Source organism: Jatropha curcas, chromosome 2 (assembly GCF_041381405.1).
Source record: "Jatropha curcas cultivar XTBG-Jc1 chromosome 2, XTBG_Jcur_1.0, whole genome shotgun sequence".
In the NCBI taxonomy this organism is placed as follows: Eukaryota; Viridiplantae; Streptophyta; class Magnoliopsida; order Malpighiales; family Euphorbiaceae; genus Jatropha; species Jatropha curcas.
The window spans coordinates 3,203,855-3,338,306 of record NC_143152.1 but is presented as its reverse complement, the minus strand read 5'-3'; the positions used below and the strand labels follow the sequence as shown (position 1 = coordinate 3,338,306).

General features: G+C 33.2%; 15 protein-coding genes across 38 annotated transcripts; 7 read left to right on the top strand and 8 right to left on the bottom strand.

Moving 5' to 3' along the window:
• Positions 1 to 3,031: 3,031 nt before the first annotated feature.
• Positions 3,032 to 8,938, bottom strand: LPAT2 (lysophosphatidyl acyltransferase 2; the record flags this gene model as incomplete). Its single annotated transcript, NM_001308767.1, is given in 11 exon segments — positions 3,032 to 3,491; positions 3,617 to 3,703; positions 3,938 to 4,030; positions 4,823 to 4,948; positions 5,827 to 5,985; positions 6,151 to 6,228; positions 6,750 to 6,809; positions 7,137 to 7,210; positions 7,340 to 7,379; positions 8,436 to 8,558; positions 8,737 to 8,938. Coding segments are annotated over 11 exon segments (1,158 nt in total). The 5' UTR covers positions 8,818 to 8,938.
• A 15,022-nt stretch (positions 8,939 to 23,960) lies between these two features.
• Positions 23,961 to 35,473, top strand: LOC105645177 (exostosin family protein). 4 transcript variants are annotated; one of them, XM_020683738.3, is made up of 15 exons: positions 23,965 to 24,128; positions 24,798 to 25,223; positions 25,501 to 25,594; positions 26,101 to 26,287; positions 26,372 to 26,630; positions 28,147 to 28,359; positions 28,439 to 28,525; positions 28,615 to 28,749; positions 30,751 to 30,864; positions 30,989 to 31,236; positions 31,399 to 31,521; positions 31,866 to 32,097; positions 33,192 to 33,290; positions 33,380 to 33,565; positions 34,770 to 35,473. In XM_020683738.3, exons 2-15 carry the CDS (start codon positions 24,879 to 24,881, stop codon positions 34,866 to 34,868), a joined length of 2,421 nt encoding a protein of 806 aa, XP_020539397.1. In that variant the 5' UTR covers positions 23,965 to 24,128; positions 24,798 to 24,878; the 3' UTR covers positions 34,869 to 35,473. The 4 variants fall into 4 exon arrangements, with proteins under 4 accessions (XP_037491357.1, XP_020539397.1, XP_089574248.1 ...); XM_089718122.1 differs by having other exon boundaries at positions 23,965 to 24,139; XM_012230704.4 differs by having other exon boundaries at positions 23,966 to 24,128; positions 31,441 to 31,521.
• Positions 35,474 to 39,731: 4,258 nt separating this feature from the next.
• ADSS (adenylosuccinate synthase) lies at positions 39,732 to 42,641 on the top strand. Its single transcript, XM_012230707.3, has 4 exons — positions 39,732 to 40,134; positions 40,402 to 41,094; positions 41,505 to 41,816; positions 42,145 to 42,641. Exons 1-4 carry the CDS (start codon positions 39,844 to 39,846, stop codon positions 42,313 to 42,315), a joined length of 1,467 nt encoding a protein of 488 aa, XP_012086097.1. The 5' UTR covers positions 39,732 to 39,843; the 3' UTR covers positions 42,316 to 42,641.
• Positions 42,642 to 42,920: 279 nt separating this feature from the next.
• Positions 42,921 to 45,568, bottom strand: LOC105645179 (uncharacterized). 10 transcript variants are annotated; one of them, XR_002285656.2, is made up of 4 exons: positions 44,085 to 45,568; positions 43,753 to 43,785; positions 43,544 to 43,606; positions 43,242 to 43,459 (listed from the first exon to the last, which is right to left on the bottom strand). XR_002285656.2 is itself a non-coding variant. In XM_037635454.2 (2 exons), exon 1 carries the CDS (start codon positions 45,271 to 45,273, stop codon positions 44,107 to 44,109), a length of 1,167 nt encoding a protein of 388 aa, XP_037491382.1. In that variant the 5' UTR covers positions 45,274 to 45,568; the 3' UTR covers positions 43,242 to 43,932; positions 44,085 to 44,106. The 10 variants fall into 10 exon arrangements, 2 of the variants coding, with proteins under 2 accessions (XP_037491382.1, XP_012086098.1); XR_002285657.2 differs by lacking the exons at positions 43,242 to 43,459; positions 43,544 to 43,606 and adding an exon at positions 42,921 to 43,235; XR_005176940.2 differs by having other exon boundaries at positions 43,753 to 45,568.
• Positions 45,569 to 46,421: 853 nt separating this feature from the next.
• Positions 46,422 to 52,841, top strand: LOC105645180 (eukaryotic translation initiation factor 3 subunit C). The gene is made up of 4 exons (XM_012230710.4): positions 46,422 to 46,694; positions 48,598 to 48,664; positions 48,768 to 50,558; positions 51,630 to 52,841. Exons 2-4 carry the CDS (start codon positions 48,641 to 48,643, stop codon positions 52,593 to 52,595), a joined length of 2,781 nt encoding a protein of 926 aa, XP_012086100.1. The 5' UTR covers positions 46,422 to 46,694; positions 48,598 to 48,640; the 3' UTR covers positions 52,596 to 52,841.
• A 399-nt stretch (positions 52,842 to 53,240) lies between these two features.
• Positions 53,241 to 54,868, bottom strand: LOC119369247 (transcription termination factor MTERF15, mitochondrial-like). Its single transcript, XM_037635372.2, has one exon. It carries the CDS (start codon positions 54,597 to 54,599, stop codon positions 53,457 to 53,459), a length of 1,143 nt encoding a protein of 380 aa, XP_037491300.1. The 5' UTR covers positions 54,600 to 54,868; the 3' UTR covers positions 53,241 to 53,456.
• Positions 54,869 to 60,655: 5,787 nt separating this feature from the next.
• On the top strand, positions 60,656 to 68,232 carry LOC105645182 (DNA-binding protein). The gene is made up of 15 exons (XM_012230712.4): positions 60,656 to 60,830; positions 60,952 to 61,056; positions 61,697 to 61,765; positions 62,398 to 62,487; positions 62,611 to 62,694; positions 63,015 to 63,179; positions 63,863 to 64,050; positions 64,400 to 64,472; positions 65,006 to 65,059; positions 65,764 to 66,021; positions 66,483 to 66,689; positions 66,845 to 66,948; positions 67,071 to 67,215; positions 67,383 to 67,517; positions 67,635 to 68,232. Exons 1-15 carry the CDS (start codon positions 60,732 to 60,734, stop codon positions 67,809 to 67,811), a joined length of 1,953 nt encoding a protein of 650 aa, XP_012086102.1. The 5' UTR covers positions 60,656 to 60,731; the 3' UTR covers positions 67,812 to 68,232.
• A 1,054-nt stretch (positions 68,233 to 69,286) lies between these two features.
• Positions 69,287 to 70,502, bottom strand: LOC105645184 (Integrase-type DNA-binding superfamily protein). The gene has a single exon (XM_012230713.4). The coding sequence runs from the start codon at positions 70,383 to 70,385 to the stop codon at positions 69,519 to 69,521; it is 867 nt and encodes a 288-aa protein (XP_012086103.3). The 5' UTR covers positions 70,386 to 70,502; the 3' UTR covers positions 69,287 to 69,518.
• Positions 70,503 to 72,317: 1,815 nt separating this feature from the next.
• Positions 72,318 to 77,576, bottom strand: LOC105645185 (uncharacterized). 2 transcript variants are annotated; one of them, XM_012230714.4, is made up of 7 exons: positions 76,953 to 77,576; positions 76,555 to 76,751; positions 76,315 to 76,422; positions 74,053 to 76,229; positions 73,832 to 73,907; positions 72,798 to 72,975; positions 72,318 to 72,644 (listed from the first exon to the last, which is right to left on the bottom strand). In XM_012230714.4, exons 1-6 carry the CDS (start codon positions 77,035 to 77,037, stop codon positions 72,823 to 72,825), a joined length of 2,796 nt encoding a protein of 931 aa, XP_012086104.1. In that variant the 5' UTR covers positions 77,038 to 77,576; the 3' UTR covers positions 72,318 to 72,644; positions 72,798 to 72,822. The 2 variants fall into 2 exon arrangements, with proteins under 2 accessions (XP_012086104.1, XP_012086105.1); XM_012230715.4 differs by lacking the exon at positions 76,953 to 77,576 and having other exon boundaries at positions 74,053 to 76,207; positions 76,555 to 76,695.
• An 856-nt stretch (positions 77,577 to 78,432) lies between these two features.
• On the top strand, positions 78,433 to 84,770 carry ATSRL1 (PRP38 family protein). 6 transcript variants are annotated; one of them, XM_012230716.4, is made up of 5 exons: positions 78,433 to 78,590; positions 79,401 to 79,795; positions 83,236 to 83,316; positions 83,541 to 83,612; positions 83,703 to 84,770. In XM_012230716.4, exons 2-5 carry the CDS (start codon positions 79,508 to 79,510, stop codon positions 84,510 to 84,512), a joined length of 1,251 nt encoding a protein of 416 aa, XP_012086106.1. In that variant the 5' UTR covers positions 78,433 to 78,590; positions 79,401 to 79,507; the 3' UTR covers positions 84,513 to 84,770. The 6 variants fall into 6 exon arrangements, with proteins under 6 accessions (XP_012086106.1, XP_089574028.1, XP_089574027.1 ...); XM_089717902.1 differs by lacking the exon at positions 78,433 to 78,590 and adding an exon at positions 82,768 to 82,877 and having other exon boundaries at positions 79,654 to 79,795; XM_089717901.1 differs by lacking the exons at positions 78,433 to 78,590; positions 79,401 to 79,795 and adding exons at positions 79,819 to 82,665; positions 82,768 to 82,877.
• An 885-nt stretch (positions 84,771 to 85,655) lies between these two features.
• LOC149498068 (uncharacterized) lies at positions 85,656 to 86,120 on the bottom strand. The gene has a single exon (XM_089717573.1). The coding sequence runs from the start codon at positions 86,000 to 86,002 to the stop codon at positions 85,802 to 85,804; it is 201 nt and encodes a 66-aa protein (XP_089573699.1). The 5' UTR covers positions 86,003 to 86,120; the 3' UTR covers positions 85,656 to 85,801.
• Positions 86,121 to 87,624: 1,504 nt separating this feature from the next.
• On the bottom strand, positions 87,625 to 101,793 carry LOC105645187 (ARM repeat superfamily protein). 2 transcript variants are annotated; one of them, XM_089717376.1, is made up of 24 exons: positions 101,487 to 101,793; positions 101,300 to 101,400; positions 100,982 to 101,192; positions 100,792 to 100,873; positions 99,853 to 100,141; positions 99,099 to 99,201; positions 98,857 to 98,993; positions 97,757 to 97,930; positions 96,933 to 97,135; positions 96,676 to 96,819; positions 96,502 to 96,590; positions 96,015 to 96,159; positions 95,834 to 95,886; positions 94,413 to 94,468; positions 93,262 to 93,425; positions 92,216 to 92,406; positions 90,735 to 90,789; positions 90,579 to 90,651; positions 89,071 to 89,172; positions 88,838 to 88,934; positions 88,637 to 88,759; positions 88,323 to 88,546; positions 88,094 to 88,234; positions 87,625 to 87,972 (listed from the first exon to the last, which is right to left on the bottom strand). In XM_089717376.1, the coding sequence occupies exons 1-24, from the start codon at positions 101,656 to 101,658 to the stop codon at positions 87,790 to 87,792; spliced, it is 3,312 nt and encodes a 1,103-aa protein (XP_089573502.1). In that variant the 5' UTR covers positions 101,659 to 101,793; the 3' UTR covers positions 87,625 to 87,789. The 2 variants fall into 2 exon arrangements, with proteins under 2 accessions (XP_089573502.1, XP_012086109.1); XM_012230719.4 differs by having other exon boundaries at positions 88,323 to 88,561; positions 101,487 to 101,792.
• A 102-nt stretch (positions 101,794 to 101,895) lies between these two features.
• On the top strand, positions 101,896 to 105,015 carry MEF1 (mitochondrial RNAediting factor 1). 2 transcript variants are annotated; one of them, XR_016319400.1, is made up of 3 exons: positions 101,896 to 103,844; positions 104,415 to 104,535; positions 104,697 to 105,015. XR_016319400.1 is itself a non-coding variant. In XM_089717377.1 (1 exon), exon 1 carries the CDS (start codon positions 101,927 to 101,929, stop codon positions 103,835 to 103,837), a length of 1,911 nt encoding a protein of 636 aa, XP_089573503.1. In that variant the 5' UTR covers positions 101,896 to 101,926; the 3' UTR covers positions 103,838 to 104,111. The 2 variants fall into 2 exon arrangements, 1 of the variants encoding a protein (XP_089573503.1); XM_089717377.1 differs by lacking the exons at positions 104,415 to 104,535; positions 104,697 to 105,015 and having other exon boundaries at positions 101,896 to 104,111.
• Positions 105,016 to 105,694: 679 nt separating this feature from the next.
• Positions 105,695 to 111,003, top strand: LOC105645188 (protein DETOXIFICATION 42). 2 transcript variants are annotated; one of them, XM_012230720.4, is made up of 13 exons: positions 105,697 to 106,147; positions 106,499 to 106,620; positions 107,238 to 107,447; positions 107,618 to 107,793; positions 108,275 to 108,410; positions 108,919 to 109,015; positions 109,153 to 109,253; positions 109,398 to 109,561; positions 109,893 to 109,964; positions 110,040 to 110,156; positions 110,272 to 110,367; positions 110,462 to 110,583; positions 110,702 to 111,003. In XM_012230720.4, exons 1-13 carry the CDS (start codon positions 106,116 to 106,118, stop codon positions 110,742 to 110,744), a joined length of 1,488 nt encoding a protein of 495 aa, XP_012086110.1. In that variant the 5' UTR covers positions 105,697 to 106,115; the 3' UTR covers positions 110,745 to 111,003. The 2 variants fall into 2 exon arrangements, with proteins under 2 accessions (XP_020539415.1, XP_012086110.1); XM_020683756.3 differs by lacking the exon at positions 110,040 to 110,156 and having other exon boundaries at positions 105,695 to 106,147.
• A 3,240-nt stretch (positions 111,004 to 114,243) lies between these two features.
• Positions 114,244 to 118,210, bottom strand: OXS2 (CCCH-type zinc finger protein with ARM repeat domain-containing protein). Of its 3 annotated transcripts, none has more exons than XM_012230722.4 (2): positions 118,024 to 118,210; positions 114,244 to 116,668 (listed from the first exon to the last, which is right to left on the bottom strand). In XM_012230722.4, the coding sequence occupies exon 2, from the start codon at positions 116,643 to 116,645 to the stop codon at positions 114,444 to 114,446; it is 2,202 nt and encodes a 733-aa protein (XP_012086112.1). In that variant the 5' UTR covers positions 116,646 to 116,668; positions 118,024 to 118,210; the 3' UTR covers positions 114,244 to 114,443. The 3 variants fall into 3 exon arrangements, with proteins under 3 accessions (XP_012086112.1, XP_012086113.1, XP_020539387.1); XM_012230723.4 differs by lacking the exon at positions 118,024 to 118,210 and adding an exon at positions 117,802 to 117,941; XM_020683728.3 differs by lacking the exon at positions 118,024 to 118,210 and adding an exon at positions 117,917 to 117,939.
• Positions 118,211 to 134,452: the final 16,242 nt, after the last annotated feature.

Here is a 134,452-nt window from a genome sequence, read left to right as displayed (position 1 = left end):
AATATAGTAAGAACGTACATTGTCCCTTCACTTAGTGGCCCCAGTGCTGGATCATATAGTCCACCAAGCACAGGCCTATCCACAAGATCAAGCAATCTAGGGTCTGTAATCTTCACAAAACTATGTTTTCGAACCTCTTCATCAGTTAAGAAACTGAAAGTTATTGAGTCAATAGACTCAGTTGCACCCTGCAACAAAATCCAAATTCACAAACTCAATCAAATATTCAATATAACAGTCGATTAAAATCTAACAAAAGAACTAAAATTTAAAAGAAAAAAAAAATAAAAAACAAGGGTTCACGCATTACATTCACTTCAAGTAAAGGAATCAAAAATCACTTAAGAAGTTATTGTTTTTAGGTAGCAAAAAATTCTCAGCTCAATCAACCAAATCCTATGGCTCAAAACTAAATTTTTAACCAAATACAGAAGCATCATTCCAAGCTTTTGAACTCCCAAGCAATAATCCCAAATCAAAACGTTCAAAAGCTATATAGCATGATTATAGCCACATTATTTCACCCCATTAAAATTGAAACTAAAAATCCTCACTGGAAATTTGATTAATTTTTCAAAACCACAAACTCCAGCAGATTGAACCAATCACCAAAACTGAAAAACAAAATACTTCCAGTTCAACTGTCGTGCAACGACAAAAATATGAAAATACAAAATACTTTGTTTTTTCGCTTCCTTTCCTAATTTTTCTCCTGTGCTCTAACCATTAACATTAAATGATATGTATTATATCACAACGAAAGAGAGAAGAGAGAGAGAGGGAGGAGCTGGGAGTACCTCTGTTGTGGCTGTCATTTATGTGTTGCTGCGTTGGCGCCAACGTCAAGGAGAGGTTGCCTTGGAGTACGATGTGGAAGATGAAATGGAACGAGAGGTGGAGGAGGAGATGCGTCGTCTGCAGCAGAGAGAAGAGAAAGCCGACGCCCACTTTAGTTTAGGGTCTATGAGAGGTTTTACAAGACGCAGTTTAATTATTTATTTGTCTGAAACGAAACAGTGTGTAACAATTAACAAACAAGGCAAAAAAAAAAAAAAAGTCCAGTTTAAACCTACTAAATAAGTTGCCTGGTTACTATTCGATCTGTAAAATGTTAATGTAAAATATAAAATAACTATTAAAAATATAATTATTTTTAAATATTTTGATATTTAATATATAGATATTTCTTAATTTAAGGTGAATATATTATTTTTATTTTAATGTATTATGTTAATAAAATAATAATTAAAAATTTAAAATAACATTTTTAAAAAATTATTTTTAAATAAAAATAAAATGATCACAAAAAATATCAATTTGAAAAAAAAAATATTAGTAATTATTTTATGAGGTTAATAAAGTCTAAAATAATATAAATACGAATCAGCTAGTGGCTGATCAGCTACTACTTCCCTTCCATAATATTTGTCACATCTGAAAAAATAATTTGTTCTAAAATACTTGTCACATTTATAATTTCAAAGAGTAATAAATATTTTTTTTCATGTTTATCCTTTGTATATGACCAATAATTATTATTGCAATTACTAATGATTTTCTTAGATAATTAGTACTAAATTAAAGATAATGTTTGTCAATTTATTCAATAATTTATTATAATTTAAATAAATTTAATGATTTTCTTAAGAAATTTGAAATTTTAGATGTAACAAAATATTGTGAAATAAAAATAATATCAGTTGTTAATTAAAAAACTACAAAACAATAGGTGGCATGTAAAAGAGCTATCACTTGTATGAAACGGCTGAACCAAATGTGGTCTTATTCCGTGAACTTATTTAGTAGGTTTAAAAACAGAGAGTAAATGGAAATTGTTACCCAAGACAAAAACACCGTTTGTGGTCTTGTCCATATTAATTACTTTCTAATAAGTTTTGTAACTTGATCTTTTTACGGAAAGTTTTACTGATTATACACCCCATTCATTAAAGTTTGATTTTTAAATTTTTTATTTTTTGCAAATCTCCAATCTAATATGAAAAAATTGATGCATGGAATTGGAAAGTTAGAAGAAGAATATAACTTGGAACGCATGGAATTGGAAATTTAGAAGAAGAATGTAACTTGGAACGACAAAACAATATAACTTGGAATATATCTTTAAACTATCGACAATAAAACAAGAAGAAAAAGCATATAACTTGGAGTACATGATTGAAAAAATTAAAAACAAATTTCTAAAAATAATCAAATTGTGGTATATCGTCGAAGAAGTTGATAGCAGAATTTTCATCCCAATCAATTGCACTAAAATCAGGAATAGGTTCTGGAATCGCAATCTCAGAAAGACATGGCAAATAGTTGCCTGAAAAGGTTGAAGAAGAAGAAGCAGCAGCAGCAGCAGCTGATTCCTCCTTTTTGTGTATATCAATCATACGATTAGGGCTCCTTTTTTTCTTATTGCTCCATTGTGGCTTAATTTTTCTAACTTGAGAATCCAGAGACAAGTAATTAATTATCTTAGATTTCCTTTTGCTCCCACTCTCACGTTTCCGCATGGCTAAATATAAAGATGGTTAGTCTGAAGGTATACTTAAAGAGCTCGAAGTTGAGGAATTTATAGATTTAGTTTCCGAATATCCTAAATTCCCAATTCCTGTAGGTTTTGACTTTTTTTCCCAATCCTAATTTTATAAGGAAAAGCTTTCACACGTGGCTTTCATATTCTGATCCAAAAAACAAATATATATATATATATATATATTATTTGTAGCATTCAAAGTAAATGAATTTTTTGATTAGACATATTAATTCAAATATAAAATATCAATTACATTCGAGATATTCAAAAAAAGAAAATCAAAAAGAAAAAACTCCATATTATGTGGCACCTTAAATGTTCAAATATATCATTTTTATTTATACATGAAAAGAAAAGGTGCCAGCACTATGCAAGTGTTTTGAGTTCTGGTTATCCATTATCTAAAAAACAGATTAAAAGGAGCCAAAAACAGATTAAAATAGGGCAAAGGAATTCCTAATCTGTGCATCAATACATACATGCTACAGCCATCTGTTGATACAATCTACAGAATTAACCTAATAATGAATTGATATGCATACAAACTGTGCAGCACATGAAACCAAAGACATTACTGCTCAAACTAGTCTAAAATAAAAATGACACACAAGTTGTAAAGCTCGGGAGGAGATGCTGCTCGTATCATCACAAAAATGACTTCTGATGAAGTTATGGATGTATGTGAGGTTTTGTGAACAGAAACAACTAACAGTCACTTGTCTTTTACTGTTTCCAAAGGCCCCACCACATTCTTCTGCTTTGCGGGGGCAACCTTAGCAGGGGTCGAATGCTCTGACTGAGAAAATCGAATCAAGACTTGCATGAGGACAGTAACAATTGCAAGTGCGGATGCCGACAATGCAATCCCCTTCCACGATGAAAAAAGTGAAGACCATTGGAGGAACTTCCAGGCCCCAAAGATAAGCATACATGCCCAAGAAGTAACAACCTGATTCCAACATACGCATATAATCAATACAACTGCAAACTATGAACATCAGAAAATCCCGCAAACCACCCACATTAAAAGATTTTACATAGCAGTTTGGTTGTTTACTAAAACCAGTATCTCACCACAAGGGATTTTATTGGTCGGCTAATATCCTGCAATGGTTGGTCGCTGAATGAGTCCTCAGCTATGTGCTTGTCCAGTAATGCATCCTAGCAAGCCAAAAAGCAAACCGGAAGAAAATCATTCGGGGGAAGTAGCACCATTAATTACAGCAGATAAAGATAAATGGGTTGAACATGCAAACATTTGCACACGTGGGCCCAAACATACACCACTTTACATTTCACTATCACCTTTTCTCATGCTTCAAAATTTACTTCAGACATAGCACCAAACTAGATAAAGCCAGACCCTGCAACACAAGTTATATGGTAGACACATACCTTGGCTACAAATATATCTCTACACCATTGTGCTACAGCTTCATCCAATTCGGGCAAATCCTTCATCAAATGACGTTTTAGGTGTACGTGCACCTGCAAGAGAGTAACTGGGAGTCATTATCAATTACCATGAAAAGAAACCGGCATTCTTTCTTGAGAAGAATACAAGGAATTCAGAAGTCACAAATTACATGGTATATTCATTATTATTTGGATTTTGGAGTATTTGCCATACTTTAAAACCCTCTCTTTGTGAACGTGCACACAAAATAAAAATTTAAAAAAAAAAAAAAAAAAAAAAAAAAAAAACTACACTAAAAGCATAATTATAGGGTAGCTTCCTGTTGTTTTCAAAATAAGCAAAATTAAACTTCATACAAATAAGGTGACCAAGACAATTTGTTTAGAATCAGCTCCCAACATATTCGTCATATTCACAGTGCAGACTAGTTGAGAAAATACATACAACAAAATCAGGCCACATCCACTTCAAAACTGTTTACTTCCCCAGTCTCACAGCAATATAATCTGAGATTAGCACTGCATGCCCAATGAATCATATACTTGTTTTTTTACTACCAAGTCAAAATTGATAATGATAACCCAAAGGTCAAATTAACAGGATAATACTGAATGAAGCTCAAAACGATTGAATAGAACACTAATGACAAACATTGAATTCACAATCCACTTGGATTTGAATGGCTGAAGGATAAACGTCATTCAAATGATCAAAGATGATGAAGTCCAATATCCTATATAATTTGCAGTATATGAAGCACAGAGGAACCCAACAGGAGACAATATTGAAGTTGTTTCAAAATTCAATCATACGTGTAAACCACTTCATGCAACTGAATAAACCAAAAGATTCTGTTTGCTTACCACTGAGGATTGGCCCTTGAACATTCTGAGCATTGTAGGTTGAGGTGAATTTTTGGGGATAGCTACTGTTACATCATAAATGGCTGGGACAAAAGAGCGCATATTGCTTACTGCTGAAACAAATCCCTAAAAGCAACAGAGAAAAAAGCGATCAAGGCAAGTGATGAAGTACATATATATTTGAGCGGAATCTAGACACATATTACTTTTTTCAGGAAGGACAAAAAGGGGTGGGTGAAACAGCTGAAACTTAACACCAAAGGAGTTCCGAATCAACACTCCTATCATTCATCAAGTTATTCAGAGTGCATCATGAAGAGCAAGGAATAAACAGCAAACAAAAACAAAGAGGCTAGTTGAACTTGGATAAAAACTCAGTTCCATTTTTATTTATTTTCTTTTTCTTTTTCATGGGAGAAGGTTTCAATAAGACAAACTATGTAAATTATATTATTAAGTTACTGAATAAGAATGATGCTAAGTTCACATGCAATCATATAATATAGATGGACCAATGAATCAACCAAGAAGATAAATGAACTATGTACACTATGAGAAATGTTTCATTGATACTATGTTACATAATCTAGCTAAATAAACCATAATGGAAAGGCCGCAATATTCCTTCTCTGTGTTGTTTTGCCCTTTTTTGGGTCGGGAAACACAAAACTAGATGAAAATATTAGGAACTATCCCAATATCTCACTGCATTATCCTCAAATCAAGCACTTCCTCTCAGTACAAGGACATTATTAGGTGCAATTCATATAAATCCTTAACCATATGACCAACACGCTTCTGCTTCCACATAGCTAGTGCACGCCATAAATGAAGTTCAAACAGCACTAGGCAGTAAATAAGGAAAGATTGTTCACTGCCTCTTTCCTTTTCTTGCTCCTTATTATTATTACTATTATTATTATTATTATTATTAGTATTATTTTTGCTTTTTGTGCCTAGAAAAAGTGAACATGAGGAGGACAAGGGTGCAATAAAAATTTAACCTTAGTACGAGGAATCAAAACATTTCTAGGAATAGGCAACCCTGCTGAAGCTGCATATTCCTGAGCTGCTAAAAGCTTTGCCTGTGTAAAGCGAGTTCCTTCTACGAAAAGAGCAAGCCAGAAGGGCCGAGGGAAGTCTTTTAGCCGCTGAAGACCTGACTGCAGATAGAATTCCATAAATTCAAAACAGTATCAAGAATAATAAACCCATAGATACATATGCATTTATGCAATGTGAATAGCTATCGATGGAACATCTGCACTTATTTGCACATGGACGCAAAAACTATAAGTATATACAGAAACATATATACGTACTGATACCTTTAAAGTGCTTTCATCCTTCGCCCAACTTCTTTCGAGGAAGAGGTATTCAGAAAACCACATGGACCAGCCTATTACCTGAATCAAGTTGCAAATAGAAATTATACTACACGCATATGGAAAGTGCGCATCACAGAACTAACAAGTCAAACACAAATATCCATAGCATTGCATATAAAAATAGACGAGAAAACAGAGAGAGAGAAATAAGTAAGGCGAAATCTTAAACTTGCTAATATTTCACATATCCATAATTAATATTTTCCTTGACTCTTCAGTAACTAATACTGCTTAATCACAATTGTTTCTTCATTTCTAAAGCATTTGAGGCAGAAATTAAAGCCTTTTGTGTGTGTGTGTGTGTGTGTGGGGGGGGGGGGGGGGGGGGGTGAGGGTGGAGGTGATATACAAGGGTGTCTGCATTTGAGTTAAATCAGTTCCAAGTTCTATACCGCCTCATTTGACTACATTTGCAAATCCATAACCTTCTCAGCAGGTAAAATTCAACTCAAAATTCTAAAACTGAAAATATAAGTGAACATAACTGATCAGGCATCAAACTTAATTGTGTTGTCAAGACCTGTAAGGTTAAAACATACCGGCAGGAGTTTAGATGATTTCTTCATGACAGCTAATGCGCTGCCAAGGCAACCGGATCGCTGTCATAAGCATGCTAAAAATTAGATAAGGTATAAAAAATAAAAAATAAAAAATAAAAAACAAAAATGAACAAAGACGACATTAGAAAATTGAATTTTCAAATCAAACAGTAAGAGAAATGCATTGGGCATTTTAAGTCAAAGGACTTCTGCATTTATAATATGAGAACGGTATTTGCAAGTACTGATGGTAGATAATTACGGCCTCGCAGTATGCTGGTGAATACAAATGAATGTATACACACGCATCAATCCTCGTAAGCATATCATATTTTAACTTGTGCCTTTACATGTGTGTAAATAAGTTGCTGCGTGTCAACAATGTACCTGAGCCAAAACCCATCCAACAAGCCAATCAATGTCACTTCTGTGGTTGCATATGACAAGTGCATGTTCTTTGCCTGAAACAGCATAATAAGCATACAAATAAGCAACTATTTAGACTTCTGAACTGGACTCATATTTATACTCCAGCAACATGAGAGAAAAAGAAGCAGAAAACATCCTAATTAGCTAGAGTATGGCCTTACCCATTAAGCGGAAGGTCTCCTGATCCGTATAAAGTTGGATCTGCAGACACAAATGATCAAAATTTAATTTTCCAGAAGATAGAACTGAAAAAAGCAAGCCAAATGTCAAGGTCAGAGGCTACTTGTTGCATTCTGTCCATTTCCTTACCTATTGTACCATCTAAAAGGCATCTTTCTACAATTAAAGTGAAAAAACAGAGTAAGACAAAGCCAGAAACTGTTTTGATTTTCCCTTTTTTGGAGAATACAGTGTAGAGGAAGTGGGAGAGATTGAAAGGTAAACCCCTATCGTCATTTGGAAAAGAAATCAATCCAAATGGAAATAAACCGGGTTTTATCTGTTGTAAAAGAACCACCAGTCCCCCTCCTCCTCTTCTTTTTTAGAATTGTCATTACATATTTACCATATAAGCAGGATCTCAACTGATGAATAAAAACATTAATATACAGATTCTTTATGATTTGCGTTTTTTTTTTACCAAACAGAATAGCTAGAGAATGAACACCAACAAATGCATGTGGACACACATGTGCACACAAAGAAATGCAAGTGTGCACATGAAATGTGTTAATAATCGGCTGTGAAGAGCAATTTTAGGTAACTGCCCACTGACTTTCCATTCCAAGTGGCAGAATTTTTTTTTATATTCTCTCTTTGATCTAACTCAACTGAACGCCCCACCTCCCTGCCCCCCTTCTTCTTCTCATGACAGCAAAGCAGTGAGGAAGGCTCTACACGCCTAAAATGCAAAGACGAATGCAAGCACCTACGTATACTGACTGAGCAAGGTCTTGTCTGATACAAATTGAACCAAAAGACAAATAACAGAGAAGAGTAAATCATAAAAGGACTAAGGATGTGATTGTGACATTTAATTAACCAAGAAAGGACTTTCCAGAAACACACCATTAGAGGCTCAGAGCAATACAGCTATCATCCAAACGGATGCGATGCAGAGAGAAGTAACTACGCCTTCGTCACAAACTAGTTGGGGTCAGCTCAATAAATGATAACCAAATTAAAATTTACAAACTCCGAAAAAATTTGAAAAGATAAATATGACATGGTATGAGATTAATGTGTTTTGGTTAAAACCTGAATTCCTGCCCACCAATCAACAAGCCAAACAAGCTCCAGCCACAACAACTCTGCTACAGCTCTATTGATCTTTCTGTATGTATTCTTTGACAGTGGCCTTATTACGACAAAGCAGATTGCCTGAAAAATGTAGCTTAGGTTAAATCGACTAGCTTCAATTGCAGAACCAAGTAGATTCGAAAACGCAGACTCAAAAGTAAACAAAACCCAGAAATCATATCCACCCACAAACAAAAACACAGATTAAACCAACCCCAATACTTAAAACAAAAGAAAAGTATCAAATCAAACAAGTTACCTGAATGAGATTAACAACGAAACCAGACAAGAAGAACAGAACTCCCAATGGCAGAATAACAGCTGCCGCTGGAATCGCCATGACCCAAACTAACACCGAGCTTTGATCCTCTAGCGAAAGAAAAAGTTAGAGAGTCAGATAGAGCAAACAAAAGCTCGGATCGGAGACGGTACCAAAAGGCAAAATGATGGTTTAAAACAATGAAGTTTTTCGACTTTTTTTAATATTATATATATATAAATATATATATATATACTTTTTTTTTTTTTTTTTTGGAAGTATCGGCGAGGATTTTATGGGTAATTATAGATTTGACAGGAATTTGGATAGAGAGATGAGACTGTCAGCTCATTCATTCACTGACCAGTGCAAGAGATAGAAAGAGGAGGAGTTTTATGGAGGAAGAGAAGCAAGAGCTTGTAACTGGTTAGAGGATTTCACAGTTGGTTTAAACCGTCAAACCAAATCAGACCAAATTAAGCGGCGTAGATCAATTTAACTATTGGAAGTTGGAACCAAAAAAAAAAAACAAATTTGAGTTTTATTATTTTATATATAATTTCTAATCTGATTTTAATTATTTTAAATAAATCAAACTAAATTATAATTTTTTATTTATTTATTTTTATAAATACACAAATTTAATTATTTTATTGATTAATATGGTATAATAAAAAGATTTAATATTCAGACTATGTTAATTAATTTTTTAAATTTATAAATTTGATCTAAATATATTGTTGTTAAATATATTGAATATTATTCATTTAAATCAAGATTTAGAAACTAAATTTATTAATTTACTTTGAATATTAACAAGTTATTCTTTTCAAAAAAAATAAATTTATCAAAAATTTGCAGATAAATATAATAAAGCCAAGTGATTGTAGTTTGGTTAATCTCCATGCTTTTTAAGATTTTTCATTAAAAAAATTTCACCACTTTAATAAATGTTATTCTAACACATTTAAATTTGAATAAATTATACTTAAATAAATAAATTTAGTATTTCAAATTGTTGTAAAATAGACTTAATTTTATTATTTAGTTAAAGTTACATCTAAAATAATTTAATTCAGTTTTAATTTTTTTTGAAATTACTCTAAACCGAACCATTTACACCCTTATGCGTGGTTTTGCTTGTCGTGTCTGGCTGTCTGCAATTGCATTGCAACAATAACAAATTTCGTTTTTCGTTTTCTTATTTCATGCGCCAGAAATAATTTATCTCATGTTCTCGGTCGACATTGGCTTCGGGTCAAATCCAGATCCATAGGTACATGGATGTGCCCATCTCCTAATAATAATATGAATACAAAAATTATAAAATTTTCTTTGATTTATAATTTTGAAGTACGAAAAAAATGTCATAAAAATATAAGTATTTATTTCGGATTTTTCACAAACAATATAAATGATTTTACAAATTTTCATATTTATAAATAAAAATAAAACAATATTTTCTTAATCATCTAAAATTATTAAATATAAAATGTGTTACATATTTTTATTCTTTTTTTTTCCTTAATTTTTTCTCTTAGATTTAGTTTATTGAAATTTTATTTCGCAGCTTAATAATGAATCAAAATCTAAATTTTTAAACAATGTTGAAAAAACAAATTATTTTTCATATCAACAGCTCAAATAATGAATTTTTATAGATAATTATGAAAATGAAAAATGAGATCTTCTTTTTCTTTTTTTGTTTCTTCCTTGTTTTATTTGATTTTTTTTTTATTTTTGACACTGTGATTTTCAACGGATAATTAATATTTGGCCCACTTTGGTCGTCGGCAAATTAGTGTGAAATAGCCATATCACATGGGAAGGCAAGTCATAGGCATAGAGAAGAGAGAACTGATGACACCAGCGCAGGCCAAAAACGAAAAACAAAACAAATGGAGAAAAAAACATGTTCGTCGAAAATATTTGCATATAAAATTTCATCGCGCTTAGAATGCTCATTTCGAGCCCATATGAATTTATCGGATAAAATACCATTCATTTATAAATGAAGCCGGTATAAATATATATCAATTCGACAATAATTAATTCAATTTTCCTTTTTGTATAAATAAAAAATATTTTTTTAGTAATTTTATGTATATTTTGATATGATCCATTAGAACTGATCCAAATTCAAATTTAAACCAAAATCATTCTAAACGAATTTCTACTGGCATTTTTGTTGCTGAATTAAGTATAAATATTACAAAATTCAATCCGAATCCGATCCATAATCATCCCTAATTACGCCCTTCAATAAATTTAATAAGTCAAATTGGAGTTTGCTTATTATATAGATTTAGTAGACAAGCTAAATTTCAACTTAATTTTTAAATTTGAATTGAGTAATTTTTTTTATAGCTAAAAGTTTTAATCACGAGATCATAATGTGTGCAAATTTTTAGTTCTGTTAATAAATTATACTTGGTATCATTTTATTTATATTTTCACATTCATCAAAATTGAAATTATTTATCACTCCGTTTAAAACGTTGTTCAGCAATTTTTTTTGTTTATTCTGGCTGGGCATGCTTTTGTCTCCGGTGACAAATATTATATGCTAAAAATGACAAGGCAATGGCACGTAACAAGGATGCAAATGCTGTTTAGGCACCGCAGCAATTACTTGTCCATCACTCCATGTAACCGATGATGACAAATTAATAAATTAACTAAGCAGTTAGTTCAGTTTTTTTTTTTTTTTTTTTTTTGAAAAGGCAGTTAGTTCAGTTAAAGTGTTTTAAAATTAATTAACTTCATCCAGAAAATTACTGTTTTTAAAATGTTACACTTTAATGTCCAAGAGTTTTATAATTTTTCAAAAAAATATTCATATATTTATAATTATGCCTATATTTTTTATATTGTGTCTATTTAATATACTTATGAAGATTTTTTTTCCAATATATAAACAATATTTTCACGTTCAAAATAGAGATAGCGCATTTAAGTAAAATTCTTCCCAACAACTTAAAAATTAAGATACAATTAGATTATAAAATTTAGAAAATAAAGTGTAATCTAATTTAAAACGTCAAAGATTAAATATATTGTGAAAAAGAATCAAATAAGGTTTTGACTGATTATTAAGTTTTAATCTTGAAATAATAATCAAATAGTATATTATGACAAATGTCATGTTTTTACAAGTATATATATTATGCAAACTTTCTAATCAGTTAAAACTTTAAATTGCCGACATGGGCAGCCAGGTGGCTAGCAAGGATGACGATTTATTACGCGGATGATGAATGCAATTAATAATGACAAATGACAATCCATATATACGTACGGATAATAAATTATTTCGTCTTAAACTTTACATTCTGACACGCTCTCGCTTTAATTTGATCTTTATCGTAATTTTATTATGAATTTTGACATTTTGTTATGATAACACCTTAATCAGAATTTAAATTATAAATAAAAAATATATTATTATAAGATTTACTTCTAATAAATAATAAATAAAAATGCATTATTTGATATAAATACGTCTTTTTTTGAGTACTTCTTAAATGATAAACGAATCATTAGTATTGTTTTGATTTTTAATGTAAATTTTGAAATAATTATAAAATTTAAAAAACAAATTCATAAACTATTATAAACTATAAATGGTTGTTTTATCAAAATAAAATATAAGATATAATTATAATTATTATTGAATGAAAGGAAATATATATTTGTGCAAGACAACAATTAAACTTAATAAATTTATATGAATAATGAAGTTTGGATTAAAGTTAATCTAAATTGAGTAGTGGATTGCAGATTACTATACTTTTTATTTCCAATTTAAATTCTAATTATGATTTAGTGTGTCATTATAATAAAAGATTAAATTTCATGGTGAAATTGACATAAATATCAAAATAGAACGAAATTGCAACACAATACAAAGTTCAGAGTGAAACGATGAATTAAAACCAATAGGTCCACCACATATACCTGATCTAAAATTTCAATGGTAAGTGAATATATATATATATATATAAAGAATAGACATCATAGATGAAAAGTATTAAGGGAAGAATTATTCTTTATCATATAGCAACATTAAAACTAACAAGTATACATAAATTTCATGGTTGGTGAACTATTTTAGCCCAATTTAATTGCATGTTTGAAAATTAAAAGATTTATACTATAGTAAAGCAATTGTCCAATTAATCTCAACCACCCCACCAGCCTTCAATTAAAAATTTGTTTCTAGCTACTAAATTAGGTTTCAATTAGATATGATTTACTATCAACTTATCAATCTTTTCAATGCAAGTCAAAGTATTAAGGGAGGTTAAGGTTGTGTTTGACAACAGTTTTTTAAGTAGTTTTTAATATTTAATTGGTCAAAATGCTAAAAGTTATTTAGTAACATAATATTTGAATTAGTTTTTAGAGGTTAGAATATCGTTTTGTGAAAAGTTAACTCATATAACATTTAGCTTTAGCGTTTTATAAAAAAACTACTGAAATAGCTAAGAGCTACCAAAACAATTAACATATATAAAAACATATAATTTTGCCGAATAGACCCTAAATAAAATGTGACATAATCATTTAATAGAGCATCCATCAATTTTACTTTTTGGTTATTAAACTTTTAGCGCCAAAACAATTAGATTAATAATTCAATAGTTAAATATTAATTATTTCAAATAAGTAAACTTTGGCGTTTTTGTTCTATATAATTTTTTTGATATATACATATATATATAATTTGTAAAAAGTATTAATTAAAGTTTTACTCTTAGCGATTATAAGTAATCCAAACATTCATAATTTTTAACTTAAGGTTTCAGAGATGGGTTTAAAAATACTATACATAGTTGAAACGCCCTGAATTTTTATTTTCGAAACTTTTGAATTTTTATTAAATCAAAAATCGCAAATTTTGGCCGCGTGGGCTGCAATTGTAACACTGTCCCAATTCGAGCCCAAATTTTCGAATTAGGCCTAAGCCCAAAATAGTTCATTTGGAAATTTTCGGTTTGAGAACAGTTAAAAATTTTCGAGAAATAACATGAAACACCAGCGATTAATTTATTATAAATATATATAAATTAACTATTCTAAATTTAAAATCATTACTATTAATACTTTTATTATTATTAAGTAAATGGAGGAAAGGTTACAGAACCTAATAAAAATAATTAAAATAAATCGGACCGGACCTGGGAATTTAATCGATTTATCGAAAACCACACGAATAATAGTAAAACCGAGTGAAAAACTCAAAAACCAAACAAAAAGAGACCAAATCACTAATCAAACCGAACCGGTTCGAATCGAACCGGAATGGCCCAGCCCACTTTCCTTCCTTCCTTTTCTTTTTCTTTCTTTTCTCTCCTTCCTTTCTCTCCTTCTTCCTCGCGCACGCGACAGCCTCTCCTCTCCCTCTCCTTCGCGTTTCCGGCCACCGTTCAACAAGATGAAGGAGGCGATCGGTTCTTCTGGCGATGTTGGACACGTTTCCAACCTCCCCTCACTCCGATTGGACCTCCAGCGGCGCGAATCGAGACCATCTCCTCCGACAGTCACACTCTTTGATCTCCGGCGACTTCTCGCCATTTCCGACGGGCTCAAGGTGAACTGAAGGTCTTGATCGACTCCTCTCCTCCAGACGAACATTTCCCCTCCACCGATTTGCTTTTTCATTTGAGTTTTGAGGAAACTCCATGGGAGGCGGTGAAGAGGGAACTGTCGAGCTCGATCCGGCCAAACGAGCCACTGCCTCATCAAACTGATGGTAGATTTGAACTCCTCGCAAAAATTAGAGTCGGGTGGTGGTGACCTTGGAATTTTCTGGGCGGTATCGTTTTTCCGGCCACCGTGCACGGCGGCCGGCGGCGGCGGTCCGGTGACCGGCCGGCTACACTCCGGCGAGGTCCCAAGAGGCAGAATGATCTCCTCTTCGCGTTGATCATGGAATTGCGGCCCGATTCTCAAACGGTACACCCTAATACCTATTTCCTAATTTTTGTTTTGAACATCTTTAAATAAATTACAAGGTTATTATTAAAATTAGGTGATTTGAGGGGGGGGGGGAATAAATTAGAATTAGTTAACTAGTTAATTAGATAATCATTAGTTTAAAATTAGTCGATCGTGTATAAGAAAAGTAAGGTGAATTTTAGTTGGTTAACAGTTAGATCCGAGATTTTAATAAATTAAGATTTGGGAGGTCTATCCATTTTTTTTATATTGATATAAAAACCGAATTTTAATAGGTAGTAGTTATAATTAGTTATTGTTAAAATTATGTTTTAGCTGCTTAACAATTAGTTAATGTAAAGCCATTAATTTAGTTAACTAATGACTTAATAAATGATTTTATATGGATATTATTAGAATTCGTTTGTAAATTTTCAGTTGAGTGTCGATATAGTTGTTTTGGAAGGAGGATGGGATTTTAAATTGATTGATTGCCCGACGGATGGGCTGTGTGCATAGATTTGATAAATATATAATAATATTGGGATATTTGAGCAGGTAGATAGTCCAATTTTTAGGGGAGGTGCTGCCGAAATTTTGATAGAAATTAGACTAAATTTTAATTAACAACATAATTAATAAGTTTATTTAGATTAGTTCTATAAATTGATACATAATAAATATAGTGCTCTGATTGTTTATAATCTTTATTATTCATTTAACTATTTACATATTCACTTATTTATTTTATTATTGTTGTTAATTGCTAATACTATTTATTTATTTATTTATTTGCATTGATTTTGGATGTTTAATTGTGCATTGCATTACGATGTCTAATTGAATAATATGTCTGAATTTGAATGCAATGTTTGATTTATTGTGTTGTGATATTGCTGTGCTTTGTTTGTGTGGAATTGGGATGAAGTGGGTCACCATGGGTTTGTGAGACTGTTTCTGTTATACGGATCCTGATTCTGATTTCTGTTATATGGATCCTGATTCTGTTTCTGTTAGCCGGGTAAATGGGAGATCGGCGCCCCCGTGTGCACCTACTGTTACCGTTACTGTTAACCACAGGTTGGCTTCTTTATTGGGCGCACCGGATAATCTAGATTTGATCGCAGCCCGCAGGGTGGCCTCCTGTTGTGAGCGCCTGATGATCTAGATTTGATGGAGACGACCGGGTTGCCTCCTGTTGGTATGGAAAAGAAAAGAGAGAATGGAAAGAAAAATGAGAGGGCTGGTCAAGTGAGGATTAGACCGGTCGGCCAGTATGGGGGATCGGCTCCCTGGTGCACATGTGAGAGGATGAGCCATGCGGGAGGACGGCTCATCGGGGGTTCGGTGACTCCACTGACTAATTTCCACGTGATGTGATTATATGAAGATGTTAATAATTGTGAGTGCTGGTGATATGCCATTTGTGTGACTGGCTGTGTGAGCATATACCTAGTCGGATGACTAGGTTGATATATTTATACAATGATGTGAATGCTTGTGTTGTGCAATAATTATTATTCATTAATAAACTCACATCTCTTTTGTTTAAATCTTTCAGGAAGTAGCATTTTCTAAATCCCAGCTATAACTCTGCTCTTCACTATAAAAAAAAAGAAATTCGCTAATTTTCGTATTGATCAATTAAATAGATAAATGTCCGAAGACTTATATGTATACATCCGTCAATGAACTCCGCAGTTATAGAATTTGTATACTTTTAAGTTCTGTATTATTATAGATGGAATAATTCTGTGAGCCTGTTTTATTAAATATAGTGAAATTTGTAAATGTTTAAAATTATATTGAGATAGCAAATTTGTAGTGTTTCAGGCTTACTACGGGCCTCGGGAGCCTTAAGCTTACCTGGGCCCTAGTGCCGGTCCGGCCCATGGAAATGGGTCGTGACAAAGTTGGTATCAGAGCTTAGGTTAGAAATTCTAGGACACAACTGCGGAGTATAGGAATTTCTTTATGTTGGGATCGGCCGTAACCAACATAAGGAAGGAAATTTGTGATTTTCCCTCCCCTAGGGATGGTGGGCGCACTAGACCCTATGTGATGGGAAAATCCACACCTATTGTGTAGATCAATAGACTATAGAAGAAGTAATTCAAGGTTTGAAGTGAAAGCAGTAGACAATAAGATAAATCCATCGCAGTACCTATAGGGGCTAGAATGGTATCAACCCTTAAGCTAGGGAATAGAGTAATACCTGATGGTAGTGGATTGGCCTGATCACCCAATACACTACTTTTCATGTGAACTCTATTCCTGTCAGTGAGTAGGATAGTGTAGAGAATAAATAGGATTTTCATTGGTATGGTAGATTCATGAACACAAATAATAACTTTGAGGTAATTAGAAATTTGTGTCTAGTTTTCAACACAGCTACTGAATATCTTTAGAGTTTATTTAAAAATATAAACCTTTTATTTTTGTTTTCATTTTATTTACCTGACATTTTAAATTTAAAACCCCATTTTAATTTTGAATTCAAATTGTGTTATGATAAATAATTTGAAATTGATTATTTATATAGAAAATTATTTTTTTGAAAGCCGTCTATTTATATCACGGGGCGAATTGGATTAGAGCATGAAATGAAATGATTACAAGGATAGTAAAATTTTGAAAGAAGATTGGGAAGAGAAGAATGAGACTGGTGGTGATAATAATAAGTAAGTAGATAGTTAGTAGTCAAGTTTAGAACATGAACGCTGGAAATGTCGGGTAGCCGATTTTGGGTATAGAGGTTAAGTAGGCGATTAGATTTGAAGTATGTGATTGTTTAATATATAAGTGAGAAAGATAACAATAGAAATGAACTTGGATAGTTTAAGAGTAAGACATAATAGGTAACAAATTGTAATATATATATTAGGAGTAAGTGGTAGATAAAATTTGAGGAACTTATAAATACCTTACGAGACATGAATAAGGGAAAGATTGATTGACTAAAGAGAGATAAAATAGGTAAGTTGAATATGAAATTGACGTAAGGTAGTGATAAGTAGATGCGAATCTTGAGTTGATAATTCCACACAGAGAATTGAACTTTTGTTTAATTAAGGTTCTAAATAAAATGTTAGAACCGTGGGTTGTAAATTCTAATCTAGGCCATGAAAGGGAAGTGAGAGGTTAATAGTAAATATAAACTGGACAATGAAGAGTTATTGAGATAAACTTAATGTAATATTCGGATGGTAAGGTAGTATTAGGTTGGGAATTAGCGAAATTTAATTGAAAAATCTGTGTTGATAGATATTAGATAAAGGTGAATATTTAAGATAAGTAATAAATACTAAGTTGAATTATTAGTGATTAGATAGATCGCGATTAATGATGTTTAGTGGACAAAATAATTAATAAGAATACTCTTTTATCCTTAACAAATTAATAGGCAACATTAGTAGAATGGAAGGTTATCAAATGAGATTTAGGTTGTGAACGGAAGTACGAATTACTAAGAGATAGTATTGTGAAAGTTAAATTTTCGTGATGAGTATTAAGGCGACATAAGGAATAAGCGTTGGAAAGAGAAATTGATGGTTAAGTGGAAGGAGTGAAAATTTTTATAGGATTGAGATAGCTAACGGATGCAGTGATTTAGGAGCTGTATAACAGATGAACTAATCTATAGTAAAGATACTATAGGGACAATCGAATTTGCATAGATGAGAAACAAAAAATAAGTTATTTCGAAGCGGCCTGTGATATAATAGATAGCAGAAGTTGCAGACGATTTTGCTTAAAGTTTTGATTAATAAGAGTTTTATTAAATAACATATGTAAATTAAACGATTTACTTCTTATTATTATAAATGAAATTAAATTTCAATTGTTTTGTGTTTGAAAACTATGTGTTAAGCTTTCATGAAGAAATGTCTCGTGAAAGGTTAAATATTTGTTTTCTTATTAAACCCAGTTTTATTGTAAGATTTTATTCAATAAAGATTTCTAAAGATTTCAGTAGCTGTTTGAAGATAGTAATTAGAGATTTAGGTAATAAACTCGAGTTTCTTGTAAGTTTCAGCTAGGTGGTACTAAGTAGGATGATTGATGGTGGAAGTACAAGCAAAACGCCCTAACTATTCCCGTTATTCGGTCTATCTTATTCACTCTTGAGCCGACTTTTTAGTATTTGGAGTATCTCTTATGACTTTAGAATCACCTATTCCTCTGTTCTTATTACCCCCCGTTAAATTTCAATTCGAGGACGAATTGTCTTAAGGGGGGGAGATTGAAACGCCCTGAATTTTTATTTTCGAAACTTTTGAATTTTTATTAAATCAAAAATCGCAAATTTTGGCCGCGTGGGCTGCAATTGTAACACTGTCCCAATTCGAGCCCAAATTTTCGAATTAGGCCTAAGCCCAAAATAGTTCATTTGGAAATTTTCGGTTTGAGAACAGTTAAAAATTTTCGAGAAATAACATGAAACACCAGCGATTAATTTATTATAAATATATATAAATTAACTATTCTAAATTTAAAATCATTACTATTAATACTTTTATTATTATTAAGTAAATGGAGGAAAGGTTACAGAACCTAATAAAAATAATTAAAATAAATCGGACCGGACCTGGGAATTTAATCGATTTATCGAAAACCACACGAATAATAGTAAAACCGAGTGAAAAACTCAAAAACCAAACAAAAAGAGACCAAATCACTAATCAAACCGAACCGGTTCGAATCGAACCGGAATGGCCCAGCCCACTTTCCTTCCTTCCTTTTCTTTTTCTTTCTTTTCTCTCCTTCCTTTCTCTCCTTCTTCCTCGCGCACGCGACAGCCTCTCCTCTCCCTCTCCTTCGCGTTTCCGGCCACCGTTCAACAAGATGAAGGAGGCGATCGGTTCTTCTGGCGATGTTGGACACGTTTCCAACCTCCCCTCACTCCGATTGGACCTCCAGCGGCGCGAATCGAGACCATCTCCTCCGACAGTCACACTCTTTGATCTCCGGCGACTTCTCGCCATTTCCGACGGGCTCAAGGTGAACTGAAGGTCTTGATCGACTCCTCTCCTCCAGACGAACATTTCCCCTCCACCGATTTGCTTTTTCATTTGAGTTTTGAGGAAACTCCATGGGAGGCGGTGAAGAGGGAACTGTCGAGCTCGATCCGGCCAAACGAGCCACTGCCTCATCAAACTGATGGTAGATTTGAACTCCTCGCAAAAATTAGAGTCGGGTGGTGGTGACCTTGGAATTTTCTGGGCGGTATCGTTTTTCCGGCCACCGTGCACGGCGGCCGGCGGCGGCGGTCCGGTGACCGGCCGGCTACACTCCGGCGAGGTCCCAAGAGGCAGAATGATCTCCTCTTCGCGTTGATCATGGAATTGCGGCCCGATTCTCAAACGGTACACCCTAATACCTATTTCCTAATTTTTGTTTTGAACATCTTTAAATAAATTACAAGGTTATTATTAAAATTAGGTGATTTGAGGGGGGGGGGGGAATAAATTAGAATTAGTTAACTAGTTAATTAGATAATCATTAGTTTAAAATTAGTCGATCGTGTATAAGAAAAGTAAGGTGAATTTTAGTTGGTTAACAGTTAGATCCGAGATTTTAATAAATTAAGATTTGGGAGGTCTATCCATTTTTTTTATATTGATATAAAAACCGAATTTTAATAGGTAGTAGTTATAATTAGTTATTGTTAAAATTATGTTTTAGCTGCTTAACAATTAGTTAATGTAAAGCCATTAATTTAGTTAACTAATGACTTAATAAATGATTTTATATGGATATTATTAGAATTCGTTTGTAAATTTTCAGTTGAGTGTCGATATAGTTGTTTTGGAAGGAGGATGGGATTTTAAATTGATTGATTGCCCGACGGATGGGCTGTGTGCATAGATTTGATAAATATATAATAATATTGGGATATTTGAGCAGGTAGATAGTCCAATTTTTAGGGGAGGTGCTGCCGAAATTTTGATAGAAATTAGACTAAATTTTAATTAACAACATAATTAATAAGTTTATTTAGATTAGTTCTATAAATTGATACATAATAAATATAGTGCTCTGATTGTTTATAATCTTTATTATTCATTTAACTATTTACATATTCACTTATTTATTTTATTATTGTTGTTAATTGCTAATACTATTTATTTATTTATTTATTTGCATTGATTTTGGATGTTTAATTGTGCATTGCATTACGATGTCTAATTGAATAATATGTCTGAATTTGAATGCAATGTTTGATTTATTGTGTTGTGATATTGCTGTGCTTTGTTTGTGTGGAATTGGGATGAAGTGGGTCACCATGGGTTTGTGAGACTGTTTCTGTTATACGGATCCTGATTCTGATTTCTGTTATATGGATCCTGATTCTGTTTCTGTTAGCCGGGTAAATGGGAGATCGGCGCCCCCGTGTGCACCTACTGTTACCGTTACTGTTAACCACAGGTTGGCTTCTTTATTGGGCGCACCGGATAATCTAGATTTGATCGCAGCCCGCAGGGTGGCCTCCTGTTGTGAGCGCCTGATGATCTAGATTTGATGGAGACGACCGGGTTGCCTCCTGTTGGTATGGAAAAGAAAAGAGAGAATGGAAAGAAAAATGAGAGGGCTGGTCAAGTGAGGATTAGACCGGTCGGCCAGTATGGGGGATCGGCTCCCTGGTGCACATGTGAGAGGATGAGCCATGCGGGAGGACGGCTCATCGGGGGTTCGGTGACTCCACTGACTAATTTCCACGTGATGTGATTATATGAAGATGTTAATAATTGTGAGTGCTGGTGATATGCCATTTGTGTGACTGGCTGTGTGAGCATATACCTAGTCGGATGACTAGGTTGATATATTTATACAATGATGTGAATGCTTGTGTTGTGCAATAATTATTATTCATTAATAAACTCACATCTCTTTTGTTTAAATCTTTCAGGAAGTAGCATTTTCTAAATCCCAGCTATAACTCTGCTCTTCACTATAAAAAAAAAGAAATTCGCTAATTTTCGTATTGATCAATTAAATAGATAAATGTCCGAAGACTTATATGTATACATCCGTCAATGAACTCCGCAGTTATAGAATTTGTATACTTTTAAGTTCTGTATTATTATAGATGGAATAATTCTGTGAGCCTGTTTTATTAAATATAGTGAAATTTGTAAATGTTTAAAATTATATTGAGATAGCAAATTTGTAGTGTTTCAGGCTTACTACGGGCCTCGGGGGCCTTAAGCTTACCTGGGCCCTAGTGCCGGTCCGGCCCATGGAAATGGGTCGTGACAATAGTAGAGTAATTCATTAGTTCTCTATGATTATTAATATTAATAATACAAATTTATTTGAAAAATCAAATTAGATATTCCGCGTATCATTATTAAATATATTATTATTTTACAATAATTAAAAAAATAATAGTAATCTCCTGATCCTAACGGGCCGGGGATAAGATGCAATTACAATGGGCTTAAGAATGGAGTAACCGAATGGAATGGTGAAATAGCTTTGGGCTCCATTCGGTGCAATAGCTTTGGGCTCCATTGGGTGCAATACCGAACTCGTGTTTTACCATTAGAATTTGAACTTTTGAAAATGGTCCGATTACCTGTTACCCGCTAAATAGGTTTCCTGATCTTGGCCATCATCTTTTTATCAAAGAAAAAGAAAATCAGAGTAAATTAAATCGGACTTTAAGTTATCCAATGGCTAATTTTTGTATTTGCCTTTGCCTTTGGTTTTCTAATTCCTGTATTTATATATTGCAAGAATAATGTGGGGATTCATGATCTATTTTCTCTTTTTTAATTTTATAATTTTTATCTTACTTATTAATAGCTTTTGTCTTTACTTAAATTCTTAATTTTCTATTTTCTTTCATTAGGGGTGTAAATGAATTGAGCTAACTCGTGAACTATGAACTGTTCGAGGTCGAGTTTGTTTATTTAGCATATGAGTTGAGCTCGAGTCTAATAATGTTCAGCTTAAAAATCCATCAAGCCTTATTGAGCTTTTATATATATATATATATAATATTATTTTAAATTACTCGAGCATTGAACCTTGAATCGAGCTCGAGTTTAAAATTTTTCGAATTAAACTCGAATCTCGAATCAAACTTTCATCAAGCTCAAGTCAAGTTTGAATCTAGCTCAAGTCTAAATTTTTAGGCTTATTGATTTTGAGCTGAGCTCGAACCTGATATACACCCTTATGTTACGATACACAAAGTGACTAAAATTTTCATTTAATTTTATTAAAGTCATATAACTTTAATTTATCATTTTGTAGTCATAAAATATTATCGATAAATAATTATAATTTGATCTTCCACTCGTACATTAGTCAGTTGCTTTGATTATTGGATAAATAATTATAATTTGGTCAATTTCAATAATAATTTAATACAAATCATTCAATTCTAATGAAAGAAAACAAAAGAAGAATTATACTTTAATTATGCTAACTAAATTTATATTATATTTGAGAAATTTTGAATAATGTGACTGTTAAGTGGAAAGGAAGCCAAAAGCAGTGGAAAACGAAAACCCGAGAAAAGATATTATATTATGTCTTTTTACTTGATAAAGAAAAATAATAAAAAAAAGGAAATAAAATGCTGAAACTCATAATAGCTAAGATACTTATGTTAATTTGTGGTTTTCATGTGAAATTAGAAATGTTCAATAGCATTTTTACATATATAAAAAAAAATTAAAAATATATTAATGATATATTTGATATATATTTACTTTTTTTTAAAATTCCTTTTCCCATCATATAAATATTAACAAGGTAATTTTGTCTCACTAAATAAGTCAACAAAATCTTGGTCAGAAATGGCATTTTTGAGTTGTCAGTATACACATGTCACGTCCACATCATATTGCCAGGTTATATTTCAAATAAAAAACTATCTACGTCATTTTTTCCTTAAAAAAATGGAAATTCCTTTTTTGAATAATTCCATTAATGTAGCTGCTATTTCAGTATAGATTGAAAAAGAAATATACAAATCTCAATAACACATTCTAATTTATTTTTAAATATAATTATTTCTAATTTTTCATTAGATTAATAATATGATTATTACTATAACTTACGTATTTTATTTAATTAAACATTTATTTTTTTAAATTCAAGCATTCTAGTTCCTTTTTTTTTCTCAGAAAAAAGGTATTAAAGTGTTGTTATTAGAGTTATTAATTATATATTTACCAATGACCTTAAAAAACTAATCAGTAAAAACAGCGACGCAAAATGATAAAAATAGGAAAAGGATATTATAGTTAGTTTAACTTAACGGCAAAATAGCCAGTAGTAGTATATTTTCGTTCAGCTCTTTCTAGCGAGACTTGGCGGCTTCGCCATTGTCCTCTTTCTATATATGTTTATTTTTTTAATTACTGATTCGGCTATCATGATTCAATTATTTAATCTCAGTTCAATTGGAATCTTCTGTGCAATCTCTTTTGCATTTGGTAAACGCTTGGTCTCTGTCTCTGTCTCTCTGCTCGTTTCGTTTCTTTTCAAATCCCTGAATTTCTTTGCTATTCTCCTTTTTCTTCGAATTTTTTTGGATATTTTGGATGCTTTATCCTTTTGTTTTGTTTCCTTTGTTGTTATTTTCTAGCAAATGGTGCAATTTGTGATCCAATTATACGTTTTTAACCAATTGGATTAATTTCTTTTAACGGTTCTTTCGGTGTTTCTTATAATTTACGGTTCTTGTGCTGAGTTTTGAAGAATAATTTACTCAATTTTCAACCTTTTGTCCTCAGAGATAATGTGTTTTCTGGGTTTTGCTTTTGGGTGGGGGGGTTTAAGGTTTCAGCTTTGTAAACTGAAGATTTGTTTGTGATTTTATGGTTAATTTGATATTCAAATATCATAGCTGCGATGAACTTGGAATGTCATAAATTGGTAGCTATAAAATCTTAGTACATTTTTTGAAGTGTAATTTATGTTTGAGTTTATTCTGCCTTCTGCCTTCTGCCTTCTTAAGGTTGTCTTAAACTATGAATTGCTACTTTCTCAGATAATTATAGTCCATTGGAGACAGAACCTTAGCATTTCTTACATTGACTTATTATTTTTAGATTATAATGCTTTTCTTGAAATTTGACTCTATTTTTTGCTTGCATGTCCAGAGCTGGAGGGGTCAAAGAGGAAGAAATTGAGTCGAATAAGATCAGTGGTTTAATTTCTCTGTTTATCATTGGAAAGTGATAATGATCTCTATTCAGAAATTGAAGTGCTCATGGCATCTGACAGCTACAATTATTTCTGTAGTAGCATTGGTTTCTATTGTGCATCTATTTTTGTTTCCTTTGGCGCCTTCCTTTGATTACTTTGGCGTCCGACAAGTTCAGAATTCTTGTGCTTCTAATAATGGATCAGATGAAGGAAGGAATAACCATGTTTGGGAAAATTTACAACCCAGTGTTGCTTTAGATCAAAGGTTTCCAATCGACTCACATAGGGCAGTGGTTTATCGTAATACACCATGGAAGGCTGAGATTGGGCAGTGGCTTTCTGGTTGTGATGCAATTACTAAAGAAGTCAGTGTTGCGGAGGTAATGATGATACCAACTTTACAAAAGTTTACGTGTTGATTACTGTTCTCTCTAGTCATTATTTGTGTTCATGGGATATCTTTAGTCAAGGTACACACAAAGAAATGATGGTTCTATTGGCTTAGGAGTCTAGTTTGAGGATTTCATTATCATGCTATTTTCTTTAATTTACCGACTTTGGTTATTTGGGGTTTCATTCTAGGTTAGTTTATTTTGACACCAACTTGGAAATTTTATCTTGGAATTTTGTCCTTTTAATCAACTGTTATGTCGACAGATAATTGGTGGCAGGAGCTGCAAAAACAATTGCAGTGGTCAGGGTGTTTGTAACCATGAATTGGGGCAGTGCCGCTGCTTCCATGGATTTACTGGCAAGTCTTTTTTTTTTTTCTGGTTATTTTGTTTTCCCTCTTCTCTTGCTGGTTTTGTTCTCTAATAGATATTGAATATGAAATGGAAATTAGAATTGTGTGCCACCATGCTAATTTAATTATTCATATAATTAGAACCATGGTTTGTTACCATTACTATTTCAATTAAAAATGTCCAAGCAGTTGAATCACGAAACATTGCAATATGTTCATTGTGGTTTCAAATTTTAATGGGGTAAATACATAACTCTCCCATTTCATCAGTCCTTATTTCTAACTTCCAATTTAAAAAATGCGAGAACTTTTCTACATCCAAAATTATGAGCAATCTCTGCTTGTATTTCTTTGTGATAAACCAATGAAACAATATTATATAGTATTAACAAATTTTGGGTAAACTGAACAAAGTTTAGAGCATATACGTAGGCAACAGAAACAAAGAGGATATAACCAATGCATTCTAAATTATACTCATTTGATCATCGTTGCTGTTATTAATGGAATAGGAGAAGGATGCTCTGAGAGACGGAACTTTGAATGTAATCACCCGAAAACACCAGAAATGCCATATGGACGGTGGGTTGTCTCCATTTGCTCTGGCTTTTGTGACACAACCAGGGCAATGTGCTTCTGTGGAGAAGGCACAAAATATCCTAATCGTCCTCTTGCGGAGGCATGTGGATTTCAAGTGAAGTGAGTGAATTTAGATCGTAAGATAAATTTTATTGTTCTTTCCCCACAGCCTTACAATTATTAACTTCTTAATGTCTTTCTCAGTGAACCTTCTGAACCTGGTGCTCCCAGATTGACTGACTGGGCAAAAGCTGATCTGGACAATGTTTTTACGACAAATGGAAGCAAGACAGGATGGTGCAATGTGGTTCCTGAGGAAGCCTATGCTTCTAAGATGAAATTCAAAGAAGACTGTGACTGCAAATATGATGGTCTTATTGGGCAGTTCTGTGAAATGCCTGTGCAATCTGTTTGTATTAATCAATGTTCTGGGCATGGGCATTGCCGTGGTGGATTTTGTCAGGTAATATGTTTTCTTAGTTTTCTTTTAGCATTCTGGTATTTGATCTACTTATAGAAGGAAACTCAGCAGTCAACCATCTTTTCTCCATTTAACATGAGAGAATGGTATTTTATTTATATATTTTTTTTTCTCATGGGAAGCTGTATATTCTGACATGTTACTTTTTCCTTTTTGAAATTTTGTCACAAAAGAATTTCAGAAAATATTGATATGGTTTAGAAGTCTCAGGAATGAGTTTTTAGTTATACGGGAAACTTAATGATGGCTGGTTCGGGGAGATAGGAATCCAATACAAATTAATACTTGGGAATGATTAATTTGTAATCTCTGCTAACACTTTTTTTCAGTTGTTTGCTAAGTGTTCCTTGAAATAAAAAGTTGAAAATTTCTGCTAATTGTTATCGTCTTTGTAACAGAATTTTCATTCGTATTCAGAATCCAGTTTTCATAGGACTGCAAGGATGTATATATTATGTCCTTTCCATGTCTTACCTCTTAAAAAGTGGCAATTGTTTCAGCTTAGTCTGTCTTTGTCATCAACTGATCTTTCCACCAGATCTGTAATTTATTTTAGACAAAATTGGGACGCTTATGTTTCATCTGATCAAGCCACCTGTGTAGTCACTAAACACGTGCAATTGTTTCAGCTTAGTCTATCTCTGGATCTTTCCTCCAGATCTGTAATTTATTTTAGACAAAATTGGGACACTTATGTTTCATCTGAACAAGCCACCTGTGTAACAACAAAATAATTGAGTAAGGCCTTTGCATGTAGGTATCTTTCTGGTGCATAAGATGCTATATTGGCATGAAAACCAGTTTATGGCCTATTTATGGTACAATTGAGTGATTTGAATAATGCTTGACTGAAGTTTTGAACTAGTTGGACCAGCATGATCTGATAACTCTGGACCAAAATTCTTCAATTGGTTGCTTTTATCTTATATGATTGTTTACCTTATAGTATGGTTGCAGCAACCTTATATATTCATGCCAGAGATTTTGTGTTTTATGCATTCTCTTTTGCACGTCACAAGTCATAACAATTCTGAAGGAAAAAAAGAAGCTTACTATTTACGTTGCAATTGGTAGAAGTCCTGTTAATGAAAGGTCATGGAGTTCCCAATTTCAACGGTTCCTAAGTTGGTGTTCATTAAAAGAATAGTATCATTCACAAATAGCATCCAATTGCTGGTTGGAGTAGACAGTTTTATTTTCATGTTGCATTTATGAATAGTGTCTTCCTTTTCATGTACATATTAGGAGAAAGATACAAAAGCATCATGTGATTGCCAAGTGACAGAATAAGCCACTGAATCATTAGATTGCAATGCTATTGGAATCTTCAATACAATAAATTTATACAGTTCATGAAGAGTTTTGTTGTTTTAAAAGGAATTTAATATTTGTCTTTACAGAACTATCATCACAGCAGAAGTTATAATCAATTATGAATTTATATTGTTCTGATATTTTTTACTGTCTATTACCTAATCATTATTAAGTTATTTTTCAGTGTGACAATGGGTGGTATGGAACAGACTGCAGTATCCCGTCTGTTGTATCATCAGTACCAGACTGGCCTCGATGGCTTAGACCTGCTCAGTTTGATGTTCCTGATAATGCACACCTCACTCAGAAAGTCAGTCTCAATGCTGTGGTCAAGAAGAAAAGGCCCCTTATATATGTTTATGATTTACCACCTGAGTTCAACAGCCTACTGCTTGAGGTAAAAATAGAGTTCCTTTTGTTTCTTGATAATTCTGTGGAGCATGACTGTCAGGTTTGCTATTTATTGCCTATTGTAGGGGCGACACTTTAGGTTTGAATGTGTAAACAGAATTTATGTCGAAGGGAATGCAACACTCTGGACTGATCAGTTATATGGTGCACAGGTATTGTTTAAACTGAGATAGACTCCAAGTCAGTATAGAAGTATAATGTAGCTCAGGAAATTCTTTCTTTGTTCTCCAAACACTTGCAGATGGCACTTTATGAAAGTATTTTAGCTAGCCCATATCGGACATTAAATGGTGAGGAAGCCGACTTTTTCTTTGTTCCTGTTCTCGATTCATGCATCATAACACGTGCAGATGATGCGCCCCACCTGAGTTTGCAGGTACTATTTATAGAGCTGTTATATGTGCATGCACTGATGATATGGTATTCTATTTTAAAGTGCGTCTTTATTTGAGTAAAAGAAAGAAACTGGAAGTGTTCCTTGCACATTTCTGATGGTTTGGTATACCTGTAGTAAATTAGTAAGACCTTTTGAGGTGTTTGATGTTGTTTCCTAATGGTTGCAATCCCAACATGAATTTTGGTTTGTCAGTTGAAATCAACGGTCATGGCATCTCATATATCTTTTCCTAGCTATGTCCACCTATAATTTCACTGTTATGATCTTTCATCTGTACTCTCCCATAAAATTTCAAGTTCTTTTCCCCCCTCTGGATCCATGTATGACATAATTCACCTTCTCATTCCTCCACTCAGTTCAGCTAATTCTTAATCCCAAACGAGCTCAGTCAGCTATTATGAATCCATTTCCTCCATCTTGGTTTATAACTAGCTCTTCAGAAAGATCTAGAGCATCCAAATCCTTTCTCACTACTTTCCTCCACTCATCCTTGGCCTGCCCCTTGCTTATTTAACCTTCTATTTCTTTCTATTTATTTTTTTTCTTATACTACATGTACTTCTCGTTGCACTTTTGGCATCATCCTGTGAATGTTCTTGTTTAGAAATCCTTGTGAACTTGATATCATTCCTGCTTTCTAATTTTGCTTCTATCTGCTCATTGTCTAACTTCTGAAAATTGGATGCTATTGCTCAAGATTTTCTCGTAAAGTAGTCATCTTGTAGCTGTTTTTGCCAAGTACCCCCTGCCGTATGACTGGACTATTCCGGACTCTTCGTTCCATTACTTCTTCTTTATGTAATGGATGTTTAAATATATCTCAAAGATGTGTGGAGATGATTCTTGCCAAGGAAGTTTGGCTGAAATTCAAATCATTAGAAAAAAGAACAATTACAATGAAAAGGGAACTCAACGACTTTGCCTGCATCAGGTTATTTCTTCGTTTTGTCCAGTCATTAATAACTTGATTATTTTTAGATAATAGTAGATATAAACAACGCTCGTAATCAGTCCTACGATCCCCTTTAAGATAAAAAAATTCCATAAAATTGAATATGATTGTATTGGTAATAGTATCTATTATACTGGGAATTATCAAGGAACCGGATTATTGAAATTGCTCAAGATACCCTCTTTTAATTTCTAGAATCTGTTTCTTAGTTCAAGATCCCTCTTACTAACTGGAAGCACACTTTGGTTTATAGCTAGTGCTATCAGAGACCTAGAAAAGAGGGATGGAGGGTGCAAAGTTGTCTTCTATTTGTTGCAAGAATGAAAAGGTTTAAATACCTAGGAGGTGGTTTTTCAGCAGATCAAGACAGGAGGTGGTGTTTACTCAGGGATTTGGAGTACATGTAAAATAGAAGTTTGAAGATGCCATGAATAAGTTCCTTTTGCAATTGAGGGTTTTGCTTTATTCTTACCTATTTTGGCTGGTAATATCTGATTATTAAAAGAAATAGGAAGACTGACGAAAAGGATGGTGTAAACAATTTAGTACACATTCATATCTGCGAATCTACCAATTAGGTTTTATGAACTAGAAGATGCTAGTTTGAAATCGCATTCTTCAGTTGGTTCCACAGTTACTAAAAGCTGACCTGAATCCACATATGTAATTTTTTTTCTTGCAGTCAGTTACTGAATTAATTAAATTAAAGTTATCTATTGATTTATCCATTGTAAGGCAGATAGATTATATTTTGTTTGGGCTTTATTTTCTGTGAAAATCTAAATATTAGGCTATCAAAAGTGCAATTGTTATCAAGCAATTTTTGAAAATCTATCTCCACCTCGAAGCTCTTGTTTTCCAAAGCTTTTGGGTTTCGTACAACTTAAGCTTCTTTTGCAATCAAAAAATGAATATTTTCGTTTATAAGATATTTCAGAGGTATGTGTGAGAATGTGTGCTTGTTTCTTTCCTATTCTACTATGCTAAATTCTTGATTATCATGCACTTTTATTACTTGCTAATTTCAGGAACATATGGGCTTGAGGAGTTCGCTAACTCTGGAATATTATAGGAAGGCATACTATCACATCGCTGAGCATTATCCATATTGGAATCGCTCATCGGGAAGGGACCATATTTGGGTATGATATAATTAAGGGTTTGATTGCATCTGTGGGGAGATTGAATGATGATAATCTTTTGTGCTTATACTATAGAATATTTTCATCTGTAGTCTAATCATGTCACCTTTACATCTGAAGGCAGTTTTTTTCATGGGATGAAGGTGCTTGCTATGCCCCTAAAGAGATATGGAATAGCATGATGTTGGTTCACTGGGGTAACACAAATTCAAAGCATAACCATTCTACGACAGCCTATTGGGCTGATAACTGGGATAAGATTCCTTCTGATAAAAGGGGCGTGCATCCATGCTTTGATCCTGAAAAAGATCTTGTGCTTCCTGCTTGGAAGCACCCTGACGTTGGTGCTTTGAGCACCAAACTGTGGGCTAGGTACTTTTCTTATTTGATCAAGCCATCTTATCTATCTGATAAAAAAAAAAAGTTGTCTTCTAATTTTTTATCGCTATATTTTTTTTCTCATTTCTCTGTTAAAAAATAACAAAAAATCTCCTCTTCCTTGCTTGGTTAAACAGTATAGTGCTAACATTTCAGATTCATGCAAGTAAAGTTAACTACTGAACCATTTGTTTTAAGGCCCCTGGACAAGCGGAAGACATTGTTTTACTTCAACGGAAACCTTGGACCAGCTTACCCAAATGGAAGACCAGAAGCTTCGTAAGTAACTACTAGCTGTTTAAAAATTAATTAAAATAAGCCAATATGTGTGCATCAGAGATGTTGGTATATCTACCCAGAGAAACATGGTTCAATCAATTTTATGTGTATGATTCCCTCTCTCCCTCTTCCTCTTCACTATAAACCAGCCATTAAGATGTTGCTTTGTTGTGTCCTTCGGACCATTAAATAAATTTTCCATTCATAACAAAATTGTATACTGATTTGGTGTTGTGCTTTTTTGGCTGATTCCTTTTATTGATTAACCAGCAGCCACTTCCTATGCATCTCTATTTTGCAAATGTTACAGCTGGTCTGATGGTATTTTGATGATATTCATGAAGGTATAGCATGGGAATCAGACAGAAACTAGCAGAAGAGTTTGGATCAAGCCCTGACAAGGATGGAAAGCTTGGGAAACAACATGCAGAAGATGTAATTGTGACCCCATTGCGCTCTGGAAACTACGAGGAGGATTTGGCGAGTTCTGTTTTCTGTGGAGTACTGCCAGGAGATGGTTGGAGTGGACGTATGGAAGATAGTATTTTGCAAGGGTGCATTCCCGTGGTCATTCAGGTATTATAGTTCTTTGCAACCTGTCAATGTTAAAACCTGTATGCTTTAGCGTATCAATAATCTGTATTCTTTTTTCGAACTCCTGGTTTTAGAGAAGCACATTGATACTTGAGATATTTGGCTTAAGAGTGACTTCCGGAAAGTTCATTTCTGAAATTTCTGAAGGCAATCTCTGCCATGATTCTCAATTATTGGAAGAGTAATCTAGTTTTTCCAAGTTTTCCCCTTCTGTAGAGCCATAAGCATCATCCACTGCCTTGTGATATTGTAGCATATCTTTTGAATGTTAATCACTTTCCAAAGATAGCAAGCCTCAGCTCAGTTAGTCATGCTCTCTTGAAACTTGGAACTTTAAAGTACAATCAAGCTTATTAATAGCATCAGCTGTCTCCCTTGCCAAATTCAAGCTCATTTGATCATCCTGAGTGTATAGTATGATAAGCTTATTCACCAATTGATTTGGTAGTAATAAATACAGGCGTCCAATATTGTCCGGTTGGTTTTATATCTCGCCCAGCATCTCCTGATCTGGACCCATTGCTGTTTTCTGCTAACTGAGGCACAAAATGGTGCAGTTATTTAATAGAACATCTTGTAGTGCTTGAGTTGCTTCATGGTGGCCCTTGTGAGTTGATGATCCATGTGCATACACAAATACGGATTCAGACACACAGAGATTAGTAAAATAACTTCAGGAGTCATGAAAGTTCAATCGAGGTTTTTGTGGGTCCATTGTAGTTCTCCGTGGGTTAGCATTTTGTCCGGGACATGGTATGCTTGGTTTGGCATTTTGATGCTCGGAAATCTTTTGTCTTGCAAGGGTTGGGAAGCGTTAAGCAAGAGAGTAAAAATGTTCTTTCTATAGACTCTTTAGCACTATCAATGGACACCTGCTCTAGGTTTATGCCTATGTAATAACGGCTTGTTGGTGATTTATCTTTTACCATTCAATTACCTTGGGTTTCCTTGGTAGAACAAAAGGTTGCTGATTCTATCCTTAGGTGATTAAATTCATTGCAATTCTTTTTTTCCTTCAACCATTGTGGATCCATGGCGCTTGAATTAGTTATTCCGTTTTGCTTCCTTGTATTCAGGATGGGATTTTCCTGCCATATGAGAATGTACTCAATTATGAGAGCTTCGCCATTAGAATTCGTGAAGATGAAATTCCAAATTTGATAAAGATTCTTCGGGTAATTATGTTTGGTTTTAGGCATCTCTACAAAAATTTGATAATGTGTAATTCAAATGTTGATTATTTGCCGGTGCTTGCGGCATCTAGGGATTCAATGAGACAGAAAAGGAATTCAAGTTGGAAAATGTAAAGAAAATATGGCAGAGATTCTTGTATCGTGATGCTGTGTTGCTTGAAGCTGAGAGACAAAGAACTGCTTATGGTCGTGTGGAGGATTGGGCAGCTCAATTCTTTCAGTTGATTGAAGATGATGTTTTCACCACATTTGTACAGGTATACTTCTCTCTGCTCTGATTTTTGTATACAATGGGAACTGTGAGTTGGTGTTTCATTAGTCATATTTCTTTTTGGTTGAGAACGAGCGGAAGAATGGGAATCAAAACCCTTCCTTTAAACTCTTCCCAATCCCTCCCTCAAGCTCAGATCTGTGCTGTTAGTCCTCAAGGCCGTTGTCACTCCTCAATGAAAAAAACTTTAACAGATTAAGAACATGTGTTTAGTATTAAAATGGTATGAAAAGCAATGTCACTTTTTCCTTTCTACGGGCACTTCGTTAGTTTAGCTTTTGAATTCATTAATTAATTTGCGGATAACCCTTATTTCTTGGTAGAGCCCAAATATTAGTACTTCATGGATTGAGTGATACTGCATGACAGCAATGCTTTTAAAAATTATTTATCTAGTACGTACAAGTGAGAACCTTTAAGAATGTTTTTCTTTGATAGGGCTGGTCAATAAGCATACAGTTAGTCAAGGTAAGCTAATTTGGAAGCTGAAATTTTGTATCAGCTATGAACAGGAATATGCTATAGATTTAGGCAGTTTATTGCATACAGTATGTCCTGTATCAAAATTATGTTATTCTATATAAATCCTACTCTGAAATCAGAAGTCAGAGCTTGATAATTGTGGCTTCTCCAAAATGTCTGGAGGGATTATTTGGGTGTTCACAATATCCAGGCAGTTGAGAGCTCAATGGCCTAGTTTTCAAATTGTACCCTTTTTCTTTTGCATGTTCAGGTGCTCAATAAGTAAAATGGCGTCTGTTGAGTTTTTGATATTTGATTCAGGAATGCGTATGTATATTTGTGTGTGTATTTTATTTATTTGAGGGAGAGATTTTATGACTTGGAGCATCTGATGGAACACAACTATTTGAGTGATGCAGTGGATTATTGCGGACTCAAAGCATAATCTTATATCAATATATGTTTATTACAAATGAAAGTGAAGAAATTACCTGCATATGCATGTTTGCCTTTGTTTGCGGTGTCACTCTGAAGTTGCCCTTAGGGTACATGGTACTAGGTTTATTTTGTTATTTTATTTTTTGGTTCAAGGGAGTATTATGAAGTTGGGTTTCCGCAATCATTTGCTGTCTGGGGCATGCAGCTAACTACGAGGCTATTTATCTTTAGTCTCCTGTGTTTATTTTCACAATGTAAATTGCACTGATTGTTGTTTCTGCCTTAACAAGGTTCTCCACTACAAGATGCACAACGACCCATGGAGGAGGCAACTCGGTCATCCAAAGAAGGATTTCGGGTTGCCACAAGAATGTTTAAGAACTAACTAAAGAGCTACCTAGTAAGCGAAGCTGAACAGATAGCTGGAACTGTGAGGTGAAAAGATGCAAAAGTGCATGAGCTTCTGAACTTTTTGGAGAACCATACTAAACAGTGGGACATTAGCCGCAGAGCCAAAATTTTACAATCGGCAGGCAAAGATCTTATATCTTCACCTCCATGGAAAAAAAAAAAAAAATTCTAATACATGCCTCACGTACATTTGATTCATATTTTCATATAAGTTTTGTGTCCACAAAAGTATGCAATTGAAAAAACAAGGGAGAACGCAAATTTCTTGTACTGTAGGTTTTTTGTTGCACGTTGCTTAATTTTTTTGAAAATGGGAGGATGAATTTCTGCAAGCATTCAGTGCTGATTGTATATCCTAGTAGGTTCTGTGATCTTTCCTTCTCTTCGGTTATTGCTGGATTCGAATTTCTGCAGACTGTGAAACAACCTACAGGAATGTAGATTAGGGAGTAGAATGCTCTGAAAGAACCAAACGTTAATGAGGAGGATTATTGATTTTATTTTTCAGGTTAATCTGGCTTCAATTACGGTTTGAACTCAAAACAGTTTTAGAGATGCCATTTAAACATTTGCTCTTGGAAAATACTACCTTTTGATAACTATGGTTAGAGTTTTGGATGCCAAAAGGTCATTCCTCTTTTGTTACCGTTTAAAGATAGCTGCATTTTGAAGATTGAAAAAGATTACTATATCATTCAACCAAGTTATAATTCTTTAATAATTAATGTTTAAAATTCAGAATTTTTTTTTGTTTCCATCTGTATTGGTTTACATGTCAATTATCATATTTTCTAGGTCTATTTCCTAATTATATCCTCTTGCTGTATATAGGCTATGTTTGGTTGGACGTAATGTAATGCAATCAAATGTGTAATGCAATAAAAAATGTATTGTAATCAAATCTATTAACATTCCATTACTATATTTGGCCATATAATTGAAAATTTTTCTGGAATGTAATCATCGTTCATTTATATATTTATTTGTAAAGATAATTTTCATTTATATAAAAAAAATTTATAGTTAATAACAAATAATATAAAATTTAATAAATCATAAACTGTACAATTGAATCTAGCTTGAAAGTTGGTATTTTTTTTAACACGATTATTTGTTCATAAAGCAATTAACTTGCCAAAATAGTGATTGCAAATCAGCAAATCAAAATCGTTATGAATGATTTTGCATCTTTTATCTATTTATTTTGTTAAAAGATCAGCGAATCAATGCGGTGATGTATTGGTTAGAGTAATTACTTCTATGATTAATTTGGTGAAATGGGTCATATTCCTTCATCCATTATCGAGGATGTTCTCATTTTTTTTATGCTAATAATAATTAAGTCAGGTTATCATTTAAAAAAAAAAAAAAAATTGGTATATTGTTCAATGACGAGTTGTGTTTCCAAAGTTGGTTATCTAACCGAGATTTGCTTCCTTTTCAATTCACATTTCCTTTTATTTTCCTTCACATTTATGGTAATTTAATTACCAGTAAATGGATCCGAAATGTTACGATCTTAGGGTCTATGACAAATTAGTTAGTAGTTGTTTTAGTAGAATTCATTATAATATTTTACATTTGAAAAAATAGTTTGTTTTAAAATATTTGTCACATTTGTAGTTTTTTTCATATTTACCCTTTGTATGTCACCAATAATTATTACTTCAATTTAATGATTTTTTTTGAGAATTAGTATTAAATTAAGAGCAATATAGTCATTTTGCTTAATAATTTGTTGTAATTTGGACAAATTTAATGGTTTCTTAAGAGACATAAAATTTCAAATGTAATAAATATTATGAAACTGAAATAGTAACTGTTAGCTGTTTGAATAGCTTTCCATAAAACGTTAAAAACTAAACAGTACGGCTGTGTTCGGCAACGACTTTTTAAATAGCTTTTAGCGCTTTGAAGTACTAAAGGCTACTTAAAAAATTACTCAAAAGCACAGTGTTTGAACTAGTTTTATAGGTTATGATAGTTTTATGAAAAGTTAATTCATATAATGTTTAACTTTTAATGTCTCATGAAAAATTACTAAAACAGCTACAGTTAAACGTTACTAAAACAACTAAACAACTAACAATTATCAAAACAGTTAATATTGCAAAAAAGAAGAGGTGTGCATGGGTCGGGTCGGGACAAAAATTACATAATTTCCAATCCCATCCCAAATTAGCGTGACAAAAAAAAAAAAGATTCTCAATCTCCTCCAAATAGATATGTAGTCTTGTTCCATCTTGTCCCATTTTTTGGAATGGGACGGGACAGACGGAAATTTGGATCTACAGGGATAGGACGTTATGGATCAGATCAGAAATCAATCGAGATTTTTCATAATTTTACTAAATTATTTTACATAAAAAATAAATATTATTATATTCATTAATTACAATCAAACAAAATTCATTTATATAGGTTTGAGTTTAAAAAAATTAAATCAAATAATTAATTCAACCATTGATGATCTACTACTAAAGTTATAATAAAAGATTTTTAAGTAGATATTTTATAGTTAATAAAAGCATTAAATATAATAAAATAAAATAATGTAAAAACTATATATAATTCTTTATATGTATTTTATGAATTTTAACTCGTCATTGGTTTTGTCAATGTTGTCTTTAAATTGATTTAAATTTGATACTTACGTAATTTAATCTTAAATATCATCTGAAAAATAAATAATGATAACATTAAGTATCACCAATAATCTAGTAATCAGATTAATTGAAGTTAATATTTTTTTTCTTGTATTGATTAATCTTTCCATTTTTTAATAAAACAAAATTTATTAAAAAAATTTACTTAACACATACTGTGTAATAATATAGGAAAAAACCTATATTAAAAAATGTTTTATTACTTGATTTATTTTATATTTAAAAATATATATTATTTTTTCGTATTATTTTTACTTTAGCAGTCATTGATATCATAAAAAACACTAAAATAAAAGGATGAAACGATTTTTAAGGACATAATTTGAAATTCATAAAAAAAAGATAACTAGAATTTTAAAGGAAAAATGAGACGGAAATTCCTGAGTTTCAGGACGGGACAAGATGAGATAAAACTTGGGTCAATACAACTTGATTTTAATCAAAAAAATTAGTCTCGTCCTATAAATACTTTTGGGACGAGACTATTTGTTAATTATCAGAATTGAGATTTGAGAGTATTTGAAAATTAGTCCCCGCTTGGAGTAAATTTAGTCTATATCTATTGGAGTTAAAGATAAATTATGTTAGGATAAAGATTGTGAGAATCCTCTATTATCTGTTAATTAGAGTTTAGTTAGAAATGCAATATCCTTTAATATATTTATACATTGATCTTTTATGTATTTTATTATTGTAATTATTAGTAGTCCCCCAAAAATTATTGGTTATTTATGTCTAACAAATGTTTATATTTGAATTGATAGACCGTTTAAATATGAGTTGTTTAAGCTTGAGTGGGTGGAATGTTTAAGTCCGAATTGATGGACGATTTATGTCCAAATTGGAGGACTGCTTAAATTCGAAATGATAAACGATTTATGTCCGAATTGGTGGGCGTTTTATGTTCGAACTGGGCATTTTATGTCCGAACTGAAGGACTGCTCAAGTTCGAAAATGACGGACGATTTGTGTCCGAATTCGAGGACTACTCTCAAGTCCGAAATGATGGACGATTTATGTCTGAATTGATGCACGATTTATGTTCGAACTCGAGGACTGCTTAAGTCCGAAATGATGGACGATTTATATCCAAATTTATGGACAATTTATGCTCGAAATGATGGATGATTTATATTCGAATTGGAGGACTTTAAGTTCGAAATAATGGACAATTATGTCTGAATGCTTAAGTCCGATTTTGTTGAGGATTGTTTAAACCCGAAATGATGGATAATTTATGTCGGAAATGATGGATGTTCAAATTGGAGGATTGATTAAGTCTGAATTTATTGATCTCCATTTGGTTGTGCTACCTGCGGTTTTATTATGGTATAAAGAATAAAAGTTCAAGGCAACAAACTAATTAACAAAATTGCTTTATTTCATCAAATGTGGAGAAAATGAATAAATATAGTCAACTTATTATTAATCTAATTTAAATTTTTACTGGTCCTCTCACCCACAAAAAGAAGATAAAAACTGTAGCTCGATACTAAAAACAATGATATACTCAGCTAAATAGTAATGAGATTGTAATGTAATGTTACAAAGCAGTATTGCATGTTGTAGAAACTATATTTTTTGAGATATCAACATTAATTCTATAATCTTTTGTAATTATCAATTCATTAAAACATCAATAATAGTCTACTCTCCCATCCTCACCCTTTCTAACTCGTGTTTATAATTATAAGATTGTAGAGTCGTTTCTAGCACTCAAACATCAAAGTAATAATCAAATTTTGTATAGTTAAATACTTGCAAAATTACCATATAAAAAAAACAATTACCTAATTATCATTAGAACTTATCAACAACAAACAGTTACATATTCACACAAGTAACAATTTATAATATCTCAATAATTACCTAATTATCTTTATAAAATGTATTTTATATTTAGGGACTTAATGCAATAAACTTAATATTGATTATTGCAAAAAAAAACCGGAAGGGTAAAGATTAATTAACATAGATATTCATTACCATTATACTCCAAAATTTTAATTAATTAACATAAAATAGTTTTATATTAATAAAAAAATCTGATTAATCGCCTATGTCTAAGCTCTATTGAGTTTAAACAGCGATTTGATTTATTTACCGTCCTAAACTCAGGTCAGGTATGTAGCAAGTTTGGTTCTATCACCTACATGTCACCTTATCATCCCATATTCTCAACACTCTCCCCTCAGAAACCCTCCCTCCCTTTTCACTTCTTATTCTCTCTCTTTTTCTTTCGCACTGCTCCGTTTCTCTTTCTATCAAAGCAAACACTCTCTTAACCATGAACGTCACTTCTATTCGTCTCGAGTCTAATCCTATCACTTCTTCTAAGTGGGCCCACCGTCCAGCCCACCGCAGGTCTCTTCTTCCTCCTCGAAACGTCGTTATATGCTCCCTGAAACCTCCCTCTTCGTCGTTGAGCGTTGCCGAGTCAGCCTCCACCGACTCATTGAGTCGTATCGGGTCACTGAGTCAAGTTTCTGGTGTGTTGGGTTGCCAATGGGGCGATGAAGGTAAAGGCAAACTTGTCGACATTTTGGCGGAGCATTTCGACGTTGTCGCTCGTTGCCAGGTAACTAAAAGTTAACTAATTTAAAAGCGGGAAAGATTGTAGCTTTGCTTCGTACAGTAGTGTAAATTTCAACCTTTTTTGCTAATTGTAATTGGGTATTTATTGCTTTAAGGATTTCACTATTGTAATATGAATTGGGTATTTGGTTTGTTATTTCTTTGATTTTTGATCTGATTTATTATTAGCTTGTGAAAAGTAAATTTTGTTGATTGCAAATTGCAAACTTGGTTTAGCCTCTAAGTATGTAAACATTATTTTTGATACTAGGGTGGGGCTAATGCTGGTCATACAATATACAACTCAGAAGGAAAGAAATTTGCCCTTCACCTTGTTCCGTCTGGTATTCTTAATGAGGATACTCTCTGTGTTATTGGCAATGGAGTTGTGGTTCACTTGCCGGGGCTGTTTAAGGAAATTGATGGCTTGGAATCCAATGGTGTTTCTTGCAAAGGAAGGATATTGGTGTCTGACCGTGCTCACTTGTTGTTTGATTTCCATCAAGAGGTTGATGGGCTTAGAGAAGCGGAGCTTGCTAAGTCGTTTATCGGAACTACTAGAAGAGGGATTGGACCTTGTTACTCGAGCAAGGTGATTCGTAATGGTATTAGAGTAAGTGACTTGAGGCACATGGATACTTTCCCTCAAAAACTTGATCTTTTACTATCAGATGCTGCTTCGAGATTCCAAGGTTTTAACTATGGCCCAGAAATGCTTAGGGAAGAAGTTGAGAGATACAAGAGATTTGCTGAGAGGTTGGAACCCTTCATTGCGGATACTGTGCATGTCATGAATGAATCTATTGCACAGAAGAAGAAGATTTTGGTTGAAGGTGGCCAAGCTACCATGCTGGACATTGACTTTGGAACTTATCCTTTTGTGACTTCATCGAGCCCGTCAGCTGGTGGGATCTGCACTGGTCTTGGTATTGCTCCAAGAGTTGTTGGTGATCTCATTGGAGTGGTTAGTAGATAACTTATTTTCTTTTTGTTATTTCTTTTTGCTCATTAAGTCTGACTACTACTACTCCTTTCGATTTACTTGGATGGGTCTGAAAATGCTAGTAAGACTTCCATTGCATCAGGGATTTGTCTGGAAAACATCTTTACGACAGAGACATAGTACTTAATATATAAGCGATAAAGATTTGTGTGCTTTTGGTGTGGAAACTTATTGCAGCTTTAGGAGATCTATATAAGATCTGAAGAATGCATTTTAACTTTTAATTTTTGGCACAATATATCTTTTAAGTTGACACAAAAGTTTAGAGAATAAAGATTTAGTTTGTGGCCTTAAACTCAACCGCTGAAAATAAAAAGGCTGTATTGTCTTTATGGTTGTTGTCAGCATCCTTATGTTAATTTTACTTGCAGGTGAAAGCATACACTACAAGGGTCGGTTCTGGTCCTTTCCCTACGGAGATCTTAGGTCAAGGGGGTGACCTTCTTAGGTTTGCCGGACAGGAGTTTGGAACCACAACGGGTCGTCCTCGCCGTTGTGGTTGGCTTGATATAGTTGCACTGAAGTACAGCTGTCAAATTAATGGCTTTTCTTCTTTGAACCTTACCAAACTTGATGTTTTGTCTGATCTTCATGAAATTCAGTTGGGAGTTGCTTATAAACAGATTGATGGTACTCCAATTCAATCATTCCCAGCAGATCTTCGTCTTCTTGAACAATTGAAGGCAAGTATATCTATCATAATTTCAAATAGTAGTTATCATATAACTAATGACATAAATTTAACAATCTCTGTGGCTAAAACAAGTAGGATGGATTAAAAGCCTTGTCGCATCAACTAAAAAGTTACATAGTTGCTTGCATATTATAACTAGCATATCATTTCCGCTATCCTGAAAAAAATATAAAAAACACAATGCTTCAGTTATAATTTTTTTTTCTTTTACCTCATTAATTGTTATCGAGTACAAAGTTGCTATTTAGGTATTTTGCTCAATGAAGTTTTATTGGTGTTTTGTGGATTCATTGATTCATATCTTCTGATGTGTTCAGGTTGAATACGAAGTTCTACCTGGATGGAAGAGTGATATTTCTTCTGTTAGAAACTACTCCGACCTTCCAAAGGCTGCACGGCGATATGTAGAGAGGATAGAAGAACTTGTTGGGGTACCAGTCAATTACATTGGTGTCGGGCCTGGACGGGATGCTCTCATATTCAAGTAATTGAAATATTATTTACTTAGACAACCCGATTCCATTATTATGCAATGCTGCAACATTTTAGCATGATTACTTAATCGGGCAAAATTTTTGGACAGAATAAGAAGTTACGAAGTAGATCTGTCCATTTACATACGGTGTTTACTTTGAATTGTATGTTTAATTATGTTAAATCATTAGAGATGTCAGTCATGTCACAGTTTGTTAAGTGCAAATTAGGGAAGAGATTTTTCTGTTCCAACAGTCATTTGAGCCCTTTAATAATGTAGTTACGCCAGCTTTTGTAGTTTGGAATCTCAAATTAGTTCTTGGTTGCAATATTTTGTTAAGGCCCCATGCTCCTATTTTCCGTGGCCCTTTTATTTTTATCCTTTTTTCTGTTATTATATTGCTTCCAAGGATGATTATGAATTTAAGGGGGCAAAACTCAGCCAAACATACATATTCGCTATTGAATTTTGAATTTTATCACCTGTGGAATTCTCAATTTTTATTTTGATCTAGCAAACACTTAAATTTATAAAATTATATTAATTAAACACTTAAACTTGCAAAATTATTTTATTAAAATGCTTCAACTTACAAAATGGTAAAGGGTAAATGCATAATTTTGCTCAAAAAGTCGGCGTATCACCAACGATATTTTGGGAATTAGCTTTAAACTTTGACATTATTTTTGTCTTTTACACAAAATCAAAGTCCTAAAAAAGACAGATCATGGAGAGAGTACAAAACCAGAATAGAATGCTACATTAGGTTAGCTCCAAAATAAATCTCAGAAGCAAATAAACAATCAGCAATACATACCGAATAGACATAGACAAGTTGATTTGATGTGGCTAGGTTATAAGTCATCAAGAAATGATAACTTAAGTTAATATCCATTTGATTTCACGACCGCCGCCACCAACTACGTTTGTAAGCTGTAATAGAGTGAAATATAATGTTATCAAATGCACTATCACTAGAAATGTTACCAATTACATTATATTCCATTACAAGTAGCCTAAATTCTTAAAGTTAAACATCATAAAAATTCAATCTGCAATTCTGCATTGATTATTGTTCCTGCAGTTGAACGTCTATTCTTCTCGAATTCTCCATCAAGCTCTGCTACATGCTTAACTTTAATGGTAAAAATCCTATCCTGAATCAGAACTGACAATATCTGAGTGTAACTAGAAAAAACAATTTCATAAATTATTCATCATCTGAAATTGAGAGATTTTACAGTTGCCCTTCCTTATCAATCTGTCAGCTACTCAATCTCTCTCCAATGATTTCCTTAATGCACCTATACACATAATTATAACAAGTACCAGGATAACTAAAATTATGACTCTGCAGAAATCAACTGTCTCTAATCAATGCTCTATTTTGTGACTGAGCACAAACACATCTGCACCTCAATCTAGTGTTAGGAACCAACACCATTCTTACCTCAATGATGTCAAGCACCATAGCCAGCTTACCCTGCAAAAATAATGAACTTTTTTCCTTTTAACACCATTCATTATATAAACTTGATGAGACAAAAAATAATATATGCCAGAATAATAATATGCAAAAATAAACACAGTACATGATCCCTAGTTAATCCTTGAGCTTTCATCTCATCAACTATCATCAAAGAAAAACAAAGAAATGCAATCAAATACAGATCAATCATTTGATCAGAATAAATCGATCTTGGGATCAATCTCATCAACTGCATTCAAAGTTGTGCAAAACATGAATAATTATATTGATAAAGGATTGGCGAGAAAACATACGACAATAGCTCCCATAATTGCTTCAATCCCCTTTCTCCATGTCCTCATATCTTGGAAGATTCGACTTTTGCTGATATAACTTCAACAGATGGGGAGCTTCCTCTTCATAAGGCGTCACAAACTTACATAGGAACCTCTCTTCAGAAATCAACAATGGCCATAGTAAGTTAGCTGGCCTGATTAGACGTTTTGACCACAGAAACTTTAAGACTGAACACCGTGGCATAACTCTTTTCTCCAGGCTGAGTGAGAGGAGTACTGGAGATTGTGCAATATATGAAGAATCCTGACCCATTTTGTTGATATAGAAATCCATCATCGCCATGATCTTTTTCTCAGAAGCCATCATACACCAAGGATGCTTCCCAAAGGCCATAATACTCTCTTCCTTGGACCAACCCCATTTCTTATAAATATCAATTTTCTTTTCCCATGTGGATTTGCTGAATCCTCTTATTGCATGGATTGCAACAACAAAGTTCAAAACCAAAGGATTCAACCCCATTTTTTTAGTCTCTTCTACAATTTTAGCAAATTGTTCTGATGTCGTTATTAATGTTGAAGGTTGATATCTAACTAGCCAAGCAATACTTGACTTTGGCAATCCAGTTTCTTGCAAAATTTTGATATTAGGTAATACATAGAATTTGTAACGAGGCAATACACCTGGATATCGTTTTATAGCAAGAATAGCTTTCTCATCAGATGGAACTAAATTTCTGATAGCATTAAATGCAGGGATTATTTGGTTTTGTAAGCTACTATGTAAGATATCAGGGCATGTAGATAAAATTTTGGCAATATCAGGGTTTGTAAATCCTTTAGAGTGAAAAAATCGGATTTTGGGCAAAAAGGTTTTCTCAGGATCTGACAAAAGCAATGATGGTCGTGTACGTATAAGTTTCGTGATTTGGGTATTTGAAAATCCATGGCTCTCCAAAAAGGCAATAATAGAGTCTGGTCTATCTGGGGTTTCAAAATTGAGACACTTAGAAGCTGAAAGAGCAGATTTTGAAGATAATCCACAATTATTTATGAGGTAAGACACTACGTAAGAGTTTTCAGTATTAATTGCATTACTTGAAATGGCTCTAAGAGATGATAAGAATAAAAATGTGGAATTTGGAAGGGAAAAGATTTTGCATTTTACACTTCCTAATATTTTGCAATGATGAATAACACTAATCATTATTGGCTAATATTTATGCGCTTAGAGAAAACGAAAAAAGAGTTTTTACCGTTGGCGTATAGAAAAATGGAAGTGGGTATTGCAGAGACAACGAACACAACCGCCGTAATTGCTTTTGGCTTTTGAATCTCCGACGAGAGACGCAGGTCAGAAGCTCTGATTTGATTCTTACTCTGACTCTTTCGATTTCTGATTCTTTCCAGTTACAAGGTTTAGGGTTTTGAAAACACTGTAAATTAATACGCGAGAGAAACAGAAGGTTTTAGCCGTTTAGTTTGCTAAATCAGAAAACTGCTGGTTCGATAACCTTAATTAAGCGGGGTCGAGCCGGTTTACTGAGTCTGGTTAAACTAGCCGAGCTCAAACAGTTCATTACGTTGCGAGTTGACACGTGAGTAGCTCAATAAAATTAGCTCGGAAAATCTACTTATTATAAATTAAATTAAAGTAAATTCACATCAAAGTTAGATTATTTTAATGAAACTAAAAGAAATTAAAATCTCATCTGATTATAAAATATGGAGAACAAAAATAATTTTAGATTACATTTATTTCAGAAAAGTAATTTACTTAAAAAACTACTTTTCTGATTGATGTTCATAATGTTTAGAAAAAAAAAATACTCAACATAAAATTTTTTTATGATACAAAAAATTTAAACAATTTTTAAATATATATTTTTTAATTTATTAATCATAAATATCTATCATAATCTGTCACGGAGAATTATTGTAAAGATAGTTATAGCAATTAAGATATAGTCCAATCCCGTATCCATTAGGTATAATTTTTTCTTTTTTTTTTTACATTGTTAATTAATAATATTATATTTATATTTCTAAAAAAAAGTTTATATTTTATTATTTATTAATATAACATGTTTTTTTCATAGAGATGAAAGTTATTATCTTTTAATTTTATATTGGGTATTAGGGATAGTTTGAGAGGTGAAAATAAATGAATTTTAATTATAAAATTATAGTAAATATAAATTATATAAAATTTAATTAAATTCGGTATGTTGTTATCTTTAAGTTATATGATACTAAACATAAATTAATTTTCCCTTCAAGAAAAAACAGAAATTAATTTTTAAAACGAAATAAAAACGCATAAAGTAATTTGAAAATGAATTCTAGGATCCATTCCAAATCAAATCAAACCAAACATAGGGGTAGGGTTTTCATTCTAAAGCGTAAGCGGCCATAAACCGTGCCTACCTCTGTTTCCTTTCTTTCACTGTCGCAACCTGCCTCCTTCCGATATAAGTTTATAGAGCCTATCTTCTTTCTTTGTCTGTTTTTTCGCAACTTAGCTTGCTTATCAGTCTCTACTTCACACGGTTTCTGCAAAAACTCAAGCTCAATCTCTCCTTTTAATCCCCAAGCAATCCAATCGCCATCAAATTTCGCGAATTTCAGGTGCTAATCTTTAGGAATTTTTGATTTTGTGATTTTCGCTTTTTGTTTTTGCAGATTGGTTTTTGTTTAGGCTGTTGAATTTGGTTTTTGTTTAGGTGTTTGCTTTTTGTTTCTGTTGAAGTCTGTTGATATTGGTTTCTGCTAAAATTGATTAATTATGCGAGTGACTTGAACGAATCAGAACAAGAATGGAATTATGAAATAGTTAGCTCAAATTATGGTTTCATGCACTTGAATTTGGATTCCTGCTAAATAATTTATGTCTAATTGTTCGTAAAATTGAATCTGCGTTTTGAAATTCAACCAAAGTAACTGGTCTGTCCTCTACTTTATATCCACTATTACATTCTTTAATATTTCAGTTACTTTTTTTTTCCTCGATAATGAAATATATTAGGGAGAAAGGAGCTCAGTTCACCTGCCATTTATAAAAACTAGTAACTGTAACTCATTACATTCCTCTTCTTTATTCCAAATCTTTCCAATAACTTAGTTTTTGCTACACAGGAAAGATTATTTCTAAATTATTTTCTCTTTATATTGCAACCTATTAGGCATTTGCATATTAATATTATATGTTCTATAGCTGGGCAAATAAGGAAGCTAAAAAGCTTTAGCTCAGCAAGGATTTAACAAGTTCTGATCAGCTGAGTGTTAAGCTGGTGGATACTGTAAAGCTTGAAGTAAGTTTTCTATTTTATTGCTGATTTGTAGTTTAGCTTGCTAGTCCAAATCACAAAGCTAGTTGGTGAAGGAGAAACTGTTAATTTATTATGTCATTTGGTAATGATGCAAGTGTTTAAACACTTGGTCTTCAATAGCCCCATCCTCATGTTTTGGGGATATAGAATTGATTGGACCTGGGAAGGATTTGTGCAACAAAAGAATGTAAAAGTATATGATATCTTCACTTTGGGACAGTTATAATGGCTGCTGGAAAGGAGAAGATAAAAGGCAGAGTTGCAGCATATGGGTTATGGCAACCTAAATGTGTTCACTTGCTGCCTTCTTTCTTGATTGAATTTGCAGAAAAACTTGATTAGTGAGACAATATCTGAATTTCCATTAATGGCTAAACCAATGTTTTATCCTCTGTTTTTATTGTCTGTTTGTAAAAATGTCAGATTTGTGGAATTGTAGTTGGTAGTAGTGTTAACATTACCTGGAGAGATGGAATTGTGACGATAACTTGAAGAAATGGATAAGTATACGAAGATGGAATATAATTAGTTTGATTTGAAATTTTATTCGTGGTAAATAGTTTAATTTGTTATGTGGCATGATTTTGAGACTTGATTTGTTAATAGTTTGATTTTGAGATTTTTGATTTGTTATTTTTTTTTTTTTTTTTTTGGTTTCTTTATTCTCCTTGCTTTTTCCCTATTTCTGTATTTCTTTTTGTTTCTTTTTCTTGAAGTTCTTTTCCATAATTCTACACTTTTTCTATTTTAGTGTTCATACAGTTTTTTCCTTCTTTTTCTTTTTTCAATTTCTGCAGGTTTTATTTGATTTATTGTTTCTAGAACTTTTTTTTATTTCTCTATTTTTTTTTGAAGGATTGTTTTTTGCATTCAGTAACTGAGCCAAGCTCAAGCTTGGCTATTTTTAAACGAGTCGAGCCTTAGCATGTCCTAGAGCTGGCTCGAACCGGCTTATCTTGGCCCATTGACAGCCCTTCTACTTTTCATAGCTTAATAATTTTTCCATTGTCGTTTTGTTTTCAATTTTATAGTTGGGTTCTTCTGAATTGAAACAAAGAAAGGGGAACATAAGAGATTCAAACTGAAAATTTTAGTTAGTTATTTTAGTTCTGATATGTTGATTTGTGTTAGTGCTTTCTTTTCTTAATTAACATTTTCATGGATTTGTCTTAATTATTGGTGTTCATTTTGTGTTATTTCAGATTCTTTTGGTTTTCCGATCTTTCATTTAATTTCTAGTAGAAGATGGCATCTCGATTCTGGGGACAGGTTTGTTGTTGTTGCTAGTGTCTTTGTACTCAGATTCCATTTGTTAGGGGAAGGTTGATGCTCCATGGCATTATATCTTATTTGTTTTCTTATTTTTTTCTAGGGTGGAAGTGACTCCGAGGAGGAAGAGAGTGATTATGAAGATGAGGTTGATAATGAGGAAGCTGGTGAGTCTACTGCCCAAGCCCCACAAAACAGATATCTCAGAGGAACAGCTAGTGATAGTGATGACTCTGATGACCAAAAGCGTGTTGTCAGATCGGCCAAAGATAAACGTTTTGAGGAGTTGTCTGCCACTGTCGATCAAATGAAGAATGCAATGAAGATTAATGATTGGGTTAGCTTGCAAGAGAGCTTTGACAAAATTAATAAACAGCTTGAGAAAGTTATGCGGGTAACAGAATCTGTTAAGGTCCCATCCCTTTACATCAAAGCTCTAGTGATGTTGGAGGATTTCTTGAATCAGGCTTTAGTGAATAAGGAAGCAAAGAAAAAGATGAGCAGTAGTAATGCTAAGGCGTTGAACTCAATGAAACAGAAACTTAAGAAGAACAATAAACAGTATGAGGATTTGATTAATAAATTTAGGGAGAATCCAGAGAGTGAGGAGGAGCAGGAGGTAGATGAGGAGACTGAAGAGGAGGAAGACTCGGATTTAGAGTTTGTGGAGGACCCTTCAAAGATTGCAATGTCTGATGAGGATGAAGAGGATGAGGAAGATCACCAGGATAATCGAACTGAAGCTGAAGGCGATTGGCAGAAGATGATGAGCAAGAAAGATAAACTCATGGATAGGCAGTTCATGAAAGATCCCAGTGAAATCACTTGGGATACAGTAAACAAAAAGTTCAAAGAGGTTGTTGCTGCTCGAGGTAGGAAGGGAACTGGACGGTTTGAGCAGGTTGAGCAACTAACTTTCTTGACAAAGGTTGCTAAGACCCCTGCACAGAAGCTTGAAATTCTTTTTAGTGTGGTTTCTGCCCAATTTGATGTGAATCCAGGGTTGAGTGGTCATATGCCTATAAGTGTATGGAAGAAGTGTATGCAGAATATGACTGTTATTCTTGATATTCTGGTCCAGCATCCTAACATTGTTGTGGATGACATGGTTGAACCTGATGAGAATGAAAGCCAGAAGGGGGCAGAGTATAATGGGACAATTCGAGTTTGGGGTAACTTGGTGGCTTTTCTTGAGAGGATAGATTCGGAGTTCTTCAAGAGTTTGCAATGCATTGATCCTCACACACGTGACTATGTTGAGAGACTGCAGGATGAACCAATGTTTTTGGTCCTTGCTCAAAATGCCCAAGAGTATCTAGAGCGGGTTGGGGACTTTAAAGCTGCATCAAAGGTTGCCTTGAGGCGGGTTGAGTTGATCTATTACAAACCGCAAGAGGTTTATGATGCCATGAGGAAGCTGGCTGAACAAACAAATGTTGGTGATGGTGAGAAGTCAGGAGAGGTTGAGGAAAGTAGGGGTCCCTCTGCATTTGTTGTCACTCCGGAGATCGTGCCTCGAAAGCCTACTTTCCCTGAGAGTAGCAGAACAATGATGGATATGCTTGTGTCTGTGATATACAAATATGGAGATGAACGAACTAAAGCTCGTGCGATGCTTTGTGATATTTACCACCATGCTCTCCTGGATGAGTTCTCAACTTCCCGCGACTTGTTATTGATGAGTCACCTACAGGATAGTGTCCAGCACATGGACATTTCAACCCAGATTCTTTTCAACAGGGCTATGGCACAGCTTGGTTTGTGTGCATTCCGTATTGGGCTAATCACTGAAGGACATGGCTGCCTTTCTGAACTGTATTCTGGTGGAAGGGTAAAGGAGTTGCTTGCACAAGGTGTTTCACAAAGTCGTTACCATGAGAAGACTCCAGAACAGGTATCATTCTTTCTTTATCGCTTGCTATTTGCATCAATTTTTTGTCTATCGTTGTCTCTCTTGTTTTTCAATTTCTCAACTTATTTACTTTCAAATAGCAGAAGCATGTCTTGTTAACCATCGTCTTTAGGGTTTGAAAATGTAGCAAATATTGGATTTCATTTTTAAATGAAAGACATTTGACATGTTTTTAGGAGATCTCTATTAGCTGATAAGTACCGATGGTTATTTGCCTGCAAAAGAAAATGGTATGTTAGTTGATGAATTGTAGGCAAAAGGAAACGATGAAATGAAGGTTCTGGACTTTTACAATGTATTATGTTTTGCAGGCTTTATGATAAGCAAGTTGTGTACGAATAATGTCAACGTCGTTGTTCCTTCTTTTCCCCTCTGTTTTCTAGAACCCTTATATTTCAATGCCTGTTCTAGAGTAGTTTCATTAACAGTCTTTGTACATAATATTTTTGTTTTATATTTATGGTATGCATTAAGAATTGGTTTAATACTTGTAAACTTCTTTACAAACGTGTGCAGGAATTAATTACTTATTATCTATGTGTACATGTATATTATATTTGTGTGTGTGTGTTGATGGTGTTTGAGGTTTAACAGATTCAGCAATGAAGATATAAATTAATTGTGATCTCCTGCACATATCAGTATACTTCCTGAGTTACTTTGATCTGTATCTGTTACTTTGTGTATTTACGCCTTTGGTGGTGTTCTGTTGATGCAGTTACTAAGTGATTGACATGTGGACTAGCACAACTTACAAAATATATTTAGGTATTGGTCCACGGATGGAAACTTTTTTAATGCTATAAAAAAACATGTGCTTCTTTAAATCACAACTGCATAAAAGCCCTTGGTGGCAAGAACCATGTTATAAAATGCTAAATTTTTTTTTTTTTTTAATTTGTTGAATTGGTTGAGATCAAGAGTTGGTGATGTCACTGCTGACTCATTTTTCTAGCATAAATATTTTGGATAAAATGTGGGCAGCTTCTAAACTTATGTATCTATTATTTTTTTCGAGCATCTGCTGACAGTTGTGAATTGATCTTTTAACAGGAAAGGCTGGAAAGAAGACGCCAGATGCCATATCACATGCACATCAACCTTGAGCTTCTGGAGGCTGTGCACCTCATTTGTGCCATGCTACTAGAGGTCCCTAACATGGCAGCCAACACACATGATGTTAAGCGCAAAGTCATTAGCAAGACATTTAAGCGTTTGCTTGAGGTCAATGAGAGGCAAACTTTCGTAGGCCCTCCTGAAAATGTCAGGGATCATGTGATGGCGGCAACTCGTGCTCTTACCAAGGGGGATTTCCAGAAGGCTTTTGATGTTATCAAGTCTCTTGATGTCTGGAGGCTCCTTAGGAGCAAAGACAATGTTCTTGAGATGCTGAAAGCCAAGATTAAGGAAGAAGCTCTTAGAACCTACCTATTTACCTACTCCTCCGCTTATGAGTCACTTAGCTTGGACCAGCTCACCAAAATGTTTGACCTGTCAGGAGGCCAAACCCATAGCGTTGTTAGCAAAATGATGATCAATGAGGAACTCCACGCAAGTTGGGACCAGCCAACACAATGCATCATCTTCCATGATGTTGAGCATTCAAGGTTGCAGGTTCTGGCATTCCAGTTAACTGAGAAGCTGTCAGTTCTTGCTGAGAGTAATGAAAGGGCAATAGAGGCAAGGATTGGTGGTGGTTTGGATCTGCCTATGAGGCGGAAAGAAGGCCATGATTATGCTAGCATGGCTGCTGCAGGTGGCAAGTGGCAAGACACTTTTACTCAGGGAAGGCAAGGTTCAGGGCGTTCCGGATATAATGTTGGCGGTGCCAGACCACCAGCATTAGGCCAAGCTACTGGTGGTGGCTATTCAAGAGGTCCGTCACGTGCAGGTGGATACTCGGGTGGGTCAAGGTATCAAGATGGGGCATATGGTGGGTCAGGAAGGACTTCTGTAAGAGGAACTCAATTGGATGGTTCAAACCAGATGGTTAGTCTCAACAGGGGGGTTCGCACTTAGAGGATAGTAAGAGAGGCGATCAATTTTCTTCCGAGTAGCCAAGTCTTTTCCTCTGGGATATTGTTGGTTCCCTGAAACTTGTTTTATTGTTATTTTTTTCCTTTTTTAAAATTTTATTGCCATTATATTCTGAATAGGAACTCAAAAGATAACTTGTAAGTTCTATTTTTGGCTAACGAGATCATGCAAACTACTATTTATACCGGTTACCGGGATTTGACAAAATAATGTTTGCACTCTTGCTTCTCTCTCTCTCTCTCTCTCTCTCTCTCTCTCTCTCTCTCATATGTTGAGTGGTGATGGATTTTTCTTGATCTTTTATTTCGAGATCATTGATAAGTTGCAGGTGGTTGGTGATGGAAACAGGCTCTCAGTGTTGCAGCTGCCTTGTAATTTAACATTCTATATTAGTTTTTGCTTACATGATATGTTTTTTTACCTCCTTGGAAGCAGGCTTGGTGTGCTGCCACTTAGAGCTTAACAAGCTGCTCATAGTTGTAACTTTATCAATGGCATTAACCCCATTGCTTAATGAAGCTGGAAGATGTATGTTTCTGGTTAATTTTTTATGGTTTGACAAGTTCTTGGGCAATCAATTTTTTGAGAAAATGTGGGACATGTGGGACACCATGTGAACGATTAGTCTTGTACTCCGATCCATCCATTATATTTATATTAACCCGACTCCATCCATCCCGATCTGAATAATTATAGAGCGGGTGTCCAATGAATATTAATTTTTCTTTGCACTAATAAGAGTAAATTAAATTGGAAAACAAGGATAATTACATGGTAAAGGAGTGGCATGAAAACATACAACAATAGCTCCATAAGTGTTTCAACCCATTTCTCCATGTCCTCTCATTTTGGAAGATTCAACTTTTGCTTATATAACTTCAACAGGTCGGGAGCTTCATCCTTATAAGGTGTCACATACTTGCGCAGGAACGCCTCTTCAGTAATTTTCAACGGCCAAAATAGGCTAGTTGGCCTGATCAGACGTTTTGACCGCAGAACCTGTAAAACTGAACACCGTGGCACAACTCTTCTCTCCAAGCTGAGTGAGATGAGTAATGGACATTGTGCAATATAGGAAGAATCCAGACCCATTTTGTTGATATAGAAATCCATCATCGCCGTGATCTTTTCCTCAGAATACATCATTAACCAAGCATGCTTCCCAAAAGCCATAATAATCTCTTCCTTGGACCATCCCCATTTCTTATAAATGCCAATTTTCTTTTCCCATGTGGATTTGCTGAATCCTCTTATTGCATGGAGAGCAACAACAAAGTTCAAAACCAAAGGATTCAATCCCATTCCTTTTGCCTCTTCAACAATCTCAGCAAATCGAGCCGACCTTGTCTTTAAAGTTGCAGGATGATATCTAACTAGCCAAGCAATACTTGACTCCGGCAACCCAGTTTCTTGCAAAATTTTGATATTAGGTAAAACATACGATTGGAAGTTAAGCATTATACGTGGATATCGTTTTATAGCAAGAAGAGCTTTCTCATTAGATGGTAACAAATTTCTGATCACATCAAAACCAGGAATTATTTGGTTTCGTAAGCTACTGTGCAAAATATCAGGACATACAGATAAAATTTGGGCAATTTTAGGCATTTCAAATCCTTTAGAATGAAAAAATTGGATTTTGGGCAAAAGGGTTTTCTCAGGATCTGCCAAAAGTACTGATGGGCGTCTGCAGATAAGGGTTGTGATTTGGGTATTTGAGAATCCATGGCTCTTCAAAAAGGCAAGAACTGAGTCTGGTCTATCTGGGGTTTTAAAATTGAGAAACTTAGAAGCTGAAAGAGCAGATTTTGAAGATAACCCACAATTATTTGTGAGGTAAGACTCTATATAAGAGTTTCCATTATCAACTGCATTGCTTGTGATGCCTCTAAGAGATGATAATAATAAAAATGTGGAATTTGGAAGGGAAAAGATTTTGCATTTTACATTTCTTAATGTTTTGGAACGATGGATACCACTAATCATTATTGGCTAAATTTTTATGCGCTTAGAGGAAATGAAGAACGAGTGTTTACCGTGTGCGTGTAGAAAAATGGAAGTGAGTTAGTATTGCAGAGACAACTAACACAACCGCTGTAATTGCTCTGAGCTTCAGAATCTTCGATGAGAGAAGCAGGTGACACTGTTCAGATTTGATGCTATATTTTACCCTTTCTAGTTCTGATTTCTTCTAGTTCTAAGGTTAGGGTTTTGAAAGTACTGTGAAGTTTAAATTGATAGGCGATGAGGGGAAATTGAAGGTTTAGTCTGGTAAATTATAATCAGGTCCTTCATATTTTGTAATAATAACAATTTAGGACAATGTTGTCTTCAAATTAAAATAAATCAACTAATCTTTTTTTTTTTGAGGAATTGTTATTGTTTTAGAGTAAAATACTTTAAGGTCCCTAAATTATTATTAAATTAACGCTTACATCCGTCTATTATGGAGTAATAATTATGGCATTCTTGAGTTGTTTGCGTAATAATTATTATTAAATTAACGCTTGCATTATTATTCCGTCGTATAAGTAGATGTTTCCGTTTGTTTTGACCCATGTTTAACGTTAAAGATATGTATAAGTACGACAATAGCCTTAATTGATACAGTAACGTCTTGTACGCAACCTCCTCTTTCTTTCCTTCTGTACCTTTCTTTCTGTTTGTCTTTTGTCGGGTTGTACATGTTTTTCCTTCTTTTTGTTCACCAATCCAATTTTTTTAAGTGTTTATTTACCCTTACAAATATAAGATTGAAACAATTTACGCAGAACGCAACTCAATGCCAAGTCTTAACAATTAAGAGTTTAAATCCCATGTATATGCATTTGTCAAACCGACATGCAAATCAAATCCATGGAGAAAGTATCGGTTCTGCAACTAGTCAGGACTAAACAGCGAAAGCAGCTTCCCAAACTCAAGACTATAACTTTCCAAATTTCAAGTTTTAATTGCATGAATTCTCTATTTTCTTTTTCTTTTCACTATAGATTTTAGTGTGTTGTTCTGTTTTTGTCTCGGTACTGCTTGTTACTTTTCGATCACAGAGAGTTCTATTATTGTTGTTCTTTATCGGATTTTTCTTGCTCATTTATTTTTTTTTTTCTAAACTTTTTTGTTTTATGATCTTGTTGTGTCTTTTAATTTCAGTATGGGATTTAGGGATTTTCGGAACCATCTGGGATTTCCTTTTATCATGGTTGGTGTGTGTCAAACTAAAGGCAAAAGTACCAAACTTGAAACAAACGACAAGCAATCCGCCATGTTCAACATGAAATTTGAGCATGTTGGGAAAATCGCTATTTTTCCCGCCCTTCGGATCGGCTTCAAGCAGGAACAAATGAGAAAATAAAATAATGACTGAGAAATTAAAGAGAACACGATAATTTAACGTGGAAAACTCCCCAAGTGGAGAAAAACCACGGCCGTTGTCAAACGACAATCAAGAAAAATATTCACTATGCGGCAAATTGTTACAACCACAATTACAAAATATTTTTCTACCCGACACCCTCAAAACACCCCAAATATTTTATACTCCAAGGGATTCCAAAAGACTCCCTAATATAAAACACAAGTGTTTTGGTGTGATTTTTGGTGTGATTAGAAAGCTAAACATTAGCTTTCTTTTATAACCAAACCTACAACCCTCATAACTCAATCTCACCGATGTGGGATTGAGCAAAAAACATTTTTTTATATTTTTTTTTCTTTTGTTTTCAACAACGGCGGCTAACAATCTCCACCTTGAAAATAAAAAAAAAAACACAACATTGTCTGCTACCGACAATCATAATTCTTATCGTCAAGAATTATCATACTCCACCATAAAAGAGTATCGCCACTTGGAACCACTTTACCGACTCCAAGAATTTTCCATCGGCCATGTCGGATCCCGCTAATAGTTTATGGTGCAACCCTCCTGTTGACTTTTCCGAGAGTTCATTAGCCATCGACATATTTTTTCCACCACACACTTTGCATCAACTGTCAACCAATGCCGTGCGCATTTCCGTGGACCAGCTACCAATAATCCGTCCTCTTCCATGGCATCTCTACGGGTAGCAATCATGCCATAAGGACACACATCTCTCAATTACAGAGAGATCACATCATCTCCTTCGCCACAGGAGATCACATTGGCAGCAACAACGTTAGAGCTTCTAGCCGAATCAGCTCCACCGTTCGGGCAATCCTTCCTCACGTGTCCAGTTTGACCACAAACCCAGCAGACAACCTTCCTCTTTCCGGAGCTTTTATTCTTTTTCTTGGTACCGACAAATAAAGCTGAATCCTCATATGATTTATTTTTCATTTCATTCAGTCTTCTCTCCTCAGTAAGGAGCTTACTAACCACATCCGCATACACCACTTCCTTACTACCATATTTCAGAACAGGTTTCATGTGCTCATATGTCGAAGGAAGTGACAGGATGAGTCGGAGAGCTTTATCTTCATCTTCGGTTCGCACTCCAAGAGTTTCTAATTCAGAGACAATGCCATTAAGAACACTCAAATGATCTGACAACTTTGTACCTTCCGCCATTTTCAACGTATGAAATTGCTCCTTCAAATATAACCTGTTGGATATATTTTTGCCCTGGTACAATTCTTCCAGTTTCTCCCACAACTCCTTTGTCGTGGACAATCCAAGCACATTAGCAAGAACATTTTTTGCTAGACACATGCGAATTTGACTTGCCGCTTTGATATCCAGCTCCTCCCATTCTTCATTGCTAATCTTGGATTTTTCTGAGTCTCCACTGCTACTGTCTTTTCCTGAATTATTTCCGCTGACTGGTTTACCCTTCAAAACCTTATGCAGTCCAGACTGAATCAACACGTCTTTGACTTGCACTTGCCACAGTGCAAAATTCATTCTCCCGTCAAATTTCTCAATCTCACATCTCATAGCCGACATGCTTACTTGTGCTTGTAACAATGAACCCAATAATTAATGAAGTAAACCGATTCGGCAATACCCAGGAAAGATCACAATGATCTCCTAGACAATATTACCATTCCACGTAAAATCTCAGTTGGACGGAGGGGTCACAAGTGGTCCCACTTAAAATCCGGCCTTCTAGACAGAAGTTACGTGCACGGTATATTATCAGAATAGAATAACTTCAATAATTATCGTCAGGACATTCACCACCGATACTCAAGCACACCAAAGCAAAGCTCCACCCGCTTCAAGACTTCCAAAACTCCACCTGCTTTTAAAATAAAATAATTTCTAACAACAATATTTCTGATGTGGAAGATCAGACTAAGCCGCAACCACAGAGCATACTTATAATTACAAGAAATTATTTTAACACTAAAAAAGCTTCGCCTAACAACTAGGCTCTGATACCACTTGTTGGGAAAATCGCTATTTTTCCCGCCCTTCGGATCGGCTTCAAGCAGGAACAAATGAGAAAATAAAATAATGACTGAGAAATTAAAGAGAACACGATAATTTAACGTGGAAAACTCCCCAAGTGGAGAAAAACCACGGCCGTTGTCAAACGACAATCAAGAAAAATATTCACTATGCGGCAAATTGTTACAACCACAATTACAAAATATTTTTCTACCCGACACCCTCAAAACACCCCAAATATTTTATACTCCAAGGGATTCCAAAAGACTCCCTAATATAAAACACAAGTGTTTTGGTGTGATTTTTGGTGTGATTAGAAAGCTAAACATTAGCTTTCTTTTATAACCAAACCTACAACCCTCATAACTCAATCTCACCGATGTGGGATTGAGCAAAAAACATTTTTTTATATTTTTTTTTCTTTTGTTTTCAACAACGGCGGCTAACAGAGCAGTCCATGGCCGGTGCCGGAGCTATATGGTGGTGACTGGCAGCACTATACCCAAGATTGAAAAAATTGAAACAACACAGAGGATCACAGACTGCTTTGGAATCATTTTGGAGTTTTTGTTGACGAGAGTGAAGTGGGTTTGGTGTGGAGAGATAAATAAGAAAAGTGTGTAGAGTGAGAAAGAGGCAGAGAGTAGAACTTTGAAATATAACTTTTTCCTCTATTGATATCAATAATAAAAGTTACAGGAACTATCTATGCACAGTCATACATAATAAATTTTTTGAAAAATCTGTTTAAGTATAGAATATTTAGATAGTTATTTTATCCTATGAATCAAATAAAATACTAGTTGTCATGGTGAAAATTTATATGTTTTGCAAAAATCATCTGTAACCAAAAATATCTAGTATATCTATTATTATATTACTTGAGATTTTATTATTAATGAATTAGATATTTTAAAAAATAATTGTTAAATACAATAATAAAAATAACTTTTTTTAATATTTTATTTAAACAACATATTAAAATAGGAAATAAATACATGATTTATGAAAATAATTATACCCTTAATAAAGGCCTAATGACAAAAAAAAAAAAAATCTAAATTTTAACTTTTTTATCAATTCTAACCAGCTCTTTTAATTTTATCAATCAATACCGCGTACTTAGTTTTCTATATTAATTCTAGCATCCGTTTGTCTTCCGTCAATTTCATGCTAATGTGACAATTATCTCTTAAAAGTGGTCCCGATAGATATTATGATTAATAGATATGGGCTCCTTGTGCCTCGATAGATATTATGAAATATAGTCACAATTCACGATAGATATAAAAATTATATACATTAATTCTCTCATATACCACTAATGTGAGAAAATTGGTGTATGATTCCTTTTGAAGTGCTATTAGATTTATAAATTCAATTATTTTAATTTTATTAACATCTATAAAAATATATATTATATCTATTCCATAATATTTGTCACATTTAAAATTTTACGTTTTTTAAGAAAACTATTAAATTTGTCTAAGTTATAATCAATTATCGAGTAAATTGACTATATTACCCTTAATTTAATATTAATTCCTTAAGAAAACCATTAAATTGAAGTAATAATTATTGGTCATACATAAAGGGTAAACATGAAAAAAAAAATTTTATTACTCCTTGAAACCACAAATGTGACGAGTATTTTGAAATAAGCTATTTTCTCAAATGTGATAAGTATTATGGAATATAAATAATACTATGCCGTTCACATATAATTATGTTACATTGTAAAATTCAAATGTTACTTTGTTTTTTTCATTAAGTGACTACGAAATATCAAAAATATTATTAACAGTAATTGTTATAGAGTTAAATGATTTGTTCAAATACATTATTATCATAATAAAATCATTTGATAGATATTAATTAGTATGCCGTAGTGATTGATAAAATTAAAAGAATTAGTCAAATTTAATAAAAACATTAAAATTTATTTATTTTTTAGTATACATGGATATATGACTAGGCGTTGACATTGGATGTTGTAGGGCGCACTTTTGAGAGATAATCACCGCATTAGCATGAAATTGACGTAAGACAAACGGATGATAGAATTGATACAGAAAACTAAGTTCGCAGTATCAATTGATAAAATTAAAATAGCTAGCTAGAATTGATAAAACGGTCAAATTTCATTTTTTTTTTTTTTGTCGCTGGGAGGTTTATAAAACATTTCATATTTTTAGTAGCAATGCCCAATAAAATTTCATATTCATTGGCTACTACGGCTAAGAAAAGAGCACATTATTATTCTGTGTATAAGTTCTAAAAAGAGACCAACTCTATCTATTTAAAAACATGCTCCCTTACCCTCAAAAAAAAAAAAAAAAAAAAACCTTAGAAAAACTATTCCCTTAAAAAAAAACATAGTAAACTAAATAATTTATACTCGTGTTCTTAGATGAAATAATGTTTTTATTATTGTCAATTACAAATTATTTTAGTTAGCAAAGGAAAACTTCTGAAAGGAAAAAAAAAGAACTAAATGATATTTTTTTCCATTTTTATATTAACTGAATTTAATTTGTTTGTAAGAAATAAAAAAAATATTTATATGTCTTTTTTTGAAAGAAAAATATTTATAATGTATATATTGTTTATTTGACACATGTCTTTCATAGGTTTTTTAGCATAAATTATTTATTAAATCTATGAAACTCGTTAGTAATTTGGTCTTCAGTGTTCTATAATAGTCGGGCTGTTACTCTGCGTCTCAGAGCATAGATTAGCAGAGCATTTCAATGGCGACGGAAAGGGAGAAGACAAAGAAGAAAGCACCATCGGCTGTCTCTCTCCAAGACTTCGTTTCCATAATGGCCCCTTTAATCGATTTGGAAAAGGTTTCTTCTTTTTCTTTCTTTCTGTTTTTCTCTCTTTTCTTAATTTTCTTAGTTGTTCATGGTATAATCATGTTTTGAAAATCCAAGCTCTCGAGCCTGAGAATTATTTTTTTTATCAAAGGAAGCTGAGATATCAGCTTCTATCACTTCTGGGTCGTCAAGAAACTTGGACAGTGCTCAAAAGAGGGGCTCTACGATTCTCAATTTGAAGTGCGTTGATGCTCAGGTATTGCCTTCCTATATTCTTTCTTTAACTTTTGATCAATTTCATCTATTGTTAGTACATTTACAAACTTCTTTTTTTATCAGTAAAATTACTCAACTTTGATTTTATTTTGATGAATTAATCATTTGTAAATGGTGGTAGAATTGCATTCTAAGTTTTGATATAGTAACAAATGAAGCTTTTCTAATCTAAATCTATAATTAAAATTAAAATTAAAATTAAGCAATAGGTTTTCCTTGTTTACTAATACCATCTTAACTTTAATGAATGTGCTGAATTTCATTGATAAACCCTATAGCTATGAGTTGAATTAAGCTTGTTATGTTTCCTTGCTTTATTTGATATCTCTATCTAGATTCTCCTGTGAAAAAGAAGTCAGAAAGTAAAGTGCACATGCGCAGACAGAATCTTTTATGTGCAACTAATATTCTATTTGTTTTGAATATGAATGTACAGGAGAGTTGAAGGGAGCCAAATTACAATTAATTTGATTTGTTTTAAATAGTAAATAATTTCTGGTCTTGCTATTATCAATGAAAATTGTAGTATTTATGAAATTTTCTTTATTTTTCTTTACCTGCATTGACTTATTTTTTTATCCCTTTTTATTTGAATGTTTTTCATTCTATTATCATGATAGACAGGGCTAATGGGAAAAACTCTGCTCGACTTCCAATCTAACAAAGGGGATGTTCTTCCTGCTCACAAGGTGAGAAATCTATTATAATTTAAAGAGCCTATTAATTTTTTATTTTTTTGTAATTGTTATTTTCTCATATTTTTTACAATTTAAATAGTGCTGAGGTAAATTACATCAATGCTTAGTTGTACTGTAAATTGACAGGTTTTGGATTTGGGTTTATGCATATGAAATTTGGTATGTTTGCAATCATTTAAGAAACCACAATGCTTGCAAGGGATTGAGTTATGCCTCTAATTTAAAAATGAGAAGGAAGGGTAGCTGTTATTCTTACATTCTGTCTGGAGTTTAAAGCTGTAACTAGAAAGAAGAAAAAAAAAAAAAAAAAAAAAAGAAGAGAGTATACAAGGAATTTGTAATGGCAAGTAATTCAAATAGCATTGCTATTTTTAACTAGTGGCAATGTACCAAATTCGAAATATCTGTTTAAAGAAAAAAAACCTTTCTTGTGTGATTTATCATCTTAATGTTTGTTCACACCATAAGTAATATAAATTAATCATCTCATCAGCAGTTTTAAAGCTAAGAATTCTTCGAAGAAATGTTGCAACTGCTATAAGTGGCTAGTTTGTTTTTCTTTTTTGTCAATTGCCATTCCCTCTTCTTGTTGAAACTCATGTTATCTTTTTTCCTTCCTGCAGTTCAGCCCCCACGATGTGGTAGTTTTGAAACCAAACAAAGCTGATTTAGGATCTCCTGCTCTCGGACAAGGTGTAGTTTACCGGTTAAAGGTAAATCTATCACTGGAGCTGAGTGTTGAGCTATTACAGTATTAATTGTGCCATGTTTTTCCATAATTGACCTTTTTTTAACCCTTTGACTTCTATTATCAATTTGGATTGCATGTTGAATAGGACTCCTCTATTACCGTTGCCTTTGATGATATACCAGAAGAGGGTTTAAATAGTCCCCTGCGTTTGGAGAAAGTGGCGAATGAGGTATGCAATTGATAATGATGTTATGCTTGCTTTTGGTACTGCGGAGAAACAAATCCTACGACATTGGGTTTTGGAGACCCACGTTCTACCTAACTGAACTAAGAGAGCAGTACAATTGTTTGATCATGCAAAACATGTAGCAGTTTTAAGTTTCTTGTATTCTATCATATTTTAAATTTGGAATTTAGTAAAGGATACCTATTGGCTTGTATATAGCTATGAAGTCCAGAAATTAGGTGATATTCAAACTCCTTTTCATTTATGTCCAGATCGATTCAGTAACCATATTAAGAGCTAATAAATTTTGATTTCTTATGCAGGTGACATATCGTAGGATGAAGGAAGCATTAATTCAGTTGAGCAAAGGTGTGCACAAGGGCCCTGCTGCTGATCTAATTCCTGTTTTATTTGGAGAGAGACCACCAACAGTGTCAAAGAAGGGGGTTACATTCACTCCATTTAACTCCAGTCTTGATCATTCTCAGGTGTGCACTTGCCATATTTGTACAATGCTTTCTCATCATTTTTTTTTTCCTCATCCACCATTCAATGTTTAAGATTAAGGCTTAACCGTTGTTGCATGGTCACTATTCAATGTTTTCATTAAAATCATGATGTAAGGTTGAAAGTTAATGGCTCTGGAGCATAACCCCTAAGTTGATTCAAGGTTCCTCAGTTTGTTTTATTTTAATCTGCATTGACCTTTGGTGTTTTGCTCCACTTGTGATGTGGAGGTTATTGGTTCGAGCCACAAAAACAACCTCTCTGCAAAAGGAGCGGGAAGGTTGTGTGCATCAACCCTCCTCATAGCCTACAAATATGAGATGCTTTGTGCACTAGGTCACCCTTTTTTTATGATTTGCTATTCTTTGTGATGCTATATTCATTTTTTTTTTCTTATTTTTGATTGTCAAACAATCAAGGAGTTCATGTGTGAACTTTCTACGTGGAAACTTCAAAGCAGTTTTAAATAATTTATAGTGAAATATGTTGGCTTTCCTAGAGTGTTTCTGCTTGTGTGTTTTGGCTTGGAATGTTAAGTATGATAGTGTCACTGGTGTACACGTGCATTCAGCTCTTTCCAAGTTCACTTTATGCAGTCTCGTGCATTTCCACAAGCTAAAGAACCTTGTCTCTTCTATTTTTCTTTTGTATTTTTTGAGTGAAGAAAGATGCAATTGCAAAAGCCTTGTCATCAAAGAACGTATTTTTGCTGCATGGTCCACCTGGAACTGGAAAAACAACAACTGTGGTGGAAATTATATTACAAGAAGTGAAACGTGGATCAAAGATTCTTGCTTGTGCTGCTTCAAATATTGCTGTCGACAACATTGTTGAGCGACTTGTTCCTCACAGGTATATATGTAGTATACAAGTATTAATGCAATTACAGGTTTCTTCCCTAATCCCAAGATTGATGTATCTTGTAATCAAGTCAAGCTATTTTTTCATGGCTAACTTGATACTTCTTACAAGCTTGGGAAATCAAAATTACTGGTCTACATGAGAATCATAAATCTTTTGAAGGTGGAGCTACAATTGATTCAAATGCAAAAGTTTTGGACTTTTTTTGGATAGCTTTCCTGTTAAATTATATTGTCATTTGTTATATATTTGATTTTAACTATATTACCAAGGATTTCTGTTGTTTCTAGTAGATAATTATCATGTATGAATTTTCTCATTCTTATTTGAATTTGCTTAGAGTGAAGTTGGTTAGATTGGGGCACCCTGCACGCTTACTACCTCAAGTGTTGGACAGTGCACTTGATGCACAGGTATATCAAGGTAGTCAGTTTCAAGGATAAAAAATTTGGTTCATGGAATTCTGATATCTGTAATCTGTATCAGTTGCATATGTAAATGTCCTTCCATTTTTGAGGTTCACTTTCTGATTGGATATCAAAAAAGGATCCTTGCTTGTTCAGCTATTTATGCTAGGAGCACATCACAGATTGCATCTGTGGTTAACATTTTTATTCACATTTTTTCAAAGGAAGGAATAGAATTTTCCTTCCATTTCATTGCCTGATAAGTAATCAATCATCTGCTTGCAGCGTGTACTTATAAAATGGCTCCCTGCCATTTGCAGCTTCATAAAACCTTATGTCTTCCAGTTATGAAATATCATGATGCGGATGAGCAGTTCCTTTGTCTTCTGTAAATTTCTTTTTCAAATTGGCTGGAATAATTTTCATGATCAGTTGTGTTATCCGCATATTGCTACATGCTGAAAAAGAGGAAACACTCTGACTCTTCATTACATTTGGGTTAGTGTTTTTTTCTTACCGATTCTGTTCTCTGCGTTCAGGTTCTAAAGGGGGACAATAGTGCTCTTGCCAATGACATCAGAAAGGAGATGAAGGTAGTTAGCAATGGAATATGTTATCTTCTTGCTGTTTCAAATGGAAGGTTCCTTTCCTTTGATTGTAACTGGTGAATGCTTGACAAAGACCATTGTCGCTATTATTTGCAGCAATAAATTTTAAATTTAGAACTGAAGGATAATGTTGAGTTCTTTGAGCTTCTCCCCCTTCCCTCCTCATTCCCTTTTTCTATGACGTATAGATTCATTTTGATTCAAACATAGAATTGCAGTTGTAAAAGGCAAAACAGATAATTTAGAATACATATATATATAGCTATGGGGCCTTTGGCATTACTGAAGTTGAAGGATTATAACTACTAGTGTGTGTGTGTGTATATGGGGCTTTTGGCATTATTGAAGTTGGAGGATTATAACTACTAGCAGTTTTTTGGTTGCTATAGTTGTGTGTTAAAATACATTCTTCAGGTAAGTTACATCTTCCTGAAGTAATAAGCAGACTAAATTTACTAGAATTGCTACCAAGATGTATATGACTGGCTACCCATAACTAAAAGCCATATATATAGATACTCCTGTATCACTACGCGCTTTGACTAGTACAATCTACCCTTTCTGTTGTTGAACTAGAAACCATTAGCAGGCATCTTTTTCTGAAGTTCTTTCAAGAGTGAGTTTCTTAGTAGCAAAGTTTAATAAAAATTCTTATGTGCTCCCAACATATCCTATTTGCCTTTCTTCAGGCACTAAATGGAAAATTATTGAAAACCAAGGACAAAAGCACAAGAAGAGACATCCAGAAGGAGCTCAGGGCACTCTCAAAAGAAGAACGCAAAAGACAGCAGCTAGCTGTAACAGATGTAATTAAGAATGCAGACGTAGTATTGACAACTTTAACTGGCGCATTATCCCGCAAGCTGGACAGTACTTCATTTGATTTGGTTATTATTGATGAAGCTGCTCAGGCACTTGAGATAGCTTGTTGGATTGCTTTATTAAAGGTAATGGTGTACTCCATAGTCCTGCACACAACCTGAATTAATTTGAAAATAGAGGTTTGCTTTTGCTCATCCGTTTAAACTAGATTGTGGTGGATATCTGCTATTTTCATGTGGCACAGGATGCAGATACACACATTTGAAACAGGATAACATGCATATTTAAATTTGACTTGACCAAATCTAATTGTTCAAGATTTGCATGTGATAAGTTGTCTCATACTGCTGAAATGCATGTAGCTGACCTATCTAATCAGGACTGAGGTTTAGTTGAATTAAAATGGAAATGCTTATCTGAATCTTACATTGATTTATTGTTTGCAGCATGTGTGGTCTTAGTTAATGTGTTCTGGATGAAGTTTGATAATGGGCAGTAACAATGTTAATTGTGGCCTACAATCTGTAATATAGAGCATGAATTAACACTCCTAGCACTAGTTAATGAACTGTGATCATTCTTCCAGGGTTCAAGGTGTATACTTGCAGGAGATCATCTTCAGCTTCCTCCAACCATCCAAAGTGTTGAAGCGGAGAAGAAAGGCTTAGGAAGAACCCTCTTTGAACGCCTTGCACATCTGTATGCTGATGAAATCACTTCTATGCTAACAGTACAATACCGCATGCATGAACTTATTATGAACTGGTCATCTAAGGAGCTTTACAATAACAAGGTGCTAAACTTATCTTCAGGCTTCTTTTACCTGAGGAAATTTTTAGTGAATGGGAATTTGTATTCTGATTGATGAGATAGATTTTTAATAATTGCTCTTCCTCTTCCTTCCGTTTGATCCTTTTTCTCTTCTTATGTGGTGGATTACTATTTCAGATCAAGGCTCATCCTAGTGTTGCTGCACATATGCTACTTGATCTTGAGGGTGTAAAGAGGTCTTCTTCCACAGAACAGACCCTTCTTCTCATAGACATAGCTGGGTACGTATTTCAAATGTATATTTCTAAAATGGTATAGAAAGTTAATTCATTTGCTCTTAAAATGTTAATAAAGCGGTAAAAAGAAAATAGGACTATAATTAGTTCATGCTATTGTACTTTAGATGTGACATGGAAGAAAAGAAGGATGAAGAAGATAGCACGATGAATGAGGGAGAAGCTGAGGTTGCTATAGCCCATGCAAAGAGACTTGTTGAGAGTGGAGTCCAGGCTTCGGACATTGGAATTATTACCCCTTATGCTGCTCAGGTTTCTATTAACTAGCAATTCTTCGATTATTTTAATATTCATCATTCACAATTCAATAAATGCTAAGTGAGTAACTAAAGCAACTGCCAGACAAAGAATATCTTCTCTGTACACCTATACGCATTTTGAATGGCCTTTCCTTAGATATTCTGCAAGTGGTACTGCAGGTTGTCTTGCTGAAGATATTGAGGAGCAATGAAGATAAGCTAAAGGATATGGAAATCTCAACAGTTGATGGTTTCCAAGGCCGAGAGAAGGAAGCCATCATTATTTCAATGGTTAGGTCAAACTCAAAGAAAGAGGTATCTCTAAGTCATTTTTGGTGCTCCTGTTTTCATTCTCTTCTAGATACAGATGTTAGAACTCTCAATTTTAGCATATTTAGTAGTTGAACTGTTGAATTTTGTCGAACATATCAGGTGGGATTTTTAAGTGATCACCGGCGAATGAATGTGGCTGTGACACGAGCAAGACGACAGTGTTGCCTTGTCTGTGACACTGAGACAGTGACTAGTGATGGGTTCTTAAAGCGACTGATTGAATATTTTGAGGAACATGGTGAGTATCTAAGTGCCTCCGAATATCAGAATGAATAAGCAATAATGCACGAAGGATGCAGCCCATTGCAAAAGAAATCTAATTCCTTAAAATTTGATTTTACTTGGCATTATTTATCTTGAATAGTATTTGGAGGAAAGGTTGGTTTTTTATGCAACAAGTTCAAAACATGTTATCCTTGATGTTGGTAGCCACCAAAAAAAAAAAAAAAAAAAAAAAAAAAAAAAAAAAAAAGGCTTGCCAGTATTTTGAATCAGGAGTTTTTGAAATCAAGAGAATATGTCAAAATCATTGGAATAGAACCTGAATTTTAATTTCAAGGATTTATATTCTCTCTCTTTTTTGGTGTGAATGATTCCATGGATTGGATGTGTATTAAAATCCATCAATCCAAACATTGTCTTATGCAATTGTAATTGATGTTTCTTTTACTAGAAGTTGGAGACATGTTCTCAACCAGATTTTATTTTGCATCACAAGTGATAAAGAAAGAGCAAAACCTTTCTCATCACAGGAAATGTTAGGCATAGAATTGTACCAATGCAGTTGGTTTTGACTGTGAATAGGTGGGGTTTGATTTTCCTCATTAAAACAAGAAGAGAGTAGAAAAGCAAAAAGGATAGCTTATCATAAATCATTATTGAAGGAGAATTGCCCCCAAGTCTTGTATGGTTATGGTTGTGTGAGATTTTTGTTCTTCAGTAAAAGGATGCATCTATCCATTTAAATTTTTGTTAAAGGGATATGGTGCATCACGTGCAACATCTGCCTTTGTTTTTCTTTTTTCTTTTTTATCTTCTCGAGAAAATCTACCATTTTCACTGTTTTAGTGCTTTGCTTGTGATCTTTTGTTGTGAAAACTATTATTACGTGCTTGGATTATGTAAAAATTAATCACTATGTCCTCGTTTTTTTTTACAAATATATTATTTTATCTTTAATATTTGATTTCGTCAACTATTTAGTCTTTCCTTTCATTTTTGTAGCTTTTTATCATTAAATGTCTTGTGAAAATATGAAAATATCCTTATTTTTTCATAGGATATTTAATGGAAACTATAAAAAGAAAAGTGAATAAAAGTACATTTCCATTCATGAAAGCAAATTTTAGGAGATGCAGTGTAATTATAAAAAAGCAAGAACAAAATGATTAATTTTAGCATAATATAGGTTTGTACTAGTAATTTTTCCTATTTTATTTCATGTTGATTACATAGGCTCATTCCTTTTTTTCTTTTTTTTCTTTTTCTCATTCCTATGGTGAGGCTGCACATGGACATTAAAATTGTTAAACTATGGTTAGTAGAATGTAAAACTTTAATTAAATGACTTTTTTAGTTTATTACTATATTAATTTTTTATTTGATAACATTTTATTCCATTTATTTTTGTTATATACTAAATATATATGTTATACTTAATATATAATTAAAGTTTTGATTTCTTTATTTGTTTTTCGAAATTCAAATATAAGATGTCAAGTAACTCAGGTAATCATCATTAAAGATTTCCCTCGAGACAAAATTAATCCTTTTGCAATGTTACAAGCCCAAAAAAATAAATATAGGAGCAAAACCTAAAATGGAAAAACAGAAATAGACCTTTTTAATATGAGACAAACAAACATACCGTAAGCTCATGAAAACTATAGCTAGCAAGCATAAGCCAAACGAATTAGTTCCATTGCTTCTACGACAGAGACAAGTGAACTTTCTCTCTCTCTCTCCAACCTAGCAAAATCTCTTCTAGAAGTTCCAGATGGAAGCAGGGAAAGCAGCCAACTCATCTTGAGCATCATAAACTTGTAAAGTGCCTGATGATTCTACTCCTTGATCATAATCACCACCACCTCCAATTCCATGCATATCAATCAATGAATCCCAATTGAAACTCTTATCTGCTAGAGCTCCAAGATTATTATTATTATTATAATTATTATAAAACTCATCTTCTTTTACTTGAGATTCTTGCACCAAACAGCTTTCTGTTGTATCACTTTCTTCTTCTTGTTGCCTATCTACTTTTATAATACCCATTTGTTGGAGGAACTCATTTAAGTCAATCTGTGGTTTCTCTGATGTTGTTATTTCCACTTGTTTTTCCATTAATGGAGGATTCTCGACATGGGGTTTTTCGGTTATTATAATCTTTGAATCAGAAGAAGAAGAAGAAGAAACATTACTATTTTTCTTGAATTCTTGAAGTCTTTGATGAATAACATGCACACTAGGTTGTGCATGAATATTAAGTAACCCGCAAGAAGAAGGAAACATGGAAATAAAATTCTTGGAAGGAATCCATTTGAACTTATTACTGTTATTAGATTTGTTGTTAATTAAAGAAGGTTGAAGATGAGGAAGATTGAGATAAGCATCTGGTCCATATAATCTTCTTGCAGCTTCATCATAAGCCATGGCAGCTTCTTCTGCAGTTGCAAAAGAACCTAACCAAAGTCTACTTCTTTTTTTGGGTTCTCTAATTTCTGCTACCCATTTGCCCCAAGTTCTTTGTCGAACTCCTCGATACTCGCACATGGCATTTTGCGGACCACCTTTGCCTCTTGTCGGACCCTTCTTCCATGGCTTCAATGGAGATTTCCTGCAATTTTCCATGGGAGAGATTGTTTTTTTTTTTTTTTTTTTTTTTTTTTCTGGTTAAGACTGGAAGTGAAGTGAAAGTGAAGAGAATACTGAAGAAAATGGGGTGGAAAGGGCGCGGGATTTGTAGGGAGTGAGACTGTGATTGTGTAGTTCGGTTTAAATGGTGTCACGTTTTGGCAAAGTTTCATACCCATGTGACCGTTATTGAGTACGAGTGCGAGTCAACACTAAGGAATTTTTCAAATTCTTGCTTTACTTGCTTGATAGCACTAGATAAAAACTGGCTCTATTGCTCCTTATCTTATTGAATGGGAATGGGGTTTAATTCTTAGAACTGGCATTGTAAATGAAATTTCTTTTTTTTCCATTCATATATATTTTTTTTAATTTCTAAATCTAAAAATAGTTTTTTGGCTCTCTTAGCAAAGTGCATTTTTCAAAAATCAAATTTGTATTTTTATTCTCACGGAAATTGAGGTCGCTAACCACCTTAACTAACATTTTGTTGATAACTTGCAGTACAGTTGTACTACTAAACAAAACAACAAGAAAAGTTTGAAAGCTAATCACATGTTCTAATATTCAAATTAATTAGAATTAGAATGTAGTGTTGTTCCTTCGTACGTTAGAAGACTAAGTCACTAATTACCATCTCTGTTCAGTGGTAGTATAAATTTTGGCTGTTTTAGAGTAATGAGATGAAGTGCATGCTTTTAATGAAGTCTGGGTTGCTTTCCCTCCTTGGATTCTAAATTAGTTAGTGTCTGTACATGTACTTAAGTTAAGAGGACAACCCACCTCCAAACAATTTTCACTTTCACGAGCCCTATTTCACATGTTGTCCTGCAATTTATGACCTGATTCCCGAGAGACTCTTCACCTTGTCACCTTTATCCCATGCCTTTCTCTCTCTCTCTCTCTCTCTCTCTCTCTCTCTCTCTCTCTCTCTCTCTCTCATGGATAATTATGCACATAGTAAAATACTAGACCTGTTCTAAATCATGCCACGTGTCAAACTCATAGTGTCATATTCGTAATGCAATGAATTTTAAAAAATAATCAATAATATCAAAATATATGGTATCTTTGTTAGAGTGACAAATCTACGAGAAAGCATTTGCGCAATTTCTTCTTATCTTGATAAAGCTATTGTTGAAGTACGTGGATCCCGCATAATATATATGAAGCAAAAGACATATAATGAGGATTGAGGATGAATCGACCAAAATCACAGGATATTTTTGTATAAAAAGGTAAGGTCCAACTAGTTATAAGTTTAAATATTAAGTATATTGTTAATTGAGGTTGATTAATTAATTTGCTCCTATGACTCAAATTCTTAACATGCATTGAAGATGAATTTTATTTATCCGAACCATCTTTTAGCTAATTTAGCCTCCTCTTATCTCTCAAGACCGATAAAGATAGTGCAGGAAGCTTCCGTTGCCGTGGAACGAGTAAAAATTAGAGATTTTTAGAATCAACTTGCCCAGAATGGGGAGATTTTTAGATGCTGACAAAAAAAAAACAAAGAGATGGATAGATGATGTAACAAGACAAATTGTAGAATATCTTTTCTCAAGCTCCAGTAGTTAGCACCAGAACAAGCCTGCATATTAACTGCTAAAACTACAAAATCAACAGCAGAAGAAATGCACAATTGTGAGGTAACTTGGAAGAAAGAGCTTCCATTTTTAACCCCTCCTTGGTAAATCCAAAGAAGTCAATGAAATGACTGAATGATGAAAACAAGAAACAAGAACAAAAAAAATGTGTATGCTGGTGTTGCTATAGAATCTCATTCTATAGTTTGATTGATAAAGTAACCTGGACTTGTACCAGTGCAAAAGAAAATTTCAGCAGAACATGGTATTTTGCAAAAAAGAACATTTTCATGGTTCAGAACAAGATTTCTTTTAGCAAAGCAAAGTTAAAAGATTCTCATTATTACAATTTACAAGCTTTTTTTTCATTGAACAGCAAAAGTATCTATACATATGAAATTGAAACAACTGCAATGTCTAAATTCTAGGTATCTACCCCTTACAATGTTGGAGAGAAAAATACAGAAGAGTCCATCCTATACTACTCAAGCTCTTTGGACAATAATCTATCATATTTGTCATGATCTGAAGTAGAAGTGTGCATTCTAACTTCCTAAACTTCTGACTCACAGATAGCAAAACTGAACACACGGCATCAACCATATCATCAGGCAAGCAGTGCTATTTTTCTCGACGTCTGGCATGACTGTTGTATAGCTACCACAACCTATAAGCAAAAGGATCCCTCAGACTGCTCATTAATGAAGAGAATTAAGATGAGATTTGTCCAATGTAATCTTCCAGAAACCAGGGATTAAAGGAAAATTAATTATTAATAAATTCAGTAAGAAGCAGACCAAAGTATGGGAAAGTAACTTACCAAGCAAAGAGACCAGGCTGACAAACTATTTGCATTTAGAACTTCCCTTGCACATATTTCTCCATTTGTCCTTAAGGTCTATTGTAGTTCGGTGACTAAATATCGTACTACCATACTCCAAAATTTGCTTCCACGGGATAGTTCTGTCACCAGCAGTTGAAAATTTCTGCACTCCTTCCTATAAAAAAAAGAATGGAAACATTAACTAAACCAACGAGAACTGAAAAAAAGAAAAGAAAAACAGTAGTCGAATGGACATATATGAAGCATATATGAATATATAAAAGAAATTTCAAAGAGAAAAGTATAAAAACACTATGGTTTAAAATGTTCGCACTGTGACTCAGTACCTAAGATTTTCATACCTATCACTTTAGTTATACCTTTTTGGTTGACATTATCAAATCAATCTTATATTGCACTAATGTGAAAAAGTAAAAATTACTTTTGCAAATTATACATGTGACACCTAGATAAATCAACGTAAGGCATCAAGTCAGTGCAATGCTATCAATTCTTTGTTTTTGTAAATTAAAATTTTATCACAGAAAACATTATGTAAAAATATGTTTTACTCTTTAGGAATATAAAAACATCATTGATAAAAAAAGATTCAACTCATGTAATGAGTTATTTTACATCAGATAATCAGTCATAAATGCACTGTTAATAGTGTCGATCAAAAATGATATTTAAGTGAACAAAGGATGAAAAAGTCAGGTACTTGATTGATACCCCAAAAGAAGAAAGAGAAAACCCCAGCCTCCAAAGTGAAAAACAGGTAAACCACTTGATCTTTTGCAAACTTCACCTCATCATAAAAAGTAAAACCAAAACACCATATATGTGCTTGACAAGTTACAAAAATCATATATACTGCTAAGAAAATCTCCATTTACACATGCAGGCACATATAGTTTTGATGAGCTTATATCAAGAATATGAATATGTTTTTGCTTATATGAAGTAACACACTGGAGTCTGGACCACCATAAAGGCATGTCAAATCATAACTGGACATGTTAATTCTGTACCTTAAGCATCTCTTCCTCCTTAGCTGTCCATGGAACTTTCTTTCGCCTCAATGTCCGAGGCAATGCTGGGAATACACTGCACATTGAAACAGAATGTACATATACCATCAACTATTTATCACAGGAATAACATTCTACTACTTCATGAAAATTGGTAATAAAGAAAGACAACAATAATCAAGAGAACACTGAATAATTAGATATTAGCAGTAAAAACTTACTATTGCCTCTCTCTCCCCCGGAATTTTCTGGAGTAATTAGAGATTATATTTTCCTCATTTCCCTCAACAGAGGTTTCTCTATCAATATCTACGGCACCAACAGGCTTCTCAATCAGATCGCCATTCTGTTGCTCTAGAACTTCCCTCTGAAATCCTCCATTAGATTGTTTTTTATTTAAAGAGACTACAACCTCTTTGTTTGTAGACATTTGATTATCACCATTGCTGTTTGGGTCAGCACAAATTTGGTCTTGTCTGTCAGTTTCCGTTACATGTAAGCATTCTGGAGCCAGCTCTTTCCTTTCCTTTTCTCCAGGAGTTACATCTGGCTCTTTTTCTCTATCCAGTGAATTTACATCAGGACATGATATTATAGGTTCCATCGGTTGCTTATCACCTTGTCTTTTCTTAAGTTGTTCATTGACTTTATTCGCATGCCCTTCATGGTGGTAGTCTTTATCAATATCTATGGCACCAACAGGCTTCTCAACCAAATCACTATTCTGTTGCTCTAGAACTTCCCTCTGAATTCCTCCATTAGTTTGTGTTTTATTTAAAGAGATAACAACCTCTTTGTTTTTAGACATTTGATTATCAACATTGCTGTTTGGGTCAGCACAAATTTGGTCTTGTCTGTCAGTTTCCCTTACATGTAAGCATTCTGGAACCAGCTCTTTCCTTTCCTTTTCTCCAGGAGTTACATCTGGCTCTTCTTCTCCATCCAGTAAATTTACATCGGGACATGATATTATAGGTTCCATTGGTTTCCCATCACCTTGTCTTTTCTTAAGTTGGTCATTCAATCTATTCGCATGCCCTTCATTATTTGTTTGATCAGATTCTTTCTCTGCCAAATTCCCACTCTCATGGACCATGTAAAGATGACACCTATCTTCATTCTGTTCTAAATTATTTTGTCCATTGCTACGTGATCTCCTAGTACGTCTACAAATGAATGCACCTAGTTCCTTCCTAGCCAAAGAGGCATTTTTCTTGGCTTGGAGGTACTTGGAGATAGCAAGTGAATATGCACAAAATGGGCAGTAAAATTCTCCATTCTCATCAAATCTTGGTGAGGAACCCAAGCACTTTTCATGAACCACCAATGGACAACCAACAGCGTTACAGACCAACAACTGACCACCTTCGCTACATTTCACACAAAGGTTTTGCTCGGTCCAGTTTTCCTGAGAAACATGATTTAACGTGCATTGAGAGCTCAAGAAATGACTCTTTTCCATAGCCACATCAACCCGCTCATGACAATACTCATCACCATCAATTGAAGTGTCTTTTTCATAAAGATGCTCCGTACCACAACCTGCTTTTTCAACAGTAATCCTTCTAGAAATTTCACTCGAGGAAACAGCATTTACTGATTTTACTTGATTACCATCACTGATATTGTTGGTGTCACCAGCAAAGACCTTTTGCTGGGTTCTCGCAAAGGGTGTATCATTTGATGTGCTAGGTTCAGCTTTATTGACTTCATCCACAAACATATATTGACAGGGTCTATCTCCAGATGTATCTGGCAGCATATTATTGGCATTATGATCATTCTCACGTTGATATTGCTGGAATTCAACATCAGCATTAGCATTAGGACTTCTCCCAAGCCTCTCTATAGCAACAAATTTGTAATGACCATTCTCTGAATATCTAGATTCACCCAACCCTCCTGCTTGAGACTCTCCTTCCATATGACAACTTTCATACTCTGTAACTCTAACCATCGCTTCAGAAGAATCTTCTATCAACTCATAACCACATTGAGGATTCAAATAATGTTCCATGGACTTATTAGCAGAGGATGTACCATGCTTAAACTTCTTGACATTTAAATTGAGATCACCATCTTGTTCATCGTGGTACGCTCCAGCTGGATGTTCATTATCCATATCACCTTTTTTCCTCTTAAAAAGTAAAAATTCTCTATGATATGAATCACCTTCTACCATTCCTTTCGTATTTTCAAGTGACAAAGAAATGGTGCCCCCTTCTGGTGCCATAGTTTGTGAGCCAGAGGCATTGCTGTCAATCCCCCTAGTAAGTGCATTACGACCACCATAATCCACAGTGATCCTATCATTCCCAACATTTTTATGCACCAGCCCACTAAGTTCTGTCAAGGAATCATCATACGGATGGGTACCTTCAAGAATTGTATCTTTCAGCTGTTTGTAAACAACAAAGGAATCAAACATAGTAAATGATGCAGAATAACTAATTACCTAAAAGCAAAAAGGACATTTGCATTACCTGTTCTAAAGCACATTTTGGCATGGAAGCTCTTTTGTGCATGATGAAAGGATGAATATCCCATTTCAACAGATCCCCTCCTGGCATTTTTAAATCTGATAATGCTCTCTGAGCGTAGAGAAATCCAGGAATTCGCATAAAAAAAGTACCATAATTAAAACCAGATTATATAAGAAATGTATTATAGCTTCGAATTTCCTTTAGTTAAGTGGTTCCTTCAAACAAAAGGCAAAAAACTACCTCTTTCAGTACAGATTGGAGCATATCTTCGCAGCTCTTTGAGAATTCAAATGCATCTTTTGGCTCTGTCACAGAAGGAACATCTTTCCCAACTTCTTTACTAGTGCCAAACAATTGCTCCAAGCATCTTAAAGCAACCATTTCCCTTGTGCTATTTCCCAAATCCTCAGATAATTCTGGAGCCTCATCAATCAAATCTGAAAGAAATGAACCATAAAAAAATACACCTTAAACACTGCCTATTCCAAATTAGCAGCAGCTGCAGCAAGTTTCTACGGCAAGCTTAGAATTAGCTTCATATATTTCATATCTCACCCATTAAAACCAATCAAAACAATATTTGCTTTCAGAATACATGAAAATCGCTCATACTCAGAGATAAATATACGTATACATACCATGTATAAATGATGGGTCCAATTGCTGGAACTGTGCTAGATACTCAATAGACCAAAGCCACGCCATCCTCGAAGAGTCAGCCATGAAATTTGATATTCAAAATGTTCTTAAAACCCACAACTTTTCTTATCTCAAGTATTTTTTTTTTCCCCATAATGGGGCTGCACGGATGGTTAAAAAACTCAATTGTACAAAGAATGCCACATAAAACTTCTTGTTTATAAGCAATATATATATAACCCTAACTTCTGACTTAAGAGAGAATGTTGGAATTGAAAGAGTGTTTTTTTTTTTTTTTTATAACCTAACATTAGGTTTTCTGAATTGCAGACATAGATTCGCAGAATTAAATGGTGAATCGCAATGGAAAAGCATCTCTTTCAATTGGGGTGGACAACAGATTGGTGGATATGATTCCATATCGAATGGGGTCCTTACAGGAGATGGGAGAACATGAAACAGTTGCTCATGTGATGTGTTATGTACCACGAACGTTTCACCATTTTAATTCATGTTTATTCGCTCACTCTTCTTTGAATCAACGGTTCGTTTTGGCCATTCTTATTGAACTGTTATCCTTTTTCCTTAAAAAAAGAAAAAGAAAGAAAGAAAGAAAATCATGCAACGGGTTTTTCTGGGTTAACCAGACGGAGGACGGACTTATACCAAATCAATTGAATTACACGTCATACTATCAAAAAAAAAAATGAATTACACGTCATAAATTACCCATACACAATATTAATATTATTTTAAAAAATTTTAATTATAATTTTTTATTTAATTAAAATAAAAAATAATATACTAATTTTTAGAAATTAAAAGATATATATTATCTATCATAATATATATAAACAATTATATTCTTAATAGCCATATTATAATTTAACAATAACCACCATTAAAATTTTACCAAATACCAATATTAATTAGCTAATTGTTATCAACTAAAACTACTAGGTATTAACAACTATCATTAATTATGAATTGATATGAATAGTTAAATCAAACAAATCAATAACTGATATCAACAACAAAATAAATTTTAGATATTTTTCTTACGGAGACCGAAACTAACTATATATATTTTTAAAATTCCTAAAAAAAAGCTATATATATATATATATATATTTAAAAACATACATAAAATTTATAAGAAGAAATTTTAATTTTGAAGAATTTGGTCCCTAAGCCCCACCTATTAGCACTGGTTGAAAGAAGATTAACCACACGATTCTTTGATTTCCATCGTCTTTTATTTGAAAATATCTTATTATTTTAAAGATTTATACAATATAAAATTCTTAAAAAATAAATTAATTTCCAAAATTAAATTTATACAACTTCGTCCGAAATTAATTTTAAACCTAATCGAACATTGAACATTTATCTTTCATATCCTCCTGCATTTATACGATGTCGCTTCTCGCATAGCCTAAAATTGAATCCAACCATTCATTCGAAGCCAATTAATCTAAGCCATTCAACCATTCATATAAAGGAATCATCTCTCCCTCAACCTCATTACCATTCTCGAGCCCTAAAAATTTCAGTGCTCTCATCAATCGGAGGCACAAAAGAAGATTCATCAAGCAACCATCTACCTTTTGCGATACCAGGCTACCAGCCATAGTAAGGTAAACTATCCCTACTCTCTTTTTCTTTGCTTCAATTGCCCTAGTTTTTTATTTTTTTATCCCTAAAATAACAAAATCTGAAAATCGTAACGGGGTTTCTAATAAAATTGACTTTGACATAATTTTTTTTCTTTCGTCTACGAAGAAGTACTAAATTTTCAATTTCACCGAATCAAAAGAGCATATTCATATATTTAGCGAATCCCAATTTTGACTTCTCAATTGCAGCGAATGTTGGTTTCCTCTTCTCTCTCTAAAAGTCTCTTATCTTTTCAAGAAAATCATGGAGAATATTCATATATTTAGTTTTTGTAAGTTTTTATTTTAAGTTGGTAGAGCACCGTACTCGTTTTATTATCTGTTTAAGTTTTAGTGTTTATGGTTATTCTCTATGTAAATAAGAAAACAGAAAAAGTGACGACTCTTTACTGTAATTTTCAATTGTTTTCTTCTTTGAGAAAAGACTTTTTCTGTTTTTACATTGGAAAAGATTGTTTCCATATTCGATTATTTCTCATACTTTTAAAGTTTCAAACGTTAAAGAAAAAATTTAAACTCAATCTGTTTATAACTTATGCTGCCTTATTCCTATATCTACTTCTAAGTCATACTAGCGTATGGCTGAGGAAAAATCATACCTGTGTTCTCTACGATACGTAGTTGTTGACTGGGTTGTTTTGTTTGGTTTCATGAATTTTTCAGCAAATGCAAACAACTTTCGATACCCTTTAATTTCCTCTTTTCAAAATTCTGTCTCTTTTCGTTACTATTTGGCTAATTTTGTTACCGTTTGATGATTTGTTGATGTAGGAATGGAATTTTAAGGTTTTTATGAACTGATACTGCAAGATAACTACATACATTGTCAATTTGGATTGTTAAGAACTTAGGAGTGGAAGTATTTTTGATAATCATTTATGGAGATACAAACAAGTGGGAAGCCTATTGATTCCCTGCTGGAGAAAGTTCTTTGTATGAATATTCTGTCCTCTGATTATTTCAAGGAGCTATATCGTTTAAAGACTTACCATGAAGTGATAGATGAAATCTATAACCAAGTTGATCATGTGGAGCCTTGGATGACTGGGAACTGTCGTGGCCCGTCGACTGCTTTCTGTCTTCTGTACAAGTTTTTCACCATGAAACTAACAGTCAAACAAATGCATGGTCTATTAAAGCACAAGGATTCTCCTTATATCAGAGCGGTATATGCCATACCCTAATTTATTTATATTTGTTTTATAATGATTTAAATTGGAGGGATAATTTATATTGATTAGATGTTTCATTTATTTATTTATTATATGATCATGCATTTGCAGCGGATTGAGATGAGCATTTATATATAGAATGTGCATAATGGCTTAATAATGATCTCTGGTTTTGCTAAATCAGCCCCAGACGTAGCTGATCCCTTGTATTGCAAGTTGCTTATAGTTGTTTTTTTAATGCTGGCATAATCCAACCTGCTTGTCTTGAATTTATAATTTCTTTTTCCTAAAACTTGATTAATTTATAATTTCTTTTGCCTAAAACTTGATTATGACGTATGCTTGATGATCCCCCCATGGATACCAAAAACTTCTGTTATCCGCTCTTTATGTTTGTGCCTTCCATTCAAATTCAGAATGGAAATGACATTTGTTTTTGCTTATTTGATGTGAACTGCCTTCGTTGATTATTCTGTCATATGCAAAATCAAAGCTTCTTTTAACATTAAATTCTTTTCTTTCCTTTTTTTTCACCTTGTTTATTTCTGCACATTCTTGCACTATACATTTTGGAATTCGAGCATCAGTTCATCATGCACCAACAATTTGTTTAGAAACATTTCATTAGAGAGCAAATTGGTGAGCTAATTAAGGATGTAAAAAGGGAGCAGATTGCTAGTGAGCAAATAAGAAAGCAAAAAGGGCCTCTAAATTAAAGGGTGTTATGGATTACTAAATCATCTACCCACTATAAAGAGAAGGATGTGGCTCCGAAGTCATTGTAAGGGTAGAAGCTAGGTCCCTTCTGAGGGAGGGTGTCCATGGTTTCAGGTAAGTGAGGGGATTTGTTTCCTGAAATTGTTATTCTCTTATTCCTGTTATTTGGATCTCCGTTAAGCTTGTATTTCTTTCTTAGTTAACAGTAAAGCTTCTTTACCACATTTCTATTGAGTTGTTGGTTATTCTGTTTACTGTCAAATAAAGACATGAAAGGAATGAAGGAAAGCTTCTTTACTGTTTACTGTTAATTGAGCTGCAACTTTAATTTATAGCCAGTAGGTGATCTAGTCATCCTTATCACCCCCTTAATTGGTATGATTGTTGGCACTTCTTGCTTCCTAACAATGTGCTCCCTTCTTCCCTCTACTCCGTAACAATTTCCCTTCTTATCTCTTTATTTGACTCCCTGCTTTCCTCCCTAAAACAGTTTCACCATCCTCAAATATTCAGCCCAAGTCCCAATTGTCCCTCTTTTCTATTGTTTTCTGTTCTGTTGTGTTCATTCTTCCTTTGCCCCCCTCCCCAAAAGAAAAGGAAAAAAAAGAAAGAGAGGAAAGAGCTTAAAAAATAAGCTTCCAATCTAAAAGGGAAATAGGGAATCGATAGTAAATGTAAAAAGATAAATTAATTTTTCTCCTTTATGCAGGGAACTTCTGGAAGAATAAACTAGAATGTAATAAGTTCATGTCTTTGCATTTCTGGATTTTTAGTTTCATATACTGAATAAATTAATTCTAGATAAATTAATTTTGACTTCTTTTTATTCAAGGATTTGTGGAAGAATAAACTAGAATTTAATATGTTCATGTCTTTATATTTCTAGATTCTTAGTTTCATGTACTGAATAATTTAATTTTACTGATGCATTTAGAGGCTGACGTTTACTAGGTGATAATTGTGTTTATATGCCAATCATTGCTGGCATTGCTGACAAAATTTGAAGTTATAATAATTTATACTTGTGTATTTCCGTGTAAACTCTGTAATGGAATATAGACACCAACCACTTGGTTCGCCTCCATTATAGAAAGGTGTCTGGTTTGGTTTGCTTTATAAGTCAGCCAAACCTGCTCTTAAGTAGAAAGTCATGAGTAGAGAACATTCAATTTGGCTTATAAGTTAAAAAATTACTTTAAGTGTAGGATTATCTATTTATTTTAAAATTACTCCTTGACCAATTAAAGGACTATATTATCAGAATGACTTTTAAAATTGTTAAAACTACCATCATTTTAACAAATCCTTCAACTTCCTATGTGATTAATGTACCCTTTTTTTTGTTATTGTGATGAATGAAGTTATTTTTATGTGGCCATCAACCAAATACTCGAACTATTTAACAGTAATTTTTAAAGTAATTTTGCCAAATATTTATCAATTTATTTTTAAATTAACTTATAAGTCAGATTTAAAAAGTAGGTAGTCAAACCAAACACCATCTGATTGTCCATGTTACCCTTAATAGATACCTGGCATCAAGGTTGGGTGATAAGCTGATATACAAGGTAGAAGCCTGTCACAAAAGTGTTGATCTTCATATTAATAGAACTTGACAAGAGTTAACTTCTTTCAGTTACTTGAAATTTGTTTTGGCACTTTATAAGCTAATATATGTGCATGTCCATATCTGCTCGTCAGTGTTCTTTTTTTTTTTTTTTTACTTGTTCTCCCTTTCCTTTTCTTTTTCCCCTCAATATCTGGGCCTCAGTAAGAAATGATTCAGAATTGTTTTTAGAATTAGTTTTTGATATTATTACATTACATGTTCCCATGGTTTTCGCTTTAATTTTTGTTATTCAAGTCTCAAGATAGAATTTCAACATCAATAATGATTTTTATCAATACTTCAGTTTTCCTGTTATGACAGTCTTTATCATCAGTCGTTATTTTTAGTAGTTATGCTTCCCTTCAACTACATATAAGGAATTAAATATTCAATCAGACCTTACACTCATTTGTTCTATCAACTAAATATCTGAGATTAGGTATGTTCTTATTATTAGTTGGGTTCACTTTGAAATAATATTGACTGATTTCGCTGGAGTGTGAACACTCCAAAATTAAAGAGCTTGTTCGTTCATGAGGTAATGGACAAAACATCTCTGATTTTGGTCTTTTTAAAATCTTTATTTTCATGCTCTAGTACATATATGCATGCGTGATAATGCCCTTGTTTTTCATAGCAGATTTCTACAAACCCAGGTTGAGGTGTACTTGTTTCTTTGAGTTGCTAAGACTTTCCCACTCCCACATTATACTGCCCTTGCTTTGCCGAGCTGATATACGCAACACCAAGGTTTGAGGTGTCTCATTTTTTTGATTCTCACTCCTAGATTTTTATGATATTGTTAAATATCTGGGATTTTGAACAACACAACCAGTATTATATCCCTTATGTATCTCCCGGGTCCTGTTGCTGCTACTTCTCAATTTTTGAAGCTGAGGATGGGGATGTTGTATTTTGTTGGCATCAAAATTTTAGAGGTCACATTTCATTACCTGCATCTATGACAATTTCTACTCTCATTGTGCACATATGGGCACATGTTTTGTGCTTGATTGTTTTGATCTCCTTGTTATTGTAGGCCTTATCTGCATCATCTTAATTTTGAGCTTGTGATACTGTTGACTGATGCATTGAAATTTGATTGCAGATTGGATTCCTCTACTTGAGATATGCTGCTGATCCAAAGACTTTATGGAATTGGTTTGAGCCATACATCAAAGATGACGAGGTACTTCCTCATGACCTTTGCTTTATTCATAATTTAGAATTTCTCTGCATAGAATAGTTCAGGAAATCTATGTTGCAATGCAGAATCATTTGCCTGTCACAATTTTTTAGATTTTAATCTGGGTGTAAACTTGGTGAAACATAAATATGCATCTTTCTTATTCAGAGTCTGTAAACTTTCCTTTTTGTTATAATCTGTTCAAATGATGATGTATCATATTTCAGGAATTCTCTCCGGGTTCTAACGGACGAAAGGCTACAATGGGTGTATATGTGCGTGATTTGCTCCTTGGACAGGTAAGTTGTGATCTTCTATTTCTTTGTACTATTTTCATGTTCTCTTACTGTTATTTAGCAAAAGCAATTAACGCTGTGTCGCTCTTACAGTACTACTTTGATACCCTTTTCCCCCGCATTCCTGTTCCTGTTATGCGGCAGATTGGGTCAAATCTTGAGAAAATGAAGCTTCCCACAAAACCTTCTGGTTCAACTGGGGATTCGGTACGACATGGATCTGATGACACTGCACGCCGACCACCATCTGTGAAGGCTGCACTTTCAGTGTCTTTTGGTCAGCGTGCTCCTCATCGTGCATCGACTAGGGACTCCTCACCTGTTCGCCGTACGCTACCACCACCCTCTTATGATAGAGGGAGTGATGATCCAAGAAGATCTCCCAGCAACCGTCGCAGCCAAAGTCATGAATATTCTGATAAAGAATATTCAGAGAGAGATAGGGATCGGGACCAGGACCGAGACCGAGATGGGCGTGACAGAGACGGGGGTCGAGACAGAGATCGGGACAGAGAAAGAGACAGGGATAGAGACCGAAGGTATGATTATGACCGGAGATACAGGTATTCTGAGAGAGAAAGCAGAAGGGACTATGAAAGGAGCAGCCGTGATGGAAGCAGACACTATAGAGAAAGTACTCGGAGAAGTCATAGTCGGAGTCGCAGCAGAAGCAGGAGCAGAAGTCGTAGTATGCAAGCTGCTGCTTCACCATTTGATCGTCATTCTAGTCCACCTAGGGATGGAAACAAGGATAGGACATCTGCATCTAGCAATCTGGCAAAGCTCAAGGATATGTATGGTGATGCAAGTGATCAGAAAGGGGATGCTGGCCTGGAAAGGGTTCCTCGAAGGGATAATGGTGGTGAAGAGGTGATTCGGCTTGGTGGATCTACTTGGAAGTAGTTGAAAGATAAGTCATATGTATCATTTGGGTATTCAGACAAGGCTAACTTATTTGATCAAATGAACGAACAATTACCTTGATGAGCTTTTTATTCTCTGTAGGCATAGATAGTAAGTTACAATTGATGGATGATATTTCATACACCGGCCCATGTAATGTGATGAGTCAGGGGGATGTATGTATGTTAGGTTCCTCCTCACTTTGCAATTGTTACATTCTGTTTTTAATGCTTCATGGTAGCTCAATTGTTTAGACTACTTTGGACATGTTTCTTCTCATGTGTTTGCTTGAGAGTATTTCATTTTATTTTTGGGAGCTTCATAGGAGGGAAGCAGTTTGGATTTGAATGGATCGTTATTATTATTATTATTAAGAAAAAAACTTGGGGTAGCTAGGAATTGATATTAATGGATAATATGGATGAATATGCTTCCAAGAGCTTATTTAGCAATGAATTTCATAAAATTTATTTATTAATTCACTTTTTTTTTTTTTTTTTTTCGTAATTGGTATAAATGACCATTCATTTTGAATGTTTATATTTCATTTAATTTGTATGAAATTGATTATATTAAGAAATATTCCATTTCACCCAAGTGGATTTGGATTTATATGAGATTGAACTTTTCCATATGGATGGGTGAAATGAAAATAGCTCAGTTGTTTGAAATAGCTTCATCTAAGTTTCCAGAAAATAGGTATCACATCAGCTGACTCAGCTTTCTGGCTTTTGATTGTAAATTTGAATAGATACGTGGAACACAATAGAATAAGAAAAAAAAAAAAGGAAGGGGGGGGGGGGGGGGGGGGGGGGAATTGAGGTACAATATTATCATTTTCCCAATTTTCAATGCTGATCAAATATTTTGAGAATGCGATGATGACAGAGTTACTCAATTGACTTGAGTTGTTTCTGAAAAAGCACTGGTTAAGGTTTGGTAGGTTTCAAAAAACAAACCACCAACCACCATTCAAGAAAATCCCCATCTTCTTGTTGACTGCTCGCTTTCAAAGCCTAATGGTACCATTCCAAACACAGAAAAGAGAAGATGGAATTAATTATCATCAACCACCAAAACTATCCAACTAAAATGGCGAATTAAGGGTTCTATTAGCACTATTATTGTAAAAAGAAAAACAACTTCAAATTGAAAAGGCCATTTAATGCAATACATCCATGTACAACAAATGCTGTTAATTAAGTTTCAGGAACACAATACAGAATTAGCATAAAAAAGAAATTGCACAACAAGCAACAGCAGCAGCAAGAAATTTCATAAGGCGAAATCTACCTTGACCAGCGAAAGAAACTGGAGAAGAGCCGAGAGAAAGCGAATCGTACGCGAGGATAGGCTCTAACAGTGTGTAAAGCAGTTTGGCGGAGCAAATCTTCGATTGTTTGAACGAATAGATTGAGAGATCGAATCGGCGGGACATAGAGAGTCAAAGGCACTGCCGAGAAGGCCACCGCGAAGAATAGTTGCAGCATTTGACTGACTGGTTGTATTCTGTTTATTTTCCGTCAAAATTTTTTGTACTTTTCTTTTCTGTTTTCCTCTGTTTAAGAGAGAAATGACGACGATGATATATATGGTACCCGTTAATTGGTAGTTGGTATTAATGTCCTTAATTATTTATTGTGGGTCGTTGTTTAGGATAACGAGGCTGTCCCACCACCATTGTACTATTTATAAATCTATTTACTATAATAATATTTTTTTATTTCAATAATGCATATTTATAATTATTTACAATTTTAAAATGAATAAAATTCATTTCACTTTATTATTTAATATAATTAATAATAAAATTAAGAGATATATTTGATTTAAATAAAGACAACTTGGTTTTTAATTGAACCGAGTTGAATTTTTATAAATGTCACATTGGCATAATTTTCATTTATCCCAAAATTTTGAATTTTAAAAAATAAATTATATTAATTATATATTTTCAAATATGAAAATAGGAAAAAATAAAATTTCCAATACAAATAAATGGGAAACCTCCTTATTTCCCAATTTTCACATACTAAAACCTCAAGAAGAATGAGATTGACATTGTAATAGACTATTCATTTTTCACATTTTTGCAATTATATAATATTCATCTTCCCCCTCAACTGCTTTTAATATTATTGTATTTTTAATGAATAATTTCTAATTCAATAATATGTAAATCATTTATGGAGTCGTTTGTATCTAATTTTCATAAGCTTGATATTTTTTTATAGAAGAGAATAATCTTTGCAATTTCTTATTCTATCGTCAATTAATATATATATCGTTTTTAATAAATACAATATTGTTGCTATTAATTAAGTAAATATTAAAAAAATAATTAAAATATGGACCTTCACTACTATTAAACTAGGAAAAAATAAACAGGTTCGTATATTATAATCTTTGGATTTTTCTATTCGTACGTCTTTATTAATAAACATATTCCTAGTACTAATTTAATATTAATCAAAGGTTGTCTTGCTATAAGGCAATGGGATTAGTATTTTAATGTTAATTTTCTTATCCAAAGATAGCTTTAAATATTTAAATAATGGTGGAAGGAAATGTTTGATTAATTTTGACTATAGAGTTAATAAACTTTTTTTTTTATATATATATATATGCTACTTTCACATATAGTAATCCTTTTATTTAGTAGTCTTACACTTGAAATTTAACTACAATGGTCAATTATTTCCATTTATGTTTGAATTTTTATATTTTTATTCAAAATTTATTAACTTAACCCAATAATTTTGTTAAAAAATTATTCGAGTGATTTAATCCAATAGTATCATATTTACAAAAACCCCCCAAAAAATTTTAATTAAAAAAAAATACATAAAAAGACTAATTAAAATATAAGAGCAATACATTGACTAAAATTAAAATACTATCCCAAAAACAAATTGCAACCCATGATTAGAAAAATTATCAATTTATATTAGAAAAAACCTTATTAAAAATTATAATTTAATCATATTATCTGTATTTTCTTAATTTATGCAAGTTAAACTAAGCCTATTTTTGAAACAGGAGCTATTAATTTTTTAAAAATAACTATTCAATGCTATCTATTACAAAAAAAAAAAAAAAAAGGAAATAAATATATGAAAATTTTACTTGTAGTATATTTTGCAAATATTCTACTAAGCTTTATGAGACTTCACAGACAAAACATGATAAATTCAAGGATCTGATTGTTTTTTCCTTTCAAAGGATCTGAATTTAAGGTGTTCTTCTGTACAAGTGGAGCAGCATACTTCATACGAACTCAAGGAGAAGTTATGCAGGCTAGCAACTTTTTGCATACTACCTGTAAGTCATTTGAAGGATCTGAAGCAGATATCCTCGAGAGCACTTGTCTCGCTCCGAGCAATCCTTTCGATATGCTTTCCAAAATGGTATCTTCACTGGCCATTAGAGATGCCATTAGCTTTGCACCTGCCATTTTTTCCTAACAAACAATGAAAAAGCATCGGTAGAGTGAGAATGTATGTTGTGTCATAAAAATAGAGGCACAAGACGGTCATAGTTTTGAATGGCAATTAAAATTGTTAAGAACTGAGGATTACTACCTTCTCAGATCCTGTTTGAAGAAAATTAAGAGAGAGTTTGAGAAGATCAGCTGAATACGGTAGGACTGCAGACTTTAGGTGATATACGGCTGAAAAGAGAACCTGAACACAAGCAGCTCTAATCTCTGCATGCTTTATCACCTGCAAAAATGACAGAATAGATTAAAAACAATCAGAGTCGTTTTTATTAGTGGAACTCAAGGTAGTCATAGTTGACTATTAGCCAAACCTCAACAGAGCTAATCAGCCTTGGAAGAGTTTCTCGAGCAAAGAGTTTCTTGCCAGAGTCTGAGAGCTTCTGGCAAGCACTTAAGAGAACATTAGCCATACAAAGACGAAAAGAACAAAGAACTGGCGCATCATGTTCACAGTTTTCACTAGTTAATGTGCAGACAGGAACTTCATTCTTATCGCTTGTCAGTTGATGGATTACATAAGCAAGGATGGAGTTCCCTGAGACAGAATTCCCTGCATTTTAGCTGAAGGGATCAAATATGCCCCAATAGGTAACATAAAAAAACGTACTAGGGATGAGATACCAACCCGCATAACTGGTCTTCCCAAGAAGGCTGAACTTCTCCGAGTTCTTGAATGATTCAAGATTTGGCAGTTCAGCACATATCATCAGTGCCAGGCAGTCAATGCATCCGTGTTGTGCTTTGGAAACTGAAATGGAAGAGGAAATCCACATCCATCAAATTTTAAATACAATAACAGAATCCACAAAAGAATAGGATTATCTACCTTCATCCCCATCTAAAGACGGCCAGAGCAGAACTGTTTCTATTGTTTTTCTGATTTGGATAATAATAGGATGAGAAACTGACTCCCTTCCCCTAACCTGCAAAACAACATACGAAATTAAATTAGCAAGAATATAGTTGGCAAGAGATTCTTAGAATTACAACAAAATGTGAAAACTAATAGCCTTCACTGCATGAGAAATTTATATGTCAGAGACAGCAGAAAATGTTTACCACAAGCGAAGTGCAAATGGCAAAAAGACAAGCTTTTATTATCAGAACATCTTCGCATTTAGCAGCATCTTCTAATAGGGAGGAAACAATGGGAAAGAGCACCTTCAAAACAAAAAAAAGTATTCTGAGATTAAAAAAAAAAAAAAAAAAGGTTACAAAAAGAGCTGGTAAAAAATGACAAAGCAACATCCTAATATTCTAACAAGCTTTTGTTGAACACAATCACCTAAAACACACACATATTCACAGAAAAAAAAAAAAAAAATGATGGAGGGTAGCATTGGGGACAAGGATAAGATTAGCGTATGCTGTCCTAACTCTAATATGTTTATAACTTTATGTAATATATCATCAAATACAAGATTATAATAAATGGATATCAAATGAAGTAATAATCCAGTGACACAAATTATTAATAACTGCCTATGAGAAATGGACATAACAATATGCATCTAACAGTCCACGTGTCCAGTAAACAAAAAACGCTTAGGTCGAAGCTAAAATCCAGTTCTGAAAGAAAACTTTTTGACATAATGGATCCTTAAACATATTCTCACAGTTTCAGGCCGTAGTATATGCTGAATGATACATCAAGTGCAAAAAGGACAACAAAATAATCAAATGAGAGAAGATTTCGTCCTATATGTAAATTTTGTAGACAAATTGAAGGAAAATATAACAAGTAGAATAACTCACAAGTTACTCTTAATTTGATTGAAACACTAGCTTGTTGCTTCTTGTTTAACTTCAATTAGTTGGAAGTTTAAGTTCACCACCTAAATGCTAGTTAATTGAGAAGAGAACTACAGTCACCAACTCTATCTACACCTTATTTTGCGTGTTATTTCATGCTCTTCTTCTTCTTGAGTTAAGTTGCTATTTACTAATGCATGAAGTGAAACACCACATGTAAATCCACTTGGTGTAGGAAGAAGAATAAATAAAAAATAATACATTGTTAGACAGTGCTAAATGGATATTGCATTTGAGTTATTAAATGCATTAGACACACTGCAACGCTCTTGTTTATGGTAGGCGCAGGCAATGATATTGCCATTTGGCATAGACAATCACTTATGGTCTACAATTGACACATGGCCCCAGTTTATTTTTTGTATAAAAGAACCAGGTTGGAGAATGAAAACAAAGGATTCATAAAGCCAACACAAACTAGTTTAGGATTAAGGTTTAGATGTTGCTGTTGTAAACAAAGCGGGTCGGTCGACCATCGTGGGTGCCTTGCCCAATGGTTAACACAAATCGTGTGCCAAACAAAAGATTGGAACCTACACCAACTATGGGAGTTTTGAGAAGTGCATTGGGAAGTAAATCTTAAACACCTTTGACAGATTACTTGAGGGAAAAAGAAATGTGCACCTTGGCATATTTAAACAGGCCTAAATCACATCTAAGTAAAATGCCAGAATTTCATATCAGTTTTTCTCCCAAAATGTCAAGGAAGATGCATTAAAAGAAAATAAGCTGAGGCAATTTCTCTTTCTAGGTACCTGTGGATGAATGCGGCCACAAAGCTCAGCAGCAAGTTTTCGTACATCTTCAAATTCATACATATTAAATGCCCTGCAACAACATAAGAAAATAAAGACATCACGTTAATTATTTTTGTTACTGAAGCCTGAAGATGCTTGTGCTCATGGGTTAACCTCTGTAGAAGGAATGCAGCAACACAGTCATCAAAATTGTTGACATCTCTGTTTTCTGGAATTGCCACGGACAAAAACTGAAAGTTAGTAGTCATCAAACTGCCAGTGAAGAAAGTAAAGATGTATTATGAAAATCAAACAGCTACTTCATAGCTAGGATTCACCGATATCATGAATGGACTGCCATAAATACAAAGCTCAGATATAGATGACAAACACATTTGGGATTGTGTGTATGAAATCCAGATCAACTGGAATATGAATCAACAAATTCGACTTCAAGCTGAGCATATGAGCAAAATTTATGCTCAGTGATGAGAAGATTTTTCTACTGACAATGTTGCATGGCAATATATGCCCTCTGTGTATATGATATCAAAATAGACAAACATGAAATATTATCCGAGTACTGTTAACTTCTTACCTACATATTTTTATTTATGTGTTTCTGTAATAATAAATATTCTGGAACAGTAGATTTTAGTAGATATTTCCAATGTGGTATGAGCTTATGATGATAGCAGGAAGACCATAAAAAAAGTTTTTTATAAGCTTCAAGAAACTATTGCTTGACCAAGTCTTCAAGAACTGTTTGGATAGATTCCAATATATGCATGCTTTTAAAAGTGGCAGAGATACTTGCTAAAACTGTGATTTTCATTGGAGACCCAGTAATGAAGCCAACAAACCATAAATGGTTCATTAATTTATCATGCTTGAATGTCCGATGTCATATAAATTGCTTGTTCTAAATTGTATAAGTTAACTGGAATGGTGGAGTCAAGACTTGATATTTCTTCCACGTGCATATGCATTTCATTTATGCTCCATATCTGATAATCATGGAAACGTCCAGAAATGTTGTGTTATTTTGGAATCATTCTAGGCAATACAAGAAGACAGGCAGTTAGAGACCAGGAAATGGAAATTTCAATCCTTTTAGTAAGGTTAATAAAGTTTCTTTTACCCCAGTTTTGGGTAAGCAACGTTTGATTATATAGCCAAAAGTCATTTTTCAAAGTAAAAAAATTTGTTTTGTAGGAAATTCTAATGATTGCCTTTTGCTTTTCTATGTAAAGAGAATATATATATTTCCCAAGTATAATTTCTTTTAATTACTTTCGTTTTACAACAAATTAAAAATTTGTTGATTGAAAATATAATATATATATATATATATATATATATAAAGAAACAAATAGTTACGATACCTTATTCTATAAGAAGGGTGCACATATTATCATATCATGTAAAGTCTAAATGGTTCACATTTCAATTAGCTAAAATGCAGGCAAGCATATAGTTAAAAGTTTTAACTCCAACCGATATAAGAAAATAAATCATTGAAAGAGGGAAAAAGCTAAGCACAGGATTCAGCACCTGAATTGAATTTTACAACAGAAGCAACTTTATAATCAATTTATGGATATAGATTGTAAAAAAGGAGGAGCGAGAGATATAATGGAAGTACAAAAACACACCGTGAGTAATGCCTTGGACGGGAAGTTGACCATACATAATAAATGAATTGAGGTCATTAAAAACTCTCAGAGGAAGCAGCCGAATTATAAGTAATGGACAAAGGCGCTCAAACAAAGATTGCTGCATTCCCATTAAGTCCTCATTTTGGCAGGATTTACTCTCCCATCTGGACAAGAGGCCTTTTTTAATCCTGGTAGAATAAAAAAAGTAGAATGGTTCAGTGACAACCAGTGCCATCAAAATCAGAGAAAATTTTGTCAGATTTTTTTCAAAAAGATACCCCTAGATAACAAATCTGTTCTAGGACTGAATTACATCCTTGTTTGAGTACAGTGGGAAGAGATCACATTGCAATGATAAAGTAAAACACATACGCTTCATGCCTCCAACTGTACTTAAAAAATACCATATAAATAGGTAACTGAAAATATTCTTAATTTATTTGTGGCTTATTGTGACAGCAGCACAAACTTCGCAGAGATTGAGCACCAGATACTTTATTAACCACAGCACTGGATAGACACTTAACATAGATATCTAGAAGGTAAGTCAACTACATGCAGTAACTGCAAACCAAGGCAAATAATGTTCTGCTCCTACATTTTCACTCAAGCACAAATAACAATTCATAAAACACAAAGAGGATAATAACCACAGAGAGCATGGTAACTCGCCACTGATAGAATCCATATTTCAACAAGATGTCTATAATCACTTCCTGGTAGATCACAACCCATAAGTTGTATCACTTGTGGGGTTTCAGAAATCAATTATAGGAAAAAATAGCCGACAATCTGAACCAAACCAAAAAACAAACTAGACTCATTTGTTTTCCTGCTCTTGTGACCTATGGTTGCTGGTTCAGGGACCATTAGAGTGAACCTATAATTTTGGAGAATAGATTGTCTAATTCCTTCATAAACCCACACCCTTTTAAGACAGATTTAAAGCAGTGAACAATGAATCAAAAGACAAAAGAAGGGGAAATGCATGTATTGAAACTAAAAACAACATAGATATATCATAAGGTTTATCACGTAGTGACCCTTTCTGTGACTGCATCTGCAATAGGACTCGATGAAGTACTACATCTGCAGCTTCCGCTAGGTGCTCACTTATATAACTCAAAAACCGTACAATAGTTGCATTTGATGGTTCAGCAAACATCTTGTCAATCAATGGTCCAATCATGGAGTTCCAGTCTTGAACCTATAATATTTTATAACAATCAAAAAGTGATTGTAAACATAAATGCACAATACAAAATCAGAGCATAACATCACAAGAAACAACAATTACTGATTTAGAGACAACATTATACAGCCAATATTGATCTAGAAAGAGCAAAACACATGGATTGGAGGCTTCTAGAAATCACACATTATTTGGAACAAGAAATATGATGTCAAATACATTTCAGAATGATTATATGTTAAAGCAGTGTGACATGAATTCTCCATTCTTTTTCTTTGTGAGTAGTAGTCGGATGTGCGCATGTTAGAAAAGTCAAGTACATGAGCTGCACATAATGAAATTATCAAGATTTTCTCATTATAACATTTAAAGTAGTTAAATAATGTGCAGGGAAACTGTTTTACTAATTCTAAATACAATACAGTTAACATGCTATCATTTCAAAAGAAGATCAATCTCAAAACCAAATAATTAAATAGATAATAAACAAATCAGTGCTGAGGCATAATCAGAGCAGACAAGTCAACAAAATCTTAAAACTTTTGGTGGAAAAGGTTGGTGGAACTGTTGGGACTTGGGATTGGCAACTAAGTGATACAACCACAGCTATTATTTGTTATTAGTAGATGTAAGCAGAAAAGCTGTTATAAATAAGTGGCATTGTAGTAAGGTGTAGATAAATTGATCACAAACTTATAGATTCTTCTTCTTCCTGTCTGTTTTCTCTGCCTTTGTCTCATTTCCTTACCTTTTGTTGATAATCAAACAGTTACTTACCAGTTATCTAATCTCACTCGTAATAACACAACAAGAAAAATATAACAATTTGAAATGTAAGAGAACCCAGTATATGAACACAGAAACCAATGCACATGCACACACAATTACACAATGATAAAGGAGGTAAGGAAGGGGAGGGAACGCCACATGCAGTTCAGACTGTATCCTGGTCTGTGAAATCACCAAATAGGACTACTAAACTTAAAGAGCCTTAAATCTTACACTTTTAGACCATTCTGGCATCAACATGAGTACTCGATCAATATCCAACTTTGGTCCTGCAATATTGTTTCCAGAAGATAAGCTCTCATGGAAGCAAATGTTCTGACAAAGAGGATTAAGTTTGCTAATAAACAGAAGAACGACAACAAAGAGGTAGAAGAATGATTGAAAACAAAAACTTAATAATAGTTATTGCAAGATGGATGAAGCAGGAAGAAGAACAACAACAACAAAGAGGTAGAAGAACAAAGAATCCAAAATTTTGAATTTATTCAAAAACCAAACTAGGAAAAAAATTACTGCAATTTAGATATATGAATTTAATTTGTATACAAACCATCTAATATTAAGAACATAATAGAGTCTGCCAACAATCAATTTATAGGAACCAATCCAGTTAGCCTTCCATCCTGGCCTGAGTTGTAAGCAGACAAGGATTTGTTTGGGTTAACTACAGGTACATATAGTTGAGGGATGAGAGAGAGAGAGAGAGAGAGAGAGAGATCTTTTTAGCTAAGCAAAGTCCTGAAGCTGGCTGACTACAATCGAACAGAGCTCAGGGCTGAACTCGCCACAGAGGAGGAGATAAGAAGAAGACCAGTAGCTTCTCCAAACTCAGCTAGCAACATTGTGGCATTATGCTCTGATTGCTATCTTACATGACACAAGTAGAAGAGCAAATACAGGAACACTTCTAGAAAATGAGTCATCTATTTTCCAAGCCTTGCCCATCAAATTAGGATTGGCAAAGTTGCAAAGATTCAGTCATATCAAAGTTGTTAGAGAATGGTACAGCAGAGTATTAACTCAAACAGCACACACAGAAAACAGCTTCTTGAAAAATGAACCTTCGACACGGTAGTGCATCGTTCATTGACTTGTACAGCATTGTATACATAGATACAATTACAAGACATGAAGCACAAAAATTGTGATGACAGCAATGCCTTAACCATGCTTGGCTTTATCCCATAACTAAGCCATGCTTAGTTTACGTAAACACTCGAGCTAAGCCAAGACTCCTATCTAATCCCACTAAATTTACCTACTGGATAGCAAGGTTACAACGGAAAAGACAAAACTAGCTTTCCCTCCAAAATTTAAATTAAAACTAAAATTTAAGTAAAATTTCAAAATATTCAACAAAATTATGTCATAGTAAAATAAAAAGTCAACTATTTCTAGGTATCAAATATTTAATTGTTAAACATAGCAAAAGACACGATATCAAGAATCAAAATGCAATGTTAGCTGAAGAATTCGCAGAAAGGCATCACTAACAAAAGACAAATATCCTGAATCAAAATACAACTTTCGTGTACAATTCATGGACAGGTATTACTAAGTGAAGTTCAGACAGAAATAGAAGACAATCACTAATTAATCTACCAAATTTTAACAGCAACCCAGTGAAAACTCACCTTCCCTTAGATCATCTGCACTTTTTGAAAGATCTAGATCTAGTCTGATATTGCTGCAAAAATATAGAGGAGAAAAAAAATCAGTTAATATCATTCAGAATCAGAACTCCTTCAGAAAATCAAGAGAAAGGAAATAGACCATTTGTTTCTGCTCTCATAAGTAAAAGGGAGAAACAAATACCTAAGGCAATCAAGCAGCATACATATAACTTCAGGTTTCTGGTTATGATATTGGAGCATTGCAGTGAAAGCAGTACTAGCATATGACAATCCTTCATCTGATGAGTACAGAAGGTGAACTAAGGCGGGCATAACTAATGATGGATCTGCCAAATAAGTGAAAATTTAGCAATCCGAACATATTGACAAAACATGAAGCTTTACTAACAAAGTAACAATGAGAAGTTTTGATCAAGGCACATGATTATAAGCAGAAACTTGAAAATGCCATAACCAATTTTGCATGAATTGATAAAAAGCCAATAGGTCTAACACTATTCCCTCAGATGAGCCAGTGAGGTACTGTGTCCACAATGGCCATCATATTCCACTCATCAATCCCGAAAAACCCAAATAGCTACATTTTCTCCGATGCACTAGCAGTCTATGTCCATGGATAATAACAAGAACAAGCAGAAAAAGGAAAAGTTTACACTATCAGGACTAACCTATCATTGAAATCAATTTTGATGCTTGGTGACGAATTGCAATTTCTTCATCACTAAGGCGTTCTATCAAGTTGTTTGCTATATCTTGCCTGCAGTGGTAATATTAAACGATTGTATGGGGAAAAAGTGAGAAAAAAAAAATCACAGAATGGTATAGCTGCTAAAGTCTTATACCATGTCAAATCAGAAAGTTTGTTTGCCGAGTCTGATGACATGCAAACCAGTTGTGATACAATATCAATAGCATTCCTTCTCTGCGAAGCATTTCCAGAAGCAAGGCGCTTCAGAACTTGTTTCAAACAGTTATTGTTTATGCTCCTGGTGAACCATTCAAAATCCAAGTCAAGTTTGAGCCCCTATCCCTTAATACAGAATGAAAAAATGTCCTTATGCTAGCAAGTACTAAAACATAAAAGAGAGAGAATGAATACATGGAGCAATATTCTGCTATAAGCATAACAACAGCTCTAGCTATGCCATCATTCTCATCTAGAAGGTTAAGCAATGAAGGCAACAACACATCCATCTGTCTGCTGTCTGTGAGGTCTTTTCCAGATGAATAATTTGGTTTAAATATGGATTTCTTAAGTATGCAAACAGCCGCAGCAACCACATCTTCATCAGCACAGTGAAGCTTCACTCCAAAAAAAAAAAAGAAAAATTCAAAATGCAAGAAAAGAAATAATAACTGTAACTGCAAAAACAGATTGTTTCTGATTACATAAAATAAATAGATTCTCTACACAAGGAAAATGCTGTTTAGACCAACAATTTTGACTGCCTTGGTATACCATGATGGGCCATCATCCTAGTTATAATCTATACTTAAACATGAATTTTTAGTGCACGTCAATTTGTACTGGTAGAAATAAGCTATTTTAGGTAGTATGATTATGGTGGTACAAAAATGGTGGGACACGTAATACTACTCTTAACAACTTGTGAATGAGTAATCAACCTCTCAACTATATCACTCATACTGCAATTAGAATCCAATTATTCAGTCCAAAGTTAAGTTTTAAACCAGAACCAAACAAACTGCAACAGCAGTCGTGTACTATAGGTAACTGATGAACAAGTAGATGTCAAGGCATTAACAAGTAGATGTCAAAGCATTCTAAATCCTTAGAATATGTACAGAATATTCTGGAGAAATCTGGACACAATTATTCGCATGAACCAAACAGTTGAACAGTTTTCATACATAGAAACAGAATTATTAAGTTTTTCTTTGTGAACTCAAGGATAAATATACCTGTGATAAAAGAATACGTGATATCTGCATCCCATATTCTGACATTATGCTTTCAAATTTCTTGCCATCAAGACGTCCCAAAAGAAGGCATAGACAGTTCAGGAAAAACTTTCTAGTCTCTACACCAGCATCCTTGTTCTCTGTAATGCCCTCAGCATGGCTATCCGTATAATACTGCATACCGGAAATTTTTTTTTGCCTTTCTTTCATCAGCTATTCAAAAACTCACGGGACATAAAATACACAATCAATGGGGGAGGATTGAAGAGAAGGGAAGGAGGGGAAAGAGAGGAAAGAGAGAGAGAGACAGAGAGAGAGGAGAGAGAGAAGAGAGGAGGGAGGAAATTGGTGAAAGATTAAATGAATGCTAATCCAGATATCCAAAGGAAGAATGAACTGTGAAGTTCTTTTCTGATTGCTAAAACATGCAGGCACACATTTACTTATTGATTTGTAGCAGCATGTATCAAGTTTACTATTTCCCTTTTCTTTAACTTGGTGTACAATATAAGTAGAATTATATAAGCAATATCTGCAATTTTTATTAGTTGCATTTACATAGTATTAGGAGAACTACATTGGCACCCCCAAAAGGATTTTGTCATAATTGAGTATAAGTGTACATTCGGTATGGAGTCAGTAGGGCTGAAAATCTATTTGAATAACAGTTCACCCCTTTCAAGGATCTTTGCTGCTTGGGAATAATCATAAAAGGGATTGACCTGAAAGTTGTTAGGATAAAGTAAGGAGATTTTCCACGCCACTAAAGATCATTATCAATGTAAATTCTGTCAATAACACATTTTTATTTTTTTCTTCTACTCCATAGCAAAGGCAGCCCAAAAGATCCCCAGTATGCTATGATAAACTATTTATACCAAAAAACTTTCTTCTTGTGGACAATATATCCTCATAGTGTCCCATGTACCATTCAAACTTAAAATATTTCTTAAAACAAATGAACAAATATATGGAAATATAATCCAACAAAACATTAATTCCTCCTTTTTTTTATTGCCAGTAAAAATGAATAAAGATTAAAGCTATATTATCAAGCAAATTACATAAAATTCTCAAAGACAAAGAATTGGAAGGCTAACCTGGATGCCAGATATGTATTGGTCCAATAATTCATTGCAATGCTGAGGAAAATTGTGATCTTCCAAATGCAACAAAACATTGTAATGCTTCCAACAGGAAGAGAGAAGCAAGGCTCCAGCTTTAGGAAAGTTTGCACCTGTCTTCCATATTGCAGATTAACAAATCATAATGAATAGAAAATTAGACAGAACAACATAAATAGGCACATGAAATTGTTAAAAGTATACAGTGAATTTGGGACCTGCCTCATCCTGAATGCAACTATACTGCCCTTTTATTCCCTGCAACCATTTAACCACTTGCTCCAACCCTTTGGCATGTAAAGGCCTACTTTTTCTGCTCCACTGCATTTGCCAAAAGCACCAACAGTCAATGGAAGTTATATATGAATACATATGTTGAGGCCAGGAACTGCGACCCGTGCTTAAAGCAAATTACATATAAACTCAAAGATGATAAAATTTGGATAAAAAACATATTCAAAGCATTATTCACAGAGTCAGAAACAAGAATTTGCTATTAGTAAAAAATAAAAAGAAAACAATAACTTAAAATCTATGTAGAGTTATTATAATGAAAATAAAAAATCCAAACTGATAAAGAAACATGATAAGCTTATATTATAAAGTGCCTGTAATACCATAAAGTAACTTCACCCAATCCAATCTGGGAAACTTATTCTAAACTTCAATGGTCTAAGATTCTGTCAAAAAATTGTAGAAGTCCGAGATAATGAGCGAAAAAGAAAACACGCTCAAGAACAAGCTCATATCGAGCAAAAATTTGAGTGTTCTACTATGTTCAATCATATCTTAACTCTATATCGTTTTTGCAGTATATATTGCATATACCAACAACCCATAATAAAAAGATAACAGTCATAGAGAAAAAACACACATAACTGCAGTTCAGCACTCTGATTAAGACTCATATGGGACAAAAAATAAACAAGTTCCAGATGAGAGTTCAAACAGTGTAGATTATATAGAACATACAGCAAGCAGTCTCTGTGTTAGAGTAATAAGTTCCCCTATCAAGTCCCAAAGCAAGTATGCCATGTCAAAGGTTGACTCTTCTGATGATTTATGAGCTGGCTTTGCTTTCTTCTCTCTACTAACAGCTGGCACAAGACTAATAGGCCGATGTAATGCATCTGAATTCAACAGTTTTGGATTGTTACTTGAAACCTTATTCTTTTTTGTTAATGCTTCAGTGATAGCTAAAATACAATCAGCAGCAGATACTGAGAGGCGTGAAGGCAACTCAAATCCATCCTGCAAAGTGCTACAAAACAAATCGAGAGAAACGAGAGTTCCAAAGTTAGAAAAACCTGTTGAATTTAATCATGACATTATCACATATGCATTCAGGTAGAAAACGACTTGCAAAATTTCATGAAAAATTACAAAGTTACATGAGAACATATATGACACCAATCAGCACAGATTACAACATATAGACATTGCCAATCATGCAGTACCAAGCCAAATCCCAGCTACAAGTATAATTCCAACAAAGCTAACGGTCTTTATCAGATTTAGCTAAAAAGCAATGAAACTAGAACAAATATTTTTGACAGAATGAAAATCTATAAACAACAATAGCAGGAAAAAAAAGACACAATAATTATAATAATGAACCTCTTTCTTGATGATGATATGGTATGTAAGCACCAAGGTATAAGCAAATGATCAAACTCTGTTTGATAGACATAAAAGCAAGAAAACAATGATGTTTATGCAAACAACTCAGTGCAAAATGGAAAAATTAGCTGCAGAGAATGTCCAGACCAAGCATAAACAAATAATGAGAAATATTATTCATATTGCATCAATTAATGCAACCATTACACTGATTTGTCCACTATTCTCACCAAATTCTTCAAAGAACAACAGTAATCAACGAAATTACTAAACAAGAAGGGGTTTATCTACCTTCCTCTGCATACTAAGTGTGATAAACACGGGACACATGAGCAAAGTATCTTCAACAAAGCATAATAATTGTCCTTTATTCCTGCATAAAAGAAAAATAACAATAACATCAATCTTCACCAAAACAGAAATACATGGAGGAAACAAAGGGTTAATATAGAAAGACAATAAGGAGAACCTATCTATTTACCGTTCAGAGTATAATGATCCACAAACCTCTCGTACTCAACAAGACCACGTATAAGAATACACCAACCAAGAGCTATATAACGATCATCTTTTCTGTCAATAATATCAGCAAGACTTCTAACAACAGCTTGGAAAAAAAATTCATCTTGAAAGAGCCAATTTATAAGTATCAAAGCTTGCCCACCATGCTTCAAATCTTTGCTCCTCAATGACTAGCATAGAGCCAAAAAAAAAAAAAAAAAAAGCTTCAAAAATTAATGGAGCTTTTAACATCAAATATTAATAAGGTACAAAAAGGAAATTTTGATATAAGCAGTACATGTTGAATTATGGGAATAAGAATGTCGTCCAATTTGTGGTCTCTCTCAACTGCATCTTTAACGAATTTGTGCAGAAACCATAAGGAATCCTCCAATGAACCTTCAAAAACCATAATTCAAAATCAATAACGATAATTCAGTTAAACAGAGAAGTCTATACATCTGTGTGTACATATACAGAAGTACCAAGGGAAGGTCTTTTGTTAGAGTCAGGGGAGATGCGAGAAATGGAGTCGTGGAGCTTTCTAGAACGAGCGCCAAGTAGAATGGTTAAGGCTCTTCCTAATCTAACAGAAACCATTGATTCTGGAGACTCTGATGACTCCGATTTCCATATTAATGCTTCTTGAGGCTCCATTCTAACTCAAAGTTAACACTTTCTAATTTTAATCAAGTATAGAGAGTTCTGAATGTTTCACTTTTGAAAGACGTAAATGAGAGAGAACAGGAAACTAGGTCTTGCAGGTTCTAGTAGACGAAGACGAAACCTTTAACCGCACCGTTTTTTATATTCTCCAAGTTTTACACAAAACGCTGCCGTTTTATCTCCTGGCGAACTTAAAAATGGAGTCTTTTCTCCCGCCAAACCCTCAAAAACTGCAAAAAGAAAAAAATAAGACTTTCTAATGCTTCGCCAAGTCTCCGACAGAAGTACAGAGACACCCATCACTCTCTCAAAAATCCTAACTAACCTTTTGGTTGAACGCATAAAACCGGAGCTAAAACCCCAGCAAACCCCTTTGAATCAACCTGTGTTTGAACAGAATTATAAGCCTCCACAGAATCTAAACCAATTCTCTTTTGAAGAAAAATATAGACACATTTGTGAGCTTCTTTTATCCCAAACCCGCTCTAGATCTCTTTTAAAGGGCCAACAAATACATGCCCATATCATCAAATCAAGCCTTCAATCAATCCCTCTTGTCTCTCACCATCTAATCAATTTCTATTCCAAGACTCAATTGCCTGTCTTTTCTCTTCAAGCTTTTGAGGAAGCCCAAGAAAAGTCTGCTACCACTTGGAGCTCTGTTATTTCCTCCTTAGCGCAAAATGAGCTTCCTTCTCTTGCCATTGAATACTTTCGTCAAATGATTATTGATAATATCCGGCCTGATGATCATATATTCCCTAGTGCTATTAAAGCATGTGCAATTTTGGGTAGGTGTGATATTGGTAAATCCATACATGCATTTGTGGTCAAAACTGGGTTTGATGTTGATGTTTTTGTTGGGAGTTCTACAGTTGATATGTATGGTAAGTGTGGGGAAATAAAAAATGCGAGGAAAGTGTTTGATGAAATGCCTGAAAGGAATGTGGTTTCTTGGAGTGGGATGATTTGTGCGTATGCTCTATTGGGTGAAGATGAGAACGCTTTGAAGCTATTTAAAGAAGCTTTATTAGAGGATTTGAGTGTGAATGATTTTACTTTTTCGAGTGTTATTAGGGTTTGTGGTAATTCAACGTTGCTTGAACTAGGGAGGCAAATACATGGATTGTGTTTAAAAACAAGTTATGATTCGTCCAGTTTTGTGGGAAGTTCTTTGATTTCTTTGTATTCCAAATGTGGTGTTATTGAAGCAGCTTCTAGGGTTTTTAATGAAGCGCCCATTAGGAATCTTGGGATGTGGAATTCCATGTTGATTGCTTGTGCCCAACATGCACATACAGAAGAAGTGTTTAAGTTGTTTGACAGAATGAAAAATGTTGGGATGAGACCAAATTTTATTACCTTTTTATGTTTGCTGTATGCTTGTAGTCATGGAGGGTTAATTGACAAAGGCCAGCAATATTTTGGGCTTATGAAGGATTACGGAATTGAGCCGGGAGCTCAGCATTATGCTACTATGGTGGACTTGCTTGGTCGTGCAGGGAAATTGCAGGAAGCACTTGATATTATCAAGGCAATGCCCATAGAACCAACAGAATCAGTGTGGGGAGCGTTTTTGACTGGGTGCCGCCTTCATGGGGATGCTGAGTTGGCAGCCTTTGCTGCTGATAGAATCTTTGAGTTGGGTCATGTTAGCTCAGGCATGAATGTGTTGTTATCTAATGCTTATGCTGCTGCTGGAAGATATGAGGATGCTGCCAAAGCCAGAAAGATGCTTAGGGACAGAGGTGTAAAAAAGGAGACAGGTTTGAGTTGGATTGAGGAAGGTAACAGAGTTCACACATTTGCCGCTGGGGATAGGTCTCACGAGAAAGCCAAAGAAATCTATCTGAAATTGGAGGAATTGGAAGATGATATGGGGAAAGTTGGTTATGTTGCAGATACAAGTTTTGTGCTTCAAGAAGTGGATGGTGAAGAGAAAAGGCAGACAATTAGATATCACAGTGAAAGACTAGCCATTGCATTTGGTCTTATTGCTTTCCCACCTGATAGGCCAATCAGAATTATGAAGAATTTGCGTATATGTGGTGATTGCCACACTGCAATCAAGTTTATGTCCCAGTGCTCTGGAAGAGTGATAATTGTGAGGGATAATAACCGGTTCCATCGGTTTGAAGATGGAAAATGCTCGTGTGGTGACTACTGGTGACTGACATGTAAGAGTTTAATTTTCCCCAAGTGGAATCTATTTAATATCTAATGGGCACAACAGTTACAGGATAAGAAGTGAAATTTCTCACTTTCCCAAATCTTAGATGCTCTTTCAGTATTTCTTTGCCATATTGTTGATTTACTTTGTTTTCTTCTCTCCATATCGTGCCAGTTCTACAATAGCTTCAGAATGCATTATATCATGTTTTCATTATCAAATTGGGTCAGTGACCATCAAGACTTATTATTTAATTTTTATTTTTGTCCATCAACTTAATATCTGTTGCTTGTGCTGCAAATCAAATAGTTTATAGATACCAAACTATGGCACAAAGTTCATCGAATATGCATCCATTAAATAAAATACAAAGCAACTGAGCATGTTACTCCCATAATGAAAGAATTAGGATTTGCTGTAGGTATTTTCATGTACTGCTCCAAATATTTCTTAGCAGGCAAGTTCATGTAACATTGGTGAAATATTTATGTACTTGGCTCAGATTTTTCTCTAATTCTCTTCTCTCATCACTGGTTTTTTTTCTTTATGAATCATGACCCATCGCATGATTGGACAGGCTCAAGATTCTCTTGACTGCATGAACTTCCGTTTGTTGTTTGTATAGACTTCTGGGTCACAGAGATCTATTTAGCTTCCCAGGAAGTGAATCAATTTTTTGAGTTCTTTGTCCAAACTAGGTAAGGCCATTCTGATTGTTTTTAGTCATCAAGAAAGTTTGATATATTATTCATTTCTTATTAATCCTCCGGAAAATCATTCATTTCCTTTATTTTTGCTTTTTTCACCAACAAAATATAAACCGTGCACTTGTTTATTTCTTTTATAATATTGAATGCAGATTAGAGGAATTTAAACACCAAAATTCGCCTTACAGTTTGTGAGACAGTATGCAATGCAATAGTGCTTGGCAGGTCTATTTGGGAACTAAATTATGTTGAAAGGTAACATAGAAGCCCCTTGAAGTGAACTATAATTAAAGTTTCTCCTCCACATCCACAATATTTACTAGCAGAAGATCAAAATGTTCTTGTCAACGCTTTTATGCAAATCCAAACCCAAATTCATCTTCTAGATGTAACAGCTTAATAGAAAGGCATATTTTGGAAATTTCTGGATGTATTCTTGTATTTACAAGGACTTTGCAATCAAGGGTTAAAACATAAAATTAAAATGGAAGTTTCAATAGCCCCTATGGCATTCACATCAATTCACCAACCTAATACCTTAATTAACTTGAGATAATTTTTATGTAAATGAAGTACCAGCCCAATAATAACAAAAGAATAGATGATATGTGAAATATATTAACAGTAATGTTATAAATATTATAATAAAAATTACTATATATATATAATCCCAGAGATGGTTTGGGACTGGGCGTCCCCTTCAGGACGGGGAACTTAAAACCTTAACAAAATGATGCTGTTCGGACAGGGTCCCATGGATTGGGGGATATTTTGCCATCCCTTACAGACACTGAAGATTACAAATGGCACTATATTCTATTTTGCTAACCGAAGGAATGGTCTCATCACACTACAATTTTTCGCGCTATCACGAAATTTACTTATTCAGAAAAGTAGGGAAAAAGCAATCCATTTTAGTAAACCGTTAAAGAAACGAACAGTTTGTCTGTTGTTAGTTGGACTTGTATTACAGTTGAGCCTGACGAGAACTTAAAGCGGTGGTAGTGATGGATAGGAGTTTACTATTAATACATATAAGACGTAAATTGGGCTTCTGTTTTAGTATATTCTGGGCTGTCCCCAACTGAGGGAGGTTACATTCAGAATCTCGGGGGCCAAACAGGGTTAGTTTCCAACTGAAATTCTCTTGTTTCTCCAGTATATGTTTACCCCTTTTTTTGCAAATTAAAATACATTAATTAAGTTTTTTTCTTTACATTTTTTCTTTTTCTGGGAATTGTTTAGTTTTCATTTCTTGCTTTAAATTTCAGGGAAACCCCCGATTCTTGAATCTTGATTCTTGATTTTTCGGGGGTTCTTTCTATTGTCATTTTTTTTGTCATTTTTCGTTGACTAGTTCTTTTTTGGACGTTGGAATTCTTTCGTTGTTAAGAGTTCCCACGTTGGAGGCGAGTTCTTGGTTTGGTGATTGTTACATGCTTTTTGTTCGTTGATATTTTCTTTTTTTTTTTTTTCTTTTCACCATATTGAATTTCTCTATCGAGGCCATTGTATTGATTCCATTTTTGCCTCTGGAAAACCCTTTCTCATCTGTGGAAAACTTGGCTAAGATGCCTTTTTCTGTGTTCTGCAATGGCGTAAGGTACTGTTAAACTCTAAGAATTTGGGCCTTAATTTAAGGTTCTTCATTCTTCATTCTTATTTTTAGAACAATTATTTTAGGTCATCCTGATTTCATGACTATCTCCAGTGATAAATTTATTATTAATTCATATAAATATGATTCCAACTGATATGGTTTCTTTACTCTCTTACCCCACTGATAATCATGGTCTGGAACTTTTTTTTTTTTTTTTAACTTATTGTTTTAAAATTGTTTGTTAGAGGTTTTGATTCTGGTTTTGTGAAAATTTTATGTTTTCATTGTTCTTCAAAGAACCGCATAACTAATTTGGCCACATCTCACGTGTACCTCTACTTTGGTTTTGCCCAGTAACATTTTCAGAAATGATGAATTGGGGCTAGAAATAGCAGAAATTGCAGTTCCCGCAGCACTTGCATTAGCAGCAGATCCTATTGCTTCTCTGATTGACACAGCATTCATTGGCCATATAGGTTTGTACTATGGTTCTTATCTTTGTCAAAGACACCTGCATTCCCTGCTTAATTGTCTTTCCTTTTTTGTGTTCTTAGATTCTGGTCACTGTGGTATTTCTGTTTCTTTCTCCATTTCAAACATTTTCATACTAGCATCTAGAAGTGGCTGTGTGTTTTAATTTAAATTTGAGTCCATTATCCTGTGGCCATCACATTTAGGAATGAAGGATATGCACAATTGACTGTTTTTCTATATTATCATAAACGTTATGGCATTATGGATTTCCAACATTTCAAAGGGCCTCATTGCATATTTGCTTTACAGAATTGCTTGTCTCAAAACAGAAACTAGTGCCTGTCTCTAAATGTTTTCTGCATGCAATTTTTGTTTGATATATGGGACATAGATGACAATTACAGAAGCATAGAGTAGAATCTAGCTGCGTTGAAAGTACTCTTTCCAATGAAAAATACTTTTCAACTAATAAAATGTAATCCCCAGAAAACCAAAATTAATCTACCCGTTGGACCTATCATTGTGCATAGATAAAGTAAGTGTATTTCCATATTTAACATTTGCCTCTGCCTATTCTTTTTAGTTATCATTAATGGCTCAATCATTTTGTTGTCAATAGGACCTGTGGAGCTTGCCGCTGTAGGAGTTTCAATTGCTATCTTCAATCAAGTGTCAAAGATTGCAATATTTCCGCTTGTCAGTGTTACAACTTCTCTTGTTGCCAAGGAAGATACTACTGGAATATTGAGTACTGAAGTGCATGAAACTGAAAAACTTGAAGATGGTGTTGCTGTCAATAAGGAAATGGAAGAGCTGCTACCTAAAGCTGGTAATCTTTCCTCATGTCTCCCTCTGTTTGTTGGATGGATTAATCTGTGATCTATATGAATAGCTAGCATCTTGATACAGCTCAATATTCAGTGTAATTGTTTGATTTTCTTATAATTTCCTGAATAGGTTTTTCGTTCTTAACATATTTTCGGTTTTTATCTTAACCAGAGTCCACACACAAACCATCCTCTGTAAGCAGTGTTTGCACAAAAAGTGATTATGAGAGAAAGCATATACCATCTGCTTCTTCAGCATTGGTTGTTGGTTGTGTTCTTGGCCTCCTTCAGGCTTTCTTCCTCATTTTTGGTGCTAAACCAATCCTGAACTACATGGGTGTACATTCAGTAAGTGTTTCTTGAATAGCACCTTGGGTGACTGAAATTCCAGTTCTCTCTTTTACTTTTATTTCAAATTGTTAACTCTAATGGGTTGTCTGCTTTCTATTTGTAGGTTATTTTGTACCTTATGCTTGCTAACAGTATAATTTATTAAATCTATTTTCCTGTTTATAAGGGATATTTTTTTTGTAGTGAGTGATAGTTCTCGTTGCCTGCTGTTCAGTGGAAGTTATTCTAAAATTTTAAGTGCAGGCTCCTTTCCACCACTTCATCACACGTTGAGTGCACATTTAATCCCAGTTGTTTAGGTTCCAATTCAAAAGAAATAGTTCTGGTTGTCTGCTGTTCAGTGGAAGTTATTCTAAAATTTTTAAGTGCAAGCTCCATTCCACCACTTCATCTCACCTTGACTGAACATTTAATCCCAGTTGTTTAGGTTAAATTCAAAAGAAAAAGTTTTCTAAGGAAGGAATTTTCTTTTGTGCAGGATTCACCTATGTTAATACCGGCACAACAATACTTAACATTAAGGTCACTGAGTGCTCCTGCTGTTCTTCTTTCTTTGGCTATGCAAGGGGTTTTTCGAGGAATTAAGGATACAAAAACTCCCCTGTTTGCTACTCGTGAGAAAAACTTTATTTGCTCCGTTTCTCCCATTGATATGTTGCCCATTGTTGTGTGACTTATGTTGGTGGCTGTCTTATTCATGTTTTTCCAGGTGCATTTGCTGATATTGTTAATCCACAATTTTTGGAGAAACTTTAAGCAGTTTCTCCTTTGTATACAATGATATAGTTTTTGACATGCCCATGTACTAGTACCAAGGCTCATGCATCTACATTGAGTGTGGAATTCAATATAAAAGCACCAGAACTACATTCCTGTTTGCCTAACTTGCCTATTATTCCATCTAGCTTTTGCTGTTTTAATAGAATATTTTCATCTTTGCACAGTTCTACTGTATAAAAGTGGCACTTTCTTTGGGAGCTTATTTTGTATTTATTGGAGTCTTCTTCTCTTATCTTTTATTTGAATAAAACCTAGCAAAACTCTTTTCTTTTTTCTTTTTATTTATATGGATTACAGTGTCACCATTTTAATCCTTAATTACTTTTGTTGGTATTGATATAGTTGCGGGAGATATAGCAAATATTGTCTTAGACCCAATATTTATATTCTTATTCCGGCTGGGAGTAAGTGGTGCAGCCATTGCTCATGTTATTTCTCAGTAAGTTCCATCTTTCCCCTGATAATGAGATAGCGTCCATTTTTCTTGTTGCTGATTCACAGCCTTCACTTACATTGATTACTGAGAATTATTTGACAAGTAAAACTATGGTTCACCACCCTATATTGTTGCTTTAGGTACTTAATATCCCTGATACTGTTGTGGAAGTTAATTGAACATGTTGATCTATTGCCTCCAAGCATTAAAGATCTACAATTTAGTCAATTCCTCAAAAATGGTAAGGTTCTTTACTTGGTTTCCCATTTCTTCCTTGTCTGGATGTGATGCATTCTCTTACATCCTTTTTAATCATTTTGTGCTATTCATTTTATATGCTATTGGCACTGATATAAGCAAGTCGGTTTTCTGTGCATCTGTTAAGGATTTATGCTGTTGCTGAGGGTAATAGCTGCGACATGTTGTGTCACCTTGGCTGCATCATTGGCTGCGAGACATGGATCTACTTCAATGGCTGCATTTCAGGTTTGCTTGCAAATCTGGTTAGCAACTTCTTTGCTTGCAGATGGGCTGGCCGTGGCTGGACAGGTAAGAACTGTTTTCCTTAAGAGATTGGATTTACACAATCATTGTATGATTTACAGTCATATTCACAGTTTGTATATATGGAAACAAAATTCCCTTTCCAGGGGATGGAGATTAATTTCAATGGATGTTGAACATGTTGTCTGATAGAAATCATGAAAACATATGAGCTCAACCTTTTTCTTTTCCAACCCTTTTCAGGAGTTGTTAAAAAATTGATTCTGTATCCAATGCTTTGCCACTTCATAGTTCTGTTTGTTCTTCAATCCTAAGTGTATTCTAATTCTAAAACATCTCCTTGAAATATAATCTAATCCATTTCCACTTTTTCCAGGCAATCCTTGCCACTGCATTTGCAAACAAGGATTATGACAAAGCGAAAGCCACTACTTCTCGTGTATTGCAGGTAGAAAAATTTCCTAACATAAGAAAACTTATTTTTCCCTCCAAGTATTTTAAATTGTTTATTTTTCTGTTGCAGTTTGGTTTGGTTCTAGGGCTACTGCTATCTGTCATCCTTTCAGTTGGATTACCATTTGCTTCAGGACTATTTACAGAAGACATAAATGTTTTGCGCATTATTAGCATTGGCATCCCCGTATATATATATTTTACTTCCTAACTATAATAGGTTGACATTTTGTTTTCTAGCAGGATTCTAGATCATTCTGGGACTAAAACTTTCTTTCTTTTTTTTTTTCTTAACTGAATAGTTTGTTACAGCAACTCAACCCATTAATGTTTTAGCCTTCGTTTTCGATGGAGTCAACTATGGAGCATCTGATTTTGCATACTCCGCATACTCAATGGTATCCCTCACCTTCTAGCCTTCTTAAAAACTCCTTTGCAATAACTCGTTCTTCTTTTATAAATATTTTTCACATTTTTGCCTCCCTTGTCCAGATTTTGGTGGCAATAATAAGCATCCTATGCTTATTTACATTATCCTCTAGTCATGGCTTTGTTGGCATCTGGATTGCATTGACTATTTTCATGAGTTTACGTGCATTCACTGGTGTTTTGAGGTAATCATGCATGTTGAAACGCTAAAACTTTGCGCTCCTGGGGCGATTATTGGTTGTTATTTTCGATCAATATTTGTTATCTGGATTTTTGCTTAAACACTCGGTTCTACATTTGCAGAGTAGGAACTGGAACGGGACCATGGAACTTTCTCAGGAGCTGACTTTCTTCTCCATTTGATCAAATCAACATTATAGCCTTGATGATGGAAATACATGTGTATGCATTTCAATATAGTCCTCCAAAATGTAGATTTCAAATTGTAAACTGTTTCTAGTAGTCTTATGAATAGGCATTAGAGAAGAAGCAATGCTGGGAAATTGGTGTAGAATTGTTTAGCATTTATTATATTTTATTGTACAACTAACTTTGGGCAATGACATAAATTCTATGGTCAATTTTAGTTTACTCTTTTGATGTAATTCTTGAACCAAGATTCTATCTGTTTGTTTGGTTCATGAGAACTTGAATTTATTTTGAAATAATATATATTCTAAGTAGTATAATTTTTAATATAATCAATAAGTTCAATTTAATTATTTAAAAAATAAAGTTAAGACCGGTTGGATTAATCTCTCAATAAACTACTATAAATTTTGATTATATTTTAATACCCAAAGGTTAAATTATTATAATTTCCTCAAAATTCTACACTTCCATTTATAGTAGCATTAGGACTAAAATGTCAAGTTAAACACAAATTTTTTTTTTTTTTCAAATTCAAGAGGAAATATCCTTGTCACCAACTCAGAAAACTCTTCAATAATCATATTCTGATGAGGGTGGCCAATGTCCTTATTCATTTATTTGGTAACCAAAACCCTAATATCTAAAAATTGGTTTGGTCATAGCTAACACCATATCCACCTCCTACCTACCCTCATTCCTCATTATGACAATTGTGCTTTCATTTTTTGGTAGTTAAAACATATGTAAAGCACACAATTTTGTTATTATTAGGCTTGTTTAGGGCACAAGTAAATTCCATTTAAGTCTACTTCTCACCTACATCCCTTAAAATTATAAATTTAGTAGCATAAGTTAAGTTATCCCTTAGCTAATAAACCAAACAATTTACAAAAAAAAAAAAAAATTATTAAATTTCATTATATATAAGTTTTATTCGTTTATTTCTAATTGATTTTCATCTATTTAAATTAATAAAAATAGTTATATTGTTGCATATAGTTATAAGGATTTTATTCTCTTCATGGACAATGAAATAGGTTGATACATTAAATTACACTAATGACTTCCCTCTTTGGATTTTTTTTCTAACCCGTATTAGCCAAACTACCCTCTAAGATGCCCACCAAACCAAACCTACAACCCCATAAGTAAATTTAAAAAGGAAAAAGTATATTACGATCTTTGTAGTTTAGGAAATACAATTAGTTCATCTCATTCTTTTTCAAAATATATCAATTTGTCTCTATATTTTGCTTCCATTATACTATTAGGTCATCTATCAATTTTTTGCATATTTACTGTTAAGTCAATAAGAAAATATAGAGATAAAAAAAGATATGCTAAAATATTATACAAAAAAATTACAATACGATCTCTATGGTTTGAAAAAAATAACTAATTCATCCCTATGTCTTTTAAAAATAAAAGTAGTGTTTTTGTTATTTCATAAAGTACTTACGGAGAAAATGTAAAAATTGGACGGAAAGACTTTATAATCTGTCAAAAATAAAATATAAAAATATTTTAATTTATTTTTAAAAAAATGAAAATAAACTAATTGTTTTTCGCGATCCACCGACTATCTTGCTCTACTTTTCCCATTTAAAAATGTACACGAATTACATAATATGTATGATGTTGGAACGATGACATTTTGTTCAACTACACCTCAATTTAAGGAGCTTGCCCATTTTACCAAAATTTAGGTAAAACAAAACTTACATGTGGCATCCATTAACTACTAACTACCTTAAACATTAAATAAATATTAAACTTAAAGATTAACAAATATTAAAATTAATTATTAATAGCGGATTGGATCAATAGAAGTAAGTAAAGTGCATTCTCATATCAAAATGTATATATAAAATTAAGAATTTAAAATCTAAATTCATCATTATTAAGAGTGCTTCATTTGAATACCACTCTCGGTCTGAAAGTAAAAAAAAAAAAATGTAAGAAAAAATAAAAAAATAAATTTAACTTTTCGCTCTCTCTCTCTCTCTCTGCTTTGGCATTGATTTTTATTTCAAACATCTTAATCAAACTTTAATTCTTTTTAACAACAAAACAAAATTAGTGATTATACAACTCATAAAATTCATTATCAAGACCTAAACTAGTCAACATCTTGTAGGAGTCATTTTAGCCACTTTGCTCAAAAGAAAAGCTTCTCATCTCTATCATCATTTCCATTTCTTGTTTCTTTGGTTTCTTTTTGCGTTTCTCATGCACTAGTTACTTTGCTGTTCTTGATTTTGAAAATTAAGAATACAAAAGAAAATTTTACTTCTCTCATTATCAATCCAGGCACCGAAAGGTCAAAGATGAGTCACCGTTAATCTTTTATCTTCCCTTTTTCTTTTAACTTTATGAAAATAACAAATAAAGAAATAATTACGGGTGGAAATTTTATTCGCCCCATCAGATATCCCATTCAAACGAATCCGATTTTATCTGTCCGCTCATTTCAATGGCAAATGCCTCGCAGGAGCTTGAGCACCATTCACCCCCAACTCTTTTTTTTTTTTTTTTTTTTTTCTTCTATATAAAATTCCATCTGCAACTGTAGACAAGTTAATTTTAACTAATCCAAGTTCAATTTATATTTTAAAAAGTACTTTCAGACGTTCGAACTCAGAGCTGGAGCTTAGCTTGTTTATTAAAGCGAACAAAAAATCAATTTAATTCATTAGATTTATCGAATGAACTTTTTTCATTCTATCTAAAAACCCCATCTGTTCCCATCCCAAAAGAAGCACTACAAAACAATCTCTCTTCTTGAACTAATAGAAAGGTTATCAAAGCTAGTCTTTCACGTGAGGGAATCCACAGCTTCTAAAGAAAGAAAAGCAAAAAAGAAAACAAATAACTCAGTCAACAGCTCATATGCTCAATAAAAAAGAAGAATCAGAATAAAAAGATAACATTTTTCTTTATCCATCAACATCTCATGTAGATATTCCACACAAATTCTCAAATCCCACTACTTGGATTTGGAACCCACAGACAGTTGAGGTTCCAAATTCCCAATTCCATTCCCACCATCCACTAACAAGAGATAAAGAGATTAGATGTGCATTACAAAAATAAAAGTGTAATAATAATAGCATAATCAAGATCAACTAACTTACATCTTTTGCTCAACTTTATTATATATCTCTAAATTAATGGCACCCACAATTCTCAAATCCAAATTAAATCACCTATCCCATTCCCATGTTCCATTTCCATATATATATATATATATATATAGTAGGATATAAGAACTGAACAGCCTTCAAGAAAATACTTTAATTGGTCTCATAGCTCTCTATTGATTTTTAAGGTCATACTGAATTTAAGATAAGACAGACACAGCTATTTAGTTATATTGCTCATCAGAAAGAGGCTTAAAAAAAATTGACAATAATAGAAATCTAAAATTTGAAAATATTGAATGCAAAAAAGTAAACCTACCTGGGTTTAATTTCTTTTGATTCTAACCCAGAAGTTTATCTCCCCTTTTTTCTTTTTTTTGACCTCTAAATTCTTCTGTAATAATAAAATGGTGAAAATGAATATTTTCCCTTTTTAAAGTGACCTTTCTCACTTCCCTTTCCTCTTTTGTTACTGTTACCTTCAACAACACTAAAATTATCTACCAAAATCTTGAAGACTCGGTAAAATGATTTCAATTTTGCTGAGCCACAAGCTTATGCTGATCAATCTGCAATTGCTCCATCCATGCCCCCACTGCATGGTCAACCGAATCGATTTGGGAGTTCATATTCATACCCCCGCTTGAAGAAGCAACAGTTGCATCACCAGTTGAGATAGGCTTGGTCAACTTTTCCTTCATCTCAGTTGGAGATTCCTTAACTAGTGATTGCACCCATGATAGATCAGGCTCCTCTCCATTACCAAGCTCAAATGAATTTGATCGACGAAGTTTACCAAAATCATCAGCACTCACTGTCCAATCTGCTTTCCCATTTGAGGAACCCCATTTTGACCAAGAATTTACAGGGGAGCCAACAATGGCAGTAGAGTTGGAGCCTAATTCCCGAGAACTGAGGCTACGAAACTGCTGCTGTTGCTTCTCGCGTTGAGAAAACATAGACACTTGAGAACTCATAGGTGAAATGGGTTCCATATTTCGAGGTGACATCCTTCCTGATGCAAACGAGGCCTGCATCAGAGGGTGATCAACATTCTTAGGAGAAAAATTTGTGTTGATCAGTGATAACATGCTGCTCTGCTGCTGGAACTGATTGAGAACTGTGGACTTGTGAGTTGGAGAAAAAACAGCTGCAGCCAATGCTTGATCAGCATAACGAGGAGAAGAGCTCTCCGCAGAAAAGAGATCATCAAGATTTGATGGGGTTAAGGTTTTCATACGACCAGAACGGTTCAAGGAGTTATTACTCAGAGATGGTTGAGTGATACTAGATAGCTCATTTAGTAGCTGCTGCTGCTGCTGCTGCAGATCAAAATCTTGCAGCAAACTGTAGTCCTCAGCAGGAATGTCTCTGGCATTAAGGGAAGATCTCAAGCGACTGGACTGAAGATTGCTTCCTGGGAGATGCAAGGCTGGGACATTTGGTTGGGGCCAAGCCATCGAAGAGTGTGACATCCCATTGGCTGACGGAGACATAGGCGGAGTGAATTGCGAAGGAGACATAACAGATACTGGAGAAGGAGAACCTGGCAAGAGGCTCATTGCTTGAGCAAAATCCACAGCATTAGCACCAGAAGTGCTAGAGCGAGGAGAAGGAACCGCAGAACCAGTGGATACATATAATGGACGGAGTTCCTCCACAGTGTGGGCGAAGAAGCAAACTCTCCTTGCACAACTTGTCCCATCTTTGCAAAGCCGGGTTCGATATTGAGCAGGATGAAGCCAGCACTCGAAGACTCCATGAGCATATTCGCACATATCTCCTCGTCTACAAGCCCCTTTCCGAAAATCAGGACATGGAACACAGCTGTAATGGAACTTCCTAGGATCTCTTCTTCGAGCATTTTCCCCTGGATGAACAAATGGGCACTCGGTCCAATCATGGGAGTAGGCACGGGAACAAGGCCTCACCTTGAACGAATACATTCGGAATTCATCAGTTGAATAGATACTGTTCTTGATATCTGGCAGAGATGGATCAATTGGATATTCTTTTTTCTCAGATGCAGAGGAAACAGGTGCATCATTTAATTTTGACTTTATTGGGGAATCTGATGTAGACAGTGGAGAACCATTTTCCACGGAAGGCGAAGGAGGTGGAGAAATTGAATTTGAGGACGCAGTGGAAATTCTCAGATTGTGATCAACGACAGAACCATCAGTGGCAAGAAGTTCTTTAAGAGTAAATTTCACACCTTGGAGGTTTGGTGGAACAACAATAACATCAATTGGACAATTACCATTAGCATCTACCAACTTAGGATCAGCACCTGCTGCTAAAAGCAGTTTCACAGCATCAATAACATTCACTGCTCCGCCTGAAGCAGCACAATGAAGGGCAGTGCTATTATCTAGGCCACAAGAGAAATTGACATCAGCATCTGATACAGAAAGAACAAGCTTTATAACACCAATGCTACCATAAGTTGCAGCAACCATCAATGGGGTTCGATGTTGATTAACCATCTGCTTAGAGCCCTTTTGACGACCATACCATAGTCCAACCTCATCAACACACAAAGGATCGCGCTCAATCCATCGCTTAAAGCCCTCAACATCATTGTTAGCTGCAAGCTCAAGCAAGCTTGCAAAAGTATCTTCAGTCTCAACAGTTAAGTGATTCATGTCTATATTGGCTTGTCTACTTTCTTCAAAGGAAATCAGAGGCAGTGTCGGAGTCAGTGAGGGCTTCAACCGCTCCGATCCACAGCACATACTTTCATTTGTCAAAAGAACAACTGAAATTGAAGCAGATAAATAAAATTATACAATATTATCACATAATCAGCTCAACACACACCAAATATTAATAAGAATAAAAACTAAAAAACGTTTTGGTAGACCAACTAAGTAAATAACCCAAAAATAAACAAGAGACCAATTTCTTTCCCACTGATCCATAAAAACAAAACAAATTGTAATTGCGACTGCAAAAAAAGTGCAGAAAATAGAATAACAGGCCCTTGATGTATAAGAATCTAAAGTGGGTAATGATGAAGAATATCAATTTCAAGATTAGGATCAAACCACCATATAGAGAAGTGCCTTTTCTAGGTTTACATAGGATCCACACAATATCAAAAGGCACTAAATGACACAACAAATAAGCAAATCAAGCTCCAGGCAAATAGTTTGACAAAAACCCAGAAAAGGGTTTTTTTTTATTATTATTTTCCTTAGATTCTCTAAGCAGGTTTAGACTCGCTTTAGATTTTGCCTACAAAGATGTTGCAAAACAAAATCCTTAAAATAGCTGACTTTCAATAGTAGTTACTATAACTTTAAGAACCAAAAAGGGTATAACCCACCATGATTACTTGCAGGTTGTAATTTCTTTTTCAAGAATAAAAAACCAAGAACTCAATGAAACAGAAACAAAAATTTAAAAATAAATTGAAAAGATTGAATTTCTTGGTAGTTTACATAAGAAATCAAAATACCAACAATGAAATTAAAAAAAAAAAATGCGATCTTTCCTTTTGTTCATGCTCACTTCCATCACTTCTATCGGCAACTAAACACATTTTTTTAAAGAATCATCTCAAAAAATATCAATACTCATAGTTGAAAGAAACCCAGAAATCAAAATCAAAACAAAAACAAAGATCCAAAGATCCAGATTGAGCAATTGGGAAACACACATACACATGTAACTACAAACAATAGAAACAGTAGAGGAAAAGCATCATTCAAACCAATAATCTTAATATTCTAAAAAACAAAAACCAATAATCTTAGCAACAATTGAAGTAAAAAACAAAAATAAATAAATAAAATAACCAGATCGACTAGTAAAAGATCCAGTTCTGCAGGCAAAATCCTCACCAATTTTTAGTCCAAAAAAAAAACAAAATACAAAAAAGAGACCCACCCGTGACAAAGATCTTCCTTCATTGTGATCAAACACTCATTATATCCAAACAACAAAGATTAATGCATATATATTTAAACAAGGCAGTTATATATATAGAGAGAGAGATACATACACATAAATATAAATAAAGAGAGGAAGTAGACAAGTACGTGATAAAAAAGTACAGGAAAAAAAAAGAAGAAGCAAACAATACTTTTTAAGGTTGCAAGAGAATCTTACCGCTTCACTTACTTCCAGCTAGAAAGTTAAAGACAAAATTTTTACATATCTAAGACTAAAATGGTCTAATGAATTAAACCTCCTCCCCTTCTTAATAAAAATTTTCCCGAGAAAATATGAAAGAGAAAGAAAAAGGAAGAGTCTTTGAGAGTGTAAGAGAAAGAGAGAGGAAAAGCTTCTTCCATCCCCAATTCCTATGCTTTCTGCTTTCTTCTTTTATGTAAAAATACAAAATGAAAAATAAAAGAATAGGAAAAGTTTTTTTTTTTTTTTAAATTGTTGGGTTTTGAAAAAATCGCCTATCCAATAGAAGAAAAAAAAGAAATTTTAAATTAAAATTAAAAAAATAAGGCAATGAGTATGGGGTTTGAATATTCTATTGCTGTACTTGTTTACTTCTTTAACCAAACAATGATTTTCCGCCACGTCATCGTTATCTCTGACAGATTCACCGACTTCTGCTAATTTTCGTGGGTAAATTTGTCATTTTGAAATCAGCCACTGACATAATGGACTGACATGGCAAAATTTCATTGGTTATGTTGTGAATAAGTAGAGTACAACTTGATAATGAAGCTAAATTCCTTTTTGTAATAATTTAACCATTCGTCTACTACAGTCAAATTTTTATGGAAATTCAACCTAAATTCACCCCACATGAAAGTTAATTTTCAAAGGTAATAATCAGCTGTATCTCGCTTCTTCAGACAAAAAAATAATTTTAAATTATAATTTCAAACACCAAAGTAATAAAATTATGATTTATAAAAATAAATTATATGTAGATAAATTAATGAATATTTATCTAATATTCATGGGTATATTAACCTAAATCATTTCATAATTATTTATTTATTTATTTATAATATATTTAATATAAAAATATAATTAAATTGAAAATAGTATGAACTTTGAGTTATTATAAATATTTCTTTTTTTTATGCTCAACTTCAATATATTTTTATATATTCTCAAACGTTTATGTCACAATTTAATTATTTTTGAAAGTATCTATTTACTACAAATATATTTAGGGGCTAAATTTTTAATGGATTTTTTTTTCTTAAAATTTAATGGTTTGCCGTTGAGTTACACGAGATAACTTCGTTCATATTTTTGTTTGTTGAGTATATATTTTAACTTTAAATTTTGCCGAAAAAATTTTGTGACATTATAAATTTTAAAATCACATTGTATCACCTTAAACTTCACTTTCTGTAAGAATATTATACCTCCTTATACTAAAAATAACAATCTTTAATATTTTTTATCTATATATATAAAATATTGATTTGATATATGGTTAATTTAATTTTTAAAACAATAATTTTTATATTTTTCATTATATAAATTTAACTGATCTAATTTTACAATTGAGGTATTTAATTAATCAAATAAAATATTTAATTATATTCAATTTGTAAATTTAAGTGTTGAATGAGTGAAAATAACCTCTATTCAACTTTCTAATCCTTCAGCGAATTTCATCAAGCTAGCTCCAAACTCGAACTCCTCTCGGAAAAAGGATCTATACCTCATATAAAACTTCTACATAAGAAATGAAATACTTTAACCAATAAAATATAAAAATCTTCAAAATAATGAGAAATACTTTCATATAGGGTTGAATAGAATTTAGGTAAGACTGAAAAATCGAATTGAACATATCTATTTTGATTTATTTTGTCCTAACATTGGTATAAAATTTATAGATAACCGATTTCAGTCCTATATATAGATAACCGAATTAAATTTTGATGCCTAATATAAATCGTTCATTTGGAAATAATGAACTAATTTCCACGATATTACTATATATATTTTAGCCGCATGGGAAATCACCGTTCACATAACAATGATTTTTCCCACTTAGCTCTTTAATAATTTATTAAATACAATTTTATTTCATTTTTTTAATCCTTTTATTATTCTTTAACTAAATTCTTACCACAATGGTATTTACCCACTTAATTTTTTTTATATTTATTTAATTATATTCCTATCCAATATTATTTTTTCACTTAATCATTTTATTATTCTTTAATTACATTATTGCCATAACTTAAATGATTATTTATTTAAAATTTTTCAATTGATTTTTTAATTTATATAAGTATAACTTAATTTGAGTTTTGCATTGCATTTGTTTAATGCATATTTATAAATAATTTGAATAATTAATTTTATAATATATAAAATTGATTATTGATGTACCATTGATTTATATAAAAAATTATTTATGCTTCACTTTTTTCGTTAATTTGGTTTATTTCCATATCTTTTCATGTATTCTTTTATAATATCGAAATCATTAGATTTAAAAATTCTGGTGGTTCACACATACACACACACATATATATATTACTATTAACATCAGGTGCTATCAATACGTGCATTTATATTGAACAATTATCCATCAAATATTAATTATTAAGTGTTGATAATAATTTTTTTAAGGCAAATTAAATATTAATATTATAAACTTATATAGAGCTCTACTAATACCATTTTTAAAATAATCTTTATTTATTCTTTTATTAGTTCAATCAATAAAATAATAATATTTGATATCTTATTTAAACCCAAGAACAATAATATTTATATAAATTTTATATTTTTATGATTTTTTATTTTAAATTGAATCAAATTAAAATTTTAAAGATAAAATACTAATGAAAATTATTTTTAATTTTATTTATACAAAATGCTCATGTTCATTTTGAGGAATATTATATATTTAATAGATTCACCTTAAAAGACTAATTTTATATATATTCACATTAAAAAATTATAAATTGATAAAATACTAATTTTTCCTCAAAATAACTAATAAAATTATAATGAGTAAATTACTTAAAGATGATAGATACAACACTAATTTTGACCTTTAGATGTATATATCAGTATAAAAAAATAAATAAAGTTTCTTATTGTCTATAGTATTTCATGTATTTATTTTTAAACTAGTTATGAATATAAATTGTATTTGATGATTATTTTAAATAATAAATTAATGATGAAATTAATTTGATCAATAATTTTATTAATTATTATTTTTATTTAAAAAATTTAAAATTATTATAGGTTGACAATAAAATTATAATTTTAAAAAATTTATAATGAAGTTGTGCCAACTAAGACAAAAATGAACATATTTATATTTGTATGATAATAAATATTTTGACAAAAATCTACTAGAAGTAGCATTATCAAACTGTATAAATACTATAATGATTTTATTATAAAAACTAGAATTATTATATACTAGAACATGTTAATGTCAATATAGGATTCGTAATATTGTCTACAAGTTAAATTATTATATACTAAGTCAACAAATATGAAGTATTGTTTTTATTATAAAAACTAGGATAAAGAGTTGTAAGAATTATTGTTTTTGAATATAAGAGAAAATAAAATTATTTTTCTTTCACTATATATTGTTATAGCTTTTTTTATTTTTCCTCATATTTTTTAGATAAAATTTTCATTTATACACTTTTATATATATATATATATATATATATATATATAAAATAACATTCTTTTAAATTTAAAAATGATTAAATGTTTACAAAAAATGAATTTAAAATTGTTTCTTATAAAATCACGTGAACAAAGTAACAAAATAGAGTGTTAATTTCATCTTTTACTTACATTACATTATAATTAAAATAAGAGAATTAATGATAGGTGCTAGTTATAAATTAATTAAGAAAATTTTATTTAATTAAAATTAATTAAAAACCGTTTCTTATGAAACAACATTAATTCATTATATTCAAAAAAAAAAAAAAGTTAACACATTATTACTTCTTACAGAACACGTCAGCACAGTAAAATAAAATTGTTAATTTCATCTCCAATTGAATTAAAATATAATTCAATTAAGAGAGTTAAATGATATTACTTTCTATTGTTTAACGATAAAGTCTTAATTAATTATAATATTCTGTAATATAATATCTACTCTAACGTTTAGAGTTTGAAACATTGTTTTATGAAACTTTATCTCCATTAATATTTAAAGTTTGAAATATTTTTTTTTAAAATAAAAAAATGTGTTCCATTGTTAATAATAAAAATATATTTTAATAATATTAACAATATTTTATCAATTGGTGACTAATTTTATTATCAAAAGTCATTTTTTTAAAACTGTTTTTGTTGTAAAGAAAAATAGTGAATAACAAATTAAATCTAATTTTTCAAATACTAATTAAATTCTAAAAAACTTCAAATGAAAAATTGCAGCTAGAAACACTAACTCTATTTTTCTTTTCTTTTTTTTTTTTAAAAAAAAAAAAAAACTTTCGTTCTTCAATTTTCTAAATATAAATGGGCCCTAACCCTTTAACAATTAGCCATTATACCCCCAACAACTAATGTTCAATCAGAGAGTTCCTAAGTCAAGCGCAGTGGTGGAAGTCTAATTTATTTTATTTAATTAATTTGTACAATCTTTTTTCCAACAGAAAAATTGGACAAAAATATAATATATTTATAAGTTTTTGGATAAATAAAATTTCTGTTTTACTAAAAAATGAAAAATAATAATAGTTAAGAAACTTTTAAATGATAATAAACAATTTGATATGCCTATGAGAAACGAGTAGGTACAAAATATAGACAAATTGTTTTTCCTTGTCCTATAAAAATAGAATTATCTTCATAAACTAAATTCTATTTCTATTTTTTTATTATTTTCAATTGAAATAAAGTCGAAATATGATAACAGAGCCAATCTCAAGCGGCGCAGTGCAGACGTGTTTTTTAATAGTAACCGAGAACCGATTCGGCAGGTGGAAAAGTCGGAGAAAGACGACTGGTTAGGTGAGGAGAGACAAGAAGTTAGCCAGGAAAAGCAGGTGACGAGCGGGTCGTGCACGAGGAGTGGAATAAACTGGAATTTAATATCGTACTAGGGTCCGCCAATAAAGTGGAGGTATTAAAACGCTCTTGATTTTACAAGTGTACGATAGCGGACTTGAAAGTTCTAATAAACTCCAGTTAAATTTTTAGTCAAATACCGACGGGAAATTAAACGTGAAACACCAAAAATAATGGCGGAGTCCTTTTTCAAAATACTTCAGTATTTATGTAAAATAATTATAAGAAAATGTAAAATAATTAACAGTTTTGCTTGATGCTGGCTTCTTTAAGAAGATTTTTGTATGATTTTATTAATAAATTGATTATAGTCTAAATAATATTTTTTATAAGAAATTAAGGTTTTTAACCTATTTTAGCATTGAACGTGAGAATTATAAATCACAAGGTTGAGTTAAATTGTATTTTACAAATAATTATGTATACACATCTGATATTAAAACAAAATCATTGTATTTATACACATGTTTAGTTGAACAATTAAATTATATATATTCTTAATAATAAAACCTTAAATGTGTAAATTTTAGTGATTAACGTTCATATTCACTATAAAATAAAATGTGAAATCTCAATTATATTCCCTATCCATTGTTCACTAAAAAAAATAATAAAATAAGAAATTATTTCAAATATAAAATTACACGAGGTATAACTATCCTGGAAATTTTAATTTTAATTATATCACAAGTGTAAATAAACTATTGAATTATTCTTTATAATTACTATTTTTCTTCTACTCATTATCCTACTAAAACAAATTTCTTTTTGAAATTTCAAGAGAATGTTAAAAATGTACATTCAATCCTTTTTCCACAATAGGAACACTTTATCAGCCGCCTCAATTGACTTGAAAATCAGTGTGTTTTATCACTTATTAAAATAACGAGCATTGGTAGGAATGAGATGGTTGAGACTCTTTGTTCACCGATAAAAGTTTTGAATTCGAGCTTTAAACATAGAAATTGACACGCTGCGGGTGTCACACACTATATAGGCAAGGTCTTATACGATCAACAAGGTGTTGGTTACAGTATAATTTCAAAATATGAAAATACAAGTTCAATACTCTGGAAAAACAAGTTATTGAGAGGGTCAAAAAAATATTGGTCCTCAAATTATAATTAAATTACTTCCTCTTTACTTTGATAGTAATAAATAAGCATTTTATTTAATTTCATCTTAAGTGCTCGCTTAGAATTTTGAGAGCATATTAATAATTTTTTTTTTCTAATTTTACCCATATTTACTAGATGTAATTTATTTTTCTGTTTTTTTTATCGTTACTTTAATTATAATTAAATTAAAATTTTGACTATACACATAACTAAAAGTTTTTCATTATATTAAGGCAGAAAAAAAATGGATGATCTATTCAAATGATAGCGTTTTAATATGAGTTAAAATTAGCTTTGGTTCTGTAGTAAAATTAAATGAGAATTTTAATATTTTACAATGGACAATTTAGATATTTCATTATGTATTTTTAGAAAATCAATATTGTTCTAATCATTTTCTTAATTCTTGTGAAAATATGAAATGTTACTATTAAAGTGGAATGAGGGAGTAATGTATTAAGGATATTTACTTTCAAAAAATAAGTATAAGGTTTTTAACTATTAACTAACCCGAATGGAGTAACTCAGTGGAAAAGAGCACTTGCAGAGTTGATCACCATGACTTATATTATGTTTTTGATAATCTTTAATGCAAATTCTCTTGGGCCAATCCTTTGGTCTTTAAAGCGAAAGAATAAGGATTAATTAGATTTATTTCGGACCATTAAATGAATATGGCCTCAATACGTCGTGTAAGTAAAAAAAATTAATTTTATATTGTAGTATTAAATATAAGATTCTTAATTTAAGTATTAACAATATTATAATTTAAAAATTTTATAATTAGTTTTTTAAAATAGAGATTATTACGTGTTAATACGAAAATAATTTAAAAATTAATTTATTTAAAAAGAATATGGAAAAGAAAGAGCCAGCAACCGTTGGATTTGATGACTAGATGAAAGTTCTGATCGGTATATGTGTTTACTGTTTCTACTTTCTGCTGTGGAGTTGGATAAAATGACAAATATACCTTGGCGTAGGGTAGGGTCCTATGTCCACATATCCTCACAGTGTCCCTTTCTCTCTCTATATCAATGTCCTAGGTATACGTCAGGTGTCTTGTTGTGTCAGTAGGGTGCATAGCATCCAGGCCAAGTTATTACTTACCAGGCCACATAAATAGGAAATACATAGATTTAATTTTGTATTTTAGCTAAAAAATTTGTGGCTCTCTAAATTTTATATAAAAATCTATTTTTTTTAATTATAAATTTTAGGAATATTATAAATTTTTTCTTCACATTAATAATAATATTATTTATTTTTTAATTTTTATATGTAAAATATTAACTTAAATGTATGATTATTGTAATTTTGAAAATAATAATTTTTGATATTTTTGACTGTTCAATTGAGTATCTTCAACTATCCAATTAATTATTTGATCGATAAAATTTTACAAGATAAAATATTAAAAAATATTATAAATTAGAATATTTGATAGGTACAATTTTATAAATTCAAGTATTAAATTGATCAACATAAAAAATTTAGAATATCACAAAATTTTTAGATAGAGCACGTGAATAAATTTATGTAGTTAACCAATATAAAATGTGAATTTTATACCCATATTTATTTAATTCTTTGTTAAAAATGTTTTGCATATATAGTAATTTTTAACTAATTTTTTTCACTTTTTAGATATATTGCTTTTTTTTGGTAGAAAAATTGGTCTAATTAAATTAAATTTTCATATTAAATTACTAAAAGAGTTATAAAAATTAAAAGATGATTGGGTTTTTTTTTTTACCTATATTCGACTTTCTCATTGTAAGAAAATAAATTTATTTGGGTTAGTGGAATATTATGTTTATTAGCAAAAGTGTACTAGATGTAACAATGGTCATATTTCTCATATTGGAATTTACTTTTTGAACATTGTGATTACAAGGACTTGTATAATTTTATTTTTAATTTAAATCATATTAGAATTATTCAACTAAATTATAAAAATTATTATACGTTATAATGACATATATTTTTTTAAAAATAGTGAATAATATATGAAATCAATATATTTAATATAGAAAAGGTGTAAATAAATTAATATAAATGATAAATCAAGAATTTTTATTATTAATAATAATTTATTTTTTAATGACATTTAAAAAAGAAAATAAATTTTAATGGTAGGCCTCCACATTTTTTTCAATCGAGTGACATTTCATGCTTGATGATTTTGACATATTCCAAAAAAAAAAAATTTAAAGTAATCACTAAAAAAAAGTAAAAGATCTTGAGAAGAAAATAATCCCACATGGGAAGATTATGACAAAAAGGTATTTAGATTGCTCTTACATCATGATCCTCATCTAACATCGTTAATTGCCATGTCGACATACAAATCCAACTAAAAAAAGAAAAAGTAAAACTATATACGTAGGGCATCACTCCTTTTTATTGAAAAATATTTAATTATCCTCCAATCTATTAAATTATCATATATGAAATTTCATTAAAATTTTAATTTTTTTCCTAATGGCAAAACTAAAACTAAAATTTTATTTATTTATTTATTAACAATTAAAAAAATGAAATTGAAACACTGTTTGACTGAATGACAATAAATTAATAAGGAAGAAATTTAATTTGATTTATGAAAAAAGAAATTCCGATTACTAAATATTAGTAATTCACTTTGTATTGTATAAATTATATTAATGGTTACTAAATTTTACACACAGTTTTCGATAACATCATATCGTTTAGAATTCTTTTACTTTCAGATTAATGAGATTTCAACCTCAAAATATATAAATATTCTTTAGGCTTTAATAACATTTCAACTACAAAATCTACATATTGTGGGAAGAGCCCAAAAAATCCTAGAATTTATAATGATAGGTAGTTTCCTTTTATCTTTCTTTCCATTTGTGCAAAAAAAAAAAAAAAAAAAAAAGAATAATTAATTTTTTTGTTTTTAATTATTTAATATCATAATGGTATTGGGATTATAACTTATTCCGAATGGGGCCCGCAAAAAAATGCTCCAATAATTATGTATTGGATATTGACGATCGAATCCACCAGAAATAATAATCACGGTAAAAATTAAATAATTACAGTAAATGTCAGATGGAAAATAAGGACACCGAGATTTACGTGGTTCACCCTTTAACTGTTATGCACTACGTCCACGGGACAAAAACTCCGAATAATTCTTCCATTAAAAGAATAGTAGGTACAAAAGAGATTACAAAAATAGTGACACTCTAAGTGTTTCCCAAAAACACCCTTAAAATTATAATCCTCACTATTTTCTCTCTTTCCCAATTTTAAGAACCCTTTCCTAAAATTCTTTACACTTAATTGTGTATTTCTAATCTTTTGTTTTTGTACGTTATTTTAGGGAAAACCTTCTCCTATAAATAGGAGAAGGGGATGCGTTAATCAATGCATCCACCGACTGCGCGCAATTAATGCATCCAACTGCGCGCAGCCTTCTTTGAACAAAAAAAAAAAAAAAAAAACGTGACTCTTTTTTTTTCTTTCTTCAAACTTGTGTGTGGGTCCCATATGTCGGAGGGACCCCATAACAATTCTCCCTCTCCTGACTACATGGTGGGACTCTCCATTCCTGTCGCTTTGACACACAATTCAAACTTCTCTTTCGGAACAACCTTTGTCAATATATCTACAGCATTTCTGTTTGTGTGAATTTTTCACAACTGAAATTGCTTCTCTTCAATGGAAGATCTAAGCCAATGATATCTTACATCAATGTGCTTCATTTGTGCATGATATATAGTATTTTCGCTCAAGTCTAATGCACTTTGACTATCATAATTAACTATATATTCTTCCTGCTGCACACCCAATTCTTGAAAGAATCGCTTTAACCAAAGCATTTCCTTTCCTACTTCTGTTGCTGCAACCTACTCTGCTTGGGTCGTTGATAATGAAACACATTTTTGTAATCTTGATTGCCATGAAATAACTCCCCCTGAGAATGTAAATAGGTATCCTGATGTATATTTTCTTTCATCAAGATCACCGGCCATATCTGCATCTGTATAACCCACAAGTGCAGGCTTTTCAACTCTAAAAGTTAAACATAACTTTGAAGTTCCTCTTACGTATCTAAAAATTCACTTCACTGCTTCCCAATGTGTCTTCCGGGGATTTGACAAAAATCGGCTCACAACGCCAACTGCATGAGCGATATCTGGTCTCGTACACACCATTGCGTACATCAAACTTCCGACCGCTGAAGAATATGGAACATTTGACATATCTCATTTTTCTTTCTTTGTTGATAGGTAGGATTTCTTACTCAACTTGAAGTAAGCGACAAGCGGAGTGCTAACTGGTTTAGCATTCTGCATATTGAACCTCTCTAGAACTCGTTCAATATATTTTTCCTGCGATAACCATAACCTGTAGGTCTTTCTGTCTCAGATAATCTCCATTCCGAGAATTTGTCTTGTTGAGCTCAAATTCTTCATGTCAAATGCTTTTGACAAATCACTCTTTAACTTGCTAATCATGTGTGCATCTGGTCCAACGATTAGCATATCATCAACATATAAGAGAAGGATGATAAATTTACCATCAGGGAATTCTAGACATATACACAAGGATCTGCATCTGTCCTTTTGTATCCTTGATTCACCATGAAAGAATCAAACTTTTTATGCCATTGTCGCAGCGCTTGTTTCAACCCGTACAAGCTCTTCTTCAAGCGACAAGCCATGTCCTCTTTTCCTTTGACCTTGAAACCTTTTGGTTGTTCCATATGGATTTCTTCTTCTAGATCCTCGTGCAAGAATGCAGTCTTTACATTAAGCTGCTCCAACTCAAGATTCAAATTGGCTACAAGACCTAGCACAACTCGAATAGAACTCATTTTCACAACTGGTGAAAAAATCTCATCAAAGTCGATGCCTTTCTTTTGAGTAAAGCCTTTGACGACCAATCGAGCTTTGTATCTCACTAGGTTGCCATCATCTTTCTTTAGTTTGTACACCCGTTTGTTCTTGAGTGTTCTCTTCCATTTTGGAAGTTTCACCAGCTCATACGTGTCATTCTTTTTCAAAGAATTCATCTCCTCTTGCATGGCCTTTGTCCAACAATCTTTGTCTTTGCAAGATTACACATCATAGAAGCTCTCTGGCTCCCCCTCATCAGTAATTAAAATGTAATTAGAACTAGGATACCTTGTAGATGGTTGGCGCTCTCTGGTTAACCTTCTTAATTGCAGTTTAACTCCTTCTGGTGTAATGGGGTTCCCTGGCTCCCCCTGCTCAACACCCTCTGCATCACTGTTATCATCTACAATTGTCTCTTGATCCCCCACGACTGGCTCTTCTTCTTCCCGTTCTGATTTTGGCATTCCTCCTCCTATGGCATCATCTATAGGAATGCTTTCTAGTGTAATATCAATAACACCATCACTTGTGGATTTTTCACAAGTTATATCTGCCACGATCTCATTCTCGTGGAATACTACGTCTAGGCTCCAGACAACTTTCTTTTTCACTGGGTCCCATAACCTATAGCCAAACTCTTCGTCTTTATAACCAACAAAAGTGGAAGGAACTGACTTGTCATCAAGCTTTGATCTCTGCTCCTTTGGAACATGCATCAATGCCTTACAGCCAAATACCCTCAGGTGAGAGTATGAAATATTTCTACCTATCCAGACCTTCTCCGGGATATCAAAATCCAAAGGTGCTGAAGGTAGTCGGTTGTTAGGTAGACAGCAGCATTGACAGCTTCTCCCCAAAATGGCTTAGGTAAGTTGGTCATTTTGAGCATGGATCTGACTCTCTCAACAATGGTGTGATTCATCCGTTCAGCAACGCCGTTGTGTTGAGGCGTACCAGAAACTGTCTTTTCATGTCTGATACCGTGCTGACTACAATAATCTCTAAACTCCTTAGAGATATACTCACCACCATAATCCGTGTGCAAACACTTCAATGTCACTCCATTCTCCCTTTCCACCATCGCATGAAATTGCTGAAAGTGCTTAAATACTTGATCTTTTGTGAGCAATAAATATATCCATGTTTTTCGTGAGAAATCATCAATGAAGGTTAGAAAATATCCACTTCCTCCAAGTGATTCTACCTCCATGGGACCACATACGTCAGAGTGTACCAACTCCAACTTGTTGTCTCTCCGTCTAAAGCTTTTCTGAAATGAGACACGATGTTGCTTCCCAAATAAACAATGATCACAATGGTTTATTTTACCTTTAGCTAATGATATGAGAGACTTCTTAGCTAACATATTCAACCTTTTCTCACTAACGTGCGCTAACCATCTATGCCACAAATTTGGTGAAGCATCATCTACAACTATATTCAGTTGACTTGCACATATTATTGCGTGTGTTTTATACAGTGAGCAACATAATTTTCCTCTCGTCATTACCAAAGACCCTTTGGTGAGTTTCTAATTACCGTCACCTGTATGATGGTGATAGCCTTCCTTGTCCAGTACACTCACAGACAACAGGTTCAATCGAACATCGGGAATATGTCTCACATTTTTAAGTGTTAATGTGCACCCGACACTTGTCTTTATGCAGATATCACCGATTCCCACCGCTTGCGAGACACTATCATTTCCCATTCTAATAGTGCCAAAATTTCTTGCTTTATAAGTGAAAAAGTATTCTCTTTTTGGAACACAGTGGTATGAAGCACCGGAGTCTACTATCCACTCGGTATCTACATCTCCAACATGACAACAATTTCCATCATGAGTGACTAAAGTCACCTCACCATCTTTTGCTGAGACTGTAGCAGATGTATTTCTGTAATTCTCCTGTCTTCGGTTTGGATTATCTTGTTTGAGTAAACGATAATTTCTTTTGAGATGACCCTCCTTACCGCATGGTAACACTTTCTCATCTCTTTGGACTTGGATCTACCACCTGACTTTTCATGCCTTGGACCTCTACTATTTCTCCGACCCCTATTCTCTGTGACAAGGGCTTGTGAACTAGTACTGACAACATCTCTTCTTTGTAGTTCTTCATTGAGTAGTCTATTCTTTACCATAGACATTGTTACCACACCATTAGGAGCCGAGTTTCTCAATGATACCACAAGAGTATCCCAACTATCCGATAGAGATCCCAATAGTAGGCATGCTTGCATCTCATCATCTAAGGACATACCGCTAATTGCTAACTCAGTTATGAATCCTTCAAAATCATTCAGGTGTTGTGTAATTGATCGTCCCTCTGACAGCTTCAAGTTCATGACTTTACGAATTATGAAAACTTTTTCTTGAGCATTCGTAGCTTCATACATATTTTCTAATTTCTTCCAGAGAACTTAGGGATCTTTTTAATTTCTCACGTGATTGTACAGGCTAACATTTATCCATTGGCGTATTGTACCCAATGTCTGCTTTTTTAATTTCTCCCACTGCCTTTGTTTCATTTCTTCTGGCTTTGCACTGTCACCTTCAATTGGATCGTACAGATCTTTGTAATTGAGGTAGTCCTCTATTCTGGATTTCCACATTGAATAATTCGAATCCGTCAATTTGATCATTACCCTGTCGTTAGCCCTGTCGAATTCTGTATCTGACAAAAATTTACTATTCACGAAAGTCACTATTCATGTGAATAGTAACTTTGTAGAAACTGACAGAATTTACCAACCAAAAGCTCTGATACCAGTTGTTGGGATTATAACAGATCCCGAGTGGGGTCCGCGGAAAAATGCTCCAATAATTACGTATTAGATATTGACGATCGAATCCACCAGAAATAATAATCACAGTAAAAATTAAATAATTACCGTAAATGCCAAATGGAAAATAAGGACACCGAGATTTACGTGGTTCACCCTTTAACTGTTATGAGCTATGTCCACGGAACAAAAACTCCGAATAATTCTTCCACTAAAAGAATAGTAGGTACAAAAGAGATTACAAAAATAGTGGCACTCTAAGTGTTTCTCAAAAATACTCCAAAATTATAATCCTCACTATTTTCTCTCTTTCCCAATTTTAGGAACCATTTCCTAAAATTCTTTACACTTAATTGTGTATTTCTGATCTTTTGTTTTTGTACGTTAGTTTAGGGAAAACCGGGATGCATTAATCAACGCATCCACCGACTGCGCGCAATTAATGCATCCAACTGCGCGCGGCCTTCTTTGAACAACTTTTTTTTTCTTTTTTCAAACTTGTGTATGGATCCCACATGTCGAAGGGACCCCACAACAAATGGAACACAATTAATTATTTAAACCCAATAGAAATTTAAAGACCGATTAATTAATTAATTAATTAATTATTTTTTTATTAATTTTTGCTTGACATATGAAAATCCTAAGAAAAGATGAAATATTGTTCTTCAATTCTCTAATCATTATAATGAATTATGTTTTTATTCAAAAAAAAAAGAAAAGAATTATGTTTAATTTATTACTGTTATCTAATTTCTAAAAAAACTTAAAACATTTTAATTAATTTACAATTGACAACGATCATTAATTTTCTAATTTTGTTTAAGCAGAATCATCAATTTCTTAATTGAATTGAATTGTAATGTACTTTAAATACAAATTTAAAATGAAATTAACAAATTTATTTTTGTTGTGCTGATGTAGCTTTTATGAAAGAAGTTTTAAAGTTTTAACTTTTACATAATATAATATAATAGTTATGACTAAAGTGTATCAAGAAATTGTTAATTATTATTATTTTTGTTTGATAAAGGAGTTTTTAATTAATTAATTAAAACCCTATTAAGTAATAAGTAACAACCTTTTATGCAAGATGATGAAGATGGACGATCATACACCTCATCTTACTATGACATTTAACTACTATGTTAACCGTGTATATATATAATATAATATTATTAATAATTAAATAAATCGTTAAATATATAACTCCCACATTGCCCTTTTGAAATAACATGTAACTGCCACCGCCATGACTGCCCACGACGGTCCACTATTTTATAGATTGAGTAATTAATATCATAATACTGAAATTGATGTTGCTAATAATTATATTTAGAAAAATAATTAATTATTAACTTAATGCAACACTTAATTCTTAAGAAAAGGCTTAAGCTTTTTTCCTTTAATTATTTTTATCTCAATCTCTTAATTTTCTTAATCTCTCATTATCAAGTGCTAAGAATGCAGACAAAGAAGAAGCACAAGTTCTAATTTTGACAAACACATTTCACTTTGCTATGTAATGAGATAAGAATATGGTCCCCAATACTCAACTTTGAAGTTCGATCACCTTTTCTTGGACTCACTCACATCTGAAATTCAACTTTATATTTATAAATAAATCAAAAAGAAAAATAAAAAAAAAAAAAAGAAAAAAAGAAAAGGACTTTAGAAATTTTTGTGGGTGGGGCCAAGGTGCTAAAATGGACACATTATCTAACTCATCTATTGTTATTCTGGGAATATATGAGAAGGAAATTGTGTATGGCCGGCTTTATTATAGCTCCCTATCAAGGGGACCAAAGTGGACCCGTTACCATATCGTGATTGACACGTGGAAATCGATGGTTGTCTAGACGGCTCTAATCAAAAGATTGCTTCTCTGTTTGTTTCTGTGAACTTGCTAGAAACTCAATTTTAGATTTATATAATACTATAATATAATTTATTTTAGAATTGTTTTTGGAAAAAGATTTTGCACGTAGAAATCAGTCAAATTATGAGAACTATGACTTGCTTACAAGTTCGAACTCAAGCCTTCCTAGATTTGAGATTGGTTTATTTAGTAAATTATTTTCGACTGGTTCACAAGTGACTTTACTTATTTAAACTCATATTTATATTAATAAAATATTATTTTTAAAAACATTTTTCAATAAATTTAAATCTTACACTCGTTTTTAACCAATTGAGATTAATAGATTGTGGGGATGTTTTTCAATTATTGTTATTAAAAATTAGTGGGTCCCTTATGTAAGGAAGGAAGTACTAAGAGAGCCTCTTGGTTAAAACTTAAACAAATTACAAATGGAATGATCTTAGCCATGGATGGGTCACTTTCAAACGATCTTATGAATGTTTATTATGTAGCCAAACAGTTTTCGGAATTTTATTGTTAATAAATTAATTATGGTTCACTAGAAAAAAGAAAACTGTTGGAAAAAAAATTATATGATATGTTGTCTGGGTGCATAGGCCATAGGGAGCGATTGACATGAGAATTTGGAGTCTTCGTGGCAGTCAATTCATCACTAAAAAACAATAAAATTCCCTTTTTTTTCTTTTTCAATTTTCATTTTTCTAAAGAAATTAATATTATAATGTACAATTATTCATTTTCATCTTTAATGAAATTAAAGTTAATGCTTTGTGCAACTTTATTTAATATTGTCTTATTTAACATGATAAATTAATCTCTTATTATTGTGATTAAGCTAGATAAAGAAAATTGAACCGAATTAAATAATTTATAAATTGAGT

What these genes read in the sequence shown, in the direction of transcription:
- LOC105645185 (XM_012230714.4), bottom strand. Translation starts at nt 77,037, where the DNA reads ATGGCTGACTCTTCGAGGATGGCGTGGCTTTGGTCTATTGAGTATCTA. An exon ending in GGACCCATCATTTATACATG is followed by an intron (nt 76,752 to 76,952) that starts GTATGTATACGT and finishes CATTTCTTTCAG; the next exon opens with ATTTGATTGATGAGGCTCCA. An exon ending in CAAAATGTGCTTTAGAACAG is followed by an intron (nt 76,230 to 76,314) that starts GTAATGCAAATG and finishes GTTTACAAACAG; the next exon opens with CTGAAAGATACAATTCTTGA.
- LOC105645177 (XM_020683738.3), top strand. Translation starts at nt 24,879, where the DNA reads ATGATCTCTATTCAGAAATTGAAGTGCTCATGGCATCTGACAGCTACA. An exon ending in GCATGTGGATTTCAAGTGAA is followed by an intron (nt 26,288 to 26,371) that starts GTGAGTGAATTT and finishes TGTCTTTCTCAG; the next exon opens with TGAACCTTCTGAACCTGGTG. An exon ending in AGCACCAAACTGTGGGCTAG is followed by an intron (nt 31,237 to 31,398) that starts GTACTTTTCTTA and finishes CTAACATTTCAG; the next exon opens with ATTCATGCAAGTAAAGTTAA.
- ATSRL1 (XM_012230716.4), top strand. Translation starts at nt 79,508, where the DNA reads ATGGAGATACAAACAAGTGGGAAGCCTATTGATTCCCTGCTGGAGAAA. An exon ending in ATTCTCCTTATATCAGAGCG is followed by an intron (nt 79,796 to 83,235) that starts GTATATGCCATA and finishes ATTTGATTGCAG; the next exon opens with ATTGGATTCCTCTACTTGAG. An exon ending in GTGATTTGCTCCTTGGACAG is followed by an intron (nt 83,613 to 83,702) that starts GTAAGTTGTGAT and finishes TCGCTCTTACAG; the next exon opens with TACTACTTTGATACCCTTTT.
- LOC105645179 (XM_037635454.2), bottom strand. Translation starts at nt 45,273, where the DNA reads ATGATTAGTGTTATTCATCATTGCAAAATATTAGGAAGTGTAAAATGC.
- LOC105645180 (XM_012230710.4), top strand. Translation starts at nt 48,641, where the DNA reads ATGGCATCTCGATTCTGGGGACAG. An exon ending in CATCTCGATTCTGGGGACAG is followed by an intron (nt 48,665 to 48,767) that starts GTTTGTTGTTGT and finishes ATTTTTTTCTAG; the next exon opens with GGTGGAAGTGACTCCGAGGA. An exon ending in ATGAGAAGACTCCAGAACAG is followed by an intron (nt 50,559 to 51,629) that starts GTATCATTCTTT and finishes ATCTTTTAACAG; the next exon opens with GAAAGGCTGGAAAGAAGACG.
- LOC105645187 (XM_012230719.4), bottom strand. Translation starts at nt 101,658, where the DNA reads ATGGAGCCTCAAGAAGCATTAATATGGAAATCGGAGTCATCAGAGTCT. An exon ending in AATACATATCTGGCATCCAG is followed by an intron (nt 97,931 to 98,856) that starts GTTAGCCTTCCA and finishes TCCGGTATGCAG; the next exon opens with TATTATACGGATAGCCATGC. An exon ending in TGCCAGAATGGTCTAAAAGT is followed by an intron (nt 93,426 to 94,412) that starts GTAAGATTTAAG and finishes AAAATATTATAG; the next exon opens with GTTCAAGACTGGAACTCCAT.
- LOC105645182 (XM_012230712.4), top strand. Translation starts at nt 60,732, where the DNA reads ATGGCGACGGAAAGGGAGAAGACAAAGAAGAAAGCACCATCGGCTGTC. An exon ending in TGGAGAAAGTGGCGAATGAG is followed by an intron (nt 62,695 to 63,014) that starts GTATGCAATTGA and finishes TTTCTTATGCAG; the next exon opens with GTGACATATCGTAGGATGAA. An exon ending in ACAGTGCACTTGATGCACAG is followed by an intron (nt 64,473 to 65,005) that starts GTATATCAAGGT and finishes CTCTGCGTTCAG; the next exon opens with GTTCTAAAGGGGGACAATAG.
- MEF1 (XM_089717377.1), top strand. Translation starts at nt 101,927, where the DNA reads ATGCTTCGCCAAGTCTCCGACAGAAGTACAGAGACACCCATCACTCTC.
- LOC105645184 (XM_012230713.4), bottom strand. Translation starts at nt 70,385, where the DNA reads ATGGAAAATTGCAGGAAATCTCCATTGAAGCCATGGAAGAAGGGTCCG.
- LOC119369247 (XM_037635372.2), bottom strand. Translation starts at nt 54,599, where the DNA reads ATGATTAGTGGTATCCATCGTTCCAAAACATTAAGAAATGTAAAATGC.
- LOC105645188 (XM_012230720.4), top strand. Translation starts at nt 106,116, where the DNA reads ATGCCTTTTTCTGTGTTCTGCAATGGCGTAAG. An exon ending in AACTCCCCTGTTTGCTACTC is followed by an intron (nt 108,411 to 108,918) that starts GTGAGAAAAACT and finishes GTATTGATATAG; the next exon opens with TTGCGGGAGATATAGCAAAT. An exon ending in ATTGCTCATGTTATTTCTCA is followed by an intron (nt 109,016 to 109,152) that starts GTAAGTTCCATC and finishes TTGTTGCTTTAG; the next exon opens with GTACTTAATATCCCTGATAC.
- LOC149498068 (XM_089717573.1), bottom strand. Translation starts at nt 86,002, where the DNA reads ATGCTGCAACTATTCTTCGCGGTGGCCTTCTCGGCAGTGCCTTTGACT.
- ADSS (XM_012230707.3), top strand. Translation starts at nt 39,844, where the DNA reads ATGAACGTCACTTCTATTCGTCTCGAGTCTAATCCTATCACTTCTTCT. An exon ending in ACGTTGTCGCTCGTTGCCAG is followed by an intron (nt 40,135 to 40,401) that starts GTAACTAAAAGT and finishes TTTTGATACTAG; the next exon opens with GGTGGGGCTAATGCTGGTCA. An exon ending in GTCTTCTTGAACAATTGAAG is followed by an intron (nt 41,817 to 42,144) that starts GCAAGTATATCT and finishes TGATGTGTTCAG; the next exon opens with GTTGAATACGAAGTTCTACC.